Genomic DNA, 142,091 nt, shown 5'->3' with positions numbered 1-142,091 from the left:
GCGTATTGAAATTTCTGCACAGAAGTTTTACCCTCAGCGCACCTGGAAAAGTGCCCTGGCATCGGGCTTTAATTTTATTATTCCGCCCAAGCTAACGAGATTAAAAAGTTTTGCCAACGCCTGTCACAGCTGGCTGACAGCGTGGTAGGTGGCAGGACTGCTGGAAGGGTAGGTTGCTTTGAGCCAAAGTGCTCGCGATAGTTGCAGCTGAGAGCCGCGTTGCATTAGCCGTGAAGGGGAAAACTTGTTGCTGAAATGAAATGGCAATGGCCATTAGGAAAACTTCACAGGCAAAAAAAAGAGAAGCGCTGCAAGGGGAAGCCAGTGCGGATGGATGACAGAGCGGAGCCGCAACAATAAATCAAAGCTGAAATATGCAAACATCCCCATACAAATCAAATAAAAGCCAAAGCCACAAAAAATAAAAGACAAACCCCCAAACGAAACGAATAGAAATCTCTCCCACACTCACTCACTCCCCCCCCCCACTCCACACACGCACCCACACACAGCAATGGGAACCCAATTCAATTGAAACTGCCAAAGGATCGCCAAACGCCAGAAAAAAAGGCAGGAAAAAACCAAAACAAAAAAATATATATATATACATGTACATTTGGGAAAGTAAAAACACGAAGCGGGCAATAAAAACGCCCTTGCTTCAGCGAGGGGCGTGGAACTGGACAGACTTCTAGTGGTGCTGCCAATCGGCGTAAAAGCGAGCACAATGACTGTTCGACTAGGAGGCAGGAAGGCAGCAGCCCATCCGCGGGATGAAGGAAATCAATTTGGTTTGCTATCATACTCAAATTAAAGGGAATCGCGATTCTAGTTGAAGAAGTTTTATGGCAGCGCTGTATTTGGTATTGTTTCTCATTTGTATTTGATTCTAATGATTACATGAAAAGATGGAGGCATCGGTTGGCAGGGGGGGGTTGGCATACATTTTGTTAAGAATTATAGCAATTGTGTTTGGTATGTTTTCTGGAGCTTAATTTTAGGATGTTGGATTTGATTGGACTTATCTGTAATTCTTGAATGCTAAACTAATATCTCAAACAAATTTTATAAACTTCTGATGTACAAAACTCTGATTTACCATTTTATAGCTCTCAAAAAACCCGTTTCTAAGTGCACTTAACTCAGTTAACTATATTTACCATGCTTAGCGAATCGTTTATTTAAAATGTTAATTTTCTATTGGTTTTTTTCCAACGATTATCACTAATAGTCTTCCTCAAAGCAGCCCACATGAATTCAATTTCAAATGAAACTAAAAAAACTGCTGCCAAAAAAGTCGTGAAAAAATGCTAAACAGATAAACGTTCATTGCGGTCAGCCCATAAAAACAAGAGCAGAAAACAGAGAGACAGGCAGATACTCGTGTGGCTGGCATATCGCACTCCTGTTTATTTTATGTTATTAAAGCGAAAGTTTTCATTTTGCAACCATTTTCGGGGTGTGTGGATGTTAGAGTTTACACAAAATTAAATGCCATAAAATTCAACAAAAACGGACTGAATGTTGGGAGGGCGAGACAGAAAGAGACGGCAAGCGAGAGTTAGAGGGCGATGCAGTGACATATTTTAGCGACAAAACAATTAAAACTGCATGCTGAGCGAACCGACAGAGGAATCTCCAAAACTCTCTCCACATGCAAAACCCCTTCAGCCAGGGGCCGAATGAGCAGTTTCCGCTCTGCAGGAGCGTAGGACAGGATACAGGACGATGGCAGAGACTGGGACTAAATGCGAGCTGCAGTCCTGTGAAGCAGTGTCACGTTTGCCAGCCATAAATTTCACATTATTGCTCGCGTATCCGTGCATAGATTTTCATGCACACTTGCTTAATAAAAAGCCACCCCAAATCCTCTACACCCAAAAACAGCTCGGAAAAAACAGCAACAAAAAAGTGTAAATCAAAAGCGAGCAAAGCAACGCATAGGCAACAAAAACAACATTTTGATGGCCCACATGGCGTATGCTCAACCACATCCGACTACACACTTCCGCACATTTGGCGCTGTCCCTACCCCGAAAACCGCCACCGCTTTGGATTGTTAACAAATGACTCGATGTGGTCGACAGGATAGGGCAAGGGGTCGACGGGGTTAACGGGTAAAATTATGCCATGCCCCCCGACTGAATGCATATTCATCCCATATCTGTAATGACTCATTTGGCATGCCCGTTTCGATTCTCTATGAGCAAATGGGCTCTTTGATTTCGATTTGAAGTTTGTAAATATCATCCCAGACTCTGGAATATTTCTGTGGGCAAAATTGTCATTCTTGAAGGGTATCTAAAGCTTCGGCATCTGTGGGACAGCCTTCTTTCGTGTTTAGGGTTGGCGTTGATTCGTTTTGAGTTTGGGTTTGGGTTTGGTTGCTCTCCACATTAAACAAGAGCGTCAGCACTTGCTGTAGCTGGACAACAGAACAGAGTTGCAAATTACAATGGAGAGACACTTCGAAGGGTGGGAGTTGAAGAGTGGAATTGGAGTTCCCTTCTGCGAGTCTCTTCTTGTACGAGTCTGTGTGGCAGCTGCGGTCAAAGAGCGCCCATTACTTTTCCACCAAAAATGAAATCTATATTGTCGCAGAGCGGCAACCTCGACGTGCGGCGCCTTTAATTAGACGCGCGACAAACCGCACAAAGGGTGGCACATACAGATAGAGTAGGAGAGAAGAGAGAGAACCTCGGCTGCGTCAAAGAGTGGAACGAGAGTTGAGCACTTCAAAGGGCTGGTTATCACATGGCCTCTGGCTTTAGGCTCTGTCCCTGTCTCCTGCTACGTGTAATTGGCGCAAGTAGGCAGCCATGGGGCATGTGGGGCATGCACCTAAGGGCCACGTAAGTGCTGAACAACACACAAACACACACACACACACACACACACACACACACACACTCACAAATTCGCATTCACATCTGCTCGTATAGCCTATTGCCAGCGGATCTAACCCGAGGCCATTGTGTGCTGCGTTTGGCGACATGTTTTCTTTATGCATTGCAGTTCCTATCCAATGGCAACAGTAGAGACAAGGGGTGGCCTGGGTCCGAATGTTCACTTCATTGCCGGGCAGTCGGGCAGTCGGGCAGTCGGGCAGGAAACTTCCCTACAGGGAGTTGGAGTGACGCAATCGATTGTAGGGCGCAAATTGGGTGATTTTGAAGTACTTTGATTGGAAACAGCTTCCCTTTTGGCCTATTTATTCATTGAATGTTATCTGCCATTGATATCATGAATGTTGAGTGTCTGGAAATTGTGTAAACACGATCCAAACTTTGATAAACATTCTGAAGTTATGTACAGCCAATTATAAGCCAATGCTATTGAATTGCTGCTGGTATGAAATGAATTCCGCTATGAAATTTCAAACACCATTCAAATGTCCTGCAAAGTCCGTGCAAATGACATAACACATACCAAGCCCAAAATATTAAATCGTTAGCTCTCAATATTTTCAATATAAATATTGTTTATTTTTCCAACTCCTGCCCCTAATGCACGAGTAATAAAACTTTTTGAGTTGCCATCTTTTGCCAAATATGCCAGTCCTTAATTTGGACGAGAAAAAAATTATTAAAAATTCCACAAAATGCTCTCAATTGCTGACAAACTTTCAGCAAAATAGTTTAAGCATTCTGTTCGAGAAGGGGAAAAAAGAGAGAGAGAGAGAGAGAAAGAGGCATGCCGGAGATGCAGAATATGGGTTAGAAATTTTAAACATTTTGCGAGGCCCGCAGCTAATAGTTCCCTAATGGCGGCAACTTTTTGCCAGGAGCCACCCACAAGGTCAACTACATGTGAAACAGATAAACGCCACCCAAAAAATGAGAGGAAAAAAAAAATTTGCAGAAAGCACAGAGACAGAATGAGAGAGAAACAGATTTTTTCAGCTGGAAAATGCTGACACTTGCAGTCGCGTCCAGCGCTTGGCCTGCCAGCAACAATTTTGAGTTTATCACACGTGCCAAATTGTGCGGCAACCTCCTGCGGCGACAGCAGCACCAGCACCAGCACCAGCAGCAATGAGCGCTGGAAACGTGCATCAGGTCTACGTGAGTTAAAACTACGAAACGGGTTGTCCCCCGAAAACAGTTGGGCATCTCCAATCCATGCCCGTGCCGCAACGAACCCAAGCCCAGTTACACGTTTTGATTTATGCACCGGAGTTCAATGCAAAAAGTCAACTTTTCTTTGCTGGCTGGCCATAAAGAACATAATTTATGTCGTTTCACTGATGGCTTTCCCATGCGCTTAGGAGTTGAGTGCTTCGATGGGGTGCTGGTGCTGGTGCTGGTGTTGGGCTCTCCACTAAAACTCACCCTCAGGCAAAGGGTCTCTCTTTATTCATTCTATACGAGTATCTGCCCCTGTGATGGACAAAAATTCAATTGTGGTCTCTGGCACAAAGCGAATTGACCGGAAATGCGCCTAATTGACTTGGCTCTTGAGTTTCTTCTCGTTTTGTGTGTGTTTCTCTTTTCACTTTTCACTTTTCCATTTTTCGTTTCCTTTTTTTCTCCATATTTAGAACAGTTTAAGTGCATTAGCCTATGTATGTGCTCACAATTATTATTACAATGGGGAATGACTTCAATTTGATTGGGTCCAGCTCACAGGTTTACTCTATTCAAAAGGGGGATATGTCCGCATTGAAAAGTTAATAGGAATAGTGAGTCGATTTGTAACGAAATTATTCGCGACACATCAGCTTAGCTGCAGATTTGTTTAACCCTCAAGTGAATTTGAAGGAGCATCATCATTCAACTAATAAATACATTTATTTCTAAGCCTCAATTGTATCCATAAAAGAGCATCTGCAGTTCGACTGTAACACCAGTTCTAGTCCATTTCACATTCTGCTCTTTTTCTTTATTTCTTGACGGCTAAGCTCCCTTTTGAGAGGAGTTTCGACTATTGTTGTTGGCTTTTTATTTAGCTATTTTCATTGTTATGCGATTTTGTGGGCCATATTATTGTTACGGTTGCCGCTTGACGGGCGACCCAAGCATTTTACCTCAAAATCTTCCTCTCTCATTACAGTTTGGCCCTCCGTCTGCCATCTGCAATCTCTCAGTTGCCATTTCTGGCTCCCATCTTCGTTTATGTAATTTAATTCAATGTACCGTTTCAAATTGAATCTGTGAAAAGCTGCGCACAGAAAAATAAGCTTGACAACGGACTAACGGAAATTTCCATTAGCTGTGGCAAAAAGCAAAATGGAAGCTAAAAAGCCACACAAAGACAGGGAGACAGGTGCAGGTCGGGACTTTTCCTTCTGCTCGGTCTCTCTTTTATCCGATTTAATTGAGCAATGACAGGAAATATGTTTCATTTGGGGTTTATTTGTTTCCATGCCGGACACCAGCTTTAAACCGAAATGGCAGCAAACCCCTGGGATTGTTTGCCATCCGACATATTAGAGGATGCCTAAACACACTCGCAGCAGGCACTTAAAACTAAAACTGAACTCAAGAAAATTAATTGCAATAAACGTGGCGAAGAAGTTTTCGGTTTTCGGTTGGTGTAGGAGGAGGAGGAGCAGTAGGAGGCGCGCGGAGTAGGAGTGCCTGCAGGACTTGGCCGAAACTAATGAAGTGTCGCAATGGGATAATTAAGCTTTTAATCGCCGTGTCTGCCACGGTGTTTGTGGGTGGATGGAGCTCCGCTTGGAGCTCAAAGAAAGAGCGTGTTAACGTGCTTAGTTCGGGAAGCGTAATTAGTATTTTATGATCGATTTGTGTTCACACATAAAACCATAATTCAATTTGTGCGACCCCCCCAAAACACTTTAAACGGAATGCTGGATGAGTGGAGGGAAGCGTTGGGGGCACTGGGGGTGATGTGTGTCTGTGGTGTTTGAGTGTAAGTTTCTGCGGCCAGTGAGTCTTCGCCTTCATCTGGCCCCTAGGCAAGTGGAGCAGCCCCAAGTTAAACAGTTTGGCAAACAAACAGGCTGGCAAAATACACAGACACCCCAAACATACTCGCAGATTTCCCCGAGACAAGGCAAACGAACAACTCAAAGCAGAAGAAGAACAACACCAACGCTAACACCAACAGCAACACAACAGCAGCCATACTCAAGTAGCTGATACACAGTGTGTTTTTCACCGATGAACCTTCCCTAACATTTGAAACGACTAAACTACACCAACAGTAGAATATCAAGCGTACTTTTGCTGCTTAAAAAGTCCACTAAAAACACAAAGACGAACACCAGTCCCGCAATTGGCAAAGATAAACAGTGGAAGAGGAACTAGATCGTAAGCAGGAGAAGATGTGCCAAAAAGAAGGAGAGTACAGCTTAAAAGGGCCTCCGTGTGGAAATGGCGAAAGCCGCAACTTTGAGGCTGTTAATCCTTTGAATCCAATCGGAGAAAAGCCAAGCGAAGGTAGCTAAGAAAGTTGGGAACAAATTGAAACTATTGCTGATAAGTGGAAGGGATAATCCAAATATAAATAGTAGATGGAAAGCAAGGAATGAGGTCTCTAACACTAGTATCTACGAAGCAAGGAAAACACATTGTGTCACTTATCCAATCAGCAAACCAAAAGCCACCCTCGCAGTCTGACGAACACTCAAACATCAGACCCACACACACACAGACACCCGTAGATTTAGGAACCTCGTACACACCACATACACACACCCCTAAGGATCAGACAAGTTTGAACGACAGTAAGCTGATTGTTTTGTTTGGCTTAACATTGAAATGTTGATATAAATTAATTAGTCTCTAAAAGGGCATCCAACTGTGGGCCCAGCCACTGCCGAAATATTTGTTAAGGGCCAACAAATGGGCCTAAACATACAGACGCATTCCAGAAAGTGTTAGGGACAACCTGTCTAGTTTTTGAAATATTCAAAACTTAAGTTTCTGCTGGAATGAATTTCTTGGTGACCCATCTCAAAATGAATAGAGCTGAAATGTTGAGCATTTTTAGGCTCACTTTTCTTTACTTTTCTTTTATTGAATTGTTTAAAAAGCGATAACAATTTATTTAAATTTTTTTAGTGCTGGAATTGTTATTATCTGTTTATGTTTTTCATCATTGTTTTACATCACCAATTGATAAGATAAAAAGTATGTTAAAAATCAGCTCCTTACCTACCAGCATATGCAAATCAATGAAGCTACTACTCTCGCGGCAATGGAAGTTTGGTGAATTAATTAAATCTTCATTGAAGCATGAGTGTTCGTATCTTGCCACAGAAATGTAACAATCGCTGGTAAGAAAACAAAAGGCATCGCTGTCATCGCTGCCTCTATCTCTGAACATTTTGTGTGTGTGTGTCTCCGCGTACTAAATAAACATAATGTGACCCGACAAATGGACCTTAATATATGCAATTAAAATGCAAAATTCGGACATGTCCACATGTCCCATCAACACCGGGTCTCGTCTCTCACCGTTTCCGACATTGTGATTATACAATGCGACCGGCGCTGCTGTTTGTCCAGTGCGGCCAAATCAATTAAAAATTACGCATACGCTGTGTAAATATTTGGCCTTGTCCGCTGCTTATTTGCCAGCACACACACACACACACGACCATGATGTGAACCAGAGCAAAGCGGACAAAATATTTGCCAATTTACCACGGAATACAGTAATAATTAAAGCTGGCCAATGGATATGGATGGACCCTGGGTCATAACAGAGATCCATGGGTGAAACAGTGCCGGGAAAGGCAACACTTTGATGAGCCATAAATTGTGTCAAGACTGTGTTAATTAAAAGGCAAATTGTTTGCTTGTTTTTGGTTGTTTGCCCAGCTTTCCTGGTTTTCCTGTTTTTTTTTTTTTTTGGTTCTCCTGCAGGCAAATATTTTGCATTGGCATCAAGTGAAACGAATCTTTTGCTTTTTTGGCTACACAACTTTTCTGTGGCGCTCAAAGGTAAATGCCAGAAAAAATAGATAAATAAAACTTTTCCAAAAAGCCGTGAAAGGTGTGTGTGAGTTTGTTTGTTTCCATGAATGTCACAACTTTCTCGTGGCTGACGACTCAAAGTGCAACTGCAACAGCGATTGCAGCACTGTCAGTGGCTCTATCTGCCTAGCTCCCTCTCCAATCTTGTGCCCCGCTCTACTTGTCTCGCTTTCATTGCTGACACAAAAGTTTAAAGCAAATATGCAACGCCGCTTGCCAAGCCCGGCTTCGTGGCATGCAGCAAACATCAACAACATTTTGGCTCGTTCGTTTTGCATGCGAAACAAAAAACCCCCAAAAACCCAGCAAGGCGTTTAGCTTATTAAAGCAGAAGGTTTTGATACCCTTCCAGATCGATCATTTCTTTGACAGCTATTTGGCCTTTGATGCTCCTCCACAACTAACTTTTTGTTATAGTAGCACAACTCTGTGCTCAGCAAACAGCTATCTAAAAACATTATCTCCATTGCGAGGGTATAAACTGGAAAAGAAAAAGAAGAATCCAACAAGCGAATGAAAATGGAAATTAGGCAGCGTCTGTGGCACGACTGCAAATGCACTGTGGAGCACTCAGCCATACTTGATTGGGGCAAAGGAATTTTTAGGCAGAGGAGCCGTGAGCTTTCCACGATTGGATACTTTCGCTTGCTTCTCTTGTTTGTAATTAAATGAACTGTGCGTCTGCAAATGTACCGCACTGAAATGGTGTATCACCACTCATCTATCAATGAATTGCATGTCTTGAAGTCAAGGCCTGAAACATGAAAATGAACTTGTGCATTTATCTTGACGCTCATGTTTGGTACAGAAAATGGGTGTCCATGGAGCAGACTCCTAGAACTTCAGCGAACGAGTGGCAAAGTCTTGCAATATTTTCAGTGACATTTATAACTCTTTTTGGCAATCAAGTTTAGCCCACATGTGTGTGGGAAAGCAGAACCGTTCCATGTTTGCTTTATTTAGATGAGATTTTCCATGAATTTTCCATTCCGCCACAACTTTGGCGGAGTCCGAGTTGGCAGAGAGAAAAGACTTTGAATTCTTTAATTATGCTGAGGCGATCTAGCAGGTGCTCTCCAGGGTGGATGACTGTCCATTTGGACTGCCAAATAAATCAGCCAAGCACTTGACAGACGCACTGAAGTTACTAATTTAATTTACATTTTTAATTTATTTTTGCGCTTGGCTTTTCTTTTTTTTGTTTTCTTTTTTTGCCGCTTGCAGCCGCTGCTGTCTTTTCTTTGCTGCTTTTCCGCCGTCAAGTGAATAAGTAATGAATTTACAACTTCTCAAGAATTCTCAAATTAAAAACAATAACACAAATGGGTGTAAGGCGAGCACACAAATATATGTACCTACGTACGCATACAAATGGCAGAGACTGTGTGGCGCGGGGACCGAGGAGAAATGAGAGAGAAAATGAAACTGGAATAGAAACAGGTGCTGGGATTTTTGCATATAGATTCAAAGCGAATGACTAATTAAAAATGGTTGTGGGCGTGGCACAGTTAGTCAGCATAAAACATAAAACAGGCGGGGGACATTGTCAGAATGGCAAAGAGAGAAATGAGCTGGAGAAGGACAGCCCTGGGAGAAAGAGCAGTCTCCTCGCTGAAGGAAAGTTTAAGAACTGCAATCACTTTAAGCATTCGCTCACAAAGTATTTCTGCTGCTGGGGAATGGGCATTCCCCACGAATCGAGGTGGCATGCAACCCTGCAAAAGACATCCATGCTCTCCTCTTCCTTCTTCATCTTGTTGCACAGCCATTGGTGCCTCACCTTCCGCTCTGGTCACTGTCATTTGCACCTCTTACACTTTACACTTGCAAAAATGTCGGCCACACAGAGCCCCCTCATGCATATGCAAATTGCATTTGCTCGGTCCTCCTCGGACTCCAAATCTCTGCCTCTCCTTCCCTCGCTTTCTTTTCGGTCACTTCACGCACACAGGCTGCATCTCGCACAAGCAGCAGCCGAGTATGAGGCAAAGGTGGTTGGCAGTCTGACTTGATCAATCCAAGTGCTAGGCAATGTGTGTCCTCTTGGTTTTTGTGCTCTTAGTCCTATCTACCTCTCCATCTAGGTGGATTCTCTCTTTCTCTTGCACAAATTGTCATGACGTGTGTGGCCCAAACAGTCCCATTGAACAGGTAAACTTGTCTGTAAGTCGGGTGTCAGCTTCTGTTAGCCGCGAAGATTGCCACTGGGGACTAGGGGGACTAGGGTGGGATTGAGTAGCCAAACTAGGGAATTAGGCCAAATGAGTATAGAAGAGAGAGTGCCAAGATATGGCACATGGGGAACTGCCAGACGTACATATACCTCATAATTGAAGCATTATTGAACTTAATAAAACGTGTCTTCATTAAGCTTGGGCAATCAGTAAAACGATGAATAAATTATTGAGAATCTCTGAGAAACTCTCCTCTGAATGACACTCACTCCAGCTGCTGCTCAACAAGTCAAAGAAAAGTTGGAGCAGGTTTCATAATTGTGCATACGCCATGTTGTGCCATCCACATAACAATTAGTGTGACCAAACCACCCCATAAAGATCTTTCCCTGCCCCAGCCGCCCGCTCACAATTTCCTTCCGCCTCTCCAGTCAAATGGGTCACTTGACCTTGCCTTTGCCATTTCGGCGGGTAGAAAACAAACCCTTGATACTTGTTTAACAATTTCTGCTGTTTGATTGCAGCAAACTCCGCCAGAAAACAAAGAAATGCGAAAAGGTGGAAAAAATACAAGTAAAGCAGCGGAAAAAATCAGAAAGCAGAGCATAAAAATTAACTTTGTTAAAAAAGTACGAACATTTTCTGCTCAAATGTCCAGCAGGAAAAAGGTTTATGGTAAAAACACTTAGGTGCGGGGCGTGGTAATGAGCAGGGAGGTGTGGGTTGCAGCTCAGAAAAAAGTTACACAGAATGAAAATTAAACGATGCTTAAAATTACTTTTTCGTCAAAAACTCTTTACTCGCTTGTGATTCGGGTTGGGAGTCCTGGGGGGCTGTGTGAGTACTTGAATAGCCTTTCCGTACTTTGCTACCTTCATGGCCCTTTCCATCACATTTCTCTCACCTCTCACCTCTCAAACCTTAAAGCTTTTTGTTTTCAAAATAGCCATTGACCCTTGGATTTTAGAGCGAATTATATTTGGTTTTCTATTCCACTTTCTGGTCCGCACTTTTATTTACTTTTGTTAAATTAAATTTTTTAATTAAGCAACAGCAGCAACGATTCACTTTGTGTGTGTTTGTGTTTTTTTTCTGTTGGTTGTGTGACATTTTATTGGGACTGGCGTCATTAAAATGTTAATGAAGGCGCATTAACATATGACGGTCATAAACAGGTATTAACTCGGGCCAAACACATACCCAGATATACGAATATATATGTATGAGCTCATGCATTAAGTGCAGGGAGAAAAGTGCGGAGAGAGAGAGAGAGTGAGGGTAAACACACCTGAACTCAACAGGAACTACCCGCTGACCGCTTGATCCGGTCCCTGTCCACGAATTGTACTGTCCTGGCCCCAACCTGCTTCCTGCTTTCACCTCATGTCGCATAATCCCTCACAGACACACACAGAGAGAAGGGCAGAGCAGAGGCAGAGATGCCAACAGAGAAAAAGAGCCACAACGTGAAATGAGAGAGAGTGCGAGCTTAGGACCCGCACACATGCTGACAGGACCCCACTTACAAGGGACGTTCCAGAGTCCTTGCCAAAATGGCATAAAGTTGAAATAAAAGTTGACTGTCTGACTGCGGCTGCCCCTGATGTTTCTGATGCTCCTGATGGTGCTGCTCCTGTTCCGGATATCCCTACCTTGCCATTAGCATATCCATTGGCATTTTGTGTGATGTAGAACGAACCATTTTTGGCTACGCAAATGTCACCACAATAGTTTCCATGTTGGGTTTTGTTGTGCTGCTTTTTTTTGCATTCGAGGAAGAGAACATTTTTTCAATGACCAAAACATCTTCGTTAACATTAAGAGTGAACGAATAAACGTATCTCAGGAATGTTTCCCAGCTGGACAAAAGAAATGTGCTGGCGGTTGTTGAGTGCAATTCAAAACTCGTCTAATTATACCGAATATGCTAGGACAATTAAAATGACTAAAAAGACAAAGCCATAGAAGTAAGTTAAGTATTTTCACAAATAGAATAGGAGTGGGAAGCCGAAAGGTGAACATTCTGTGATATTTCAAAACTAGAAAAAGAACGTTTTCTTCTGCAAAATCTTCGTGAAAATCTCCCTCTTTTTCCAGGGTAAAATACTTTGAGCGAATCTCACTCCACTACTGCTCCACCGCTCTCAGTTTATTTTTACGAGTATATTTCTAGCTGTTCTAGTTTAGCAAGTTAATTTGCGGTTTTTGTTAAGCCAAAAAATGCTTCGCATATTTGTTGCCCGACTCTGGCGGAGAATCGGCGGAGTAGATGGAAACACCAGAACGGAGCAGAGTGCCAGCAGTAAGAGTATGGCTAGTGGAAGAAATGCGGTGGTAAAAATTTAGTTTACTTCTCCCTGCCCGCAGCTCTCTTGCTCTCCTCTCACATGTACATTTTTACGCACATAAATTTGCAGAGCCTCGCTTCGGCGCGGCACTGGCTGAGCTTACATTTTTATGCATGGGAAAATGCCGGGGCCGAAACGTAACGTCGCTAATAAGTTGGCCCACAACGAGAACAAAGCTTTACCATATACCATGCCATGCCGCACCAAAGCATTTGCTGGCACACCCAAGACCCACTTTGCTTCGCATCATTCTTGCACACATTTCACGCATTTTGATATGCAAACAAAATGCACTGAATACAAAAGGCTGGCCAGCAACAAGGCGAACGGAAAAAAGGAAAAACAAAGTCTAAAAACCGTCGAAATTTGCACGTGAACACAAAGAAGCAATTTAACAAAAAGCAAATGGCAAATAGCACAGCTGCGACCAAAACGCCGCACCATCCCGAAAAAAGGAAAATGGTGCAACAGGAAGGTTTCCATAATGCATATAATACACACGAGTCGGGGACTTTCCTACTGCTCTACCTCTGCCTCTATCTGCCTCTCGCTGTTGTTTATTAAAAGTACAAACAAAAGGATTTCCCATTCTGCAACAAAAGGCGCTCTGCTAACTCCTCCGTACTCGTGTGTTGTTCTTTTTTAGTGCAAACTGCATAATTTATAAATGGCTTCCATAGTTGATGGATGGCTAAGTGTAGTTGTAAGACGACTTGCTAATCAGAATACCAGAATGTTGCACAGTTGCAGATGCAAAGAGAGAGAGAGAGAGAGAGAGTATGCAAATATTTGGCAACTTGTTAGCAAATGTGTCTGTGGAAATGTGATTGTTCTCTCGCAATTTTAGTTAACAAATTAGCGTAGAATTTTGCTCAAGTGTTTGCTTGTCGTCTGAAAGCGTAGATGAGTTTATGTCTTTAAATTGGTAAAGGTTAAGCATCGAGAAAATAAAGCATACACAGCGTTTGCAATATGTTTTGCAATAAACAAGTAAAATCAATTCTCGTTGCTAGAGCAAAAGGCAATCACCGCAACGAGGACACGCGACAGAGAGACACGCCCTTTACCAGCTGTACACTCATGCTCCACAAGTAATCCTTTACCCATTACCTCCTTCCCAACCTTCTACTCCTCAAAGAGCCCTTAGGGGGTACTTTTACGAACCGTTTGACGGGTCATCGGAGTCACGTAAATGCTGTGGAGGGGCACATACCTGTGTACATATGCGACGCCGGCATTGGCTCCCTTCGATCAGCTGCCAGGGAGCACCCAGCACCCAGTACCCATACACACCTGTTGCCCCGCTTTGCTGCTCACAGAGGCCACTCACGTGCTGTAATCCTCTTCTTGTCATTAGCCCAGCGAGTTCATTGCTGTAAAAAATATGTAAAAAACCCAGCAGCTGAAAGATTCAAATAATACTTGAAATAGAAAAAAAAAAAGACAGCATGTGACAGAAGCCAAGTGCTACAGAAGCGACGGCAACAAATTAAAAGCCATAAAAGGCATCAAATTATGTGACGCTGTGGAGGGTGGTGCAAGGTGGTGGCAGCCACAGACAAAAGGGGGAATGGGGGGGGGCATGGACTGGTAGCAGCCTATTTGTTAACCCCAGCGTGCCGGCAAACAAAGTTTTTCAATTTCAGACGCATAATAAGGGACACAAAAGACACACAGTGAGAAGAAGGGGATAGTTCCTTTCTGTGCTCGAGGCCTTTTGCTACCCATTGTAGTATGAAATAATAATTAACAGATAATTGTGGCACCCCGGCGTGGATCAGAAAGAATCGATGGTGTTCCTTTTTCTTCATGACAAACCTCTGATCAAACTTGGCATACCCTTCCATTACATAAAAAGGGAGGAAGAGGCACCTAGAGACTGCCTGTCGTCTCCGAGGAAAATGAAATTATGAATGTGCGTTTGTTCCAACAACCGCACCCTAGACACCCACGTAGGATCGACCGCACCTGGTCTGGGCTCCTGGGCTCCTGTGTCCCTCTCCCTTTAACCCTCTCTTGCATCCCCTCTGGTGTGGTGTGTGCTCATTTTTCTGTCAAGGTGTCATAAATGACGCGACGTTGGCGGCATCGCCATAGCATGCGTGTAAGTAAAATAAATGAGGCACGACACAATGCCAACGACAGCGGGCGGCAATGGGGCAGGCAGACAGGTAGAGAAACAATGGGGCAGGTTGGAGGCGACTGCCAAGTGGAACAAAAGCCAAATGAATGACACAAACCACAGGAGCAACAGTGCCCAAAAAAAGGCAGAAAGACATGTGCATAATTAGACTTGAAGATACCCTAGATGAAAAGGAGAACAAGAAAATAAGGTTGAAGGTATTTTCCATAAGCTGAGCTGGAAAACTATAAAGTTTGTCATGGAACTCCAACTAGAACTAAATTAATGATGTTTTAATGATGCTCTCCAAAAAAAAACAAAACACTTGTCTAATTAAGAACGTGATAGATATGTGGCTGTGGAAATTACCAATGATTGATTAAGGCAAGACACAAATACTCATTGAGATTTTGATTAATGCGAAACTTTTTATGGAATTCTTTGGGATTTAACTAAGCAACACACAAGGAAAGTTACCCACTGCCTTTTGCAGGGTATTAATACCAGGTATTCTGCCAAGAAGCTCATGGCGCACAGCCATTTTATTTATGACATTATTTGCATGCCCTCAAACGAAAGGCAAACATTTTTCAAGTCTACAACAAATAAAATAAGTACATTTAATTAAAAAGATTTCTGCCTCCTTTTTTTTTTTGGTCCTTGGCGTATTTAAAGTGTGCGGATTCTGTGGGAGTTGCGAGGGTTCATGGCTTCGCAGAGACTTCGAGTAACAATGGAAAATAATGATCTCGATGGTGGGAAAATGGTTAGATGATTTGGCAATGAATTATGATATTATTACAGTAGCAAAATGTTTCAAAGTAAAATTCACATCTTGCTGAAAATATATTGATTGGGGATTATCATAAGTTTGTAAAATGATCATCAATATAAAATCATTCCTAGTTTCGTCATATTCTAAATTGGCATTTGGCATATAAAACGAAAACTTTCATCCTACTCACAGTACAGTTGATCCCTTAGACTGGCAGCCAAAGATGCGCCAACTCCGATAACAACTTCGACTGTTCGCCTGTAAAACCTCCCCTTCACTCATGCTTCCATCGCCAGTCCTCAACTGACAATTTCAACTAATTTGCTCAACTGACGCCCAATAAATCTCTGTGCCCAAATCAACTGTACCACGCCCACACCCACTGCATTGCCTCAATCTCATTTACACGGAGAGACTGTAGGACAGGGTGAGAGGGTAAATAGCCAGGGGAGAGAGTCAACTACAATAGCACCGTCGACATCGTCACTCCAAAGAAATGTAATTTTATGTAATTGAAACCATTTTCGTGTTAATTAAACTCTTTTTCTTTGCCACTTTGCTTCACTTTTCACTGCTCTGGACTCTGCTCTGTCCTGCTTTGGTTTTGCTCCGGCCATGCTTTCTATCTTCAGGGCCTTGGGAGGCTGATGGAGGTCTTGGTCTTGGCTTACACCATTTTACACTTGCCATTAACGTGGCTGTGCGTCCAAAGTGACAGCCGCAATGAAAACAAAGACGAGGACCAGGGACAGGGACAGGGACAGGGACTGCGACTAAGAGTGAGAGTGAGAGTGAGAGTGAGAGTGAACGCCGAACGGTTGTCCAGCGGTTGAGTTGGGTCTTTCAAGGGTCCACGGGGACTGCTTCATAGTCATTAAATTGGATTTCTTTTTGAGCATCATTCGGTGGCTCCACCGTTTGAAGGGTTGGGCCCACTCCAATGACTAAATGAGTATTTTGAATGTTACAAATGTTCTGTGTGCATTACAGTTATTTCTGTTTGTGTTTGCTTTGGCCTGGTCCTCTTTCTATTGTTGGTCCAGCTCCTGGTCCTGGTCCTGGTCCTGTTGCTGCTCCTGCTCTTGGGTCTAATTCCGCTGCGGTTGTTTGAGTTAGTAAGCGTTGAAGCAGTTCTTAGATTGGCGACAAGAGCTTGATTCTAACAAGTGGAAAGTGTGTTTTGTAAAAGAAGATGGTATATTTTATAGAAGGATTACGCATATCCGTATGCTGTGGATGTGGGGCCTCTAAACTTGTTTTAAATTCATTTTTATTTCCAATTTTCATGTGAATCAGAAGTCTTTAAAACTACAATATTTATGGGTTTCCCTCTTAACTTTTTATTTATTAACCTACGATTTGTTCCATCGGTGTTTAACGAACTTCTCTCCCATTTTCTGCGACTTAAATTCGCAGAATTTCATCCTCCAACGCTTTGGTCCGGCAATGCACTTTGTCTGGCAGTCGAGTGGAGCTCTTTTATTCTTTGGCCGAGCGTTCCGGGTCGCGGTCCGTCTGCCATTATTGACACATTAATCAAACAATGGACAAGTACTTTCAATTTATTTTCCGCCATCGTTTTAAAGCGTCTCGCTCGATAGAGAGGCAAACAGAACACAGACTTTGCCCGCCATGGCATGGGGAATAGAACTGCAGAGTGATTTTGCTGGTGACCCCGACAATGGCAATGCCCTCTACGGGAACCATTGCTGGTCCTTCATTGCCGATTAGCTATCATTATAAATATTGACCAACTGGCTGGCAGAGACGAAACTCAGCATAGAACAAAACAGAACCGGACGCAGTGCATATGACAAATTAGGTTGATTGCTTGGGTCCTCCACAGTCCCCAGACCCTGTCCATGGCTGGCTATATCTATGCTTGGTGTCTACTCGTATTCCTGATCCAACCTCTGCCTTTGGGCGTATTCATGGTTCCTGCCCCTGTCTCTGGCTTTCAATTAAGCCTCGCTCAATGTATTTTTTATTTAATTTGATTCATTTATTTTGATAAGGAAAGCTAGAAAGAGAAGGAGCCGCTGAAGCGGTGCCTCAGCATTTTTTTGCGATTTGCTTTTGCATATTTTAGCGCTTTCGCATAACTTTAAGCGGCCGCACAGCTGTGAGTGCTAAAATAGCAACAAATGCCACATACTTTTGGCTTAATAGTCATAAATTTGCTTTGTGCCATTTCTGTTCTGTGCCTTTACCAAGCCCAAGCCCAAGCCCAAGCCACGGGAGCCACCCTCCCCTGCTCCTCCATCCCTCTCCACCCCTTTGCTCTTTCGCCTGACCTCATTTTGCTGAAGCGTATGCAAAAAAAAAAAAAACAAAAATATATATGCTGGAAAATTTTCCGCTTTGCTTTTGATTTTATACTGTTACCAAATGGGGTAGCATTATTCTGGTATGGAGCGTGTCCAATGCTTATTTAAAATATTCTGTAGCCTAAAGGTTAATTTGGGGTAATCTTTTATGGGTGAGTTTCACTCAGTTCTGCAGTTTATAGACCCAAGATTTTATATTCATAATTACTTAGTAGTAATTTTAAATGAACTTAAAGATTACGTTCTGATTCGGATACTTTCAGGAGCAGTGTAAAATGTGTTGAGCTGAAAATATTTACATTTCTTTAGGGTATTCAAACCTTCTCATCTGTAATAATATATTTTCTTGACTTTGTTTACCCTCGGCAAAAATTTAACGCCACATATTTTACACTTGAACATTCATCACATTGCATTGCATTTCAATTTGCATTTTGCCTTGTGCCACAACATGCTTTCACCCCCTTTCCTCCCCAACTCCATTCACACACGCCCAACACCCTACACACGGATGTGCCTACGTGGAGAACCTTTATTAGAGGGCAGGCCCAAAAGGTAGGCACCACTTTTTGCATTTATGACCTAATCAGCTATTAAACTACAATTATTTACTCCACGCGTACAGAAACACACACACACACACACTCGTAGACAATTGGATGTGGCAGCCATAAATGAAATCATTGCATCCTGAACTCGGGGGCGTGTGTAATTGTTTTTGAATGGACACGCCCACGCCTGGAGTTGTGGTTCAACAAGTTTTCATTCGAAATTCGTTCAAGTTATCACTTTAATATTGAACAAAGTTTACACGGTTTTGCTGAAAACATTTGCTTAACTAATTGTGCGATTTTGAAACAAGTTTTCAGTTGGATGCAAGATTTGAAATGGGAGAGGGAACTTGGTTTTAGAATCTATTATAAAAGGTAGCAATCAGATTTTCAGTTCATTTTATTTGATGATCAAGGACTTTACTTGTGTTTAACAATAACTCGTTGACATGTTATTTATATGGGCAATTGCTTATTAAAGTCAATGAAATTTTTATCAAAACTCATTTATAGTTGGATTCTTATCATAATCTCCTTGTTTGGCTCTATGTTCTGTACTTCTGCTCTTTTTTGTATATCTTTATAATATTATACCATTTTTTTTGTCATAAAATATGAGTAGGTTTATCCTTGGCTTAAAAGTGATTAAATTTCCATTGTTGAATATATTTTCTCTTAACTTTGCTTTTCCATACTTTAAAATAAACTTTTTCATGGTTTTTTTCCCTGTGAAATATTTCTGTTAATTAGGTCACTTTTTATGAGAAATGAGGAATGCGCTTTTTGCTTTGGTTTTCTGTTTGTCTTTACATTTTTTCTGTTGCTAAAAATATGTTCATTTCATTAATTAACAATGCTAAAAAAAGTCACTTAATTATGAAAATTAACAATTAATTGGAGGCATATTAAATTGTTTTCACCCTAAGCTCTCTGTTGGAAATAATTGGCATAGCTCTGGAGATCAAGCGACCTGGACGGGCACAACGCCCCTCGGAGGATGGCAGATATAAAAAAACATGACTTGAGTTGGGGTAAAATTCCTTAACGTTTTGTCTCCCCATTCGACATTCTCGTGGGCATTTACATTTTTCGAACCAGCAATAAATTATGCGCTTTATCAGCGATAAAAAGTAAATACAGTTGTTGCTACAAACACGCCTACTGGGACGAGGGTGAGACCTTACGCAGAGCACAGCCCCTGGTCAGCCTATCTACCTAGCACCTCCTAGTGCCACACACACACACACACCAGTTGGGCCTGTAGGCATCCCCTGTTGGGTCAACTGTCCCTTGGCTTGCGTCTATAAAACAAGTAAGAATGCCTTAGGAGAAGGGCACGACTATGAGCTACCTATTGCACATTGAATTATGAAACTAAATATCCAAAAAGTGTATTATTTAGCTATTATTTATTCGATTGCTCTGTAAACTATCCCGAACAAATTCTACTCTGTGCCCTAAATCCTATTCTATCCGTTTTCAACCAACTTTTCCTCTGTTTAATTGCAGGGTACGAAAAGAAGCACAACAAGAAACACAACAAGTGTGTAAATGAATAATTCAAAGTGTCCTGCAACGGTGTCCTGCGTCGAGGTATGGCATGGGGTGCTATGGGGGGAAGGACAAAGGCATCCAGCGTAGGCTTTTGGGTAATGCGTAAAGCACGCAAAAGATTACACATACCAGTGTCCTGCTTCCTCTCTCTCTCTCTCTCTCTCTCTCTGTCTCTCTGTGGTGGCGGTCTGTGCCTCTCTCTGCGTAAGGATCTCTTTGGGTATGTTCAAATGTGCGTGTGTGTCTCTTCTCTTTCTGTGCGTACGCGTATCTGTGTGTGTAGTTAACGCTTTATCTGGGGGACACAAAACCAGGGACGCCACAGCGGCAGCATGCGACAAATATTTAACATTGGCATATTTTTCACGCACACACGCAGCCGGAGTCGACACACAAAAGGCCTCCATCCACTCACACCCTCTGCCGTTTAACCCCCCCTATTGCCATCCACCACCCCAAACCCTGGCTTATGCATGTTTTATCTTGCCCACGTGGAATTTGCGTGCGTTTAAACGTTTTCGATAAGGTTTCGCTTTTAACCCGCAGACGAAGCCCCAGCCCCCCCCCCCACACACACACACACACACCGAAGCCTTGACTTGTTTATGTGTGTGTGTCTGTGTGCCTTTGTATATGTTGTCTGGCATATTTGTATATGCGTGTTAAGACCTCGGCTGATAAAAATGCCTTTGGTTAAACATTCTCCCCCTTTGACCCCCTAGGGGCCACGCATACACCGTGCATTCGCATTCTATCAACGAAATATTTCACTCGGTTTCGGTGTTGAGAATTAAAGATTTTTCGGCAGATTTCTTTGGCAGTTTATTGGTTTAATTGGCCAAATGGAATCACAGATTTTCCAACTCATTCTGAAAAAATTCCTTAAAATCCATTGGAAAAGTTTTCTGTTCCACATTTCCATGTAAGAAATTCCCAATATTCCGATCATACGCTAAGGTATTCCATTTAATTATGCCTTTAATGCTTCTTTAACACTTTTAAGTACTCCCCATTAATGGGCAAAAAAATGCCTGAATTGTTTGCACTTATAAAATATGTATAGAAAAATGTTTCCACCAATTTGTAAGCCCCCAAGAAGCCCATAAAGTTGCTTAAAGCAATTGTTATCGACATGAAGCGTCTGCAGTCGAGTTTCCCTGACCACAATTTTGCAACTCCTATCGCACATCAGGACTGGGGCTGTGCAACTCTGGTTTCGTGTTATTAAACGCGGATTAAGTGGCAGACCCAAGCGAACTCCGGGCCAGAACCAGCACAGACCTGATCCGAACCGACCCAGGCCGGCCCGACCAGACTCCGTGGCTTGCATGTGCATAAATTATAATGCGACGCTTCCTGCCAAATACGCCCCTCTTTTCTGAATGGGATTGCCGGCTGCCTCAGCTCCATCTCCATCTCCATCGCCATCTCCGACTGCAGGCTCTGCTTACTTTGTACATACATATATGTACATATAGTCAAATTTATCGTTACTTTGTTTGGCACACAATTTTCTGCTTAATATGTGTCGGCGGCACTCGCATATGTGGCCCCCAAAGCGTGCTCCATGCTCCGTGCTCCGTGCTTCATATCCGTGTCCGTGTCCGTTTTCTGGCGCTGGAACTCTCCTGGTCCTCGTGGTCACGGATTGTCCTATCGAAGCACATGCAATATTTAAATTGCAGTCATGGCCGCAGCTACTCCATACACATAACCGTATCTCGTACTACGAGTATATGGTATCTGCCTTCCATCCATATCGCTGCGCTCCGCTCGTTGCTTCGTTGACATGGCCCACGGCCCTGGCATTGATCGGAGAACAGGGAACAAGAACTCTGACTATGCAAAGTCACAGCTGCATAAATTTACCCACAAAACTTTGCATTTATCATAAATGTGTGCGAGTGTGTGACATGTGTGTGTGTGTGTGTGTGTGTGTGTGTGGTATAGGAAATGTAATCTGCATACAATACTCTCAAAACAAGACGCTGGCTTTTGGGGTTGAATTCCGTCCACATGCCGATACTCGTACAAGTCTTCAAGTGCAAAGAATATTTTGATACTTTCACAGCTGTATGCTGCGGGGAATTTGCGGGAATTCAGGGAACTCATTTTTAAATTCGAGAATAGGATGTCCATTCGGTAGGTTTGAGATTCTGTGGGAATGATTTTACCATCCAAAAAATAGTGAGGAGTGATGCAGAAAAGAAATATAAATCTACAGGCATCCATTCTGAGCATTCTCTGACAGTCAATCAGAAATCAAATCGCATATCGGCAGGATTTTTCCATCGATCATCAATGACTTTCAATGATGCTGCACTTAAGTTCAAACTTTAACTCTTTTGAGCAATTAAACGCAGCAGGATATTGCCGACGACTAGCTGGCCACGCACACAACTTCCTTTATAGAAATTGCCAAAACACCATAGTAACTACATATTTACAACTTCAAACCAAAGTCAACTTCATTTCAAGAGCTAATAGCCGGACACACTTACAATTTCCACTTGAGCAAAGAGGTAAAAACCAAACATAAATGTTGTAAGAAACGAATAAATAACAGTTTAAGCTACGAAATCAACAGTCAAATACACATCTAAATATGTCCGATTAGTTGAAAATTATTCACTTAACCGATTGCTGGACCGTTTTCACTCTTCACTTTGGCTGGGAGCCGTGGGGAGCTCTCGTGGCCTACCAAACACTTCAGTGGCTAAACAATGGATTACTCTTGTTGCAGTTGCATAAATTTCGGGCTAAAAACAACCCAATCCATACCCCAGACCCACCCACCCACAGCAATTTCAATTCCTCATCCTCCGGTCGGTTGCATGTCACTAACGCTAAAACAACATGCACTTAAAAAAGCCAGAAACATCTCGTACTCTTCGTGGTACGTACGCGTACACCCCACCACCTTCTCCCACCAGTGCCAGCTCTAATGGTCGTTGTTGTTGAGAAAATAAACAAAATGCTTGTTGATATTTTGTGGCAGCCAATGAAGCAAACAACTTTCTGTCTGTCTGTCTGTCTGTCCGTTCGTTCGTTCGTTCGTTCGTTTGCTTGTCTTGTGTGTGTCCATAGCATCCGTTGGCCTGCAGCGGAATCGGACAAAATCAACAATACCAGGACTCACAACCGACAAGAGATGGGTTGGAGACACACACACACACACACACACAGTGCAAAAAGAGACACAGCACGTGCATCGGAGTCTTCTCTCTCTCTCTCTCTCTCTCTCTCTGTATTGCTGGGAAACAAAAGCAGCTTCCATCTGCCGCATAATTGCAAACAAAAACTGAACTGAAAATATGTATGTACGAGTATGACAATGCGAACCCGAATCCGAACCTCTACTGCAACTCGAATTGGAACTGTGCAAAGTGTTATCACATTTCATTTCCAGCCAAGCGACCCAACAAGCCACCCATCATCATTGCCTCGCCTCATCAAACTTCGTCGGAAGCGACTGGAAAAGCGGTACAGAGCGTGCCACTGGAATCCACGCCGAAGTAACAGTCCAATGAGAAATGTCAACCGAACAGGTCGGCGTTCAGGTTGCAATGCAGTGGAAAATCGTTTGGAAGGAACAAATTTTCAGAGGATGCAACCACCTGCACGGTCCACACAGAAAGCGGGCACTGATTGGGAGTCTAGAGCGGGCTGAGCTCTAATTTGCTGGCGGGGAGAGAATTTATCGACGGGAAGCGATAAATCGCTTGAAATCGCTTCTTAAAGCATACAAGAAGTGCACGGTTATACTTTAGTAGAATGGAGATAGATGGATAACTACTGGTAGTATTAAAGTTTCCACGTCAAAGGTACTCCAACATATCCATTCGGCAGAATAAGTTGATGGCTTACCCTGTGGTTGTGTGCTACTTTTTCCCCCGTGTTCTGGAACCAATTTCCACCATTGTTGGCGACAGATTTTGGCCGCTTGTTAGTGGCTAACAGTGGCTTCATAAATACACACTCTGTCGGAGCTGGGAGTTGGGTTGGTTTAGCTGGGGCTCAATGTATCGGGAGCGTTGTCACATGCTGCGTTACACCTTCGAACCTCACTGTCGATGGATATTTTTCTGCAGGTTTTCCTTCGGTGCACGAGCACGAGTGTCTGGGTGTGTGTGTGTGGTTTGTCCGCAACAAAGCAACGTTTACAGAATCAACCGCAGGAAAGTACAAATCCAGGGAAGGGAGCCGGAGAGATAGAGAGGGAGAGAACCCAACCATATAAATAAACAAAGCTCTGGTGTAGCTCTTTCTGCGTGCTACGTCCTCCGCCTTACGCACTTTGTCGTGGAGTGAAACGAGAAGCAAACTGTCGAAACTGTCAGGATGTCAAATAAGCGACAGTGGGTAGGGAATACGACTACAGAGCCAGAAGAGCTGGGAGAGATCGGGAAACAGAACAACAAGGACAGCAACATCAACCAATACCAGTCGCAGTAGCAGTAGCCGTGGACCACCCTAGGCATATTTATTGGAAATCTGAAACAGCTCGAATGTCCATGTTCAACCCCGCTACACTCCAATCCACAATCCACTTCAGTCCACCCACTTCGACATCCACAACCACTCCATCCGTGTGTATCCGTGTCCGGCAGAAGGCACAAAGAATTTGTTACATGAAATTGTTAACGGGCTGAAGCTGAAGCCTCGACTCTGCGTTTGATGCCTTTTGCTGATATATGGCCAACCTTTGACATCCTTTAAACGAGCAACATGATGCTCTAGATTATGGTCCCGGGGCTCAGGCCAGTCCAGGACAGTCCAGGACAGGACAGGAGATTGCCTGGGTGCCTGTCTCTGGCTCCCATTCCATCTCTCGCCCGCTGCCTGTGTCTCTGGTTGTCTCACTTGGGCGATACGTCAATGTGACAGTTTGATAATTTATTTTGTTCAAATTTTGTTTTTCCTGTCTGCGTGTTTGTGTGCGTGTGTGTGTGTATGAGGGGAAAAGCGCTTAAATAAGTTATCAACGGGCTTTCGGCTTGGGCCATGTACATATATGGCAGCACGTAAATGAATGAAATTATTTTGCAACAAATTAAGGAAAATTTATGCGTCAAGACGACAGGGCAGCACCAGGGCCATGGCCACCAGAGATGGGACACATTTTTTGGAAAATGGGTGGAAAATTGTTACAGGAAACACAATCCGCAGGCAAACAAACAAAAGCGAAAACGGATCGGAACGAAGCGAAACGAAACGAAACCAACAACCAACAAACAAACAATGAAACGAAAACGGAACGAAGCGAATTTTCCTTCAGCGAAATCTGAGCGAGGCTTTGTCCCACAAAGTGCTGGCAGCATGGAGGGAGCCCGGGGGGGAATCCCCAAGCCTCCTTCAAAATGAAGGCTAACTGGTGGTAGCACCACATACAGCTACAGCTACAGCTGCAGATACAGCTACAGATATGTATTTTTTATTTCTTTGCCTCTCTCCGAATCAAATGTCAATAGAGAGTACATTTCATTCAGCCGGGTGATGCTTTTTCCGCCTCCTCCCAACTCTTCCTCGTGGCCCTTCCCGGCCAGAAACATCCTCGACCCACCTCCTGCTGGTGTCCCCGCCCCGCATTGTAGCTGTCACAGTGTTTGTTTGCGGATTTGAAGCTTTTTCCTCTTTGCCAACGCGCTTTTTTTCCACGCTTCCCTTTCAAGGGGTAGTCCGCTGATCAGAAGCTGAAAGCAACTGACAAACTGAGACTTAAGGTTGAAGTTAAAAATCTACGAGTATCTCCTTTCATCTGTAAGAATAACAATTAAAAGAGCTACTTCACAAGATTTCATTTTTGTGTTAGATTTCTTAATAATTTCTTTAGATTTGTCAACCCCAGAGCATCTCAACTTCGTCGAAATGTTCTCGAATGCCTAATCTGCTTTCTGGTTCTGATTCTGGTTTTATTTCCGGGGCTCTCCTCTCTCCCGCATCTCTTTTGGTCGAGATGCTCGTGCTTTGGTTTTTATTTGCACGGAAATGTATAATTTTTCCGAGTCAAATGTAAATACTTTTAGCGTATTTTAGTATTTTTGTGGCTTTCATTGGGTGGCTCCTCCCGCTGTCCATGAGCTCTCGACCAACAACTGGCATGAGGAGTCGGGGCGTGGCGCATGCAAATGACACGCCTGATGCTGCGTAAATAATTTTAGCGCTCTCCGTTGGCATGAAATGCAAAATAAACATTTTATTTCAATGTAGCCTTGCCTTTTCCTTCGACCAAGCAGAGTTGCCGATGCCGATGCCGATGCTGTCGCCGTCTTTGAATGTGGGTCAAATGGTTACCAAAATGCGAACTGTTATCCAAGCCAAATGCCAAAATACAGTTTAATTATGCATATACAATATATAGTAGTTTATGTATGTACAAGTATATATGTATAGTGGTGTAAAATGGCGCGATTTGGTTGCGGTTACCATTTTGTGGTTGCCACAATGTCACGTTTCAAGAGCTCAATTTTGGGTTTTGAAGAAAACTTTCGAATCCAATTAAACGGCATTCCAGATATACATATCTGTAAGCCAAAATCTCGATTGTCGATTTGACAATTTATGCTGGCGCTATTGAAACGCCAGTCGCATATTTATTTACATCGTGCCATCGGATCGGTGGCTAGACAATGATGCCTGCGGCCCAATAAATAACACTCCTCTGACACCATCGAAATTGGCTGGCAAAACAAATTTCTTGGGCTCTCGTTCCTTTGTCGATGTCAACTCCGGGGCAAAGGTCAGACACTTAACCCGCGTTTCGGCGCAGAAATCATGTCCTTGACATCAAATTATGGAAGCCCAAATCGTATCCATAATCGAAAACAGAGTTGGCCCTGGGCCAAGTCTTTTCAGTGGAAAAACAATCTCAGTCGTCGATCTGTAAACTGATTAACAAACATAAAATTGTACTTAAAGTTATTATATTTTGAAAAATAAAAAAAAAAAACGATCCAATCGCTCAGCATGGAGGCGCCGAAGATTCGAGGCATCCTGAAGAACAAGAGCTTTCTAAACCTTCGACCCGTGAAGTCAGCCTCATTTGACGAGATAAGTCTGATGCATACAACGGAGCGTCCGGAAGTTCAAGTCGCAAACCTTCCGAAGCCGGCTGTCAACTCTTTCAATATATCCGTAGCTAGTTTGACGCAAGAGCTGAAGAAGGTAACGGACTGCAATCAATATGATTTCAACATAGACACCGATGAGGATTCGTCTGATGACGAGTATATATTATCGGAGACACTCCAGGAGCGGGTGCAGCGTCTGGAGTTTGAGCGTCGCCGCTCCATGCACTACACTGAGTTTCAATCGGTGCAGCTGGCACGTCGACTGATAGCAGAGGAATTCTCCACCTCGACGGAGTCCATCGAGAGCGAACTTTTCTCCGATTTCGTGGTCTCAAGCTGCGAGGCCGAGGCGTGTCTATCTGCTGAAAGCAGCTCTGAGGTCCAAAAGAGTATTGAACAAACTTTAGCTGAGAAACTGCACTCCGAAGCATCTTCCATGGACATGGCTATGGAGCCAGAGGTCGATGTAGAGCCAAGACTCACGCCTTCTCATCCTTGCTATCACCAACTGACAGCCAAAAACCCATCAACCCTGGAGCCAACGCAGCCCAATGTTGATCCAATTTAAAGTGGAATCGAATGTCACATTCGTTTCGAGGAGTTTCTTTGACCATTTTCTGTTCTTTTATCTTTAATTCATCTTTAATTTTTGACATTTCCACGCCCTTTACGTTATCTGAAGTTGATTAACTAAATAAGAAACTGGGGAATACATTAGAAGTTGTTCCTAAATTATATTTTTGTATGGCTAAAAGCTGGCAGATATGCATCTACATCAGCGCCACAATGGAGTGCAAAATATGTAATACTGTGTGTGTCAGTTAATGTATTTGTTGTATGTACATATTTACTTCTTCTTGTTGTTTTCATTTGAATAGACTTCCACATGTTGTTATTGTTGGGCAAAGCCTACATCCACAAGTTGATTGTTATTAATGTAGTTGTTTCCTCGGCCCAGTCTTAAGCACACAGCAATTGTTGTTGTTGCCATGAGAGAGAAAAACAAAAGCCCTTAGCAAAGGCAGGGAAACCCGTAAAGTCATGGCATGGCATCTTATGTGCATCGATTTTCGTATCAAGATTTAATTCATGTCACACACATGCATCTATGGAAACTTATTTGTAAATTGTAATACGAATTCCCAACAAATTTCAAAGGATTCTTGAACGAAGTGTAATTAAGTTTTGATTTTTATTTGCGTTTCATGGTTTGAGCTGAACACGAGCACCTGTAACTGCTGTGCAACGAACAAATATCGGCACTGCAATGGTTTCCAGTATTATGTGACGCTTATTGGGAATTAATTTTAATACATACATACGAGTAAATGATATTCAAGTTGTGTCTTCGTTTTTATTAAAAGTTAACATTCACTTTTGCGGGTACATCAGTACCCTCCCATTGACAATTATTCCATTTATTTCGCTCATTTTTACGCACTCATATTATTATACATACAAGAGTTCTTGCATAGCCAAACATAAATACCATATATACATATATGTACCATGTACATATTTATATATGTACATAGTTTGCGGTTTATGTGCGGCAATCTTTCTTTTCTTTTTGCTGCATTTTAATTACAAAAATGTATTTCCACTCACATTGCTTTCACTTTTATTTGTTTTTCGTTTTAATTCCCCTTTTTTTATTTCAAACAAAAGACGTGGCTGCTGCTGCTGCTGCTGCTGTGTAATTTTCACCGAGTTCTGCCTGCTGTTCGATGTTTGCGTAAAGCTTAAAAAAACAGAAATAATTGGTTTGGATTCTCTTTCAACCCCATCAAGAATTCCCTACTCACCCCACCACATGTGCTTGGGTAATTCCATTTTCACTCTCCACTGGCTTAAAAGTGCGAGGGGAGCAGCTGAGACGTCGACTCTCACTAATTTAGCATTCCTTTCTGCCATAAATGGAAATAAATATCACGTCATACGATCTGCACTGGCTAATGACGACGTTGTTGTCTGAGCAGGATAATGATGGCCGAAAGAAAATAAATTGTCTAGACATTGCCATGGCGGTTGCTTGAACCCCGCCTGATGCAGTCTCAGCTGTGGTTGTCTCAAATTCACCCAGAGACGAAATATCAATCCCTACTTTAGTACATTGTGTGTACGTTTACGGCATTTAATTGGCGTTTGCTTTTAGTCCCTCCGCTGCTTAATCTTCACGTTTCGCTCTGAAAGTTTCAGCACTCGTTCAGTAATTCAACGTGTCCTCCCTCACAGATCTACTTCGTTTCATATATTAACCATAACATAACCATAATGATAGGTATTTACGGATCATGTTTTCTTTGTTCTGCTAACAATTTCTTGCATCTCAATAGGCCACTGGGTACCAAATTGTCTTTACAACGACTACAGCATTCGTTTCTTCACATAAAGTAACTTGTCATGCTGATGAATCAAGTCGAGTGGCTCACAAGAACCTCTTCCTAATCGTCATAAAAACATTATGGCCAGTCATTCCGACTTATGTCAACCCGATCAAGTGTGTCCTTGTTTTGTGTGTGCTTTGTATGGCAACCAAGAGCGCAAACACAAATCGTCTGTTGGCCTGCAATTGACAACATTTTGGAGAGCCATACGAGTTAATGCATCATCGAAGGATGACCCTGTTGGGCAAAGGGGACTCCTGCAATGGACAATCGTGAAGGTAATTTTCGTAATCGAAATTTCCGGCGATTGATAGTCAAGTTGGCTTAAAGTGGCTTGATTTGGCTTTGTTACACTGGGGTTATGCTGTTTTATGTCAACCTCCTATGCCATTAGATTTGCAAAGATAATTTTAATGCACAAAGGGCAGTGGTAGGGCATCCTGCTTGATGGTACCAAAGGTTCTATGGAGTCCAAGCTGCCAAAGTGTTGACCACAGTAATTATCTCGTGCTGCTATTCCTTTAAGGACTCACGTGTCGCCAAATTGGCCTGGAGTAAGCCAAAAATTATAGCTCAATGTCGAGCGCAGCCAAGTGCAAAGCCCGAAATTAGTTTACACTTGAACTTTTTCCTGCTCCGTGGCACCTTCACACAGGGAATGGCCAGGTGGCCTCTCCTCTCCCCCACATGTGTGGGGGGGTGGTGGTTGAATGTGACACCATGGTTCGGTCCTCCCCCCTTTTGATTCCTTTTTGCTGCAGTTGCAGTCGCATTCGTTTCGTGTTCATGCATAAACAAAATGGCTGCTGCAACAACCGGAAACTGACAGCAAACGACATTTGCGATATGCATCATATGTCTCCCCTTTTTACCCCCCGCTCCCATTATCCTGCCACCACAGCTCCCGCTTCTGCTCCTGTCACAGTCAACGAGTCAGCTACTTGGCATATTTCTGTCGTGTCATTGTTTCTTGTGCGTCTTTTTTCCAGCTGCAGCTGGTCCTGGTCCTCATTCTGTTCCTCCTCCACTGAGTGCCGCATCCTCCTGTCTGCGACGGTTAGCCTTCCAGGTGCAATTATGACGGCGGGCATCGTTGTCTCCCTCTCTCTCTCTCTCTCTCTTTCTGTGTGGATGCACGAGAGAGTGGGTTGGGGCATGTGACAGTGTCAGCGACACATAAACATTACATCATCAGGCAACTTTTTGTAACTGTCATAAAATGCCAGCAACAGCAAACAGAGGAAAGAGCCAGCAATTCATCAGTTGGAAGATTAAATACTCTCTCGTAGGAAATCTTTTCTCACAGATAAAATATTTTTGTCATGGTTTCCTAGGCAATGAGGTTGAATCTTACTATCCTCGTTTGTCGTTGTGTTATCTTCGGATAAAAATCGGTTGGAGCTGCATCTGTTAGGGCATTTCGAAATGGGCATACAAAAAGGAACCAAAAAAACACTGAACAAGCTGAAAACAAATGAATGTTGAATGCTGCAACAAGATGAGCGCACACATACTGGTAGCGCTTCTGAGCTACAACTACACAGAACAGAACTACACCGAACTATCATTGGAATTGAATGAAATCATCTGTGTCCTAAGTATGGATACGATTCACGTAATTTAATGAATAATAGCAAAGGATTCTCTGTGTGTATCATCTTCTTATCTTTCATAGAGCCATGAGGCACTATTTGTTTTTGTCAGTGTACTACTGGCAAGAGCCACGCCACTGTTGATGCTGTTGCTGCATTTCCGGCTGCTGCTGCTGCTGCTGCTGCCTCTGCTTAGCCGGCGTACTAAATCCGCATGCCCTCTTCCACCTCCCGACCCACCCTGACAGAACTCTAATGAGCTGTGTGTGTGTGTGTTTGTGGCGCTGCATTGTTGTTGACGCTTCAGCTGGCATATGACGCTTGTTAGGGAGTTTTTCTCATCGCTGTTGTTCTGCTGCTGTTTCTTTCGCTGCATGTTTTATGTGCGATCCTCCCCGTGGCCGCCGTACTGGGGATGTGCACTGTGCCTGGATGAGATATTTTCATGAGTTTTGACAGTAATGTGTCGCAATGTTTGTCCCAAGCCTGCAGCAGCGCCGTCTAGCGACGGAATGTCAGGCCATTGTCGTCTGTCAAGCCGCCCTGATAGAGATGGAGATAGTACGAGCCAGTGGACATAGACATAGTAAGTGCGAGGCGCAAGATAGAGATGGTGATACTACGAAGCCAGAGACATAGAGAGAGCCAGAAGAGCGCGATGGAACGGAGAGCGAGCAAAATAGAGGCAGCGACATGTTGGAGTCCCGTTGCACTCACTGGCTGCGAGGCGAGTGTTTAAGCGTTGATTACACTTTCGTGTTTTGGCGTCGCCTGTCACTTGTCTCTTGTCCCTTGTCCCCGCACAAGTTGTACTCTACTGTACTGTACTGTACTGTACTTCCCACCATTGTTCTTGCTGGGAAGTGTGTTGTTCATTTGCCACATCTGTCCGCATTTGCATGTTAGTTCTGCACAACGAGTCAGTTGTCGTACCCGCCATTCCTTGAGAACGAGAATATATGTACATACATATGTATGCATCTCGCATCTCGTGTTGGATCTCGAATAATATGATGATTTGATTTAACATTTTTAGCTTCTTGTGGTTGCTCTCTTGGCTTGGAGGCTCTCTTCTCTGGCACGAGTTAGCGGTTGGCCAACCGGGTACTGCGATTTCCCTGCATGCCAACGAATTTGCTCGACATAATTGAATTATTTATAGAACTTTGTGGAACTAGAAAAGCTACTAGCTCATGCTTACGGCTTGGCTCGGTCTTAATACATTTCTTGTTTTTTTTACATTTATTATTGATTCCTCTTATTATTTCTATATAATTATTAACATGCTCTACATAGCTTTTGTTTCTCCAAAACGTAATTTTATAGCATTAAGTTATCAATGTGTTTTATGCTATTTTGTCTGTGCCGAAAAGTTATCTAATTTTATTGTCATAGTTCTATTATGAATGTTCCTTTTCAAATACAATTTAAACACTTCAGCAGCGTCAGAGTTTACGACACATTTATGTATCCAGTATATTGATTGGACTTGTGTGGGTGCGTATAATTGATATAAATAATTGCATTTTGTTGTGTGCAAAATTAAAATGAAATGCCATCATCATTTTTGATGTCATGTCAAATGTTTGAGCATTGAGCATTCAACATAATCCAGCTTGTACTGAACTGAACTGAACTGAACTCGACTCAGCTCGACTCAACTGACTGACTGACTGGTGGGCCACAAATCTTGCGTTAGCGTCTGGTGTTGATTGCCACAATGGGCATTCTGCACCCTGGGGCGAACAAACACTCGACGCACAGCCAGCCCACCCATGCTACGAAAGACAGAGAGTGGGAAACAGTCGTAACAAGCGATATTTCATGTACATGCCATATATCAATGTCACTTTACTTTGGCAAACAGTTTCAGTTAATACACAATCAATGTACCAATGTGTTATCAATAATAAATTGCTGGCGATTTATCAGTCAATGCAACAACAGCACCAGCACCAGCACCAGCATCAGCTTCAGTGGGAGCAGCAGCCACAGCAGCAAAAGCAGTAAGAGCCGAAACAACAAATAGTCGCACACTAGCTAAAGTCTCAACTTACTCGGGGAAACGAGTGAGAAACCAATGGAGGAGATAACTGAGAAGATTGCTTGCAATTGCGACCTGAGCGATACCTGCAGTTCGAGCAGTCAGAAACACCGTGGAGGAATAACTAATTTCTTGCAGATATTCATGGACTTTGAACAATTGAAATATTATCTATAAATCTATATTTAAATATGTGTCTCCCATCTCTTCTTTAAGTGTCATTGCAACTCAATGAAATGAAAATGATCTACCCCAAATTGCTCAGGTTTTAAGCGGTATGCACTGCCGATCCAGCCGAGACAGTCGATTCTCGCGGGCGTCGGCCGAGGTGGGGCTGTGGAAAGGTTGAGGGAAAGTTTTAAATCTGACCACCACCCACACACACACACACCGACACACAAACCGCTGGCCGTACACAAAAGTCAAACATAAATCGCTCTTCCATTCCCGTTCCCATTCCCATTCCTTCTCTCTCTTCTCTCTTTTACTATCTCCATCTCTCCCGCTCTGTGTAAAAAATTATAGCTCTCAGTGTGTGTGTATATCCGTCTGGCTGTGTGCGAGTTATGCGCAGCATGCAAAACTATGCACGTGCTCGGTTGAAGTGTATAAATGTGCTGGTCGCCAGGAGTCAGGAAGCGGAGCGGGGAAGGCCCCTCAATTCCCCTGAGTGGCTGCTCCGACTCCTCGATGCTCTTGCAGCCATGTTCTTTGCCACTGGCCCTGTGGCCCCTGCTTGCTTGCGCTTGGAGCGACAATGCGAGTCATGCGGTGGACTCATATCGGATGACAATTAGGCCCTGGTCATCAATTCCAAGTGCACAAGCGATAAATCTTTGGTAATTTGTATGTGTGTGTGTGTGTGCTCCCTTCCAAAGGGAAAAGGGAGACAGAGCGAATGTATTTATGTGCCTGTGTGTGAGTGGGGTTAAGTGCTGGAATTCTGCTAAATGTGGCCAACCAAAAAAATGGAAATATTCTCTCGGTCTAATTTTGGAAAATTAAAACAGGATCCGCTTAGGCATGAATCCCATAGATTACATGCTGAAGATCGTCTTAAATTCGATTGAATTTTCCGTTGCTTGCCATTTCTTGTGCTCTTCCTTCTCTAGCCTTCTAAGTGTACGATGAATACAGAGGAACAAAAGAAGATTATATTACTTGTTTATGGATATGCAAGTATTTAGTTGATTTTTAATGCCACAAATCCCCACAGAATTGATGTCAATCTAATTTGGTTCCGTCCAACATTTTGAAAGCATTTTGGAATGCTGTGAATGGTTTATCTGTCTATTTACACACGACCAAGCACACAAGTGATCATTGTGCCGAGCTTTAATTTAAATAATTAATAAATTATAATGCTGGCTGACTGCCTGCTGGGTGGCGGATGTTGGGTTCGTTGCAACCTAAAAGTTTCTCATTAAACAAATATTTTCACAGCAGTTAAAATTTACGAGTATGCTGGCCGAGCTAGGCGATGCAAACACATTCAAAATATACGTACATATATGCAATTTATGTTTCGGCAAGGAACAGGGGCGGGACGGGCACAAAGGAGAGGGCACAGAGGGTGCAGCAAGTAGTGCAGTGTAAACAGGATTCCGGGGGGCTGAGGACGAGGACGAGGACGAGGACGAGGACGAGGCAAGGACATGCCAAAGGACACACACAGAGACACATAATGCAAACATGTGACTTCCGCATGTGGTGCAAACACTTACGCACACTCCAGGAACCTCCACTGTCACCACCCATTCCGTAGGCCATCCTCTGCCTTCTGTCAGCTATCTCCCCTCTTTGCAGGCTAACACCCCCCGTCTGTTCTTCATTCATAAAGTTTGTCCCATAGTTGTTAACAACTCGAGCAGCAGCCCCGCAGTCTGGGTATCCTTGTGGATGCGATCCCTCCAGGAGCCACTGCTTTTGGTGGGGCTTAACACAGGAAGACGCAGGGGAATAGGAAGAGGAAGAGGAAGGTACTGGTCTGGGGGTTAAAACAACATAATGTGAAATAACTTATTGCCCTTAAAATGTCATTTATGTCAACGGTAAGATAAGTTACGCATACGCACTGTGGTCCCACACTTCCTGTTCTGGATGCTGTCTGTGTCCTGTGCCCTGTGTGCTGCCTGCCTGCCTGCCTGCCTGCCTGCCTGGCAGCCTCTGACAACAATTAAAGTCAACAGGAAATGTGACACATTTACTTTTGGTAATATAATATTTTCAATTATTTAGCATAAATGCATGGCACATCATATAACACACGCACACTCCATCTACACTTTAGTGGCGCTCATTTTGCATGTAATTTAACACATGTTTTGCGTTTTACCATTCGAAATATCCTGCGGCATTTTCCGAAAACTAATTAGCTGCCTTGTTACACCATCTCCCCGTTCAACAATAACAAGATATTCAATTTACCATCCCAAAAACGTTGACGTTCGTTGCATTCTATGCTGTGGTTTCCATTTTCAATGCATTACGCACACACACAACCGTGTCCGTCCCTGTGTAGCGTGACTCCCTTTTGGTTAGGCATTGATGAGCACAATGAACAATTTCATTCGAGTGAAACTTTTATAGTTGTGCCATCGCATCCACTTCGTTGTGCACTTCACTTGTGCCTCACTTCACTTCACTTCACTTCACTGAATTCATTCATTTCTTCATTGACTCACTCGCTTGTTGTCTTGCCGAGTTGATCAATGGTCAGTCTTGAATATTTTGTGACACTTTATTGCATTTCAGGCTGGCAAATTCAAATACTTAGAAAATTGTTAGCTTCAGTCAATGTAAACATTTGTAAGCCATTCTAATAAGTGTGACAACACCATTTGAAAAACAAGTTGCCAAGCGTTTAATGGCTTTTATTTGCAATATATAAGATGAAAGAAAAGATTGAAATAAGAGTTCCTACTGCCTGACCTAAGGTATTCCCAAAAGGTATTATAAGTAGATAAAACAGAGAACAAATAATTTTTTAAATGCAATCACTAATTTTACATGTAAATTCTCCTCCTACATATGTAGATTACCATCCATTAAAAATGCATTCTCCCAATAAACAGAATGAGTTCCAATACATGCCGTCATAGCCACACCCGAAAGCCTGTCCATTTAGATACTTATCAAACATTTAACCCAAGCGAACTCTGCACACGCACTGTCCCCCTCATTTGAATATTACCAGCACAGAAATTCAACAATTACAAACACAAACAAAACGCAACCAGAATATACTACATACATATATGTATATGCAACCGAAAACCCAAAAACCGCACAAAAAATATTATAACCAGAACACATTACCAACAATTAGGTGGAAGAGCGGTAGAGGACCTGCGCAAATTGTGTGGGGGGGTATGAGATACCGGTGTCTAAACACATGTAAAATACGCAGAGGAAGCGGCATTGATAGAGGCAATTAACAGCTCAACACGCCATATTTCCTATATATGAAAGGAATATTCATGCCACGCTTGAGAGCGGAAAACGATAGGAGCTGTGTAGGAGAGTTCAACTACCAACTATAAAATACCCTCTGTGCAGAGGTTTTTGTTGTATAACAAACTGTAATTCTTCATATCTTTATAGCTATAAATTACAATTAAAATACCATTTTTCTAGCAAGTTTTTGCTGTACTAATTCTGTAAAAGGCACACAGGAATGCCATATGAAATGCCCCGCAATTAAACGGTATCAAAAGAGGAATACAAAAGCAGGTTAAAGCACTGGAGAGCAGTACAAATACAAAAAATTTGGACACATAATTAAAAATACAAAAGCATGAAGAGAGAGTGCAAGTATGAAGGAGTGGGAGGAGTACCACTAATGGCTGTCGATGGCGATTAATTTATTGTTATTGCTTAGGTAAACAAAAGGCGGCAGCAGAATAGAAATTGGTGCCTTGTAAACGCAGGAATACGAGTGTGTTGGCGAGCGGGAGAATATTATTAGTAATCCAAGTGCGTAGCCATAAATTACCACTCAGCGACCCTGAGAGAGATGCCCCAATGAATCCTGAGAGCAAAAACTTCGACCACAAAGCAGAAATGTAATGAAAATGCCTCATGCCTGACAGCTCCACCAAAGAGATGTTGGCGGGGTGGTCAGGGGCATGAGGATGAGGATGAGCCCGGAAGTGGACCTTGAGGTGAAGCTAACCGAACGATGGTCAGACGTGCGTGGCCAAGGCCCAGGATATGCTCACAAATTTGCGCTCTGAATTGATCGTGAGCTCGCATATTTTATTTAAGGCCTTGCCCCACCGATTTCAATCAGCAGCGGAAAGGGCCGCATTCACTTTTCCTTTTGCATTTCTCCTTCTCAATCAGCAATAAAATTATTCTGAGATTGATGAAACCTTGAAGAAGCAACCAGAAGCCATGAGCCTAAGAAAACTTAAAGTAAAGTAAAATCTGTATTGCGCTCAGAGGTTAAACAATTTTCTAATCTCAAGTTGATTAAAAATCTTGCAAAGAGTGTTAGTTCCGACAAAGTGAACAATGTTTTCCCGTATAACATTGAGTCTTTGTTTTACCTCTTTTCCGTTCGGCAAACAATCGAACAATCGACTTAAGAGCTACACTCCGCGGAAGCCCTACACAAAAGTCATATATTTTCTTAGCTTATTTCGATTGCTCAGACTAAGGGACAAGGAAAAACTTCGCCAAAGACTGCGGGAGTGTATGTCCAAGGTGTTTTAATTAATTAGATTTTTGTTTTTACGTTTCCACTCCAGGGTCTCTGTAGCTTTCAACTTCCCCCTCTGGGTCTTCTCCCTCATTTCGATGGCGTTCTTACGACAATGCGCGACTAATTTGTGTAAATTAAATTTATCGACCAGAAAATGCCACAGCAGCCAAAGCTGGCTCCAAACTTCTCCATCCCACTGCCAGACGCCTCTCACTTAAATTAATCATACGCAGTGGGGTACGGTACGCACTCAGCGAGAGAGAAAGAGGGTAACCAACGCAATGCAGCGGAATTTTGGGTCAGTTTCTCCGTTCGCTTCGATTTTGTTTTGGTGTTTTTTGGTGTACCCTTGTAGAGGGTACTACTATTTTGACCAGAAGTTTAGATGTCCGTATTTATGCACAGGATTTGCAGACAAATTTAAGCAGATTGCTGTCATGACTAGATCATTGTAGCATCTATTTTCATCTTCATAGAAACTTTGGATCTGCATAAGGGTACACTCTACTGAGACTCCAACCAAACACGACTTTCTTTCTTGTTTTCTGTTGGTGTTGGCATTTCGGATTGGGCTGGATCCAACTGAGGCACAGATTGCATCTGAAGCTGAGCTCATCCTCAGTGAGCATCGTGGGGGTATGGAGAGACGCTCTCTCGTCATTCTTCCTCCAACATGTTTGCAACACTTTTTGGCCTTTAATGGCCCGAATGTCCTGCCAATTGCCCACTAAAGCTGAGCCTTTTTTTATTCTTACTCGTACCTTATGTCCGCTTGGCCGGCTGCCAGGCAGTAGCCAGTGACCCTCTCCATTGAGAGCCCGCCGCTCGCCCCACAAGACACTCATGCACTTTCATTAAGTTTAATTAAATTCTCACTTTGTAAATGTCAATGCACAAACACATACAGTATGTACATACTACAACACAACACTACGAAAAAAAAGGGCTCTCTACAGGGCCAGGAAGGTGCGAGTTTTCGGTGAAGGATGCGAATGGTTGGTACTCTAAATGAGTGAGAGAGAGAGAGAGAGCTGTAAGGACGTTGGAAGTTTCTAGTTTAAATGTTCCTTGTGATGCCATCTGCCATCTGCCATATATGCCCTTGATTCCCTGGAGTTTTTGCTGCCACAAGCCTGAGCGAATTTATAGCCCTCGAGCATGGCGACAAAATCTTTCGGCTAGCTGAGGCACAAATAACAACACGTCGTGGATTGTTGCTCTGTTTTTTTTTTTTGTAATCTGCTTCATTTTTTGTTGGCGAAATGTTTTTGTTCTGTTTTTGGTTCATTTTGCAGACATTGTTGGCTTTTAATTTGCCAACACGCAACGGTAACAAAAGGTAACTGCTTATTATGCAACAAACTTTTCTATTTCTCTGGCATTTTCATTTCTCTTCTTTCTGCTTGGGTCTGGCTTTATTAATTTTTGTGTATTTTTCATGGGAAATTTGTTGAGCGACGCCCAAAGCAGCGGAGTCAAAAATGTTGCCATAAACTTAACCATAAATAATTCAAAATAAACTCCAGTTGTATGTGTGTGTGTGTGTGGGAATATTTTCGTGCCAGGATTTTAACCCCAATTGCGCTTGGCACTTGTCGGCCTGCCCCAGGCTCTCCCTCTCCCCTTTCTCATTGTTATACACGGTATTTAAAAAGTACATGGGTATATTTACTATATATGGTAATCGTTGAGAGCAATACGCAGACAATATTTACAAAATATACCAAGCGAATATCCATGTCCGATTATTAATTGTTTGTAAGAAACCTTTGAATTTGATGGCAAGTACATATTCTATAGATATGAATATTTATTATCTAACATTTTGGCCTTTATAAGCCCCCAATCAAATAGTATCATGTAGTCGGTATGTGGCCCTCTTTGTTCCTTGTTCCTTTTCTTTTTAAGTGTTTTCCTTAAGCGCCATAATCAGGCGCAACGAGAAAAGCGAACGAAAGAGATAGAAAAGGCAGGGGGTGGGGCTTAGAAATAGCGGCATAGAGAACACGCAAATATGGTAATGTATGTGCCACATTCATATGTGTGTGCATTTATGTCAGGGTGTGTGTGTGTGTGTGGAGTATAAATTTAGAGGAATGTTTGTGCTCAGTCGCTGCTCCTGCTGCTCCTTAAGCCGCTTCGAGGCCGCCATGGGGCTAAGCAAACAACAAGCATCGACTGCTCAGTGCATACCCTTTAGATTCCACTCGATGAGGCAGATCGATTAGCTATAAAAAGTGCTTAAAAATAAACTAAATTACATATTGTCTTCTTGATTTCGAAATGGCATAGAAAAGCTAGTTTTAAAAGCAATTACAATCAAGAATTGTATGTGATGATGATGTCTTTCTCTTGTTCGCTCCAAGCTCTACCAGCGTTAAATATTATTTGGCATATTGGTAGAGCATCTTCTATGCGACGTCAGTGCGTTACCATTTCTTGTGCTTCTTCCTGCCATGTTGGTTGATGTGCTCTTTTTTCTTGAGAATACGAGTATGTATTGTATTCTGTGTTGTATTTTTGGCCTATGCATGTTTAAAATTGTATGTTTGCCAATGTGTTTGGCATAAATGCGCGCCTCTCTCTGGCTTTTCGAATCCGGCTGTGTGTACGTCCGTACTGTTGTCTAGGCAAATGCTTGGCACCATGTGGCATGCGGCAACATGCGTCTTGCATATAAATTTGCAAATGCCTGACATTTTGAACGGAGATTTTTCTATTGGCTGCTGCCTTCTTCTTTTGCTGCATCCGACTCTTTTTCTCTGATCCTTAAAAGTATTTCTCCGTTTGCTTTGCTTCTACTCTCTATTTTCTGTTCCTCTTATCCGATTCTTTCCATTTTTTTCCCTATTTTTGGCCTTGATTTGCCTTTAAGCGTTTTGTTATTACAATTTTCTTAATTTATTTTGTGCCCGTTTTGATTTCGCACGAATGACTCTGACATTTTACGCAGTACCGCTGCCCTCCAGTCAAACCTTTTCACCACATAATGCCTCAAAACTGTCAACGCATTTTGGCCAGCAAATGCCCGAATTATGATGTCAACTCTGGAGTCACCAACCAACACACGCGCGCGGACTCAGAGGGAGACACGCGTACAAACATCAACCCACTCACTCTCGCAGCCCACACTCATCCATCCTTCCACCCCACACTCAGTCAGCCGCTCGCACATTCATTAATCATTACACAAAAGCTGAGAAATTCTCCTCCTGGCCTCAGAGCGAACAAATTTTGTTTCGTATAATTGTCATGCATGTGGCATAAGTATCCCAGAAAGAGACAACCCCAGCGACGGAAAAAACAGCAACAAAAAAATTATATTTCATTTCGTGTTAAATTGCGCATAAATACTTTTATGATGTGTGTGTGTGGGTGCTTAGATTAGAACTAGAGTTCTTGATGAGGCCAGTGACCCGGTTGTAGAGTATTTGGTTTGGGGAGTTCTATCCAAAATTATACATATTTTTCTTGGAAAAAACGTGGTACGCATAATACTGCTAGAATATCGAATTTCTTAGACAATTTGGGATTTTATTTTTGGTTTTTAGCTTTGAGTTTTTATTTCAATGATCATCCAAAATGAGCTCCAGCTCGTTTGGGTCACGAATGCAGATGCAATATACGTAATTGCATTGCTGGCTATTTGCTTTGCTCAAACAGATAGCCATAATTGCATGGCTTATTCAAAGTGCTTGCCCTGCCCACAAATCCCGTTAAACGAGAGCTCCAGCAGTGAGTCCGCAAGCGAGACTGAAATCGTCTGCAGCTCGAATAGCCCCACGAAGAAAAAGTCCCGTTGACGCGCAGCCGCAACGCAAGCCGGCGCCGCTCCTCTCTCCTCTCTCGCAACTAAGTTAAGTTCTCTCTCGCAAATGCAAAGCTATACAAAAAGCTGAGCGGGACGAACGGCATTGAAACGGTACAGGTGAGACGTTTTCGCTCTTCGAGTTGCATATGCTGGGCTCCACTCTCTCTGACTCTCGTTCTATACGTTCTCTGAGTGGTGGCATGGTCGGTTACCAGAGCGTTCCATTGGAATGCCCCAACTAGTATGAATAGACTTTATTCGCAGGCCGATTTCTTCTTTTCGCTCTGTTGCTCTTGCTCGCTGTCATACTGTTGCTGTTGCTGCTTCAGTTGTTGCTGCCCTCTACAAAAGTCATGTTATCGTTCTTCCTCTGCAATGGTTCTGTTAGTCTTCTGCTACGGCTCTTATCTCTGCTTGAGCTACTGTCTACTGCCACCGTTTTGGTTCTTCTTTACCTTTGCTTTAGTTCTGCTGCTGCCGCTCTGCCGGTGACCAAGTTGTTGGTCTTTTTTTGTTGTTGTGTGGCCTGAGAGGCCCAGAAATATATTCACTTAATGCACGCTCCTGTCCGTTTTGCTTGATGCACTACGCTCTCAGTTGGCTGCCAGCCTCAACCCCTTCACTTTTTTTTTCGGAGCCGCCGCCACTGTGTATGTGTGTGTGTGCGTGCGCTCTCTCCCTGTACCGTTAACGCGTGACTTCGAGTGCCCTTAATGCTGTAAATGAATATTTAATGTTAAAAGCACTTGTCGAAAATGCAGCAGTAACGACGGCGCAATGGCAGAGCCATGCAGCAGCAGGCAGCGCCGCGGTAGTAACAACTGCAGCCAGCCTCGTTTGGTTACCGGAGAGGGATGGCGAAGGCGGCGTAGGGGGATGGTCCGAAAAGGTTTTGGAACAAGGTGGGGAGAGGGAGAGGGAGAGGTAGCGACCAGTGTGCCGCTTCACTTAACGAGCAAGTTGCTTTTAAATTGTTTTTGCAATTGGAGCATGCGATTAAATATAAATAGTTGCTGTTCGTTGGACAAACTTTAAAGGCCCCCCATCCATATACAAATTAGAATTAACTTGGACTTGCCCTCTCTCTCCCTCTCTGTTTTGAATACCCTTTCAAAAGTGTATTTATGCCAGCTTATATTTTATATATTTTATCACACAGCTGCTGGTCTGGAAGAGTGTCTAACTTTCCAGAGTCCTGAATTTCTGTTTCTCCTCGGCCTCTGGCCAGCAGCTAGCATAAATAATGTTTAGGCTTTCAGTTTTAGACTCATCTTGGGCTGCTCTGTCTCCTACTTTGTCTGCTCCCACTTAACGTTGTCTGAGACAAATGTTTATAAACCGCTTAATTATTCACTTGGCCTTTTCCTCCAAACCCCCAGCCCCAGCCCCAGCCCCAATCCATCCTTTCTTTTGTTTGGGGAGTGCGTGAGAGCCGGGTTCTGTTTGCCCCGGTTTGGTGGCACGCAAAACAAATTGACACAAAGGCTCAGATTTTGCGGTGTTAAGTCGAGGCAGCATAAATCAGGGAACTCTTCTTGGTCTGCACAACTTTTGGGGCAACTGCTTAAGCAGTTCTGTGCTATATTTCATAATTTTTGTTGGCTAATGAAAAATTCGTTGAGCGCCGAAAGGGCACTCATTTGATGGGGGCTGATTTAAATGAAGGCAGACGACAAAGACAGATCTGTGGAGAAATTAGCAAGGGGAAGGTTAAGGAAAAGCGAAGAAAATAACGAAGGGTAAGCGAATATCCCATTAAATTTATCAGTTAAGATTGGGCTGACGGTATCCCCGATTTATCTCCGTTGAAATGTACAGGATATATTCAACAGATTCTTCTCTACTCTACGATTATTTTTCTTACATTATCATACGTTCCAGTTACATCTTTCATCACTTACGCTTTGCTTATATTGTTACAAACTCCCTTCCCTTATTTCCCATACCTATTCTTATTTTCTTATCCACTTTTTCTGACCACTCCACACACCGATGCATGGTATTCGTATCAACACTCCCAGCAGCCACATTATTAAGCCGTTCCATTGCATACGTAACAGAGATATTCATTTCCCCGTTCGCACAGACATATTCCTTGCCCTACTCTGGCTGTGCATTCCCCCACACTTCCTTCATCTGGAGGTCCTTCACACTGTGACGGGGACTCATGCTCGGCTGCAAATTGACCCGATTCGCAATTGTAAATGCAACACGCACGCGGCCAATTGGCAGCATGTCAAGCCAACTCAACTCCACTCGACTCGGGCTACAATTTATTTGCAACGTACTGGGGATAGACGGCGACTAAGGAGCCTGCCAGGAAATATGACAAATAAGGTAGGGCAGAGGGTGAGAGTGTCACCCAAATGTGTTTTAGACTTCCTTCGGTGAGGGCTGGACCCAAAGACATCGACGCTGTCACTGTCTCACCTGTTAGTTAATACACTTTGGAGCCATGCCACAGAGTGAGTGAGGATGGTAGGCATCATCCAGTCAGTCATTGTGTGGCAGACTAAATATAAACTGCACTTCAAATGATGGGGCAACTCTATATCTCTATCCGAGAATGTGTCACTCCCATACATACATATACATATGTCTGTGTATGTGTCTGCCCGTTCTATTTTGCGCCGCTGTCAACGCAATTGCTGTCATTGCACTTAACGCACTTGCGCCCATTCCGAGGGGTTGGGTTTGGACAGGGAACAGGCGGCAGGCGGCAGGAGACAGATAGGAGGACAGAGGGTCAGTGGGACTGCACAGCTCAGCTTCCCCGTGCAGCAACTGGCTGCAATTATGGTGTCTCAATGCATTTTGTGCGTGGCTTTGTCAGTTAGCCTGGAAGCCTGCCGCTGCATATTTGCAGCAGCGACTACGGCCAGCAAGCGGTAGGTAGCTGATGTGTCAGCTGCTGCCCCGCCTGCAGTCGGTTAACGGACGGAACAGTATGGCAGCCGGACAAAAGCGTTTTGCTAGACACAAAAGCTTTGAATGCCCACGGGGCAGCCATTAGCCTAATAACGCCATGCACTAACACATACGGACACACACACACAAACACATTTATGTATACGGACAGGCAGGACACATCACATTCACATAGATACTCTCTCCCACAAACTACACACAGTCGGATGCTCATTAAGCACAGTGGAACGAACCTCAAACCGCAGGAACTGAGAGCATCGCAAGGCAGACATAGCAACGATCCTCTGAGCGCGGATATATAACTGATTAACCCAATGCTTCAGATTAATCTTTATATATTATATATGTCCATGTGGCCGAACCACTGTACCGAGTTGAGAAGGCGCCAGACCAGCTCGCAACACGATGGCCTAGCCCCATTGTCTCGCATGGGCGTTTTGAGCTGCTGTCACGTGTGGCCCCAACCACAACAGCAGCCACAACACAATAGTTGCAACACACTGAGTGAGTGGGAGAGAGAGAGAGAGAGAGACAGAGAGACAACATGATGAACGTCGCCTCAGCTTCGTTACAATTAACATAAATAATAGCCAAGTGGTCGGTGGTCGCTTGTCGGTGTTCTTCTCTTCCTCCCGGCTGTAGTTGTTTTCGTTGTCTTTGTTGAAAGGTGGAAATATATTTTTCACTTTTCATTTCTAATTATGACGCCGGGGACATGCTCCAAATGCCGCAAACAAAATGTTTTCTATCTTGCATATTGTCATGCGGTTCACATGAGTAAAAGGTGCGTTGAATTTGTGATACTTATTTGCTGTATCATTAATTGAATGGTACAAAAAGTAACTAAATGCATTCTTTAAAGATTTCCTTCCCTAAAGCCCTTACATATTTTATGAATAAATTGTGAACACTGAACTGTAAATCAAAGCTAAAACCAAACCACGACAATTAATCACCAAAAGTGATCCCAATGTATCCCAATGCACATATATTATTTATTTACTCAACCAAATTTCGATTTAACTTTGACTTAAAGCCAAAATTGGTTGCCTCAGCCGAAAATTGTTCAACGAAAGGCGCCCAAACATTTCCGTTGCTGTCAAACTCCGTTTGAAGAGCCCCGCAGCAGTCGGAGCTTTACTGCTTTACTCCACCCTTAGTGCCGCTGCTGCCGCTACTGCTGCTGCTTCCCAAACTCATTCCTCAAAATGTGGCAACGTATGGTGGAAGCATTTTGTGGCATTCCGTTGCTGATGCAGTAACAGCAGCTTACCCTACGTATACGCAGCGTCTGAGGTTTGGCAATAAAATTGCACATTGTTGCCTTAACTTGTTGTTGGTGCTGTGGAAATACCAACCATTGCAAGATTTATATGTTTTAGTCCGCTTAAGTGGTAGTCAGACATTGGTTTTAGGGCCTCTCTCTCTCTCTCTCTCTCTGCTTTTCCCTGGTGTCTCTGTGTTTCTCTGGGATAAGACGACTTTATAAGTCCAGACGAGACGGAGTTTAAGTTGGATGTTTGTATGGGTACCCCGAGAGAAGAGGGTCACTCAGTGCTTGGTGACATTCAAATGCCGAGTAAAATTTCCAGCCATCTGCTGAGATTTATGCGGATGATGTCTCCGTACCAGCCCAGTCCATGGAGTCCAGGGTCAAGCATTGCAGTGGGTGTGCATAGTTTTTGGGTGGGGACCGAGCACAAAAAACTTTCTACCAACATTTCCTACACACACAATTTTCGTGTCTATCTTTTGTTGTTGCTTCGTATTTATATATATATTTCTTTTGGCCATATTATTGAGCAAGTTTCCTGGTATTTCGAGCACAACTTATGGTGCAAAAATTGAATTGAATTGGGCACTCAGGCAGCGAGGCCCAGAACCAGGAAGAACACCAGAAGAAGGACCAGGACCATGCTGGAGTTGCTCGTGCCCACTTCCTACGACCCAAAGCGCGCGAGAGAGAGAGAGAGAGAGGAAGTCGCAGACCGTGCAAAACCAAAAGTTTTCTGCTTTTACAGTCAACTTCCTTTCTCCCACACACACATACACGCACGCACAGCAATACAACCCAAAATTTGTTTAATTAAAATTTTTGTGTAAAATCTGTAAATTGTTTTCGGTTCGTTTCGTTTCGTTTCGTTTGGTTTTCTTTTTTTGCAAAATAGTTTTGACAACACACAAAATGATTGCCACCAAAAACTATGAAAATTGTTTAATTATTGCAAAACGGCCATGGAAAATTCTTAACTCAAGGAAATAGTTTTAGAACTAGTAACTTACTCAGCACTGTCTCTGATTCCACTTTGATTTGGGTTTAGGGATAAGGATGCACCATGCAGAGACTAGTTTGCTTAAAAGTAACTTGAACTTTAAGTGGAGGGTTCTTTCATCCTTTAATCAAACTCCAATTCATCCACCCTGTAATTGTGTGCCCCAACTGTCACTTGGCTCAATGTCTGCTTGTCTATCCAGCATACCTTAACCATCAATTATTTACTAATGCGCGCATAATATACATACTTATATAATTGTGACACGCACTGACGACAGACAGTTGTTGTTGTTGTTCCCTTTTCCCCCTGCTCGAATGCCACACAAAATTCATCAATTTATCATGCGAAACGATAGGGAGAGAGAGAGCGAGCGATGTGTGTGTGTGTGTGTGTGTGGAAACTATCCGCACAATTCCCCCCCGAAAAAGCGACAACCCACAAAATTATTCAAGTCAATGAACAATTTAATTTATCATTAATATAAAATCTGACAGAAGGGAGAGCCACAGAGAGGGGGGGCGAAGTGTCGCCCTGGCGTGCTGCCATCGAATGCCACTTGAGCTAATCTCATATATCATCATCCAGGGGATCTGCTAACGAATGACTGTGAAACGGAGCCAAAGCCAAAACCAAAACCAAAACCAAACAGGAATGTGATAAGTCGCTGCTTTTAATACCCTCTATGACCCCTGTATGAATTCTCAGTTGTCTTTTTTCTCTGCATTGCAAACATCTTTCGGAAGTGATGGGACTCTCCTCTGGTTTGGTGTAGCCAGACCAAGACTGAATTCAACCTGACCCCAACACTGAGCTCGTCGAACAATTTTTCTAATATGTTTGATTTTACTTTCAAATGGGCGACCGGTCTGCCGCTGCCTGCCATAATTCTGAACGGAAGAAACTTGCTGGCATCAGCAGCAGAGGCATGAGGGAAGACGCAGTTGCAGACCAACAGTGGCAGTGGCAGAAGCAGCAGCAGCAGCAGCAGCAGCAGTGTGACCATTAATACTCAATTGGCTGTGCTTCCCGTGTGGACTGTGGTCGTGGTCGTGGTATCCTCCCTCTCTATCTCTATCTATCTCTGTCACGCTCTCTCTCTCTCTTTCTCCTTCTCTCTCCCACTATCTATTCCAGGGCTTTCTCTACTTGGTTGGCTGCCGTCATCTTTGTCGTCTTGTGCTGACACTTGAATTGAATCGAAATTGGTTATTAGCAATTCTTACGACCGACGACAGAGTGCGGCATGGAGTACACATACATATATATATATATATATATATGTAGGGCCGGTGTAGGATGTTACTTGCATCACTTGAAAAGCGAATATGTTGAAAAAATCAAGTTGTCCGAGTCGTGTGTAGGTTGTAGTTCTGAAAATGGCAAAGGCTCTTTGGTATCCAGTGACCTGTAAGCCATGTAAAATGTTTAAATATTCCGCCTTAGATTTGGCATGAAGCAACTTAAATATTTTTTATGGAAATATTTATTCTCCACTGGATGGGCAAACTCTGTAACTCTCATACCATTTTCCAATTAGTTAACGCTCCTTTCGGTTCGCCAATCAATAAATTCTAGAGATCTCGTTCCGCTGATTCAAAGTCTAGGTCATGGGCATTGATTATCCTTAGCAGAAGCCACAAATACCCGCCGGAAAAATGGATAACATATATAAAGATGGGAAATATACGAGGACGAATAGATACGCCTGTGTGTGTGCGCGTATATCTGATGCGCAATATTTATTTGCCACCTCATTTTTTATGGCCACAAGTTGACAGGAAACGAACAAAGCCTGGGGGCAAGTCAACTTTTGCCAGTTTGATAGCCGGTCCGTGTCAATGCAAACAATGCAGAGCCAAAGACTGGGAAGCAAGAGTACGAGCACTCGGATAAACTAGAACAGGAAGCAGGGAACAGAAAGCGGACATATCAATGGTTATTTGGAGGCAAAATGAAATCGTTTTTGTGTGTGCAAGTTGCGTTTCCGTGGAATGGCAGCACAGGCACCAGCACAAGCACAGGCACAGGCACAGTCATGTTTACGATTCGATCGCATTCGCACACGATTTTGAGTTTGATTTGTTTGCAGAAAAGTCGGTCGCCACCGGTTCTGCTATGGACTGGTCTGGTCCGTGTGAGTTTTTCGTGTGTGAGAGGGAGAGAGTGCATTCGCTTGGAATATCTAAGTTTTCCTTCACCTATCCCTTACTAGTTTGAGTATACTAAACTCGTACTTGTACTCGTACTCGTACTCGCACTCCCTTCTGGCTCAGTGGTTTCGTGTGCTGCTGATGCTCGCACAAAATCCAGCTCAAAATCGCATGCTTTATGCATAAATAAACAAATCACTGAAATCAAAAACATTGAAAATGACTTCAAAACTCAGCTCAATGTGCATCGATTCGCTGACTTGGACGAGTACGAGTTCGAGTACGAGTACTATGTGTTCACATTCACATTCACATTCACAACCGTATCCGCATCCATATCCATATCCACCATCCACATGGCCATGGACACTCGTATTTATTTCGAGGGTTTTCACTTGCCATTTTGATATTTTTTCGGCATTTTGGCTGGCATAAGATAGAATCGAAGGGAGACGAGCGAAATCGAAGCGAAAAAACTTGGTTGATGGTTTTGCCTTAAAGAAAACGATTTAACGGGAAAATATAGCTTTAAAAGTGTTTCGAAATTTTATTTAAATTCATTGTTGATGTGCCCTTTACTGTACTCTTATGAGCACATGAAACTGTCTCTAGCATGATATTTGATGTGATTGCCAAAGCCAAATGAAGGTTATGCCTTGGGCCATTACATTCAGCTCTTTGCCTTTACTGGCACCCTCATGCATATTTATGGGCCAGCCGCAAACGGCCTAAATGAAGTTAGCCCAATCATCATCCAATTATAACTGTAAAATTATACTAATTACAACTTTGAAATTAGAAATATGCAAATCTCAATCTTTGTCGGCTGTGTGTGTTGCTGTGTTTGTTGTGTTTGTTGTGTCTGAGAGCAAAGTTTTGCCTGATTAAAAATTGCATATATCGTGTGTGTATGTGCCCCTGTCCTATCACGTATGTGTGTGTGTCCATTCCATACGGATCCGTGAGTGAGGTGCATACATTTGCTTAAATTAAATATATTGACACGGACGCCGTGCAAGGCGATGTCTGCCCGACTGCTGATAAGTGAGCAAAGCAACGTTTTGCCAGCGAAGGCCATCAAAAAGTCAGCGCTCAGAGAGTTCAGCCAAGCGTGCAGATACACGGACACTCCAGGAGGTAGCTATGTACACATACATATAAATCCATACGTAGAGTTAGAGAGAGAGAGTGTCAAAAAAAGAGGAGACACGCTCATGAAAGTCAAGGCAAGACCGTAATGCATAAATTATGACAGAGCAAAAGCTCACAAAATGCTAACTATGCTCACACTCGCACACAAACATACACCCTCCTATGCGGTATAAAATGAAAAAAAAAAAACAGAAATGATCTACTAAAAATTAAAACAAAATACATGAAAGCAGAACTAAAATAAAAGTTAATAAAACTTGAGAGGAAACGGACAAGATTAAAAATATGCTTCAAAGAATGTTTAAAAGAACAAATTGAATTTTTTATAGTTCAAATATATTTGATGGTTTTTCATAGAAAGTTTACGTCTCTATATGGCCCCCGTTTTCCCTGGCTCTGAAGCAAAGATCCAACTTTAACCCATTTAAGGTCAAGTGAAGGTATTAGAAGAATGCCTTGGCGACACTTTGTTGCCCAATTAGCGCACACAATTCTTTCTTCACTCCCCCCACAGAGTCTTAACCTTCGTATAGTTTCATTTAATGCATCTCTGATATGCCAAACACGTGTCCTCTTCCCGCTGGAAAGTAGTGGAGCGTGGGTCACGTTTCTGGCAAGTAAATTCAATCAATTTGGGACGACGCAAACTAGTGACACTTCTTGCAACCATTCGGACACTCGCCTCGCCTAATTGGTTGCTAATTGTAATGCATTTTAGCCAGCTGCACTCGAAGGTCACCTCTAAACTTTAAGGGTCTTGGCAAATACTCGCAGTTCGGAACTTGTCAGCCTCAGGCTTGACTTGCCTTGGCTTGGCATGGATAGTTATTTTCCCTTTCGGCCTGCCAATTTTCATCTACGCATTACTTGATCATTTTCCAATTGACAGCCCACAGATGTTGCCCAAGGGTTTTCCTGCAGCTCGAACCCCCCCCCCCCCCCCCCCCCCCCCCNCCCCCCTGCTGTCTGTTTTCGAATTGTCAAATTAAAACGGAAAAATGTTGAATTTGATTAGCGAAGCGTTAAAGAAAAGACACGGCCCCACAGAAAAGGGAGAACAGGCAGGCAGGCGTTTGTGGAGAAAAAAAGCAAAGGAACGAAACGAAACGGAACGGAACGAAACGAAGCAACGAAGAGTACGGGCGGGGCCAAAGATAATGAGTCTGTGTTGAGACATCGTTTAAGCGAAACTTTCCGCGATTCCTCTTTGCTGAACTAACAGTTCCTGCTGCTGGGCCAGGGTTGGACATGTTCAGAAATGGAAAAGAAGACTTAAAAATTTTGCCGTGAATTGGGTAGAGTAGTGTAGATTTCCTTACTTTCCTTGCAAAAATATTTGTAAATACATTTTCTGATAATGTCCGCTAGTACGCTATCGGCTTATCCATCCTCCATCCCTGGTCAAATAGTTAGTCAGTCAAGCAAGAGGCAGCTATCATTGGCAGTTACACACTGAGTACAAGGGGCAATGCTGCAGCTGCTATTCCGGCCACGCCCTACACACTCACGCCCACACCATCTGCAGTCACTCCTTTGGTGGATAATTTCGTAATTATTTAACTTAATGGAAAACAAACTTAATTTTCGTGCAGGAGGAGCACAGCAAAACAGAATAGCCAAAAACTAAAAATATACCGTACAACATTTCAAGTCAACTCTGAGATGGCAAAAGATTGTGCGAGGGGGTGACAATGGTAAAGTGGTGCAAGGAGTGCTGCCATTAAGTCTGTGTGTGTGAGTGTTTAGTCAATCATCAGACAAATAGAGACTGGATTGGCGTGTTTATGCCTTTCCCGTTTAAAACATTTATCCATTGTTCGGTTTGAAGGATTTGGCTAATTGACAGCGCTGAGCCGGGAATGGAAAGCCCACCAAAAATGGTCAGGGCAAAATCCATGGCAGCGAAAAGTGCATGCCTTGGCAGCGAACTTATTGCGGAAAGTTCAAAGGTTTCCATAATGAAAAGCGAACTGAAAATTGATAATCCCTCTCCAAGCACCCGTAGCCCCGCACCCGCCACAATTCCCACTACTGCTTCATTCCACCAGGAGTTACTACAGCGGATAAAGTTTTTGTGTGCTGAGGTCGGTACTGTCTGGGATCTCGGTTATTAAGTGCCGCAAAAGTTCCCAGCCCCCAAAAATGATAATTGGGCATTGAGAAGAGAATTATTGCCCTGCCCTGCTCTGCCGCCCATTCCCCCTTTCACCATTTCCGACCGTCGAAAGATGCATAATTAACACAAAATAATGATAAAGTTCAGGGCGAGCAAGGCTTTTCTTATCTCCGCCCATTCAATTATGTAAGTGTTCCCACCTCCCCACCTCCCCAACCGCCAAACCAAATCCAATCCAAGCGAAACTAGCGCTAAACTTTCTCCAGGGAGAGAGCGTGAGAGAGATTTACAGCAAAACTTGCAGAGATGCATTCTCAAGTGAAGTGATGCTGGGATTGGAGCAAGCTCGGCTCTTTTGGCAGCCACTCGCCTGGGCCGCCATCGCGGGGTCATTGGCTAGACAGAGCCCACCAGCGGAAATTGTTTCATAATCAGCATTGACGAGCTTCGATGGAGCTGAGTCGGAGCTGCCACTCATCGAGGGACTATCATTGTGTTTCGATGGTGCGCTTTAATTATATTTCAAATTGCTCAGCGTTACATCTAGTCAATGTCGCCGCACTCTGAGTCTCTCTCAGTCAAGGTCCTGTGGTGCATAATGCTTTTTAAGGAGTGCTGCCACACACCATGATGCCCCGAACCCACTTGCACTATTTTCCATCCATGCACCCCATAACACTCCATCTCACTCCCGCGCTCTCTCTCTCTCTCTCTCTCGCTCTCTCTCTCTGTCTCGCCCTCCCTTTGGGTCCTCCAACTGTTTTGCTATGACGCTTGAGTCAACATTAATTTAAATGAGTTGCCACTTAACTTTTAATTAAAAATTCACTTTTTATTTATTTAGTTGGAAACGGAATGGACTGGCCCCGACCCAAACCTGGCGCCCCACAACCCATTCCCACCCCCATTCCCAATCGTCCCTCCCCCTTGCACTTACGCTGCGTCCCTCTGCCGCTAACTTTGATTTAAAAAAGTAGCGCCAACTAAAATAAAAAATGTCTAAAAATAAAACAAAACTAACAAAAAAGGAGGAAAGGAGGAAAGTAGGAAAGAGGGGGAATTCAGTTTTGCATACGCGCAGTTTCATATAAATTAGAGTTTGTATTATTTTATTCTGCTTGAAATGAGCGTAAATGGTTTTCATTTAATTTAGCTCGCGACTTTAATTGCCATCGACTAAATAAATATTCGCGAATGAGCAAACAAGTGCAACGATATGTGAAGTGTGACTGAAGAAAATGCAGAGTTCATGAAGCTCTTGCCAAAGCCTATTGTGTGTTCCCTTCTGGTATTTGCATTTGTCTTCGTCAGAGGATAGTAATATCGCCCTACTTGCAGCAATCCAATCTAAGCACAGCCCACAGCTGCTGAGTAATTAATTATGTAAGATCTCCTTTCGGTTCTCAGTTGAAATTAAAGCATTTTGAGTTCGCTCTTGTCACCGATTCAAGGACAATTCGAACTGTGAGCAGCATCTAATATTCTGATATGGGAGTGTTGAATGCTTTATGCTGGTTCGTAGCAAGTTTATTTGATGTCAATGTGTTAATTTTGACTACAAGACATGGCCAATTAATTACAATAGAACTGCCATCTCCCACACCCACTTGAATGTTCGAAGGATGCTCTGAATGCGTTGTCATGACTGTCAATCCACACTACACTGTCCACGAATATTAAATGTATTTGCTGAGGTTTATTGAACTGTTTGCCAAAACTTGTCATGCTGGGAAGGAATAGCAGGCAGACGGGCATTTGAAGCACCCCAACTGGAATTGATGCATTTACATCCGTTTGTAATTTACTACTTGTGCATGGGATATACGAGGATATCTTCTACCTGTGCTCACCTCCAAAACTGTTCCACCAATGTTATGCAGTCAGCCAATTCCAATTCCAATTCCAATCCTCTGCCAGCTCAATCTGCCAGTTACCTCTCTGTCTATATTTGGGTAGCGCTCTCAGTCTCCGCTCCCAACACAATCCTTGCAGCTGTATTGCTTTAATTTCATCATCATCATCATCGCACTCACTTGTGACCCGGCTGCATGCAAATTTTCCCACATCCGCCACATCGCTTTCCGTGTGTGTGTGTGTGTGTGTGTGTGTGAATTTCCACAGCTCAGTCAATATTATTGATCAGGCGTCAAATTTTGGTAGGGAGGAAGCTCAGACTCAGACTCTGTTGCACACACAAATTGTGGCAAATTTTCATGGTTGGCCTTTCCCCACCATCCACAGCCCGTGGTTGTCGCAGCTGGAGGCGGATTTGCTTGGGGTTATGTGTGGATATAACCAAAGTATTCGCCCTTAATGGCAGACTTCACAGCAATTAGCTTTCATGCTAGCAGCAGAAATATCAACGGCCATGGTTATTGATAGAGTTTTATTGAGACGTAACAGAAGATGGTGTTGGGGAAATCTATGTTGAAATCTCGAACAGATATTATCTGATGAAGTAAACTAGCTTTGGGGGGGTTTCATACACGTCTATGATACTTTAACTAACTTTGTTACGTCCTACTACAATTTGATTTGGGAACTATTTTTTTTTTGTAGACAGTTTTAGTCGAATTTAGCGAAGGGTTAAACCAAATGTCTAGAATATCGATTTCGAAATTGTTTCGTTCAGTTAAATTCGAATATAGCAGAGTGTTAAACCACATTAAAAAATTTCGGGAATTGCGAGCTCGAAATTTGTTCGTTCAGTTTTGGTAGAATTTAGCAAAGAATTAAACCACATTTAAAAATTGCTAGAATTGCGAGCTCGAAATTTGTTCGTTCACTTTTAGTCCAATTAAGCAAAGAATTAAACCAAATTTTGAAATAAGATTCGAACTTCATTTTCCTGCAGTGGCGCCCTACTTTGAGAAATTAAAAAATGCTCCCAGATACATCGCTGCAATCGATGACATACAAAATAATTGCTTCATGGTCGAAGCAGTCCCATGGCATCCTGCAGGGAATCGACGACCAACACGTCTCCATGGGATGGCGGTCTGCCTCCCTGCCACGGGTTCCTGCAAGGACTCGATGTACTCTACGAAGTCGTTGGCCTTGAAGGTGTAGGCCACGTCAGAAACTCCCAGCATGTACTAGTGGTACGGCAACTTGTGATGGTAGCCGTGTTTGCGTGGATAAGTCGGTGGCAAAAGATGCAAGTTCATGTGCTCCAAATAAGTATTATGGTCGCCCATGAAGGAATCAGCCGTGGCGACGTGGGACATGGCATCGGTAAGGAGCGTTTCTGTTTTAGGATCCGAGTTGAAGGCAAGCAGCATGGGGTCTGCCGAGAAAAGGTGATCCTTGTCCGGGTGCGTAAAGCCATCGCGCAGGGTCCACAGGAAGGCAATCGGCATGAGATTAAATCTTACGCAATCCAATAGGCGGCCCAGATGCTTAAGGCGTTTGTCACCCGCCAGGTTCAACCAGCGCAGGACCAGCAAGAAGACCTCTATTTCGGAGTTAACTCCGATAGAGTCGCGCTTAAGTAGGTCTTCGAGGTCGTCTACTGTTAGCTCTGCGAAATATTTGCTCCCGACGAGCGCTAGGAAGTAATTTCGAATCCTTCGCAACATCAGAGTGCGTACATCCCGAACTTCTTCTATTCGGAGCAACCGAATAGCACTTGACCAGGTTGGGTATGCAGTAGAAACGACGCCCCTCGATATTCACCTGCAATGTGGCCCTTGCATTGTCTCTCACCTGTTCGGCGACTACTTCAGAAATCGGCTTTTTGTGAGGCAATAAGTCGAAGAGAGAGCGCAGTGGAACCGTCTCCTCTCCCAAGTCCGAGTACTCATCCGGAGAGATCAACCAGCAGTAAGGTCTCTTTTCCTCCTCACTCTTGCTGTCATCAGGAGGCTTCTGCTCCTCCACCAAGACCGAACTGTTCTTTTTGCTCCTAATCGAGCTTTTGCGGTCTTTAATCATTCTTTGGGTTTTACTGTGGTTACCTTTTAGATTTTGTGTTCAAAGGGAGAGGACTTCCATATATATGACTTATTTCGGTGTGGTGACTGTTTTAAATTTGTCCATATACATATTGTGCTTGACTCCACCACTGGATCCAACGACCACCAAGAACAGATGGCTGGGTCGTGGCCATCTGCCCGTCCTCCCCTGAAGGCAAAATCAAGAAGATGCGTTTGGGTGCCTAGACAGATGAAAAACATTGTCCCAGTTTTAAGCTCCAGCTGAAAAAACTTGTCAAAGCAACAAGTTGTCAAATACGTAACATTCCATGACACACTTACGGAACGTTTTATGCTCTTTTTATTGGTTGACCTTTTTAGTTTTAAACTTAATTTGGAAACATTCGAATAAAATATAGTCATGAAAACTACCCTATCTTGTGGAGAATTGATTGAAAAATCGGATAAAAATAAATTTTTTGAGCTGAAAATCCTAACTAGCTAGTAAAATTAAATAGAACATGAAAATCTGGAAAATGATTTAAGATGTACGGTAATTTTGAAAATGAGAAGGTATATTTTGGTATATTTTTGAGGGTCGTCAGGTAAATTGTATTCATAAATTCGCCTAACAGCTCCATTTATTATGGTTAGCGTCAAAAACAATTTAATTCGGACCAAAGAACCATCAATTCTGCATATTTACAAATTCAGAAAAGCCGAACAAGGGTTCCTTGTATTTGTTGCTTTCCCGCACGTTATTGCGCGTCCTATATTTCGGCTATTTAAGACTAAATTACTTGCAGGGCTATGGAAGAAATATGCAGAGTTTGCATGGGAACGTCTGGAGCATTCACAAACATATTCGACGAGCCACAAAAATTGGGCACATCCATTGCTGACATGATAGCTCAGTGTACCGGGTACGAGGTTAGCCGAGGAGATTTACTATCAGAAAATATATGCCCGCCCTGCCTTGAGGATGCAGTGAGTGCATTCAACCTGAAGACCACCTGCAAGCAGAGCCTTAAATTAACGGAGCAGTTTAAAGAAGAAGAAATCTGTGATAGTGTCGAAGACGATGACTGGGAACCATCAGATTGCGGGAGCGAGCAGTCAAACAATATTGAAGCCGATGCAAAGGCTCAAGTTGAGAAGCATGTCGATCTTCTCTTCAAATGTACACTTTGTCCAAAGAGCTATCCGCATAGGTCGAATCTAAACAGACACATGAAATTGCATACGGGTGAACGCCCCTATCAATGCTCACACTGCTTCAAGTCCTTCTCATATAGGTGCGATCTTGAATCACACAACCGTACTCACACAGGTGACCGGCCATACCACTGCTCTTACTGCTCAAAGTCATTTCAACAAAAGGGCCAACTCAGCGATCACCTCCGTACTCACACGGGGGAGAAACCATTTAAATGTTCCCATTGCTCGAAGTGTTTTACTTGCTCTGGATCACTCCGTATTCACATACGAACGCACACAGGTGAACGACCCTACCAATGCTCCCACTGCCCGATGTCTTTTGTCCAAAAATACCATCTTGATAGACACTTTCATTTGCACACGGATGACCGACCCTACCAATGCTCTCAATGCTCGAAGACTTTTATAACCAAATCGAATCATGATATGCACACCCGTATGCACACGGTTGAACGACTCCATGAATGCTCAGACTGCTCGCAGTCATTTCGCACAAAATCGCTATTGAGCAAACACCTCTGCACGCACACAGGTAGTCGTCGTCCGTTTAGTTGCCCACACTGTTCGAAGACATTTAGGCAAAATGACGAACTCAAAAAACACATCCGCACACATACTGGAGAGCGGCCGTTTCAGTGTTCCTTCTGCTCGAAATCATTTAAGCAAAAATGCCAAGTCAGCGAACACCTTCGAACTCACACGGGAGAGCGACCATTTAAGTGCGCCCACTGCTCGAAGTGTTTTTCGTACTCTGGATCTCTATGGGTTCACACCCGTACGCACACGGGTGAACGGCCCTATACATGTACCCAGTGCTCGATGTCTTTTATAACAAAAAATACACTTGAAAGACACACCCGTACGCACATGGGCGAAGGACCCTACAAGTGCTCCGTTTGCTCCAAGTCATTTCATAACAAATCCAATCTGAGTGAACACATCCGTAAACACACGGAGGAACGACCCTTTACATGTACCCACTGCTCGAAGACATTTAAACATAACCAATCTCTTAAGAAACACATTCGCAGTCACACACAGAATGATAGTTCCCAATAAAACAACCTTCATTCACTTCTTTGGAGCATTTTCGTGTGTTAACTGAAGAAGGTTGGCTTTTGTTTGTTCTGTGGATGCACACAGCTTCAAAGATCTTGCTCTCGGTATGGAAACAAGTGAGAAATATGCGCAACTATTGATATGTTGCCTCATAAAAGGTGATGGATCTCAGAACCAACATGACAGTAGAGAAAGGAAAACGTCAAAGTGGACAACATGTTGGCTGCCAGTGGACACTGACCACCAGGTGGCAGACGCATTGTGTTTTTTACATGAAAGCAAAGAAGTGCATAATGGCTGCGATTGTATTCAAGACTATAAAAACCAATATGATAATGTTTATATTCTTTTCAGCAGATCCACTAAAAGTAGTCGGCGTTGCTCTTGAGCATAGTCAAAAATCTTCCTTCCATCAGTCCTCGGCGGAATTGCAGTTTTGAAACTTAATGTATTGTTTTTCTCCTTCGGTATTCATGCACGTAACATACAAGTTAAATTAATATTTATTTTTATTTTTTTGAGGTTTTATGTTACCGCTGTACCCTTGGGTAGAGGGGGATTATTTTGCCGCCCGGCTTTACAAGGTGGAAATCGCCACGTCGATATATGTAACTTGTTACAGTTTTGCTCCAATACTTACCTGGCGTAGAGGTTATGTTCCCCACTTCGTTAATTTTTTGAATATTTATTAAATTATATACAATATTCAAAACATTGCACCTATTTAATTCGATAACATGTGCCCAGCGATACCACTCGCGTCTAACAGCACTTTTAGTTTGTTGCTGTTACAGCTGTATTTCTTATGTTCTGTATCAAAACAAATTAATTCGGACCAAAGAAATATAAAATCTGCATATTTGGATATTTAGAAAAGCGGCACAAGGTGGTTCGTTGCTTCTTTCATATATTATCGTGTATATATATATTTAATCGTTTATTTAATAATAATTTACTTGCAGTTCAATGGATCAAATGTGCAGAGTTTGCATGGGAAAGTATGGAGCATTCACAAGCATATTCGACGAGCCACAAATATGGGACACTTCCATTGCTGACATGATATCGGAGTGTACAGGATACGTGGTGAGGCGAGGCGATTCACTACCAGAAAGCATATGTCCGCCTTGCCTTGAGGATGCAGTGAGTGCATTCAATCTTAAGACCACCTGCGAGCAGAGCCATAAATTGACGGACGAGTTTAAAGAAGAAGAAATCTGTGATAATGTCGAAGGCGAGGACTGGGAACCATCAGATTACGGAAGCGAACAGTCAAACAAAATTGAAGCTGATGCAAAGACTCAAGTTGAGAAGGATGCCGATCTTTTGTTCAAATGTACTCTTTGTCCAAAGAGCTATCGGCATAAGTCGAATCTAAACCGGCACATGAAATTGCATACGGGTGAACGCCCCTATCAATGCTCACACTGCTCAAAGACCTTCCAATCTACTTTCATTCTTAAATCACACATCCGTATTCACACAGGTGACCGGCCATATCACTGCTCTTTCTGCTCAAAGTCATTTATTCGAAAAGTCCAACTCACCGAACACCTCCGTTCTCACACGGTGGAGCGACCATACAAGTGTTCTAACTGTTCGAAAGGTTTTTCGAGCTCAAGATCTCTGCGGAATCACATCCGTTGTAATACGAAAGAACACTTGCGATCGAGCCAAGGAAGTCTCCAGCTACACATGCGTTGTCATACAGGTGAAGGACCAGCCCTATGCCCCATGCCCCACTGCTGCATGTCCTTTACCCAAAATGCCGAGCTCAAAACACACATCCGCACTCACAGGAGGGAGCGACCATATAAGTGTTCTTACTGTTCGAAAGGTTTTTCGAGCTCTACATATCTCCGGAAGCACATCCTTAGTCATACGGAAGAACGATCGCACCAATGCTCCCACTGCTCGAAGAACTTTAAATCAAAATATGGACTTAGAAGACACATCCGTACACACACGGGGGAGCGACCTTATCCGTGTTCCCAGTGCTCCATGTCCTTTAAGCAACTCGCACATCTTCAAATACACACACGCACCCACACAGGTGAACGACCGTACCAATGCTCTCATTGCTCAAAATCATTTAATCAGAGCATATCACTAAAAAAACACATGCGCACTCACACGAAGAACGATCGTTAAAGTGTCCAAACGCAAAAACAAATGTATTTCTATAATAAAGAAGCATAAGATAATCTATTTTTAGTTGAATCACTAAAAGTTGTCCTTTCTCCCACCGTTTACATTGGTTCAGACGTTGTTTTACATGGTAGGAATTCGTTCCTCCTATCAGTACTCCGGTTCATTGTGCAATTCAATGTGCAGTTGATCTCTTTCGGTATTCCTGCTCACAAAGTAAAAGTTAAATTAATATTATTATGTATACAAACTATTGCAATATAACATAAATTATGTCGATAGCACATCGACATTTCTCGCGCCTAACAGCACTTTTTATTTCTATTGAGCCTAACAGCGTTTATCATATCTTTTAAGAACAAAACAAACCATTTCGGGGCACAAAATAATAATACATTTGTTGACAAGCGCATCGGATTGCATATAAAATGAACAATGGAAACCCAAATATAGTATTTAATCCTCTGATCAGTTGCATACAGAAGGTAGTGCTTTATGAGACTCGCACAGTAATTTCTCGCGCCTAACAGCACTTAAATAAAGATAACTCGGATTGTCGCAAATAGTATACAAAACTCTTGAAAACAAACCATTTCGGGGCAAAAAATAATAATACATTTGTTGACAAGCGCATCGGATTGCATATAAAATGAACAATGGAAACCCAAATATAGTATTTAATCCTCTGATCAGTTGCATACAGAAGGTAGTGCTTTATGAGACTCGCACAGTAAGTAGTTGCCACATGAAAAAAATACTTTATTTGTTTAACTCTTCGTGTTTCAGCGATTGTATTTGGTGGGCAGTAACAACCGCGAGACGAGATTTCGGTTGCTCACAATCGATCGGCTGGCGCACAATCGTTTGAGTATTGAGGAAAATGCCAATGAGTTCAATAATTTGGAAATTAGACGCTTTGTGGCTTCCCTCACGGGCTCGCCCAAGGTGACATCAGCCTATGGAGTGCTGGGCTTTGTCAGATTCCTCGAGGGATACTATCTGATACTGGTGACCAAGAGAAAGTGTTGCGCCTTCATTGGAAACCATTTGGTCTACACCATTAAGGACACTGTTATGGTACGTGTGAACGAAGTGACATCCCAGCGGCCACCACATCCACACGAGGATCGCTACAAGAAAATGTTTCAGAACATCGACCTGCGTAGCAACTTTTATTTCTCATATTCATATGATCTGACACGAACGCTGCAGTATAATGAGTCGGCGCCGCGCTTTGTGGGAGCCAAGGTGGACCTGGATCGGGACGAGCCACTACCCGACTGGAACACACTGACTAACAACGTGGCGCAGATTAATGAGCGTGTGGACTATGCATTTCGAAGCGATTCCCGCAAGCGTTTTGTATGGAATGCCTATCTGCTGCAACCAATGGAGGGTATAATGCTGAAGGACTGGCTGCTGGAGGTCATCCACGGATTTGTTAGTCAATCGTGCATCAGCATCTTTGGGCGGCATGTAAATGTCTGCCTCATAGCGCGTCGCAGTACACGCTTTGCGGGAACTCGCTTCCTCAAGCGTGGTGCAAACTTTCAGGGCGATGTAGCCAATGAAGTGGAAACGGAGCAAATTGTAAGCGACGGTCAGCGTCTATGTGCGTTCACGCAAATGCGTGGATCTATACCATCCCACTGGTCGCAGGACATCAGCAAAATGGTTCCCAAGCCACAGATACAGGTGGTGATCAGTGATCCCTATGCTCAGACTCCCTCGCGGCATTTTGAGCGGCTACTTTTCCACTATGGGGCGCCATTAATAATGTTGAACCTGGTTAAGAAGCGAGAGCGCCGGAAGCACGAGTCTATCATCTCCAAGGAACTTGAGTATAGCATTCGCTACCTAAATCAGTTTCTTCCGCCGTCACATCGTATGAAGCACATACACTTCGATATGGCCCGTCAGAGCCGACTGAGTGGTGGAAACGTCATGGAGCAGTTGGCCATATACGCAGAAAGTGTGATTCAATTAACGAATATGTTCTTTAAAGCTCGAGGCAGTGATCTCAGCCTGCAGACGGGCATTGTACGCACGAATTGCGTGGACTGCTTGGACCGAACTAACTCGGCTCAGTTTGCCATTGGCAAGTGTGCTCTGGGACACCAACTGGAGAGATTGGGCTTTCTGAAGTCGGCCAAGCTGGAGTTTGACTCTGACTGTGTAACGATGCTGGAGCATTTGTACGAGGAGCATGGTGATACTCTAGCCTTGCAGTACGGGGGCTCTCAGCTGGTGCATAGGATAAAGACATATCGAAAGACTGCTGCCTGGGGCTCCCAAGGCAACGATGTGATGCAGACCCTCAGTCGCTACTACAGCAACACATTTAGCGACACTGAAAAGCAGCACAGCATCAATCTCTTTCTTGGCATTTACAAGCCTAGCCTCACCAAATGTGAGTACATATATAATTTAGTACAGTTTCACATTGAATTGATTTTGTTTTTAATCTAGTGACTCAACCTATATGGGAGCTACAAACCGACTACGATATGCACAATGACTTTGTGCCCAGCACTGATAGCAAACAGATCACCGATTGGGTTCGTCATAAGGTACGGGAGTGCTTGCCATACTCGTGCGCCGATTCGAACAAGCTCGTTAAGGAGCTATTCCGCGTACACAGCAATGGCTTGGAGATGATCGATGGCTACTCGAATTACCATCAATCCTTCAAGTGGACTGACCTTAGCGAGCACATTGCCTTTGAGATCAGCCAGCTGGCAATGCGCTTTATGCCCACATTCCGCACCAACTACAGTCCGTTTCAGAGACAGATTCAGACGTCACGAAAAGCTCGTCAAAATCCCTCGATGACTGGTCAAAGTTCCACGGGTTCGACGAACAGCAACTCTTCAAGCTCTAGTGAAGGCGATGACAGCTCCAGCGATGAGGAGCTTAGTGCCAGTTTTGCAGAGAAAGAGGCCAAGCAAACAGAATCGGCTGAGCCGGCTGCTATAACGCTGGCTTCGGTGCTTCCTTCAATGGAACAGGTCTACGGCTGCAGCATTAATCCGCCCTCCAAGCAGAGCATGGCCATTTATAAGAAGTACGTGCAAATGGGAAAACTGTCGAGTGGAGGAGCTCGGCCTGCTCAGACATCCGTTGCCCAACGCGACCAGGAACTCGCTAAGATAATGAGGGGCATCACACTGCGGCCGCTGAGCAACTATGGCACAGACTCGTACCTAAGTGTGCGTCCACCGACCGTTGCAAGCAAGAGTCAGGATATCTATAGAGAGTATTGTAAAACACCGCGCAACTTCAATGCCGTGCCCAAGTTTGAAGAGTTCGATGTGCTCTATCGATATTTACAGAAGCTCTAAAAGCTGCAAATTATTATTGTTTCATTTTCATACATATGATGTGTATTCCCAAAAGTATTTGTTGATTGTCTACTGATTAAATACGTCATCATTTCGGCGATATATATATTAATTTTTGCATTGTGTGTGATACAACAAACAGTTTTATTTTTCTTCGGTCTTGCACACAACAGACAATTTAAATGAATATAATATATTCAAAACATTTCACCTATTTCATTCGATAGCACGTTTCTGGCGATACCTCTCGCGCCTAACAGAACCTTTCTTTTTTTCACATTTCGCGTCTAACAGCTCAATTTGTTATGTTTGGATATCAAAACAAACTGATTCGGGCCAAAGTGTCGTCCATTCTGCATATTTTGCAAACTCAGAAAAGCGGTATAAGGTGGTTCGTTGTTTGTTTTATATTCGTTGCATTCCCGCACGGTAAGCCTCATTTACTTGCAGGGCAATGAATGAAATATGCAGAGTTTGCATGGGAACGGCTGGATCATTTACAAACATATTCGACGAGCCTCAAAAATGGGACACTTGTATTGCTGACATGATATCGGAGTGTACCGGGTACGACGTTAGCCGAGGCGATTTACTATCACAAAATATATGTCCGCCTTGCCTTGAGGATGCCGTGAGTGCATTCAATCTTAAGACCACCTGCGAGCAGAGCCATAAACTCTATATCCCCGGAATGGAAGAGGTCCTCTGTGAAAATCGTGACGACGAGAGCTGGAATGAAATAGTTCACACAGATGTAAAGGAAGTCGATCTTCTATTTAGTTGTCCCCATTGCTCGAAGCAGTACACGCATAGAAGCAACTTATACAGACACCTCAAATTCCATACCGGAGACCGACCCTACAAGTGCTGCGAGTGCTCAAAGTCGTTTATACAAAAAAGCGAACTGGAAGTGCACATCCGTATTCACACGGGCGAGCGACCGTATGAGTGTACTCATTGCTCGAAGACCTTTAAGCAGAACTCCCATCTTCAAATACACATTCGCACCCACACGGGAGAGCGGCCCCACCAATGCGCCCAATGCTCAAAGTCATTTCAGGAACTGTCCCACTTAAAAGTGCACAGCCGAACTCATACGGGAGAGCGACCGTATATATGCTCTCATTGCCCCAAGTCTTTCTCCCATGCCGGAACACTCAGGGATCATATTCTTTTGCATACCGGCGAAAGACCATACCAATGTCCACACTGCTCTATGTCTTTCGCCCAGAAATCGGAGCTGCAAGTGCACATTCGATCTCACACGGGAGAGCGACCGTTTAAGTGTTCTCAATGCCCCAAGTCCTTTGCCCGAGCCGCATGTCTCCGGGCTCATATCCGTTTGCACTCTGGCGAACGACCCTACCAATGTTCCCACTGCCCAAAGTCCTTTACACAAAAATCCAATCATGATACACACACACGTACTCACACGGTGGACCGAGCCTTTCAATGTTCCTACTGCCCAAAGTCCTTTATAAAAAGTTCCGATCTCCAAGCACACATTTGTACTCACACTGGGGAGCATCCGTACAAGTGCTCCTTCTGCTCAAAGGGATTTATTCACAATTCGTCTTTGAAAAGACACACCCTCACTCATACGGAAGAAGAGCGTTCAAGGGTACCCGATGCTTAAATTCGTTTCTGCATTTCGTCATTCGACGAGCTGACATCCCTAACAGTCCTGAAGTAAAGTATGGCATGGCACTACGAGCTCTTGCACTGCAGATCGAGATCTCTAGGATTTTTGAACTTGCCGACAGAGGTAAGAACGAGCAATGTGGGATCGATCACTACTTCAAACACAGAACACTTTTCAGCCCACTACGAGTGAATAAGTGCAACTCTTCAAAAGGGGGAACAATGCAATTTCACTGACGAAACAACTGAAATGTGTACATACATAAAATATGTATTTTATTTAATTAAAAATTTACTCAATGTTTTGTTCTTGAACTTTAGACCAAAGCATCAAGAAATCGAACAGGAGCGTAACTAACTTATTATGTTATCCGGAAGCTGAACCATTAAAGAAATCCGTCACAGGATGGTATAAAAATGTAGCTAAAAGCATATACAACATTTTATTAAATATGAATATCATTTCGCATTATTACTAGGCCCCATGAGTTGTTCTTGTGCACAGTTCAAGATCTTCCTACCATCAGTCCTATGGTGGACTGCAGGCGTGGAATTTAGTTTGTGGTTTATCTCTATTGCACCTATTTAATTCGATAACACGTTCCCACCGATAACATTCGCGCCTAACAGCACCTTTAGTTTGTTGCTCTCTTCGCGTCTATCAGCTCAATTTCTTATGTTTTGTGTCAAAGCAAACCATTCGGACCAAAGAACCATAAATTCTGCATTCAGAAAATTCAGAAAAGCGGCACAGGGTGGTTCGTTGTTTGTTTTATATTCATTGCTTTCCTAAACTTTATTACACGTCCTTTATTCCGTTTACTTGCAGGGCAATGGAAGAAATGTGCAGAGTTTGCAAGGGATCGTCTGAATCATTCACAAACATATTCGACGAGCCACAAAACTGGGACACTTGCATTGCTGACATGATAGCTCAGTGCACCGGGTACGAGGTTAGCCGAGGAGATTTACTATCAGAGAATATATGTCCGCCCTGCCTTGAGGAGGCAGTGAGTGCATTCAATCTTAAGACAACTTGCGAGCAGAGCTATAAATTGATGGAGGAGTCTAAAGAAGCAGAAATCTTTTATATTGTGGAATACGAGGACTGGGAACCATCAGATTGCAGAAGCGAGCAGTCAAACAATATTGAAACCGACGCACAGGCAAAAGGTGGCCGTCCTTTCAAATGTCCTCTCTGTCCAAAGAGCTATTCGCAGAGAAGTAGTCTAAATAAACATATACTTCTACACACGGGTGAACGACCCTATAAATGCTCCCATTGCTTAAAGTCCTTTCATTTTAGTTCCCATCTGAGTGAACACATTCGTTCACACCAGGTGGATCCACCCTTTATATGTACATACTGCTCAAAGTCATATGAACATTCCAATTCTCTTAGAAAACACATAAAAATGTCTCACGCGTAGAATGATAGTTACACAACAAAAACCTATATACACACATAAGTATAAGTAAATGTATTTTCCTATTCAATCTCTGCATAAGTTTACTTTCGTGAGCCAGCTGAAGAACGACTCTTCTAAGTGGCTCTACTTCTTTTCCTCCCAAGTTTACTCTAGCTGTCCTTTTTTCTTTGGGTATAAATTAAATAATCTAGCATCTAAGATTAAAAATAACTATATCTGCTAAAATACAAATAAAAAAGAAAAGTTAAATAAATAAGTATTATTTATTCTTTTTTGTTTGGTATTTAATCCCTACACCGAGATTTTATGGTGGCACGACGATGAGTCCGCATTGACCAGGTACTTCAGTTCGATGATAGGGCTGTCGATATGTTTTTGACTATCGATGGTGGTTCATGATTCATATTCAGAACAATTCAATAAAGTATTTAATTCGATAGCAAATCAATAAGTATCGCGGCTAACATCGCATCTTGTGGATTTTTCGTTTTGCGCCTAACAGCTCTATTTCTTATGTTTTGTGTCAAAACAAACTTATTCAGGCCTAAGAACCAAAAATTCTGCATGTTTGGAAATTCAGAAGAGCGGCACAAGGTAGTTCGTTGTTTGTTTTATATTCATTGCTTTCGTAAACTTTATTACACGTCCTTTATTCCGTTTACTTGCAGGGCAATGGAAGAAATGTGCAGAGTTTGCAAGGGATCGTCTGAATCATTCACAAACATATTCGACGAGAAACAAAACTGGGACACTTGCATTGCTGACATGATAGCTCAGTGCACCGGGTACGAGGTTAGCCGAGGAGATTTACTATCAGAAAATATATGTCCGCCCTGCCTTGAGGAGGCAGTGAGTGCATTCAATCTTAAGACAACTTGCGAGCAGAGCTATAAATTGATGGAGGAGTCTAAAGAAGCAGAAATCTTTTATATTGTGGAATACGAGGACTGGGAACCATCAGATTGCAGAAGCGAGCAGTCAAACAATATTGAAACCGACGCACAGGCAAAAGGTTGCCCTAAGTTAAAATGTCCTCTTTGTCCAAAGAGCTATTCGCACAGAAGTGGTCTAAATAGACATATGCTTGTACACACGGGTGAACGACCCTATAAATGCTCCCATTGCTTAAAGTCCTTCCATTTTAGTTTCCATCTGAGTGAACACATCCGTTCACACCAGGTGGATCCACCCTTTATATGTACATACTGCTCAAAGTCATATGAACATTCCAATTCTCTTAGAAAACACATAAAAATGTCTCACGCGTAGAATGATAGTTACAAAACAAAAACCTATATACACACATAAGTATAAGTAAATGTATTTTCCTATTCAATCTCAGCATGAGTTCACTTTCGTGAGCCAGCTGAAGAACGACTCTTCTAAGTGGCTCTACTTCTTTTCCTCCCAAGTTTACTCTAGCTGTCCTTTTTTCTTTGGGTATAAATTAAATAATCTAGCATCTAAGATTAAAAATAACTATATCTGCTAAAATACAAATAAAAAAGAAAAGTTAATAAATAAGTATTATTTATTCTTTTTTGTTTGGTATTTAATCCCTACACCGAGATTTTATGGTAGCACGACGATGAGTCCGCATTGACCAGATACTTCATTTCGATGATAGGGCTGTCGATATGTTTTTGACTATCGATGGTGGTTCATGACGCCATGCATGGTGTTGCATTGGAATGTTCTTATAACTTAAAAAATATGATGCTCAGTTTAAAGTGTGGTCGTGTGTAAGAGATTATTTTATTTATTCAGAACAATTCAATAAAGCATTTAATTCGATAGCAAATAAATAAGAATCGCGGCTACCATCGCATCTTGTGGATTTCTCGTTTTGCGCCTAACAGCTCTATTTCTTATGTTTTGTGTCAAAACAAACTAATTCAGGCCTAAGAACCATAAATTCTGCATGTTTGGAAATTCAGAAGAGCGGCACAAGGTAGTTCGTTGTTTGTTTTATATTCATTGCTTTCGTAAACTTTATTACACGTCCTTTATTCCGTTTACTTGCAGGGCAATGGAAGAAATGTGCAGAGTTTGCAAGGGATCGTCTGAATCATTCACAAACATATTCGACGAGCCACAAAACTGGGACACTTGCATTGCTGACATGATAGCTCAGTGCACCGGGTACGAGGTTAGCCGAGGAGATTTACTATCAGAAAATATATGTCCGCCCTGCCTTGAGGAGGCAGTGAGTGCATTCAATCTTAAGACAACTTGCGAGCAGAGCTATAAATTGATGGAGGAGTCTAAAGAAGCAGAAATATTTTATATTGTGGAATACGAGGACTGGGAACCATCAGATTGCAGAAGCGAGCAGTCTAACAATATTGAAACCGACGCACAGGCAAAAGGTTGCCCTAAGTTCAAATGTCCTCTTTGTCCAAGGAGCGTTGCGCAGAGAAGTCTAAAGAAACATATTGAACTACACACGGGTGGACGACCCTATAAATGCTACAAGTGCTCACAGTCCTTCCACTTTAGTTACCATCTGAGTGAACACATGAGTATACACTCGGTGGATCCACCCTTTAAATGTACATACTGCTCAAAGGCATATGAACATTCCAATTCTCTTAGAAAACACATAAAAAAGGCTCACGAGTAGAATGATAGTTACAAAACAAAAACCTATATACACACATAAGTATAAGTAAATGTATTTTCCTATTCAATCTCAGCATGAGTTCACTTTCGTGAGCCAGCTGAAGAACGACTCTTCTAAGTGGCTCTACTTCTTTTTCTCCCAAGTTTACTCCAGATAGTCCTTATTTCTTTGGGTATAAAATATATAATCTAGCATCTAAGATAAAAAATAACTATAGCTGCTAAAATAAAAATCCTGCGGTAGAAAAGGTTAATAACTAACTCGCATCTTGTGGATTTTTCATTTTGCGTCTAACAGCTCTATTTCTTATTTTTTGTGTCAAAACAAACTAATTCGGGCTAAAGAACCATCAATTCTGCATATTTGCCAATTCAGAAAAGCCGCACAAGCCCAAGGTGGTTCGTTGTTTGTTTTATTTTCGTCGCATTCGAATCTAATATTGCTCTTAAAATCGTCGAGTACCGTGGTATATAAACCTCGACTCGGTGTCTTGCCCACTTTTATAACTTGTAATCGGCTAGATTAATTAATCTGCTAGATGTAGGCGAACATCTGCAAGCCGGTCAAGAATTTACTCCTCAAGGCCAAACGGCATTTCATGGAGCCATCGAGTTTGCACATCCGAGCTGTACTCCTCTAGGGCTTTTGGGTGTTCTGAAAGAGCCCCTTGAAGTGCTGCCGATTTAAGAGCTTCTGTAGCATTGACACTACATTTCGGTGTATGGCAGCATTTCGTTGTCTGGCCAGCGTGTGAAACGGTTGAAGCAGTTTCCCCATTGCCCCCCAAAGAAACACAACATTTTAAACAGTATAAAATTAGTAATATATTTGTTGTTTACAGAGTGGAATGTAATTGGGGGAATACATTCGATAACACAACATATGTTTTCACTCGACTAGATTTGTTTGGCGCTTAACAGCCCATTTCGTGCAATGATTTTCTCTAAAAGAAACAAACCACGCAAAGGAATCATTAAAAATTCAAATCAGAAACACTACATTTCGTTGGTTGTGGGTTTGATTCTACTCATTTGACATGTAGATTTCATTCATTAATATTCATTTACTTATAGGACTATGGAGGAAACATGCAGAGTTTGCATGGCAAGGTCCGTCGCATTCACAAACATTTTCGACGAGCTACAAACATTGGACACTTGCATTGCTGACATGATATCGGAGTGCACAGGATACGCGGTTAGGCGAGGTGATTTACTATCAGAAAAAATATGTCTGCATTGCCTTGAGGATGCAGTGAGTGCATTCAATCTGAAGAAATCCTGCGAACAGAGCCATAAACAATACTTTACCCTGACTGTGGAGGATAGGGAAGAAGGCATATGCGATAATGTAAAAGACGTAGTCTGGGAACTGTCCGAAAGAGAAAATGCGCGATCGAAATGTTTCGGAACCGCTGCAAAGTTCCACATAAATTTTGCCACTGAATCGGAGCGACAGCAAAGGTCTTTTCTAGGAGTCTCGACGGCTTCGCTCCACCCTCACATGAACGAACGTACTAACTCAGGAGACGGACCACACCAGTCCGAGCTCAACGAACACACCTGTATTCCCACTGTGGAGATGCCGCATAAGTGTCCTCACTGCTCAAAATCATTTGGTCGATCCGATAGTCTCCGGATTCATGTCCGGTCGCACACGGGTGAACGACCTTACCAATGTCCTCACTGCTACAGATCTTTTAATAAGGAAGAACCTCTACAAATTCACATTTCTACCCATAATGGTGAACGACCGTTCAAATGCTCTCTCTGCTCCCAGTCGTTTCACCAAAAATCTCATCTCCGAGAACACAGCCGTCTTCACACTGGCGAACGAACTCATACGTGTTCATACTGCCCAAAGTCCTTTACAAAAAAATCCAAACTTGATAGACACACTCTTACTCACACAGATGAACGACCTTTTCGATGCGCTCAGTGCTCGAAGTCATTTCAAGAAAAATCGAATCTCCGGGTACACTTCCGTTCTCACACTGGGGAGCGTCCTTATCAGTGCACCCACTGCCCCAAGAAATTTCGATACAAAAACAATAGCTACCAGAGACACCTACTTAGTCACACAAGCAATGAAAAGTGGGCGATTCCGGGGCTCAAGATCACATCCGTAAGATCGCTGGAAAATGAAACGATTGCTTCTACTGCATACCGAAATTCTTAAGTTTGTTTTTATACCACTTAAAGTACTCAAAGCGGGGTATATCAAATTTGTGCTGGATATATATTTTTGTAACGCACAAAGGAAAACGTTACACATATTCTTTATCGGAATCAATAGCCAAGTCGATATGGCTAAAAATCACGTTACTAACTACCGGGTATAATAGGAGAAACGTCGATTTTGAAGTGTCTCACAACGTTCCTCCTCTTTGAACATAATATTTGTATAATCAATTATTTCTGATATCACCGATACTGTGACTTTTACATATTTAACGTACTTTTGTGCGTAGAGTCGAAATATTTGTCGAAGTAAGTAACAAGATGTTGAGAAATGTCCACAATTGTGTATTGAATGTTATAAAACAGTTTCAAATGTTAATTCCAATAAAATATAATATATAAGGAAATTAATGTTTCATTTGTAAGGTCAATATGAGATTTATTTTGACGACAATACATATGTATAAACACATTCAGAGCTGGGAATGGCCGATGTGGTCTGAATTCTTATCTAATTTAGCTGAGCAATGTAGAAAGTTATTTGTAGAAGCAAATCAAATCAAATCTAACTAAAAACTAATTAGATGAGTACCCATACTTGAACTTCCGATAGCACAACATATGTTTTCATTCGATTAGATGAGTTTTGCGCTTAACAGCCCGTTTCGTGCAACAATCTCAAAACAAAACAAATCACGCAAAATAATTATGAGATGTAAGCATCTCTCATTCATTTATTTGAATGTTCATTTAATCAATCTATTTAATTTTCCATCAGGTGAATCTTTTGAACTCGCTTCTATACCCTGGGGGGACCCATTTATAATATCAGGAATATTTTAACACATTGGACTTCAACGTCGATGGAATCCAAGGAATACGTAAACATGTTTACGGGGCGATCATTGAGGCCATTGGAGATCAGGGTGGATCAGTGGGAAATAATTTAATAAAATAAAATGAAATACAAACAATTTGTACATGAAACAGGGAAACTACATTGAAATGGTTGGCTCATGGGCTATGGTGGCCCATACGGACTAGTCGGATTGCTGCTCCTCGACTGGTCTTAAGAACCACAGGGTAAACATAATCAAACAGAATGATAGTTGTTCAAGACAATGTCGATAATTTAATTAGCTTTAGTTAATCCTGGAAAGTCGCGTAAATGATTCATTAAAAATACTTAGAAATTGCATTCATTTAAACAGGATACTCGTGCCAATCGTGGTTTTCTATTTTCCGTTCTTCTCATCTGTTGCATTTGGTGGTGGCTCTGAGTGAACCTTGGACTGATATTTGTACTCCGAGTGGGAACCGTGGGGGCCCGTGGTCGAGGCCTGCATAGCATTGTATCCGGACTTTTGTCCCAAATGATGCAGGTGGCTGGTTGTGGGCTTGTACACGGTGGCCAGCTCCTGGGCCAGCATATACTGCTCCTGTTCCGGATAGTCGTGCTCGCAGTGATGTTCGCCACAGATCTTGCACTCATAGATATTGGGTCGCAGCGTGTTCCGGATGCGCTATTAAATGGAATATGCACACTTTTAGTGACGGGACGCTTACAGATAAATGAGAATTAAATCACTTACATCCCAAAAGCTGTCCCCGCTGGTCCGCATGAAGTTGATTATCGCATACCCCGGAATGCAGACCAGCGAGAAAGATGCGAACATCCATCCAATGCCATAGGCCCAGTCCGGATATGTGTATCTCCCATTATGATACGTTGGCTCGCGGTAGTTGATGAGACTTAGCACCCAAATTGCCTACGAAAAGAGACAAGGCATCAAGAAATGAGACGTTGTTCTGTTACTTCAATAACAAAAGGATAACATACAAAGAGCAGGCAGGGTCCCAGCACTAGCCAACAGGATCTTAGATAGAAGGATGGAGCCTTGCCGGTCATCTGTTTAACATTCTTCGACAATCGTCCGGTGCCGTAGAACCAGGCAATGGCAATCATTTGGCAGAAGGCCAGAAACATAATTGTCACGGAGGCGGCATAGTGGTCCATCAGCTGGAAGTAGTAGATTCCGCCCTGTATGATGTTCGGCATACCGAAGAGGCACGATATAACGCAGACAAAGAGCACGACTATTTCGTGGTAGCCCAGGTGCCGTTTAATCCAACGCGGAAAGCCATCCTGTATCGAGGTGACCACCACTTCGACAATGGCAAACTGAGAGTTCAGGCCCAGGCAGAGCAGCATGAAGAAGAACATAACCGCCCACAGCTGGGCGTACGGCATCTTGGCCATGGCCTGTGGATATACCACAAATATCATGCCCGGTCCATCGCCAATGACGTCCCGCACATTGGTGTTCTGCTCCAGCGCCAAATTGCCCAAAGTGGAGAAGGCGAATATGCCGACCAGCAGGCTGGTTATCATATTCACAGCACTCACTGCGATCGTGTCGCGGAGTATGTTGTTGTTGTACTTGTTGTAGCTGGCAAAGGAGATCATGGATCCGAAGGTAATGCCCAGCGAATTGAAGTTCTGGGAGGCGGCATTGATCCACACATTGGCATTCTTCAGCTCTGACCACTTCGGGCGGAAGAAGTAGCGCAGTCCCTCGGCCGCCCCATCGAGCGTCACGGCCCGTACCATGAGTATGATGATGAGCACAAACGGAAATGTGGCCGTGAAGTAGCGCACCTTGGCCGACGACTTGATTGACTTCCACGTGGCAAAGTACACCATCAGCCAGGCGCAAATAAGACAAGCGAACAGCTCCCAGCGCATCATTCCCGGATATTCCAGTCCACCGCTAATCTGCAGAACCTTATTTCTGCAGAAAGAGTTATAGAAGAATCTTAGTAGAATTGTCAATTGAGACAATGTATTCAATTACTCAAAGAACTCCTCAGAGGGTGTGCGTGATGTGTCCGGTGCACTGGCATTGAGTTCCTTGCGTTGCGGCACCCAACAGTCCGGTGTATTCCATCTGAAATGTACATTTGGTCCAATTGTCTATGGCATTGTCCTGCTAGGCTAACCCACCTGTTGTTGCAGTCAATCCAGGGCATCTGCGTTTTAAATGACGTAAAGAAGTAGTAAATGGAATAACCTATGATGACGCTATAGTATGTGGACATGAGGAACGAGACGACCACACTAGCAAGTCCAGCTCCTGCAATTGTTGAGAAATTGAAGAATAAATTATGGATGGCTATAGATAATTTCTACTTAAAGTCATCCATTTTCGGCAACACCTTTGTTTGGGTTGTAATGCCATTGAATGAGCCGCCATTGTGCTGTGCGAAAAAGTATTCCTTACTCGTACAGCAGCAAATCCGACCGGTTTCATTTGAAACCACATGTCTAGATTGTAAACCCTAGACTGGAATTCATATGCATAATTTGCCGTTCATTCTGTTCGCCACAGCGACAATTGGATGGATTTCCAGCCACTCGCGAATCTTTGTTAAGTAGTTTTACACATTATTAATATTTATTATCTTGGCTCTGCCTTTGGGCCTGCGAGTGGGGGTGTCGGCAACCAACGCTGCAGCTTGTTTCAAAATATTGACAATAATTAAGCGTTTTGTAAAGTTGTTTTCCAGATTTATGACTCTACTGACAACCTCAGCCTTGGGCGCAGTCCGAGTGTGTAGGCTTTAGAACCGGCAGCAGGGAACAGGGCACAGGGGAGCCGGGACTTGGGAGCTTGCTTCCGCGACTCACATTTTCACGCCACTGTCACAATGACAACAATGAATCCGGCTAATTGGTTTCCGTCCGTATGCAACTGGAGCACACCATGGGGTAACTCACACATCCATGAGCATGCGAGTACATGTATATTTTGTTACTTTAAACGACCTTGGCAATGGATCTGACCAAGGTAGCTACACTTTCCAGCTTGTCATGGTAGGATGGGTAGCCAGACCTCACACTCATTTTCCCATTGTTTTCCTGCCCAATTCATGAAACTAGAAACTTTTCACAAATGACGCAATGAATTTTATCCTCTTTACACTCTTTTATCTTTTAGTTCGAGTTTGCTCTAAAAATAACAAACATTTAGTTAGCCGATTACCCGGCCTAAAATCTTGGCAAAAATGTAAAGCATCTCTTGTCTATCTCTTGTCATCACCCACAAATATAAACATAGCCTAGGTCTTAATTTGCCTTTCGTTTTATTAATAACTTACCTTTGAACAAAGGACACAGTTGACCCAGGGCCCCAATTGGTCCACGGCCAGTGTACTGGCCCACAGACAGCTCCATGAATAGCAGCGGAATACTGCATATGAACAATATTATGCAATAGGGCACTAGAAAGACACCTGGAAATGGCAAAAATAGATATGGCTCTGAATGTACAAACGTATGCAAAAGTGTGCACAAATGTGACAGCAGCTAAGTAAATAAATTGAATTAATTATAAATATTTGACATCCACAACTGCAAATTGCATAAGGCCACACGTATCTGTATAAATATCTATACGCTTCTCCCTACTTTTCCATCATTATCAAGAGATCATCTTGTGCTCATTATACACGTAAATGGGGCAGCAGGTCCGAGTCCGAGTCTGGGTCCGAGACAGAATCCGAGTGACGAAAGTAAATGAAGATGGACGCGGGTCTCCAAGCGACTCGCGTGTTCATACGCCATGGATGGTGGGAGGGAGGAAGGAAAGACGTTGTCCAGATGATGACAGTGACCGCTTTATTTTAAATTTTAATTTATGGCTTTTAAACGTTGGAGCGGAAATGCCGCTTAAAGCGCAAAATTGTCAAATGCTTTTAGAGCAACTAAAAGTTCTTCTTGTCGCACGAAATCAAAGTAACTATCTGCCTTATCACATGAGCGGCGGCACTCTTGGAGTGAATTCTTTATGAATTACGAGCACAATCCGTACAGACATTGATCCAAATTGGAATTCTATGTGTAAGTTGATCCCACTTACCACCGCCACTTTTGTAGCACATGTAAGGAAAACGCCAGACATTGCCCAGCCCCACCGAATATCCGATGCAGGCCAAGACAAACTGCATCTTGTTGGCCCAGTGCTGCTGGCGCGGCTTTAGCTGCACAGCATCGTCGGACATATCCATGTAGCTGTCATCGTCATCGATGCCGAGAGGACTGCAAGAGGCGAGAAGAGTTATTGTAAGTTTTGTGGTGTCATAAGTGCAGCCAGGCGCATCCAATTGATGTCAACCCCTCTCTGATTTAACGAGCACCCAAACAGCAACCGCGATTAGTTGTTGCGTCAAATGGCTTAATTGCAGTAATCACATGCCCCATGCCACAATGGGGGCTGGCCCCGTGAGGTGTTGGTTGCTATGGCATCAGATGTTGGGGCTGGCTGATGTCGAATGGGGAACTGAATGCCGACTGTGTGCCGCGATGCCTGATGTGGGTGGCGATGCATCTCTTTTCCCCCTTTTTCAACTTTCTATCGACTGTAAAAAGTATTCTGGCCACCACAAATCAGACCAGACATTTAATCTGAATCTAAACAAGGTACAAGTATTCATAAGGGATTGCATTGTATTCCATTGTTCAGATCAGCGCTAAAGAGACTATAAACATGCCACTTATCCATTTAATATTCGTTCATATTTAATCAGCGCTTATTCGCTAATGCCATAAGCTAACAAGACGTTTATATAGATAAACATCAAACAGTTGTAGGCATAAGATATGGTGGCCTGATTCGTTTCGGGTTTTACGTAATGATCGATCGATCGATTCTTACACTTTGGCCACACGCTGGAAGCGGAAGGCGGATTGCTCCGAGTGCTTCGATGACTGGGCATCGTAGTCCTGACGATAGGGCATTCTACTACGGACTAACTACGGAACGGATATATGAACTCTGTATATATTCACGTTTATGCGAGTGTAACTTGATGCTTGATGTCCTTAGTTCACGTTATCCATGCGGCCATCACTGTTGGATTTCACACTGCACACGCCAAAGCAAGGACACGTATACGGATTACGGAACTGGGAGAACTGTGCCGTCTGTGGGCTGACTCGTTACTGACTGCTGATCCGTATATTTGGCCGCCAGATTCCAGCCAGCAATCGCTACAATATATTGGAGCACAATGAGGCGTGGTAATTGCTCGAATCAATACAAATATGAATCTATTGATCGCGTTAAGGAACACTGCTTAAAAATAGCTGATGCCCAATGGGGAGGCTGCCTTTGACACGTTTCCAGTGCTATCACATGTCCCCCAGATCAGAGAGATGCCACAATGGTGTTAAAATTCTCTGTTTGCTCCATGGGGCTGTGGCAACATTTGCTTTTTATGCTGAGGTGCCAAATGCTGGCCAAATTTGCCACAAATGTTAGTTCATTTTATCGGCTCCGCTTTGTAATGCTAATGGCCATCTGTATGTGTATTTCTGATAGACAACTTACGGCGGTGTCTGCGGATTGACCATGTCGAACAGCTCGTTGGCGGTAGTCGGCACTCGACGTATGACCAACTTCCGTCCATCTGTGGATCCAATGCCAATGGAGGCGAGGGACCGTACTGATGTCACATCCGAGTAGATCTGATGGGCGGGCAAATCGTGAAATATATAGGAACTGCCGCTCAGCGATGCTTGCGGTTGCATATACAGCGGATTGGGTGAATGCAGCACAGAATTGGCAACCGCAATGCCACCCACAAGATTACCACTGCTGTCATTCAGGGCAGGCATATAACCTAAAGGTTTACAATTTATTCAATTATTATTAAAGCATTAGATAACATTTTAAATTTATTTCGTATTTTTAAAGGAATATTTCCCTTGTGGAAATAATTAATTGTGTTAGAGTTGAGGAATTATAATAATCGTTTCTAAAGCCTTTTTCAAGTACCTGAGATTCAGTAATTTAAAGGAGATTTAAAAAGTCTTTTCCGTTGATTATTAATTATCAAATATAAGTAGTTAGTACTTCAAGTATCGGAATTGAGAGCGTCTGAAACGTACCTGAGGCCACAGAGCGCATGCTGCTGCTGTGGCTGCCGATCCGCGAGCGCAAATCCATGCTTAGCGGCGACATGGCCACTGTGTCACCCGCCATGGTCGTGGTGGTGGTGCAGGTCAGGGTCGCTGGCGTGGGTGAGATGACCGCCGGGCTGTGTGTGTAGTTGGGCAGCTGCTGCTCGCAAGCGCCGGGCTCTCCCTCGCAATCCTCAAGGGTGAAGGTCACCGTGGAGGTGGATGTGGCCGCCGCTGGCGGTGGCTGAGCCATCAGCTGAGGCTGCTGTAAGACCTCCGAGCTGGGTCGCGATTTGATCGACGTCTGTCGTGGCGGCTGCTTGTGTATGGCCGCCGACATGGCAGCCAACGAGGTGGTAGAGCTGGTCTGACGAAATGGCAGTGGACCCACGGGGCTTCCCGGCGTGGCAGTCGCTCCGGCCGTGGCCGGTATGATGATGTACTTATGGGCGCGCGAGGAGGGTGTGCGTAAGAGACGGGTCTGCTCGTCGCCGCCATCGCCACAACTCTCGGCGCCACTGTCCGACAGCTGGCTGTGCCGAAGCGTGGAGCGCTTTGTCACCAGATTGAGGGCGGTGGGTGAGGAGGCTGTCTCCAGACCAATCGCTGCCTCGCTGCTGTCCGCCATGCTGTTTGTTTTTGGTACAGGAATCTGGTCGGGAATCTGCCCCTGCTTGCTTGTTTGTTGCTGCGCAAAATTATAGTTTCTGTTCTTGCCTTTTGTGGGGCTATCATAAAACCATGTTGGACTGCTGCGTCTGCTGATGTTTGCACTGGCTTGCTGGTGCTTCTGCTTTCGTATCTATCATTTTAAAGCTCACAATGCCATCGGCCTGTCCAGCTTTAAATCACAGAGAAAACCCTGAATATAACAATCTTGTTATTGTGGTTCTCTGTGGTGTGTTGGGATTAAGCGAATTCAAATAAATCAGCAGCACACCAGAAATTCACATGGAACAGTTCATGGATTCTCTTTTAAATTTCACCGTTGATATGAGATAACTTTCTTGTAGAACAACTTTTACTATATTATTAGATAAAAAGCTACACAAAATACAACAGAATGAAATGACATAATGAAAGTTTCTTAAGTATTCCCTTGGTCCCATAAATGTGACTGAATTTGTTCACTTGTTGGATGGGAATTTGTATGTACTTTTTATATATTTATTCTTATTTGTTTATATAAATAAACAAAAGCGAAAAGCTGAAGTTTTGGCCCATTTTTATTTAATTTTATCACCGTCAGAGATAAACCTTCACACGAGCTCTCCAAACAGCACTCACACAGACAGCTACTAGCACTTGACTTGACAGATACAAATTTGTATCTTATCGGTAGACTGCGCCCCACAGGAAAGAGTATCTACACCACCCCGCCCCCACACTCTTGGCAGCACCTTATGTGGCAGCATTTCTTTGTCTGCTTTCATTTGATTTAACCATACGAGATATTCTCTGCTTTCCGATTGTCAAATTCAAATATATTTTGAAAGTTTTCATGGATTCAAATGAACAGACGATGCGCGTCATAGGCATGCGATGATCTTTTTGATCTGTTGATTTGCTCTACTGACTTTTCGGTATTCAAGGGTCACTGGATTCGAAGAGAATGGCAAAGCTATGCGGCAATTAATAATTACGCATCTTACACGACAGCACACTCTACTCGTACTCGTATGTGTCGCATATCAAGTATATGACACGCCATGTAGTTTCATTGTAATATCAATAAGCTGGACTGGTCTGGTCTGCTGCCCAAGTTGTATGTAAATTTTCTGACAGAGCACGAGCCACGAATATAAAATATTTAAACTAAGCTTGGAATTTGAAATACTAAGTACATTCGGTTTAGGTGGGGTTTCATTTGTACATAACTGCCAGCCGTAAGCCTCTTAAAAGATCACTTTTGAAAGCATCTGCTGACTTTGTGGATTTATTTTCATCATTTGATTGGATCAATCAATCATTTATGTTACGAGTAGAATATAATGACTTTCTCTGTGGGGGGATTCTCAGTGCCAAAATCATGAGAAAAACCCAATAGTGAGAAATGTTTTGTTAATTGTTGTTTTGTCTAACAATGGCATACAAAAAGTGTCATCCAAAACGTAAGGTTTGATTGGAAATCGTAAACTTTTTATGTACATGGATCTTGTGCATCGTAAAGCAAATGTTCTACGAGTATTCACACTGTCGCTTGTTGGTCTATAAAAAAAATTAGCACTTGAACTTGTTAATGAGAGCTTTGCCCATTCGCCAACTATCAATCGATAGGGCCATATTATACAACTTTTGTTTGTCCAGTTGTCCAAACAGAGAGTGAACAAATGTTTTATTGATCGGTGGTTTGTTGGCAACAAAATAGTAAGCACAATCAAAAACACGAAACACCAAACCGAATTATAATTACACACATTAATTATGATAATCAGAATCAGAATGATTGCAATTGACAATAATAATGGTAATTTCATTCATTTTGTCAACTCAAATAGAATCAACTTTGTAGGGATTCACTTTTCCTGTAGTTTTATTTATTTATTTGCCCCGTTTGTTGCCTAATTTCCACCATAATGCTCGTAATAACATAATCAACACACATTATATGGAATTGTATCAATTACCCGACGACGACAACGACGACGACGACGACTACAGTCGCCCGAAATCAAGTTGGCGGCGCGATATACCCGTAATTTACACTCAATCCGAGTGCCAGGGCGATTGCAATTTTTCGAGTACTTTGAAGCTACAAAAGATACCAAAAAAATGTCGACTAATTTTGTGGGCCCGGCGTATACGCGCTGAATTATGGATTTACCTCCAGACAATGGCCCAGTAAACGTGCCACCACGCGCGCTGTCAAATGTCAACTGATCCCATCCACGTTCGCGAATATCGTTTACACTTTACGCGGTGGACGCGGTGGCGACACCACAATCACTACGATCAGCTCTCTCATTTCCATTCTCTCTCCAAATGGTGCTCGTACTCTTCATGTGTGTGTGGGGGCTCTCCATTATCAAACAAAGATACAACAGCCAGAACAACAGCCAGAAAGCTACCCATAATGGGCATAATGAACTGGGACTGGGTCTGGCAGTGGATGTGGGGATGTGGGGATTGGGGTAAGCGGGTTAAGCTTGGTCTGCGGCTGCCACTCCACTGTCCTCAAATGCTTTTGCATATTAATTTTGATTACGGGTAAACGAGCAAACCAGAAGAAGCTACATAATACAAATTTAATCTCAGAGATACAATTTTTGACACAGATATGATACTCGAGTAATATAAATTCAAAAAAAACATTTTGTGATTTATATTTATTTATTTATTTATTAGTTTACAATAAGCGATTACAATTAATTTCGTTTCATCTTTTTTTGTCGTTTTAAATACAATTCTTTATAATTACAATTGAACTATTGTGTTCTTTTTACAATAAGGGTTTACTTTCTTTTGAATTCTCGATATTTGCTGCCAGTGCAAAAAGTTTTGTCCATTTGGAGCTCATATTTGAAAGCTCTATTCGGATAAAAAGTTATACAGTTGTTAAATTGATTAAAGATAAATAAAAGCGTTTGGTAATTGTGAACATTTTGGGTTATCATTTGAAATAATTAGTGCACTCGCTTAGGTACATCGAAGTGCGCCCATGTGGTTGTGGAATTAAGAAAATAATTTTATGCCTGGCATGGAACGGGTTTAGTTTTGGGATAGGATCAAAGTTGTGGAAACCTATACACAATAATGCGCTACCTAAAATACCATAGAGTTTTGCTGCCTGCGTATTATTTACAATGTCTGTCTCTTTGTGTAAGTGTGTCTGAGTGCGAGTTTTTATATATTTTTATGGTATTTCACTATAAAGAAGTGCTCTTCTGTCTCTCAACGCTTCACGTTCGGCTTAAAGTAGTGACTATACATTTTGTTTACGTTTAATAATATTAATTTAAAACTTCATTTGAATAATTTAATTATCCAGGCTGATCATTCCCCCCTTAATTTTCCTATATTCTAAATGAACTCCCAACAAGTACAGCCACGCTCTATGAACAGGCATCGGAAACTAAAATTCGCTGCATGGTTTCCGGCGCGTAGATAGCCGCGTACTCTACTTAGCGGAAACTTTAGTAGTTGAAGGTGTTGAAGGGGCGGAAGGGCGCACTGGTTCGTTGTCTTTTAAAGTACTCTTTATACTTGGTTCCCTATATATTAGTAAGTTTAGTGGAAGTATCTCTTTTGCATTAAAAACAATCACAACAATTTAATATTAATTGACTAAGAAACTACAAAAATAATTGGTTAACCATAGTAGAGGCTAGTGGTACAGTAAGTACAGTGGTAAGAAGTCGTGGGTGGACAGTGTTCAAAATCAAATCCTCCATTAGTCGTCGTCTTTGCAAATAAAATTAAAACAAACCTAGTATTTCCTATGCATTAAATGGACAGTATGTATCGTTTTTGTGCGCTGTTTGACGCCTCAGTGGCAGTTAAAGGTTATTCCATTTCTTCCTAGAACTCTTTTCCGTGTGCCTCATGCTTAGAGTTTGTGTATCTGAGTGTGTGTGTGTGTGTGTGTTCAACTCTTGAGCTCTTGTACAATCCATAAAAGACAATCGTTGGCATATTGTCGAGTGGTTATAGCTGGCACAAGCGGAAGGTTCAACGATTTCTTACATTCTGCTATAGAGAGAAAGAGTATTCTGTGGTGCATTGTTCGTCTGTGTTGGAAAATCAAGGCAGTTTTCAATTTTAAAAGGCGAGTTGAGTTCACGTTTAAAGTTACAGGAAGTGTGTGTGTTTGTTTCTGTGCTATAATACAAAGTGTCGTTGGTACTACCCACACCCTAAATATTTATAGGAAGTCTTTAGTCATACATATAACAGAATATTAATATTGATACTCGACTAATGAAGAAGTTGTCGTTAGAGGACGAGAATTCGTTTGTAGCTGCACTCTGTGTACCCCCGCTTCTCCTACTTTGGCAGTTTCTGGATCCGCTATTTCTATGTATGCTGGAAGCTAAATACTCTGCTACACTACGCAAAATTCTCATATTAGTGGGGAAGTGAGAGAGAACACTAAATGTTAATACAAAATAATAAAATTATTCTCTTAAACTACTATTATTATCTGCATGCATTTTGTTTGCATACATTTCTCGCTTTTTACAATTTCATTTTTCATTCGTTTTACGGTTCACAAATATACTTTTGTTTTTCTTTGATTCGTTCTTCACATTTTCATTCAAATATCATTCGATTTTGTTTTCATTTTGCACAACTTTTTGCACGTGCCTTTCAAATATTCACATTAATTTATAATTCTGTGAAAATATTACCCTTTTTCTCTGGTTTTTTTTTCTTTTTTTCTTAACTTCTAAGTTGTTACAGCTAGGTTTGTGTGTTTGTTTTATTCAGTGTAGTGTTTAGGAGATGTAGTCCGGCGTTGGCTCGGGCACAGCATCGGGATTGGCAAAGAGCGGATTGGGGAACTCTGGTGGATGTGGCAGTGGTGCAATGGTCTTAGGTCGCCTTCTGTAGGCCATTAGCCAGCAGGAGACGGCCACGGCAACGGCCACAAGAGCCAATAGAGCCGTGATGACCAAAGCAATGATCAGTCCCACCATCGATACGCAAATATCCTCCACTCGCTGTGCCGCCGGTTTGACTAGAGGATAGCAAGAGAAAGGTGAACGGTTAGGGTTTGTAAATGAGAGTGGGGGGCTACTACTCACTGTTGGCATCATTCAGGCCTGGACCGCTGCGCTTCTCGAATGTGAGAATGGCATTTGATGAGATGGTTATCTCCTCGCGCAGCTGACCCTCAACTCCCGAGTTGGTGGCAATGGCAGTCGTGTCGGTCGAGTTGTCTGTTATGGAGCGACGACGACGACCAAAGGCATTGTAGCCACCACAATTGACGGGCTGGCAACGGCCGAAGCAGACGCGTATGTTGCACTGGAATCGTATGTTGTCGCTCGAGGGGAATTTGAAGGCATTGAAGCTGGCCAGCAGACTGTTGGTGTCCGGATTGTATTCCCAGTTGCCAAAGATGCTCGTGTCCGTGGCACAGCCGTTCTCATCTGTGACCAGATACTCGTTCTGGACATTGTCCTCCATGGTCTTTGCAATGCAGGAGCGAGCAAAGCCACCATAAATAGCTGTGAAGAGAAGCAAAGGATTACGATACGGTTGGGAAATGGTTTTGGTTTTAATTATCTTACTGGCTGGCTCGACGTCCACTTGCAGCTTGAGATTGTCGCCGATTTCGGCTGAATTGATCTCCTCGCCCTCGTTGGTGATGATGCGCATCTGGCAGATGGGCGGCGGTCCGGTGTTGGCAATGGTGCCAGCTGTCGTCAGCATTGAGACGTTGAAGCCCAAGGTGACGTTCTTCTCGCCCGTCTGGTAGACGCACTTGATGTTGTATGCCTGGGCCTTGTAGGTGACAAGCTTGGGATGCTTCTGGATGACCAGAACAAAGCTGGCCACATCCTTCACCGCCTGCATGCCACAGGTGCCGAAGTGAACGCGGAAGATTTCGGTGCGTGGCACCGTCTCTCCGTTCAGATTGACGACACGACGGCAGTCCTCATCCTTGCTGTGGCCCTTCACGTACAGGACACCATTGAAGCCGGGCTCGGTGATGTGAATCTCCACTTGAACGCCATCGGCCAGACAGCTGACGACCATGTCGGGTCTGGGGAAGTCGGTGCGGAAGTTGGTGTGATTGCAATGCAGCTCCGGATTGCCCGTGTAGCCCGTTATGCACTGGCACTGGGCACGATGGTTGACGGCATTGCAGAAGGCATTCACTCCGCACACCTTGGTCAGGCAGGGATCCTCACAGGTCTTGGTATCCAGATTGCAGTAACGATTATCCGCGCACTGGTCGTTGGTGGTGCACTCTGGTGGCTCCTCCGGCTGGCACTCTCCTCTGGGAGTCAGGCGGTAGCCCAGCTCAATGGGACAGGTGCAGCGTCCGCGCTCATCGATGACCATGCCGCGCTCTAGAGCGCACACGCAATGGCCGCTCTCGTCGATGCGGAAGCCCTGCTCCACCTGGCACGGTGTGCAGTACTCGTAAATGTCCAGAGCAGTGCCCGGTGGGCACACACACTGTCCATCCACGTCGCGCACAAAGCCCTTTTCGATGACGCAGAGCGATCGCTTGTCGCACTGCACCGCCGCATTGCCGGTGTAGCCCTCGAGGCACTCACAGATCATCGTTCGTACTGGTAGGGTGTCGCGCACGCGGCACTCGGCATTGACGCCGCACGGCTGCGTGGCATTGCACGGATTCACGCACTCTCCACGTAGACACGCCCTCTGGCTGGGGCAGTCGCCGTCGCTGATGCAGATGGGCGCATGCCGCTCTGTCTCGCAGCCATTGCGTCCGGGCACAGTGCCGGCGGGGCAGGCACATTGTGGTCGATGCTGGTACACCTTGCAAACTTCTTCGCGACCACAGATGGCAGTTGTTGCACAGGGATCGTTGCACTTGCCGTTCACACACGCTCTGTCCGTGGGACATTCGTCGTCGGTGCGGCAGCCCAGTGGTGTGCAGCCCAGACGGGCATTGCCACCATGTCCTGGTGCGCACTCACACACGGCCCGATGGTTGATGGCCAGACACTGAGCGTTCGTGCCGCATTGCTCGCCCTGGCAGGCGGGCACGCAGAGTTGGTTGCGGCAGGCATGGGTGCCGGGGCAGTCCGCATTGATGTTGCACTCGATCTTGGAGCACTCGAACTCGGGATTGCCCTCGTAGCCCTGGCGACACGTGCACACTGGCTTGTGGTCCTTGATGCGGCACTCGGCGTTCACGCCGCAGTTGCACGGATCGCGGCATATGCCGTTCAGGCAGGACTTGTCGGCGGCACAGTCAGAGTCCGAGATGCAGCCGCCCACCTTGACGATGCCGGTGGTGGGCTTGCAGCTGCCACTTCCGCTGCTGATGTAGCCATCGGGGCAGATGCAGATCATGGTGCGTACTGGGGACGTGGGCGTCACCTGGCACTGGGCCGGGCGTTGGCAAGGCTCCAGTACGAGGCATGGATCCACGCATTGTTCGTTTATGCAGGCCTGTCGCGAGGGGCAGTCCGTGTCCAGCACGCAGACGGGCTGCGGCTGTGGACGGCAGTCCACGTAGGGATTGCCGACGTAGTCGGACGGACAGCGACAAACAGCCAAGTGATTCTGTGGTCGGCACTCGGCGCGCGGGGCACAGGCATTGTGGTAGACGCAGGGATTGACGCATTGCTCGTTCTGGCAAGTCTTGTCCGTGGGGCAGTCGTTGTTGCTGCTGCAGCCGATGATGCGGCAGCGTTCGTACGGGTTGCCGCGGTACCCGCTGAGGCAGCGGCACTGGGCGTGATTCGACTGGACGAAGCACTCGGCATTGGGTCCGCAGGGATCGTTGATGAGGCAGGGATTGATGCAGTCACCGTTGATGCAGGCCTTGCCCGAATCGCACTCACCATCCACGCGGCAGCCGATCGATCGGCAGGCGGCATAGGGATTGCCCTCGAAGCCATCCTGGCAGCTGCAAACAGCACGATGTTGGGTCACCTGGCAGATGGCATTGGTGCCACAGTTGCAGGGATTGCGGCACTGGCGATGGATGCACGCCTCCTGGTCTGGACAATCCTGGTCGCTCTCACAGCCCGGTGGACTGGCCAGCACCAGTTGACGGCACTCACCACTGGCATCCGGCACCTGGGACTCGGGACACTCGCAGACCATCGTCCGCACCGGTACACTGTCGAGGACACTGCACTGGGCGGTGCGGGCGCAGGGAGAGAGTTCGGTACATGGATTCTGGCACTTGGCATCGATGCAGGCCAGACCGCTGGGACAGTCGCCGTCATCGCGGCACACGGGCTCGACGGGTCGCCTTTCGCAGTAAGCATACGGATTGCCCAGAGGCATTTGCTCCGGACAGCGACAGACGGCGCGATGCTGCAGCGCCTGGCAGATGGCATTTTGGGCGCAGGGATTCTGCAGGCCACATGGGTCCACACACTGGTTGGTCACACAGGCTAGGTTCGAGGCACAATCGTAGTCCGAGTGGCATTCGAGGCGCAAACAACGCACGAATGGATCTCCCTCCAGGCCGGTGGGACAGCGACAATTGGCACGATGATTGCGACCATAGCATTCGGCATTCAAGGCACACGGATCGACCACCAGGCAGGGATTGATGCACTCGCGATTCAAGCACTGCTTGTCGCCACTGCACTCGTCATCCGATTGGCAGCCAATGGCCACGCAACCAAACTGAGCATTGCCAGAGAATCCTGGCTTGCAGTAGCAGATGGGATGATGGTTCTTCACGGTGCACTCGGCATGCGGTCCGCAGTTGCATGGACTGATGCACTGGGTATTGATGCAGGCCTCTGTCACAGGACAATCGCTGCTGGACTTGCAGCCGACAGTAATCACATCGGAAGCTGTACGGAAGATAAGATCTGACATTAGAATCGATTGAGGGTGGCTTATTAGAGCTGTGTACGTACGTGGCAGACAGCGTTCCTTGGGATTGCCCGTGTAGCCTGGTGGGCAGCGGCAAATGGCCTTTCTTTGCTGCACATGGCAGTAGGCACCGATGCCGCAGGCATCCGCAGCACATGGACTCACGCACAATTCATTGCGGCATGTCCTGTCTCTGGGGCAGTCGTCGTCACGCGTACAGCCTGGCTCTGGGCTCTTTGGCAGGCCAATCTCCGTTGAGTAGCACTCGATGCGGGGATTTCCCTGGTAACCAGCGGGACAGCTACACTGAGCATAGTGATCCCGCGAGGTGCACTGGGCGTTGGAGCCGCACTTCTCGAGGCGGCAGGCGTCCACGCAATTGCCATTTGAACACACCTCGGGATTGGCACACTCGGAGCTGTGCTGGCAGCCACCGCTGGGCGGGGCAATGGGTCGCCTAATGGCCACACAGTTGCCCGAATTATCGGTGACCGTGTCGCTGGGACACTTGCAGATCATGGTACGCAGTGGCAGGGTATCGAGCACGGCACAAGTCTGTTGTGGGCTGCACACATGTGGAGTAGCGCAGGGATCGGCACATCGTTCGTTGATGCACGCCAGCTTCGAGGGACACTCGGCATCCTGGGTGCACTCGGGCGACTGTGGTTTTCGCTGCGGCATATCGCACTGAACAAACGGATTGCCCAGGTATCCCGGACGGCACTCGCACTGCGGCTGATGGCGTCGTCCCACACAGATGGCATTCAGAGCACAAGTCTCCTGCTCGCAGACGGGTCGGCAAACGCGGTTAAGCCGGTCGCAGGCCTCGTGAGCGGCGCAATCTTCGTTGTACTGGCAATGACCGGTTATGCAGGCCACGAAGGGACTGCCCTGAGTGCCGGCCGGACAGCTGCAGACAGCTTGGTGATTCTGTGGCAAGCACTCAGCGCCACTGCCGCAGCGCACTTGTCCATGGGTGCAGGGATTGACGCAGTTCTCGTTCAGACAAGCCTTGTCGTAGGGACAATCAGCATTGATTTTGCATTCAGCTGTGGATAAAATAAAGATTTTATAGATTTCGGATCTTGTCAAGGGTTGTTTTCCCACTTACGTTTGTGGCATTGTACTTGCGGATCACCGCCCCAGCCAGCAGGGCAGTAGCAAATGGGACGTGAGTTCTGCACACGACATTCGGCATTGCCGGCACAAGGATTGGCCTCGGCACATGGGTCCTGGCAACGCTTATTGATGCACGCCGTTGTCGGTGTGCATTCCGAGTCGTGTGTGCAACCAGCTGTGATTTGTGCTGCAAAAGGATGATAAAGCCATAAAGAGAATGCCATTTAGAAGGAAACCTTTACTGTGACTTACGTGGCTGATAGCAGTTGGTAAACGGATCTCCTTGGGTGCCTTGTGGGCAGCTGCAGATGGCACGATGCTGCTGGGCCAGGCACTGAGCTGTGCGGGCACATGGTGAGCCATCCAGGCAGGGATTGACACAGTTGCCAGCCCGACAGGCTTCCGTATCCTGGCACTGATCGTGCGATGTGCAGCCAAGGTCTTGAGCGGGTTCTAAATGAGAGAAAAATGCAAAAGATTAGGAGGGCTTCGCTTTTGGGCATGGGTTTTTGCCAAGTGCAAGAGTTAAGAGTTATAGAGTGCTCGAAATAATATTTGTACAACTGCAAAGGTGGTGCAATTATGCTCTAAAGATTGTGTTTATATTCAGGATATATTTTTCAGCACTTTACACACAACTAAAACTCTGCTGCAATGAGATAAAAGCAAACTCAAAAGTAAAGCAAAAGTAATCAATTATCGATCAGAGTGGAACTGGGACCGATGGCTTACCTTTGCGACATCCAATGTCGGCATCACCCACATAGCCAGGCTCACAGCGGCACGTCATGGTGCGCAGGGGCAGTGTGTCGACCACATCGCAGATGGCATTCGCTCCGCACGGATGGGTCACGGCGCAAGGGTTCTTGCACTCGCTGGAGAAGCAGGCCAGCTTGCTGGGACATTCGGCATCCATGGTGCAGCCCTCGGGTTGCACGGGCACCAGGTCACAGCGTATGGTGGGATTGCCACTGAAGCCAGCCGGGCAGCGGCACTGGGCACGATGGTTGTCCACACGACACTGGGCACCTATGCCACAGTTGCATGGATCTTCGCACCTCTCGTTGCGGCAGGCCAAATGGAACGAGCACTCGTCGTCGCTGCGGCACTCGGGGCGCTCACAGCGCACCAGAGGATTGCCGCGATATCCATCCGGACAGTGGCAACGCGCGCGATGATTGAAGTCTGCGCGACAGGTGGCTCCTACGCCGCACTGGGTGAAGCTACAGGGATCCACACACTTCTCGTTGATGCAGGCCTCCGTGGGTGCGCATTCGGTGTCGGAGCGACAGCCGAGTAGGTAGCAATGCTGCAGAGCATTGCCTGTGTAGCCCTCATTGCAGACACAAAGCGGACGATGGAGCTGGACATGGCAGCGGGCTTGCTGAGCGCAGAGATTCGATTGCTCGCAAGGATTGCGGCAGACCTGATTGATGCAGGCCTTGTCGTTGGTGCACTCCGCATCGCTTACACACTCCGGTTTCGGTTGCTCCAGCTGTGGGGGTATTTGCCTTAGGCACTGGGCATAGGGCGAGCCGTAGAAGTCGGGAGGACAGCTGCAGACGGCCTTGTGGTTGATGGCACGGCAGATGGCATTCAAGCCGCAAGCCTGCAGGCAGGGATCGCGGCACTTTTGGTTGACACAAGCGCGATCGCGGGAGCAATCCTCGTTGATCACACACTCGGGATAGCTGCAGGTGGCAGCGCCATTGTGGACTCGGCAAATGCCGTTGCTGCGGCACGGTGACGGGTTGCACGGATCCACTGGCTCCGCTTGGCGAGGAGACTCGCACTGGACGAACGGATTGCCCACCATGTTGGCGGGGCAACTGCAGACGGGGCTGTGGTTGATGGTCTGGCAAACGGCTCCGTAGCCGCACTCGCCCACACAGGCATCCACGCACTTGGAATTGATGCAGGCCTTATCCTTGGCACAGTCAGAGCTCAGAGTGCACTCCGGGCGACAGCCCTGGGCCAGCGGATTGCCAAAGAATCCTGGCAAGCACTCACACACAGCCTTCTCGCTCTGCACACGACACACGGAATTGGGTCCACATGGCGACGGGTAGCAGGGATCGGAGACTGGCGGTGGGGCCAGCATTCGCGTGCACTGCACAAAGGCATTGCCCGTGTAGCCAGCCGGACAGGAGCAGATGGGTATGTGGTTGTTCATGTTGCACCTGGCCTCCAGGCCGCAAACTCCCGGGCAGGGATCCACGCACTTGTTGCGCACACAGGCCCTGTTCGCGGGACACTCGGAGTTGCCCACGCACTCGGGGCGGCAGCCCTCGTAGGGATTACCAATGTACTCCTGTTGGCTGCACTCGCACACATAGCTCTGGCCGGTCACGCGGCAGTTGGCATTAGTGCCGCAGGGCGAGGGATAGCAAGGGTTCTTCGGTGTCGTTGGTGGCTCTTGCAATGGTGGTTCTGCAAAGGGTTGGAAATTATGGAAAAATAATGATTAAATGGAGTCCTACAAGTGGAGTTCCCTGCCTGAATACAATATGCAAACTTGTTTCGGGGTCTAGGGGATTGGCTGGTAATGGGCAGTGGGAGAATCTTATTCTTACTTTGACACAGGCGGAAGGGGTCCCCGGTCATGCCGCTGGGGCACTGACAGTTGGGCGTATGCAGCCGGACCACGCATTGGGCGTTCTGGCCACAGCTGCCGGGACAGGGATCGGTGCAACGTTGATTGATGCACGCCAGGGCATTGGGGCACTCGTCGTTGCTGACACACTCGGGTCGGCAGTTCGGGGGCGTGCCCTGGAACTCTGGCAGGCAGCGGCACTGCGCCTGACCCTTCTCATTACTGCACTGGGAGTTGGGGCCGCAGGGCGACGGGGAGCAGGGATCGCGCACAGCATTGATTTCGGGTTTGCGCGCAATCAGCAGATGACACTGGGAGTAGGCATTGCCGGTATAACCGGCACTGCACTCGCAGTGTGCTCTGTGCTGCACCGCCTGGCAGATGGCATTGAGGCCACACTTGCCCGGACAGGGATCCACACACTTCTGGTTGATGCACTCGTGCACCTGGGAGCAGTCGGAGCTGGCGTAGCACTCTGGTCGGCAGTTGGGTGGCTGACCAAAGTAGCCCGCCAGGCAGGAGCAGATGGCCACGTCGTTTCTCTCCAGGCATTGGGCGTTGGCTCCGCACGGTGATGGCTGGCAGGGATTTGGCGGACGCGCTGGGGGCTCATCACGCAGTGGGGAGCAGGAGACAAAGGCATTGCCCGTCATCCGCTCGGGACAGTGGCACATTGCAATGTGGTTGACGGCATCGCAGAGGGCATTCGGTGCACAATTTCCGGGACAGGGATCCACGCACTTTTGCCGCACACACGCCCGGTTCCTCGGGCAGTCCGAGTTCAGGACGCACTCGGGTCGGCAGCCGGTGTACGGATCACCCTGATATTCGGGCAGACACGAGCACTGGCCATCGCGGCACTGGGCATTGGCGCCGCACGGTGACGGCTGGCAGGGATCGGAGATGGGAGCTGTAAAATAGGTTTGGCCGGGATTAGAAGAGGACACTTGGGGGGCTGTTTTATGGTGGACTGGCATACTCGTTGGTGGTGGGGTTGGTGGCACAATTCGGCAGCTGGTGAATGGATCTCCGGTATAGCCACTGGGACATGAGCAGCTCGGCGTATGATTTATCACGTTGCAGAGGGCGTCAAAGCCACAGGAGCCGGGACAGGGATCGCGGCACTTCTCGTTGATGCACGCCTGGTTGCTGGGACACTCCGCATTGATGGTGCACTCGGGCCTGCAGTTGGGCGCAGCGCCCACATAATTGGGCAGGCAGCTGCAGCTGGCTCCTCCGTTCACCGAGCGACACTGGGCATAGGGTCCGCAGGGCGAGGGATAGCAGGGATCACGAGGAGTGTCCTCTGACTTAGCTGGTTTCGGTGGTAAGGGATTAGGCAGGCAGCGGGTCAAGGCATCGCCCATAAATCCGGGCAGACACGAGCAGAGAGGGCTGTGATTTCTCACATGACACTGGGCATTCAGACCGCAGGCGCCGGGACAGGGATCTTGGCACTTCTGGTTGATGCATGCCTTGTCCGCTGGACACTCGGCACTGATCACACACTCGGGACGGCAGGCGGGCGGTGTGCCCACAAATTCGGGCAGACAGGAGCATATAGCCTGGCCCTGGGACTCGCGACACTGGGCATTGGCACCGCACGGCGATGGCTGGCAAGGATTCACGTATTCCGGTGGCGTGGCTATGTAAGGATTTGAGAATATGAGGAGTGTTTAGCATTCGTACAAATCACATGGCCATGGCAAAGCGATTAGCGTTAAGCGATTAAAAAGGCAACCAAAAGCGTATAAAGTATCCGTATAAAAAGCTAGCATATTGTCACAAAGTCAGCGAAGGGCAGGTCATCAGTCCATCAAACACAACAATTACTAAACAAATTGTCATGCACGAGACAAGTTTTTGATTTTGAAGGCTAATAATTAAGCGCTGAGTTGTTTGGAGTCGCGTGGTGGTAAATGGATAGCATATTCGATGAGAGATTCGATGGATTTAGGGGTTTAACGATGATAAGGAGGAGACTGCATATAGAGAAGACTGAGACTTGAGCACTGCGTTGTTGTTTAGAGAGAGAGTAGAAGTCGCTATAAGATCACGACCATATAGAGGTAGCTTATTCAATGAGAGACTGTATGGATTTAGGGGTTTAACGATGATGCTTAAGATTACAAGGAAATGACGACAGAAGGACAAGGCTGAGAAGGCATAAGACGGAGCGTTGAGTACTGCATTGTTGTTTAGAGCAAAAGGAAGGAGACGCATTAGGATTAGGGCGGCGATTCTTAGAGTTCGTTTCTTACGTTCATGCTGCAGCCGATGACATGCGAGATAGGGATTGCCATTGTAACCCCCAAGGCACTCGCAGACAGGGCTGTGGTTTATGGCCAGACAATGGGCATTGGGGCCGCAGGCACCGGGACAGGGATCGCGACACTTCTCGCCAAGGCAAGCACGGTCGCTACTGCAATCCGAATTCACTGTGCACTCGGGGCGACAGATCTCATACGGATTGCCGTAATAGTCGGGCAGGCACTGGCACACACTAATGTCATGGTGGGGCCGACAAATGGCATTGATGCCGCAGGGACTGGGCTGGCAGGGCACAGGCTTAGGCACAGCCACATCCCTTACGGGTGGCTCGGGACGTGCACAAATGCTGTAGGCATTGCCCACATAGCCCTCGGGGCAGTAGCAAACAGGACTGTGGGCCACCACACGACATAGTGCCAGTTGGCCGCAGCTGCCGGGGCAGGGATCGACGCACTTGTAATTGCGGCACGCCTTGTCGGCGGGGCAGTCGGCGCTGCTCACGCACTCTGGCCGACAGTGGGGTGGTGTGCCCCTGGAGTATTCGGGCAGACACGAGCAGCGGGCAAAGCCATCTGGCGTCGCCTGACATTCAGAGTGGGGACCACAAGGCGAGGGCAGACATGGGTTAACTTCATCGCGAGGAGGTGGTGGTGGCAAAACTGAAAGAGCAAGACGTGGGATCAGAATGGTGCTGGGGTTTTGGAGTTACAAGATTATCCGGCATACCTATGGGCTGACACGAGAGTAAGGGGTTACCCGTGAGTTGGGGCGGACACACACAGCGGGGACTGTGGCTCTGCACGTGGCAGATGGCACGAATGCCGCATGCCCCTGGGCAGGGATCGCGACACTTAAGATTCAGGCAATATTTGTCCAGAGCACAGTCAGAGTTAGAGGTGCACTCGGGACGACAAGCGGGTGGAGTGCCCATGTATCCCGGGAGACAGTAGCATATCGCCTGCTCATGATAGGCCCGGCAATTGGCGTTGGGTCCGCATGGCGAAGGTCTGCAGGGATCGATTGGTGTACGCTGCGGTATCACAGCGGGCAATGTCGTTTGTGGTGGCTCTATTGTGGCTGGAATGGGATCGCAGCGCACAAAGGCATCGCCCTGCATTCGTTCCGGGCATGAGCAGGTCGCCAAATGGTTGTAGACATGGCAGAGGGCGTTCAGTCCACATGTTCCTGGACAGGGATCCTGGCACTTCTGATTGATGCACGCCTTGTCCCGCGCACACTCCGTGTTCAGGACACACTCTGGTCGACAGCCAAAGTAGGGATCGCCGCGATACTCCGGTAGGCAGCTGCATTTTCCATCATGACACACCGCATTGGGTCCGCATATTGAAGGATAACATGGATCCTTCTGCACGATGGGTTCACGCTGTATCGGTGTTGGTCTACAGGACACGAATGGATCTCCCGTGTATCCGGAGCGACAGAAGCAATTGGGCACATGTTCATGCACTCGACACACTGCCTCATAGCCGCATAATCCCGGGCACGGATCCCGACACTTCTCATTAATGCACGCCAGCGCTGAGGGGCAGTCCGATTGAACTACACATTCCGGCCGGCAGTTGGGCGGAGTTCCACTGTAGTTGGGCAAACACACGCAGGCGGCCGCTCCGAAGCGATTGTGGCATTGCGAGTACGGTCCGCAGGGCGATGGATAGCACGGATTAAACTCAAACGCAGGTCTCGCCACATCATAGTTGGGACGACGTGTGGGTACTGGCTGTGCCACGGATGGTATATTGATAGTTCCAGGTGTGGGTTGTGGTCGATGAATCTCATAATTGATATCGTACACAGGCTGTTGAGGTGCCGTGGGAGAAGGTTGTGGCACTGACGGAATGTTTACCACTCCTGGAGTTGGCACATAAACCGGCGGTGATGGATGTGATGGAATATTGACCACACCAGGTGTTGCTGATGGCACTGGTTGTGGTACAGAAGGCACATTTATAACTCCAGGTACAGGAATTGGTTGTGGTGTTGGATAGCTAACATCTTGGATTGGTGGATTCTGTGGTGGATACGTTGGCTGTGGTACCGAAGGAATGTTGACCACTCCTGGAGTTGGTACATAGCTGGGTGGAGTTGGTTGTGATGGTACATTGATCACTCCTGGCAAAGGTTGTGGTGAGGGAGTTGGTTGTGGCACAGAAGGCACGTTTATAACTCCTGGTACAGGATTGGGTTGAGGTATTGGATAGCTCACATCATGTATGGGTGGATTTTGCGTTGGATACGTGGGCTGTGGTACCGAAGGAATGTTGACCACTCCTGGAGTTGGTACATAGCTGGGTGGAGTTGGTTGTGATGGTACATTGATCACTCCTGGCACAGGTTGTGGTGAGGGAGTTGGTTGTGGCACAGAAGGCACGTTTATAACTCCTGGTACAGGATTGGGTTGAGGTATTGGATAGCTCACATCATGTATGGGTGGATTTTGCGTTGGATACGTTGGCTGTGGTACCGAAGGAATGTTGACCACTCCTGGAGTTGGTACATAGCTGGGTGGAGTTGGTTTTGATGGTACATTGATCACTCCTGGCACAGGTTGTGGTGAGGGAGTTGGTTGTGGCACAGAAGGCACGTTTATAACTCCTGGTACAGGATTGGGTTGAGGTATTGGATAACTAACGTCTTGGGTTGGTGGATACGTTGGCTGTGGTACCGAAGGAATGTTTACTACGCCCGGTTGGGGTTTAGGTTGTGGTTGTGGTTGTGGAGTTGGAGCTGGAACATAGATTGGCTGCTGTGGCACCGGGTAAACTGGTCGAGGAGGTGAGGGTATATTGATGACACCTGGTATCGATGGAGGCGGTGGATAGTACACGTCGTATATGGCAGGACGGTGTACAATCGCTGGCTGAGGTGTGGGATACACTGGTTGGTGTACAGATGGAATATTGATCACTCCCGGCTGAGGTGCAGGTGTCACTGGGTTCACTGGTGTGGGTATAAATACTGGACGTTGCGAAACGGGTGGCACAGGCTGCGGTACAGATGGGATATTCACAATTCCAGGACTTTGCGGCACCGGAGTGTGTGGCGTGGGATAGTTAACATCGTAAACTGGCGGCTGAGGTGTAGGGTACACTGGTTGCGGCACAGAAGGTATATTATACACTCCTGGCTGTGGTGCAGGTGTCGGCTGAGGTACAGAGGGAATGTTAATAACTCCTGGCTGTGGTGAAGGTATCGGCTGTGGCACAGAAGGAATATTAATAGCTCCTGGCTGTGGAGCAGGTGACGGCTGAGGTACAGAGGGAATATTATATACTCCTGGCTGCGGTGCAGGTATTGGCTGCGGCACAGAAGGTATATTATACACTCCTGGCTGTGGTGCAGGTATTGGCTTCGGCACAGAAGGTATGTTCACTATTCCGGGTGCAGGAGGTTGATGTTGCGGAGTCGTAGGATAAGTCACATCGTATATCGGTGGTTGTGGTGATGGGTGCACTGGTTGGTGCACTGAAGGTATATTTACGATTCCTGGCTGTTGTGGATAACCTGGCTGTGGCTGTGGCTGTGGCACAGAAGGAATATTAATCACTCCTGGCTGTGGTGCAGGTGTCGGCTGAGGCGCTGAAGGAATATGTACAATTCCTGGTGCCTGATGAATCGGTGTGTGAGGCGTTGGATAGTTCACATTGTAAACCGGTGGTTTTGGTGACGGATACACTGGCTGTGGCACAGAGGGTATATTCACTAATCCAGGCTGTGGCGCAGGTGTTGGGTATGTAGGTGATGGTGTTAACACTGGTCGTTGGGGAACTGCAGGCACAGGCTGTGGCAGAGATGGAATATTAACTATTCCTCCCGGTTGTTGTGTAATCGTAGATGGATAGTTTACAACTCCTGGTTGTTGAGGATATTGTGGGCTTGGTGGATGGTTGGGAATATTAACAATTCCAGGCTGCTGTTGTTGGATGTACACCAAACCGGGGATTGACACGGGGTAGGGTGGCGATGGGGTGTCGTATATCTGTTGGGGGCTTTCGGCTGTCGGGGCTGTAGGGAAATGAGGAGTGGCCAGAGGAGTGGAATGGTTAGGCGTGCATCCGTTTACACTGTCGGGGAGTATATTCTTACGTCTCGTGGGTATCTCGTAGCAGCGGGTGAAGGGATCACCGGTATGCGAGGCGATGCAGTAGCAGATTGGACTGTGATAGTGAACCCGACACTGGGCATTCAAGCCGCAGATTCCTGGACAGGGATCGACACACTTGAGATGGACACACGCCCTATCAAGGGCACACTCTGAGTTCAAAGTACACTCGGGTCGACACTGGGGCGGAGTTCCATAGAAATCGGGCAGACAGGAGCAAACGGCTTGGTCATTCGATGGCTGACACTTGGCATTGGGTCCACAGGGCGAGGGATCACATGGCGTTAAGGGTGCTGGGACGGACGAAAGGATTAGATTGGGATTCGATGGGGAGTTGCATATCGGATGCTTACATTTCTGGACAACTGGCAGTGGGGCACAGTGGGCCAGAGGATTACCCGTGTAGCCCCTGAAGCACTGGCAATGGGGCAAATGATCCAGCACGTGGCATTCGGCATTGAGGCCGCAGGTGCCGGGGCACGGATCGCGACACTTTTGCTGCACGCACGCCCTGTCCGAAGCACAATCGGAATTCAGGATGCACTCTGGTCGGCAGGCGTCGTACGGATTGCCATAGTAGTCCGGCAAGCAGACGCAGGAGGCAACGCCTCTCTGCTGACTGCATCGAGCATTGGCCCCGCAGGGATTCGGCTCGCACGGATTGCGTATGGGCTGATCATGTTGCAATACTTCTATGGCCGTTGTGGGTATCACGGGGGATTCGTAGGACGGAAGACGTGCTGGAGGCAGACACGAGTTGAACGGATTGCCCACCAGCCCCGGGGCACAGACACAGTTCGGTTGGTGGTTGTACGTCCGGCAGATGGCATTGTAGCCGCAGAGGCCGGGACAGGGATCCTGGCACTTCCAATTGATGCAAGCCCTGTCGCCGGGACACTCGCTGTTGGCAATGCACTCGGGCCGGCAGTATGGTGGCACTCCCAGATACTCGGGCAGGCAACGGCAGATGGCATTGAGGCCATCCTCATTGCTGCACTGCGAGTGGGGGCCACAGGGCGAGGGCGTGCAGGGATCGATGGGTTCCCGTTCAACAGGAGCTCTACGAATCACCTGGCACTGGGAGTACGGACTGCCCGTGTAGCCTGCCGGGCAAACGCATTGCGGACTGTGGTTGATTACGTGGCACTCGGCCAGATAGCCACAGGCTCCGGGACAAGGATCGCGGCACTTTTGATTCATGCACGAGCGCCTCGGCGGACACTCGGAGTCGCTTACGCACTCTGGCCGACAGACGGGCGGGCTGCCGTAATAGCCGGGCAGGCAGGTGCATTCCGCCTGGGAGCCAATCTCGCGACACTGTCCATGGGCGCCACAAGGCGATGGCTGGCAGGGATGCAGCTGAATGGGTGAATCCAGCTGCCTAATGGGCTGGCATAGCACGAAAGGATTTCCTTGCTGCCCATCCGGACAGTGACACAGGGCTACATGATTTTGAACACGACAGTAGGCTCCAGAGCCACACGTTCCCGGACACGGATCCACGCAACGATTGCGTATGCAGGCCTTATCCCAAGGACACTCTGTGCTCAGCACGCACTCGGGACGACAGCCTGCATAGGGATCGCCTTGGTAGAGTGGCAGACAGCTGCAGATGCCATTCGAGCACTGAGCATTGGGACCACAGGGCGAGGGATGGCAGGGATCATCTTGGGACACAATGGGAGCCACTGGATACGGAGTTGGCGCTGGATAGCAGCGGAAGAAGGGATCTCCAAGGTATCCTTGTGGACAGGAACAACTGGGCACATGATTGAGCACCGCACACTGGGCGTACAGACCACAGGCCCCGGGACAGGGATCGCGGCACTTCTGGTTGATGCACGCCCGATGGCTGGGACAGTCAGAGTTGAGGGTGCACTCGGGTCGACAGTGGGGCGGAGTGCCGTAGTAGGAGTCCAGACAGGTGCACACACCTTGTCCGTACTGCTCGCGGCACTGGGCATACTGTCCGCAGGGTGAGGGCACACAGGGATTTACAGGGGGAGGAGACGACTGGCGAATGGGTTGCTGGGGCGGAGGCAGTGGAAGGCAACGCATGAAGGCGTCGCCGGTGTAGCCAGGCGGACATGAGCACAGGGCTCGGTGTTGGCGCGCCTGACAAATGGCATTCTGGCCACAGGCACCGGGACACGGATCTGCGCAATGTCTGGCCACGCAGGCTCTATCATGGGGACACTCGGGATTGGTGGTGCATTCGGGTCGACAGGCGGGCGGAGAACCATAGTAATCGGGCAGGCAGCGACAGACAGCCTGTCCCTGGGCTACGCTGCACTCAGAGTTGGGGCCACACGGCGAGGGCTGACAGGGATCAACAGGATCGATTGCTGGAGGGGTGCAGAAGGGTGCAAAAGTGTTGGTGGATTGTTGGTTAGTGGGGCAAGTGAGGGGGGATTTCTTACGTTCTGCCTGGACAGGCACCAACTGGCAATGGGTGTAGGGATCCCCTCTGTAGCCGGGATAGCAGCTACAGCTGGGAATGTGATTGACGACCTGGCATTGTGCGTTAGGCGCACAGCTGCCGGGACAGGGATCGCGACAATGTTGATTCAAGCAGGCCAAATGGCCAGAACAGTCCGAATTGAGAACACACTCGGGTCGGCATCCCTCGTACGGATTTCCATAGGTCTCTGGCAGGCACTGGCATGACGCAGGTCCTCCTTGTTGTCTGCAAATGGCATTGTTGCCGCAGGGATTCTGCGCACATGGATTGATCTGATCTCTTTCGATCTGTGGTCGTGGACGGCAGGCCGTGTAGGGATCTCCAATGTAATCGCCAATGCAAATGCACGACGGCACATGGCTGACGACCTGGCAGCTGGCTGCTTGACCGCACAAACCAGGACATGGATCGCGGCACTTCTGTTGGATGCATGCCAATTGGTTGGCGCACTCTGAAGATGTTATACACTCGGGTCGACAGCTGGGCGGTGATCCTATGTAGCCTTCGAGGCATTTGCAAATGGCTTTATCGCCTTGTTCTGTGCACTGAGCATTCGATCCACATGGTGATGGCTGGCAGGGATTCACATGAACAGGTTCTCGCTGCACAATCACTGGTGGAGTTCGCTGACACAGGGAGAAGGCATTGCCCGTGTATCCTGCGGGACAACTGCAGTGTGGGACATGTCGAATGACCTGGCAGTTGGCAAACTGCCCGCACGCACCGGGACAGGGATCGCGACACTGTTGATTGAGGCACGCCAAGTGGGGGGCACAGTCCGAGTTGATGGTGCACTCGGGTCGACATTTGGGCGGTACTCCAAAGTATCCTGGCAGACAGGAGCACACAGCCTGCTGATTGGCCACGCGACACTGGGCCTTCGATCCACAGGGTGATGGCTGGCAGGGATTCAGGGACTCCACGGGTGCAGCTAAACAACACATGGGAAAGGATACATTAGCTGGAGGGGTGGCTTCAACAAGAGATTGGCAAGGGAACCTACATTGCATGGTTGTACACTGGGTAAAGGCGTTGCCAGATGTTCCGGCTGGACAGTGGCAGATGGGAATGTGGTTGCGCACCTCACAAACGGCGCCCACACCACAGGCACCCGGACATGGATCCACGCATTTGTTGCGCTGACAGGCCCTGTCCCGGGCACACTCTGTATTCAGGACACACTCTGGGCGACAGCCCACATAGGGATTTCCATCGAATTCCGCCAGACAGCTGCACTGTCCCCCGGCACTGCAAACGGCATTGGAGCCGCAGGGCGAGGGATTGCAGGCATCGCGCAACACTGGAATCGGAGCTGGTGGAGGTTGGGGTCGGCAGCTCACAAAGGGATTGCCCTGATAGCCAGGTGGACAGCTGCAGATGGGCGTGTGATTGATGACGTTGCAGTGGGCCAGCAGGCCACAGGAGCCGGGACAGGGATCGCGACACTTCTCACTGATGCACGCCAAGTGCGAGGCGCAGTCGGGATTGATGACACACTCTGGCTGGCACTGAGGCGGCACACCAAAGTATCCTGGCAGACAGGAGCACACGGCCTGCTGATTGCCCTGATCTCTGCACTGGCCAAAGGTGCCGCACGGCGAGGGAACACACGGGTCGCTGTAGGTATCCTTGGGAGGAGGAGCATCATAGCTAATGGCGGGTCGAATCTTCTGACAGCCACTGAAGGCATCGCCAGTGTAGCCGGGCAGACAACTGCAGTGGGGACTGTGGTTGAGGACATGGCATTGGGCATTGCTGCCGCAGATTCCGGGGCAGGGATCCACACAGTGATGCTGCACGCATGCTCTGGTCAGGTCACACTCGCTGGATATGGTACACTCGGGTCTACACGCGGGCGGAGAGCCAATAAAGTCGGGCAGACACTTGCAAATGGCTTGACCATTCGCCTCACGACACTGGGCATTGGGTCCACATGGCGAGGGCTGGCAGGGACGGGAGGCAATGGGTTCGGGCAGGGCTGCAGGGAGGAGGAGCAAATCTTTGGGTAAGTATGACAAAGGAACATCAAGAAGGGTCTTACGATCGCTCAGGAGACTGCAATAGGTGTAGGGATTTCCCTGGTAGCCCGCTAGGCACTGGCATTGCGGCAAATGATTTCGCACTTGGCACAGGGCATTGGAGCCGCATGTGCCGGGACAGGGATCGCGGCAATGCTGGTTGACACACGCCAAATGGTTGGGACAGTCCGTATTAAGAACACACTCGGGACGACAGCCTTCGTAGGGATTTCCATAGGTCTCAGGCAGGCACTGGCATGCTCCAGCTCCATTTCGTTCACTGCAAATAGCATTGGCGCCACAGGGACTGGGCACACACGGATTGAGTGGCGTTTCTGGGACATCACGCACTACTTGACAGCCATCAAAGGGATTGCCATTATATCCACCGAGACACGTGCACATGGGCGTGTGATTGATCACATAACACTCGGCATTCAGGCCACAGACTCCGGGACAGGGATCGTGGCACTTTTCGTTGCGGCATGCCAGATTCGTGGGACAATCAGAGTTGGAGACGCATTCCGGTCGGCAGTCGGGTGGTGTGCTCACAAATCCAGCGAGGCAGCTGCATTGTGCAGTGGTTCCTTGGGCGCGACACTCTGCGTTGGCGCCACACGGAGATGGTTGACAAGGGTCCAGCAGAGGTGGATCCTGCCGGACAGGCGGCAGTTGGCGGTGGCATGCCACAAATGGATTGCCCGTAAACGATTGAATGCAGTGACAGTTGGGACTGTGATTGATCACACGACACTCGGCATTGAGGCCACAGGAGCCGGGACAGGGATCGCGACACTTCTGCTGCAGACACGCCAAATGCAATGGACATTCCCCATTGCTGACGCACTCTGGACGGCAGGATGGTGGTGTGCCCACAAATTGTGACAGACACGAGCACACGGCCTGTCCGTTGACACGTCGACATTGGGCATTGGGTCCGCAAGGTGATGGCTGGCAGGGATCGACTATGATGGGAGGAGGATCCTGTGCTGGCGGCAGTGGTCGGCACTGGGAGAAGGCATTGCCAGTCATTCCCGGTGGACAGTGGCACATGGCCACGTGTCGGTGAACCTCACAGATGGCATTGGAACCGCAAGTGCCGGGACATGGATCGATGCACTTGTTCCGCACGCACGCCTTGTCATAGTCGCATTCCGTACTCAGGATGCACTCGGGCCGACAGCCAATCAAGGGATTTCCAATAAACTCTGGTAGACAGCTGCAACTTCCCTGGCGGCAGACAGCATTGACGCCACACGAGATCGAGGCGCAGGGATCGCTGGTATCCTGTGGTGGTGGGTCGCGTGGCCGGGCATGGCAGGAGGTGAATGGATTTCCAATCATTCCTGGAGCACACTGACACGTGGGATTGTGGTTGATCACCGTGCAGAGGGCATTGAAGCCACAGGCTCCCGGGCAGGGATCGCGACAATGCTGCTGTTGGCAAGCCAAATGCGAGGGACAATCCTCGGCGATGGTGCACTCGGGCCGGCAGTTGGGCGGAGTGCCATAGTACGAGGGCAGACAGGTGCAAGTGGCGCTGCCTTGGGTGTCCCTACACTCTGCATACTGGCCGCAGGGCGAGGGTACACAGGGATCGCGGTAGACATCCAAAAGCGGGGGACTAGGTGCTAAATAAAGGGATTGTTGGGATAAAGTAACAGATTCTCTACTGCTTGGGGATTCTTCTCTTACGTGGCAGGGGCAGGCATCGGGTGAAGGCATCGCCCGTGAAACCGGGACGACAGCTGCAGATCGGGGCATGCTGGAAGACATGACACTCGGCATTGGAGCCACACACGCCGGGACAGGGATCGGCACACTTTTGATTGAGGCAGGCCTTGTCACGCGGACACTCGCCACTCGAGACGCACTCGGGTCGACAGTTGGGCGGTGCTCCCACATATTCCCGTAGACATGAGCAGATGGCCTGCTCGTTGTTCTCACGGCACTGGGAGTTGGGGCCACAGGGAGAGGGCTGGCAGGGATTCACATACTCCTTGAGGATAGCTATGGGACAGCAGTGGGTTAAGTCAGGGTTGGGACACACACACGACAGAATCTTCAACTCACGTTTCTCTGGCAGACGACAGTAGCTGTAGGGATCGCCCAGGAATCCACTGAGACAATGACAGGTGGGCAGGTGATTGATGACGCGACAGGCGGCATTCAAAGCACAAACCCCGGGACATGGATCGCGGCACTTCAAATGATGGCAGGACTTATCCGCAGGACAATCGCTGTCGGCTACACACTCGGGACGACAGGCCTCGTAGGGATTGCCATAGTATTCGGGCAGGCATTGGCAGGAGCCGGCACTGCCCTCGTGGCGACACACAGCATTGGCTCCACAGGGATTCGGGGAGCATGGCTGGATATGTTCGATCTGTTGAATGATTGGCGGCTGGTGGCAGGCGCTGAATGGATCACCCGTGTAGCCGGGCAGGCAATGGCACATGGCGGCATGGCTGATCACATGGCATTGGGCATTGGTGCCACAAACGCCGGGACACGGATCGCTGCAGTGCTGTCGGATGCACGCCCTATCGAAGTTGCACTCCGAATTGGTCACACACTCGGGCCGGCAGTTGGGCGGCGTTCCAATGTAGCTGGGAAGACAGCTGCACTGTGCCTGATCTCCCACAGCACGGCACTGGGCATAAGGTCCGCAGGGAGAGAGCTGACAGGGGTTCCTGGGCTCCTCATCGCGACGCACTGGCTGCGGGAAGCAGCCCGTGAAGGGATTGCCATTGTGTTGGGGCGGACAACTGCAGATTGGTGCATGATTGACCACATGACAGAGGGCGTTGAAGCCGCAGGTTCCGGGACAGGGATCGATGCAGTGCTGCCGCTGGCAGGCCAGTCTCGGCAGACAATCCGAATTGTGGGTGCACTCGGGTCGGCAATTGGGTGGTGTACCCACATAATCCTCAATGCAGGAGCACACGGCATTGTTGTTGAACACGCGGCAACGGCTGTTCGGGCCGCACGGTGATGGGGCACAAGGATCGGGAGGCGATAGTGCCACTTGTGGAATCTCGCACTGAATGAAGGCATTGCCCGTCATCTGTTCGGGACAACGGCACATGGCAATGTGATTGATTGTCTCGCATATGGCATTGGGGGCACAGGTGCCCGGGCAGGGATCCACACACTTGTGGCGCACACAGGCACGATCTCTCGAACAGTCGGCATTCAGGACACACTCGGGACGGCAGCCCCTGTAGGGATCTCCCTGATAGTCGCCAATGCAGGAACACTGACCATTCGAGCACAGAGCATTGGCTCCACAGGGCGAGGGCTGGCAGGGATCATCAAGGGCAATGGGTGTGGCTGCAGATAGGTGTGAGGTTGAGAGATGTTCACAGTGATATTTTCGTTTCTCTTACGTGGTGCTGGCGGTTCGGGGTAACAATTGGTGAATGGATCTCCCACATATCGAGGGGGACACTGACAGCTGGGCACATGGTTACGCGTGGTGCAGAGGGCATTGTAGGCACAGGAGCCGGGACAGGGATCCACACAGCGTTGATTTATGCACGCACGGCTGGACAGGCACTCGGAACTCTGGGTACACTCGGGTCGACAGTTGGGCGGCTGACCAAAGTAGTTGTGGAAACAGCTACAAATGGCCTGACCCTGGGATTGTCTGCACTGGGCATTGGCGCCGCAGGGCGATGGCTGGCAGGGATCTCTCACAATGTCGTACAGGATTTGTGGTGAGGGCGCTAATCGAGTGGGAATGGGATGTTAAAGATCTTCAGGAGACACACGCTTTGTGGGGACTTACGAGGCACTGGATAGCAACGGGTGAATGGATCTCCCGTGTAGCCTGGCTGACAGGAACACAGAGGGGCATGGTTTATGCCACGACAAATGGCATTGCTGCCACAGGCATTCGGACAGGGATCCACACACTTGTGGCTCACACATGCTCTGTCCAGGTTGCATTCCGAAGAGACTGTACACTCGGGACGACAGCCAGGCGGGCTGCCCACATACTCGGGCAGACAGGAGCAGGTGGCGAGACCATTCAGTTCACGGCACTGGGAGTTGGGGCCACAGGGAGAGGGCTGGCAGGGATTCACATATTCACGAAGGGCTGCAAGATAGGATGGGCATGGGAGCTCTAGAGAGGGATACATGGACTCATGATGTCTGCTTACGTTTGGGCTCAATGCTGCAGTAGCTATAAGGATCTCCCACATAACCGTTCAGGCAGTTGCAGGTGGGCAAATGATTGCGGACATAGCACTCGGCATTCTGGCCACACACTCCAGGACAGGGATCGCGGCACTTCTGATTCACACAGGCACGGTTCGAGGCACAGTCAGAGTCGAGGACGCACTCGGGACGGCAGGACTCGTAGGGATTGCCGTAGTATTCGGGCAGACACTGACAGGAGCCCACTCCATTCTGTTGCCGGCACTCGGCAAAGGTGCCACAGGGACTCGGGTTACAAGGCTGCAGCACCTCCACTGGGTCACGTACAATAATAGGTTCACAGCGGATAAATGGATCACCACTGTATCCTGTCTCGCAGTAGCACATGGCACTATGGCTGATGACGCGACAGAATGCAGATGTGCCACAGAGGCCTGGGCAGGGATCTCTGCAGCGATTGTTCACACAAACTTGGACCGAGCTGCACTCAGAGTTGGACACACACTCGGGCCGACAGTTGGGCGGAGTGCCAAAGAAGTTGGCCAGGCAGGAGCAGGATGGTGTCTCACCCACGGGTCGACACTCGCTGTTGGGTCCACAAGGGGATGGCTGGCAGGGATCACGAGGCGCAACATCCCTCAAAGGTTCAACTGTACATGGAATCATTAGGTGGGACTGGGATAGACTGGGTTCTGGGACAGACTTACAGATCATATGACACTGAACGAAGGGATTGCCCGTGTAACCAGGCCGGCAGCTGCAGAAGGGACTGTGGCTGACGGCGCGGCATTGGGCATTGGCGCCACAAGCTCCGGGACAGGGATCGACACAACGCTGGTTCTGGCACGCCAAATGGGGAGCACAATCGTAGTTGCTGCTGCACTCGGGTCGGCACGCGGGTGGCACCCCAAAGTAGTTGGGCAAACAGCTGCAGATGGCCTGACCATTCCGCTCGCGACACTCGGCATAGCTGCCGCAGGGTGATGGGCTACAGGGATTGCGATAGACTTCAACGGCATCGCGTACGGGACTGCACTGGGAGAAGGCATTGCCCGTCATTCCCGGGGGACAATGGCACATGGCTATGTGGCTCTGAACTTCACAGATGGCATTAGCACCGCATGTGCCTGGACAGGGGTCCGTGCACTTTTGATGGATGCAGGCCAGATGCCTGGGACACTCAGAACTCAGCACACATTCGGGTCGGCAGGAGACATAGGGATCACCCAGATATTCAGCCACACATTGGCACTGTCCCTCGCCCGAACAAATGCCATTGCTGCCGCAGGGACTGGGATTGCAGGGATCACGGAGCTCGTCGTAGGTTGGAGGGGCTGTAGGATTGCGATTTACAGAGAGTTCGGAAAAGGTTAAGGTCAAGAAGGTCTTACGTGGAGCTGGGTGGCAGGCGAGGAAGGCGTCTCCCACATAGCCCTGCAGGCACAGACAGCTGGGCACATGATTGGTCACCCGACACTCGGTCTGCTGGCCACAGGCGCCGGGGCAAGGGTCTCGACACCTTTGTTGGATGCACGCCAAATGGCTGGGACACTCTGCATTGATGGAGCACTCGGGTCGGCAGTTGGGGGGAGTGCCAAAGTAGTTCGGCAAACAGGAGCACACAGCCTGCTGCTGCTGGTTGCGGCAGGCAGAGTACAGGCCACAGGGTGAGGGTGCACAGGGATCGCGATAGGGGGCCACATCTCTCAGGGGAGGTGGAGGAACTGTCAAGGGTCGTAGAGTATTAGCACCACACTTCATCATATTTCTCGATGATTTCTTACTCTCTGGTCGGGGCAGGCAGCGCACGAAGGGATCGCCCATCAGCGCGGGGGGACACCTGCAGATGGGACTATGGTTGCGCACCTCACAGATCGCTTGGTGGCCACACACACCAGGACAGGGATCAGCACACTTGTAGCTGATGCACGCCTTGGTGGCGGGACACTCAGAGCTGGAGGTACACTGGGGACGACAGTTGGGTGGGGCTCCTTCGAACTCGGGGGCACAGGAGCAGACGGCCTGTTCGTTTACCACACGACAAATGGCATTGGAGCCACAGGGCGATGGCTGACAGGGATTCACATACTCGTGGACAATAGCTAGTTGTTTTGGGTTAGGATACAAAATACGCTTGGAATTAGTAACTAACCAACTACGGCCAACAATTTAGTACAACTACTAGTGATAATTGGAACTAGCTTACGTTCTGGCGGTTGATTGCAATAGCGATACGGATCGCCTATGAATCCAGGGAAGCAGCTGCAGAGGGGCGTATGATTCACGACATTACACTCGGCATTCTGGCCACAGCTGCCGGGGCAGGGATCGCGGCACTTTTCCTGCTGGCAGGCTCTGTTCGCGGGACAATCCGAGTTGAGTACGCACTCTGGGCGACAGCCCTCGTAGGGATTTCCAAAGTATTCCGGCAGACACTGACAAGCGCCCGCTCCGTTGCGTTGTATGCACTCGGCGTTTGAGCCGCAGGGCGAGGGATGGCACGGATTGATGATCTCCACATCGTGGACAATCGGTTGGCACTGGGTGAAGGGATCGCCGGTGAGGCCTGCATCACAGATGCACATGGCCGTGTGCGATACAACGCGACAAATGGCACTGAAACCGCACAGACCGGGGCAGGGATCGCGACACTTTCGATTGATGCAAGCACGATTCGATGGACACTCGGAGTTAGTCACACATTCCGGCTTACAGTACGGCGGAGAGCCCACAAATTCTGGCAGGCAGGAGCACGATGGTGTGTCCCCAACGGCACGACACTCGGCATTTGGTCCGCAGGGGGACGGACGGCAGGGATCACGTGGAATTATTTCCTCTCTCTGTGGAGGTTCGATGATCTGCTGGCAGCCCACAAACGGGTTGCCCGTATAGTGGGGCAGACACGTGCAGAAGGGATTGTGATTGACGACACTGCACTGGGCATTCCTGCCACAGGCACCAGGACACGGATCGACGCACTTTTGATTTACACACGCCTGGAGGGACACACACTCGGCGTTCGAGGTGCACTCTGGACGACAGATTGGAGGCGTTCCAATATATCCTGGCACACAGGAGCATACCGCCTGACCATTCGCCTCACGGCACTGAGAATTGGGGCCACAGGGCGAGGGTTGACAAGGCTGGACAATGGCTGGTGCTGTGGAAATGGCAGGGGGAAAAATGGTTGGAATCGCTCGAAGAATATGCAGGAATTTAGTTCTGGGTTCTTACGTGGCACTGGTTGGCACTGGATAAACGCATTGCCAGCATAACCCTCAGGACAGGTGCACATCGGGACATGATTGAGGACCGTACAAATGGCATTGGGGGCACAGGTGCCCGGGCAGGGATCGAAGCACTTGTGACGCGCACAGGCAAGATCCCGGGAGCAATCCAAACTGGTGATGCACTCGGGGCGACAGCCGCTATAGGGATCACCATGGTATTCCGCGATGCACGTACAAACGCCAGCGTTGCACAGAGCATTGGCTCCGCAGGGTGATGGCTGGCAGGGATCCTCTAGCTCCACAACTAAGTACAAATCGATCTTTAAAGTATTTCTGAATGGTTGAACGGGGGACTCGAGAGTCTTACTTGGTGGTGGTGGTGGTTGGGGCTGACAGTGAGTGAATGGGTCACCCGTGTATCCCGGTGGGCAGGTGCAGCTGGGCGTATGATTGATCACATTGCAAGTGGCGCCAAAGCCACAGGAGCCGGGGCAGGGATCGCGACACTTTTCATTGATGCAAGCCTCACGACTGAGGCACTCTGCATTGATGCGACACTCTGGGCGGCAGTTAGGTGGTGCACCCAGATAACCAATCGAACAGGAGCAGACAGGAGCATCGCCATTCGCACGACACTCGGCGTATGGGCCACAGGGCGAGGGCACACAGGGATCGACAGGTGTCTTTTGCACTGGCGGAGCCACTGGCACAGCTTGGGTGAAAGTAGGAGATTAAAAGACTGCTACCGTGGCACTCCTTTCCGTTCGTCTACTTACGAGGCTTGGGGACACAGCGATAGAAGGCATCGCCCGTGTAACCGGCACGACATGTGCAAATGGGACTGTGATTCACGACGCGACAGGTGGCCTGCTCTCCGCAGGTATTGGGGCAGGGATCGATACACTTCTGGCCCACGCAGGCCTTGTCCGACGAGCACTCTGATGAGATGGTGCACTCGGGTCGACAGACGGGAGGTGCACCCACATATTCGGGCAGACAAGAGCAGACAGCCTGTTCGTTGGACTCACGACACTGGGAATTGGGGCCACAGGGCGAGGGTTGGCAGGGATTCACATACTCCTTGATGGCTACAAAAGTTAGGACAGGGATTGTAGAGATTCATTTCCAAGTGGGTTCTTATGTCTGATGTCTTACGTTGACGTTCGGGTAGGCACTGGCGGTAGGGATCACCGGAGTAGCCCGTGATGCAGCTGCAGCTGGGCACGTGGGTGAGGACATTGCAGATGGCATTCTGGCCGCAGGTTCCCGGGCAGGGATCCTCGCACTTTTGCTGCTGACAGGCTCTGTTCGAAGGACAATCCGAATTGAGGACACATTCCGGACGGCAGCCTTCGTAGGGATTGCCAAAGTATTCCGGCAGACACTGACAAGAGCCAGCATCCTGGCGCGAAGTGCATCTCGCATTGACGCCACAGGGACTGGGATTGCATGGGTCCAATCGATCCAATTGCTGAATTCTCTTCTCCGTGCACTGGGTGAACGGATCACCCTCCATGCCCTCGGGACAGATGCAACTGGGTGTGTGCGAGAGCACACGGCACTCGGCCAAGAGGCCACACAGACCGGGACATGGATCGCGGCACTTTTGCTGGATGCACGCCTGATTTGTGGGACACTCAGAGCTGGTCACGCACTCGGGGCGACAGTTGGGCGGAGTTCCAATGTACTCGGGCAGACAAGTGCACGATGGCGTCTCATTAATCTCTCTGCACTGGGCATACGCGCCACAGGGCGATGGAAGGCATGGCTGACGCGGTGGTGGCACTGGCGGCTCAATAATCGGCTGGCAACTGACAAACGGATTGCCCGTATGGCGGTCCAGGCAGCGACAGAACGGACTGTGGTTCGTAACATGGCACTGGGCACTGCGGCCACAGACGCCCGGACAGGGATCGCTGCATTTCTGGTTCAAACAGGCCAGGTTCAGGGGACATTCCGCGTTGCTGGTGCACTCCGGACGACAGAATGGTGGACTGCCAATGAAGGGTTCGATGCAGGAGCAAATGGCCTGCTGGTTGGCAACGCGACACTGAGCATTGGGTCCGCAGGGTGAGGGCTGGCAGGGATTCTCAACGACATCGAGCTCTGCAATATCCAAGCACTTTATATGGACACCAAAGGGGCAGACATTTGATGGTTTGGGCTTACTTGGAACTGGACTACACTGGATGAAGGCATTGCCCTGCATTTCCGCAGGACAGCGACAATTGGGAATGTGATTCAAGACCTCGCATATCGCATTCGTTCCACATATACCAGGACAGGGATCCACACACTTGTGACGGACACAGGCCCGACTACGATCGCATTCTGTGTGCAGGACACACTCGGGACGACAGCCGGTGTAGGGATCGCCATGGTATTCCGGCAGACACGAGCAGACGCCATTGTTGCAGCGACTGTTGGAGCCACAGGGCGAGGGATAGCAAGGATCTTGGGGTGGCAATGGATCTTGAACTGGGATTTTGAAAAGAATTAAGAAATGATTTCCAATTCGGGACACGGGGCTTACTTTTCTGCGGTGGCTCGGGATTACAAACGCTGAATGGATCACCGATATAGCCCAAAAGACAGCTACAGATTGGAGTGTGATTAATCACATTGCACTGGGTGTTGAGGCCACAGGAGCCGGGACAGGGATCGCGACACTTTTGATTGATGCACGCCTGATGACTGGGACACTCTGCATTGATGGAGCACTCTGGTCGGCAGTTGGGTGGCGTTCCCAAAAACTGGGGCAGGCAAGAGCACGAGGGTGTGCCATAGACATCGCGACACTGGGAATTGGCGCCACACGGCGAGGGCACACAGGGATCAAGTGGTTCTCTCTCTACAGGCACCTCTGGGGGAGCTGAAAATGGTTGTTTGATAGGGAATTTTTCCATGGTATTTGAAGATTTCTCTGTCGCTTACGGGGCTGACGGTAACAGCGTGTGAACGGATCTCCGGTGTATCCAATCAGACAGCTACAGATGGGATTGTGATTGCGAACGCGGCACTCGGCCTGCTGGCCGCAAACTCCGGGACAGGGATCCACGCATTTGCGATTCACACACGCCTTGTCGGCGGCACATTCAGAGCTGCTGGTGCACTCCGGACGACAGGCCGGGGGACTGCCAATGAACTCGGGCAGACAGGAGCAGACAGCTTGATCGTTGATCTCGCGGCAACGCGAGTTGGGACCGCAGGGTGACGGCTGGCAGGGATTCACATAGATGGGTACGGCTAAAAGAAGTCATACGACGGTCAGAGGGGATCATTTGGGGGGACAGAGGACAGGATAATCTTACGTGGTTCGTTCTCTACGATGCGACATTGAGTGTACGGGTCTCCGGTGTAACCAATCAGACAATTGCATGTGGCCAGATGATTGACCACCTGGCACTCGGCGCTCTGGCCGCACACTCCTGGACAGGGATCGCGGCACTTTTGATTCACGCACGCTCTGTTTGAGGGACAGTCCGAGTTGAGAACACATTCGGGCCGACAGCCATCGTAGGGATTGCCAAAGTATTCCGGCAGACAGGTGCAGGAGCCAGCTCCACCGCGCTCCTCGCACTTGGCATTGACGCCGCAAGGACTGGGATTGCAGGGCTGCAGCACCTCCACGGGTGCAGCTCGGACAGGGTTACACTGGCTGAATGGATCTCCAGTGAAGCCGTTCTCGCACAGGCACATGGCCGTGTGGCTAAACACCCGACAGTTTGCATTCTGTCCGCACAATCCAGGACAGGGATCAACACATTTCTGGTTGATGCAGGCTCTGTTGGTGGGGCACTCGGAGCTGGATATGCACTCGGGCTTGCAGTTGGGCGGAGCTCCAACGAACTCTGGCAGGCAGGAGCAGGATGGAGAGTCTCCAGAGACGCGACACTCAGAGTTGGCGCCGCAGGGCGAGGGCTGACAGGGGTTCTGTGGTCGATCATCGCGTTGTGGCAGCTGCTGGCAGCTGACGAACGGATTGCCGGACATGCCCGTGGGGCAGCTGCAGAAGGGACTGTGGTTGACAACGTTGCACAAAGCATTGAAGCCGCAGGTGCCCGGACAGGGATCGCGGCACTTCATATTCTGACACGACTGATCAGCCGGACAGTCCGAGTTGGTGACACACTCTGGTCGGCACTGGGGCGGACTGCCCACGTAATCCCGCAGGCAGGAGCAGACGGCAGTGTTCTGCACCACGCGACACTGACTGTTGGGTCCGCATGGCGTTGGCTGGCAGGGATTCTGTTGAATGATTGGCGCCGCCGGCACGGGACGACACTCGAAGAATGCATTGCCCGACATTCGATCGGGACAGCGACAGATGGGTATGTGATTTGTCACTTCGCAAAGGGCGTTCACGCCACAGGTGCCTGGACATGGATCTATGCACTTGTTGCGCACGCACGCCCGATCTCTGGGACAGTCCGTGTTCAGCACGCACTCGGGGCGGCAGGAGACATAGGGATCTCCCTGATATTCGGGTATACACGAGCACTGGCCATTGCGGCACACGGCATTCGAGCCGCAGGGCGAGGGATTGCACGGATCGTCGCTGACTGGTGGCGGGGATGTGGGCTCTGGTGGCTTGGGGTTGCATCTGGTGAATGGATTTCCGATATAACCATCGATGCAGGCGCAGAGCGGCGTATGATTGATGACACTACAGACAGCATCCAGGCCGCAAGCCCCTGGACAGGGATCGCGACATCGCTGATTGATGCACGCCCTATTGGCGGGACACTCGGCATTGATGGTGCACTCGGGGCGGCAGTTGGGCGCTTGGCCCATGAAGCTTGGCAGACAGGAGCACGCGGGCACTCCATTGATGTTGCGGCACTCGGAATTGGGGCCACAGGGCGTGGGCAGACAGGGATCTCTCAGTGGTTCTTGGATCCTTTCGGGCGGTGGCGCTGTTGGATCGGGACAGATTCTTCTGTCAGTTGGAATTCTTCCACAGAATTGGGCGGGCATACACTTACGTGGAATGGGGAAGCAACGAGTAAAGGCGTCACCAGTGAAGCCGCTGAGGCAACTGCAGATGGGACTGTGGTTGCGCACACGACACACGGCATTGCTGCCGCAAGTGTCGCCACTGCATGGATCGACGCACTTCTGGTTAACGCATGCCTGATGGCTGGGACACTCTGAGGAGATGGTGCACTCGGGCCGGCAGGCGGGTGGAGTTCCCACAAACAGGGGCAGACAGGAGCAAACGGCCTGCTCATTGGCCACACGACACTGGGAGTTGGGGCCGCAGGGCGAGGGCTTGCAGGGATCCACGTATTCGTTTTGTATTGCTAAAAGTGGGAATGGATGAGTGGATGAGGGAAGTAGAGTGGACAGATGTGTCTTACGCTCTTGCATTCGCGTGCATTGGCGGTAGGGATCACCCAGATATCCGGTGAGACAGTTGCAGGTCGGCAGATGGTTCACCACCTGGCATTGGGCATTCAGACCGCATGTTCCGGGACAGGGATCCTGGCATTTCAGCTGCTGGCACGCCCTGTTCGAGGGACAGTCCGAGTCGAGCATGCACTCGGGCCGACAGCCGGCATAGGGATCTCCAAAGTATTCGGGCAGACACTGGCAGGAGCCAGCCCCATTTCGATCGCGACACACGGCATTCGGTCCACAGGGACTGGGGCTGCACGGAGTGCTGACCTCAATATCGCGAATCATCTCGGGACTGCACTGCACGAATGGATCACCGGTGAAGCCCTGCTGGCAGATGCACTGCACCGCATGGCTCACCACACGACACTCGGCATTGAGGCCACATCGTCCGGGACAGGGATCGACGCACTTCTGGTTGACACATGCCAACTGGCTGGTGCAGTCCGAGCTCGTTACACACTCTGGCCGACAGTTCGGTGGCCGTCCAATGTAGCTCTCCAGACAGGAACAGGCAGGGGCTTCTTGGCCAACGGGGCGGCATTGGGAGTAGGGACCACAAGGCGATGGGCGACAGGGTTCGACTGGGACAAGATCACGTACGGGTTCAACTGGGAAGGAAAAATGTTAGGGGCAACAATCTCTTGGGGCTTTCTACCTTTCTGCTTACTTTGTGGCTGACAACGGATGAAGGGATTGCCCGTGAAGCGTTCGGGACAGGTACAGAAGGGACTGTGGCTGACCACAGCACATTTGGCACCCACGCCGCAGGTTCCAGGGCATGGATCACCGCAACGCTGGTTCAGACACGCTTGCGAGGGTGCACACTCGGAGTTTGAGGTGCACTCAGGGCGGCAGGATGGCGGGGCTCCGATATAGTTGGACAGGCAGGAACATACCGCTTGCTGGTTGACTTCGCGGCACTGAGAGTTCGGTCCACACGGTGATGGACGGCAGGGATTCGTTTCCACAATCGCTTGCTGAACGGGCGAGCAGCGGATAAAGGCACTGCCAGCGGTGCCATCCGGACAACGGCACATCGGAATGTGATTTATGACATCGCAAATGGCATTCTCTCCGCACGTTCCCGGACAGGGATTGTGGCACTTGCTGCGCAGACACGCCTTGTCCCTGGGACAGTCAGAGTTGAGGACACATTCTGGACGACAGCCGGAGTAGGGATCGCCATGGAATTCGGCCAAACAGCTGCAGACACCGTTGGAGCACTGAGCATTGGGACCACACGGTGAGGGGTTGCACGGATCGACATATTCACCTAGATATGATGGGATTTAGCAGTTAGGGAGAGGACTCGGCATCAGGGAACTACGAATTGGCTTACTTTGAACTGGTTCGGGTGGCGACACACGACAACTGCTGAACGGATCACCAGTATAGCCGACGGGGCAGACGCAAATTGGTGTATGATTCACCACATTGCATTCAGCACCGTAGCCACAAGAACCGGGACACGGATCAATACATTTTTCACGGATGCAAGCCAAATTCGAGGCACACTCGGCACTGATGGTGCATTCCGGACGACAGTTGGGCGGTGCGCCCAGGAACTCGGGCAGACAGGAACAGGAGGGCACACCCTGCACATTGCGACACTGACTGTTCAAGCCGCAGGGCGATGGCATGCAGGGATCACGATCAACACGTTGAATCACAGGCGGTGGGGCTAAAGCAGTTCTGTTAAATATCTCGGTTTTTGGGAGGGAGGAGTGGTTGTTGGTCTTACGTGGCAGAGCATAACAACGGGTAAAGGAATCACCGGTGAAACCTTGACGACACTGACAGAGTGGACCATGATTGCGCACCCGGCACTCGGCATTGATGCCGCATGTTCCAGGGCAGGGATCTTGACAGCGCTGACTTATGCACGCCTTGTCCGTGGCACACTCGCTGCTGAGCACGCATTCGGGACGGCAGTTGGGCGGCAGACCGATGTACAGCTCGAGACAGGAGCAGACGGCCTGGCCGTTGAGTTCGCGACACTGAGAGTTGGGGCCACACGGCGAGGGGCGACAGGGTTGTGTGGGTTCGGCCAGACGGATAGCTAGAAAGGGGACAGGTGTTGACAATCTCTGGATGGATCGCAGATGGATGGGTATCTTACGTTGCGCTGGCTCCACATGGCAGTAGCGGTAGGGATCACCTATGTATCCGATGCGGCATGTACAGGTGGGCAGATGATTCGTAACGCTGCAGTCAGCATTTGTGCCGCAGGTACCGGGGCAGGGATCGCGACATTTCTGCTGCTGGCAGGCCTTGTTCGTGGGACAGTCAGAGTTTCGGATGCATTCGGGGCGGCAGGACTGGTAGGGATCGCCAAAGTAATCGGGCAGGCACTGGCAGGAGCCGATCCCATTGCGTTCGCGGCACACGGCATTCGAGCCGCAGGGATTGGGTTCGCAGGGCGTTACCTGTTCATTGACAATGCGCTCTGTTTTTGTTTTTGTTTGTGTGTGTGAGTGGGTGGGTGGGAAAAGTGATTGAGTGGGAGAGACGGAGAAACGGAGGTCAGAGAATTGTTATTAAATATTCTTCAGTGGATCTCGGGTTTAGTAGAAAACAAAACACACACACACCTGGCGTTTGCTTTTGCGGCTCTGATTAATCCAATTGTTGTTATGACTATAGTACGAGTTAGGTGTCGGTTGGCATTTTATTTTGCATCAGTTAACGAAATTTGCAATTAAAATTGCATTTCAAGTGCTCCGCTAATTTAGTTTTGTTATACGCTGTGCGCTGCATGTGTTCGGCGATATTTACCGCTTTGCTTAGTGTGGTTAAACGCTGTGCGCTGCGTGGCTGTGTGCGGTGGCAGTTTAAGTGTTGTGTAAGTGCGGTGGTTGTGCCATTGCAATGGCTTTAAATTACTTGTTTATTTTTTTGGCGTGTCGTAAGTAAAACAAGTGTCTATTGCAGGGGTTATATCCTTGGATTTATTGATTTCTTTGGTTAAACTACAGTTTTATGTTATACATTTTAATACTCAAATTTTCTAGACTAGAATTTGGTTTAGATCTTTGGCGTGCCGTAGATTTTTTTTATTTTTTTTGGTAGGAGGGGTCAACAACGCAGTACTCAATTTGGGGTAATTGTTGGGTTAGGTTTCAATTTTTGTTGTTTTTGGTGTAGTAAGCAAGTGGAGAGAGACATGGTCTATTGGTGGGCCAAATAACGAATTAGGTAAAAGCATTTCAACGGATTTGTTTCCCTCCCAAAAAAATATGCGGAGTCAACAACAATCATCAAAGGGTTAAGAGGCAAGAGTCAAGGCGGGTGGTTTTTGGTGGGGGTGAGAGGAGGCATAATAGTAATGTTTGGTTTCGGTTTTTGGGTAAGGAAGCAAAAGGCGTGACAAGTTTGCATATTGTATATTCAGGCGTTAGGGGCAAAAGCAAATAAATATATAAAATCAATATTACAAATTTAAAACTAATTAAAACCTCTGATTACCCCCCGCATACAGACACTTTCAGCGTCACGTTCACTCCGACAGTTCGTACAGACTGCGTGCTCGTTGAAATTTGCATTTTGCGTATCGAAGTGAGAATGTGGAAACTCGATTTGGGTGTACAAAAAACTTCATTTTGCAATGCATTGTGCCAGTAAGTGCGGTAATCATAGATTTTAATGAATATATGTATGTATTTGTGTGCTGCCTAAGGAGCGTATTAGAACAAGTAACGCGTGTAGTGTAGAGGGAACAACACGTAGAGGTCTGCATGAATGTGGACCAGTGTATTCATTTTTGTGTTCCAAGTCGGAGTAAATTCTTTGCAGACCCCAAGAGATATTTAGTGCAAACAAATAGTGCCTCTAAGTGTATGGAATTTGCAATTGCAGCGGTCGCCATTGCAGTTTTGTGGTTGTAAAAATACTTCATTTATTCTAATACGCCAAGAACGAATGTGAAACTAAAAGTTTGAGGGATTTTACGAGGGGATCATGTCGGGGATTTTCTACGAGTTTCACATTCAATGTGGGACCTTCCAGGGCGTAAAATAATGTTTGCAGTGTGCATATAAGCTCTAGATCTTCAATAGATCTCATTTTTAGAGCGCATGTTGTACTGGGCGCCCAGTAAGCAGCAAACCAAAACCACAAAAATAAAAGCTGGTTTACGCCCCGGCCTAACTACTAAATATTTGTAAAAGATAAATGAAAACGGGGTCCTACCTTGCTCCTTTTGACAGCCGGTGAACGGATCTCCTGTATAGCCCACATCGCATGTGCAGATGGGTTGATGATTCGCCACATTGCAGCGAGCATTGAAGCCGCAGGCATTCACGCAGGGATCGGCACACTTCTGGCGTATGCAAGCCTTGGTCGGTGGACATTCCGGATTGATGGAGCACTCTGGCCGGCAGCTGGGCGGTGTACCAATGAAGGTGGCTGCGCACGAGCAGGCCGCATTGCCATTGAGCACCTTGCACTCCGAATTAGGTCCGCAGGGTGATGGTTGACAAGGTTCTGTTGGCGTTGGTGGCTTGCGTTCTTCCTGGAAGCAGCGCGTGAATGGATCTCCGGTGTAGCCAGAGTTACAGGAGCACGATGGATTGTGGTTGATAACTTGGCAGCGTGCGAACTGGCCGCAGGCACCGGGACAAGGATCCACGCACTTTCTTTGCACACAGGCCGTTTGCAGGGAGCACTCGGAGCTGACAATGCACTCAGGTTTGCAGGCGGGCGGGGAGCCCAGCATGCCTTGCTGGCAGGCACACACCGGTCCTTGCGCAGACACATGACACAGGCTGTTGGGACCGCACGGGTTCGGCTGGCATGGGTCCTTGGCCACGGGCGTCTCCAGGCGGCAATGCACGAACGGATCACCCGTGTAGCCCTGCAGGCAGCTGCAGATCGGTATGTGATTGGAGACATCGCACTGCGAGTTCTGGCCACACACTCCGGGACATGGATCGACGCACTTCTTGTTCAAACAGGCCTTGACGGGGGCGCAGTCGGTGCTGAGTGTACACTCTGGACGACAGCCCGTGTAGGGATCGCCCTGGTAGTCTCTCAGGCATGTGCATGTGCCCTGGTTGCATTCCGCATTGGCTCCACATGGTTGCAGGTCGCAGGGATCCTGTGGCTCGTTCAGTGGCGGCCTTGTGACCGTCTCAATGATCTCTACGCACTGGACAAACGGATCACCGGTGAATCCACCGCGGCAGGTACATATAGCCAGATGGTTCTGGATGCGACACTCGGAGTTGATGCCGCAGGAGCCGTCGCAGGGATCGCGACACTTCTCGGCAATACAGGCGCGATTCGACGAGCAGTCCGTGTTCACAATGCACTCGGGCCGGCAGTTGGGCGGCGCTCCAATGTAGTTGGGCAGGCAGGAGCAGGAGGCCTGCTCGTCACGCACGCGACACTCCGAGTAGAGGCCGCAGGGCGAGGGCTGGCAGGGTGTCTTCGAGACAGGCACGTCCTTCGGTCCGGCAATGGCTGGCGCTGGATAACAGCGAGCGAATGGATCGCCCGTCAAATCAGAGGGGCAGCTGCAGATGGGATTGTGGTTGATCACCTCGCACTTGGCATTGATACCGCACGTCTTGGCACAGGGATTGGCGCAGCGGAACTTGTGGCAAGCCTTGTTTGGCTGGCACTCGGCATTCACCGTGCACTCGGGCTTGCAGTTCGGTGGAACTCCAATGAAGTTCTCCAGGCAGGAGCAGACGGCCAGTCCGTTGGCAATGCGGCACTTGCTGTTGGCGCCACAGGGCGAGGGAATGCATGGATCGGCGACTGGAGGTGGTGTTGAAGGTTCCACTCGGCGACAGTTGGCAAAAGGATCGCCCGTGTGGCCATCAAGGCACACACAATTTGGCACATGATTCACGGCATAACACTGGGCATTCAGACCACAGATGCCCGGGCAGGGATCCTGGCACTTGTTCCTTATGCACGCCTTGTCCGTCGTACAGTCTGAGCTGAGCACGCACTCGGGTCGGCAGCCCTCGTAGGGATTGCCTTGGTACTCGTCGATGCACTTGCAGGCAGCAGCTCCGTTCCGTTCGATGCACTCGGCATTGGCTCCACAAGGCGAGGGTTGGCATGGCTTGATCGGCTCCTCCTGTTGCGGCACACACTGCACAAACGCGTTGCCAGCATATCCCACGGGGCAGGAGCAAGAGACAGTGTGTCCGATGACGCGGCACTCGGCGTTTGTGCCACACGAGCCGGGACAGGGATCGCGGCACTTGTTGTTGATGCACGCCTGCGTAGAGGCACAATCAGGATTGATGATGCACTCGGGTCGGCAGTTGGGCGGCGAGCCAAAGAACTCTGGCTGGCACTGGCACACGGGTCCACGCTCATCGGGCTTGCATATGGAGTTGGGTCCACAAGGCGAGGGCACACAGGGATCTCTTGGCGCTTCCTTAACATCTGGCGGTGGTGCCACAGGAATCTCTGTGCACTGCTTGAAGGGATCACCAGTTCGGCCCGGCGGGCAGCCACAGATGGGGCTGTGATTAATGACCTCACAGCGTGCCTCCAGGCCACAAGCAGCGGCGCAGGGATCCACGCACTTCTTGTTGACACACGCTTGTAGGGCGGAGCATTCGCTGGAGACAACGCACTCGGGACGGCATTGAGGCGGCGCCCCAATGTATCCTTCCAGGCAAGAGCAGACGGCATGTCCATTGACATCACGGCACTGGCTGTTCGATCCGCACGGGGATGGAGCACAGGCCTGGGGCTTGGGTGTATCTTCGATGGGCTTCACGCGGCAATTGGTGAACGGATCGCCTTCGTAGCCTTGCAGACACGAGCACACGGGTATGTGGTTCATCACCTCGCAAACGGCATTGTTGCCACAGATGCCGGGGCACGGATCCACACACTTGTTCCGCATGCAGGCCTTGTCCCGAGAGCAATCCGCCGATAGCGTACACTCTGGTCGACAGCCCTCGTAGGCGTTTCCTTGATAGTTATTCTGGCAGCGGCACTCACCGGCAAAGCAGTCGGCATTCGGGCCACAGGGACTCGGATTGCACGGATCGTTCTTGACAGGCGGCGGTGTCTTGCCTTCTGGTTTCTCTGTGCAGCGCACAAACGGATCGCCCTCGTAGCCCTCGATGCAGTTGCAAATGGGCAGATGATTCAGCACATGGCACTTGGCCTCGAAGCCACAGGAACCAGAGCACGGATCGCCGCACTTTTGATTGATGCACGCCTCCGTGGGTCCACATTCAGAGTTGAGGACACATTCCGGCCGGCAACGCGGTGGTGCGCCGATAAAGTTAGGCAGGCAGGAGCAGGCCGGACTATTGCCAACAATCTGGCACTTGGCATTGGGACCGCAAGGCGAGGGCACACAAGATGCCGCTGGTGGCTCTGGTGTCGTCACATCGTGTGTTATGGCTGTAGAACAAAAAACCTTTAGCATTTCTCTTTCACTCATTTGTCATATACTTACGTATCCTGGTGCACTGTACGAAGGGATCACCGGTCATGCCGCGTGGGCACGTGCAGATGGGGCTGTGGTTCTTGGTGCTGCAGATGGCACGAATGCCGCAGGTGTGCAGACATGGATCCACACACTTCTTGTTCACGCAAGCCCGCTCTGGGGCACACTCTGCACTGACTATGCACTCGGGGCGGCAGTTGGGTGGCTGATTGACGAAGCCTGACTGGCAGGAGCACACGGCCTGGTTGTTGATGCTGCGACAGTTGCTGTTGGGGCCGCAGGGCGAGGGATTGCACGGGTTAAGCGGAGGCCGTGGTGTAACCGGCACAGGCTTGCAGCTGAAGAACGGATCTCCACTGTAGCCTGGTGGACAGTTGCAGGTGGGCACATGGTTATCGACTGTACAGAGAGCGTACTCTCCGCACATATTATCACAAGGATCGATGCACTTGAAGCGTACACACGCCTGGGCGGCCGTGCACTCATCGTTGATCTCGCACTCGCGTCGGCAGCCGCGCTGGGCATCGTAGGGATTGCCTTCGAAGCCCTCATGGCAGTAGCAGGCGCCGGCTCCGTTGCGTTCGCGGCACTCGGCATGGGGGCCGCATGGCGACGGTTCGCATGGCGATGTGGGCGCTTCTGTGGGCAGGAGCAGGGGTATCAGCTGGCAGCCAAAGAGCGGCTCACCCTCGTAGCCATCGGCACAGGAGCAGACTGCATTGTGTTGTACCACCTGACAGACGGCATTGCTGCCGCAAGAGCCAGGGCACGGGTCAACGCAACGCTCCTGCTGGCAGGACAGATGATTCTGGCACTCGTCGTTGTTGGTGCACTCTGGCCGGCAGTTTGGCGGACGTCCAATGAAATTGGCATTGCAGGAGCAGGCCGCTTGGTTTCCGATCTCACGGCAAATTGAGTTGGGGCCGCAGGGCGAGGGCACACATGGGTTATCCGTGCTCTTGCCATCTTCGCTGGGTGAACAGCCGCTGATGGGATCGCCGGTCATGCCGGGCACACAGCTGCAAATGGGATTGTGGTTCACCACCTGGCACTTGGCATTATTGCCGCACGATCCGCGACACGGATCGGCACACTTTTGGTTGATGCACGCGCGATTCTGGGGGCACTCAGAGCTGACAACACATTCCGGCTTGCAGCTGGGCGGCGCTCCGATGTAACCTTCCAGGCAGGAGCACACCGCATGGCTGTTCGTGTCCAGGCACTGGCTGTAGGGTCCGCAGGGTGAGGGCTGGCATGGGTTCTCCGGTCGTCGTGTGACAACTTCAATCGGTTCGCACGAACGATGCGGATCCCCGGTGTATCCTTCGAAGCAGTTGCAGTTGGGACCATGGTTCAGGACACGGCACTCGGCATTAATGCCGCATGCACCGGGACAAGGATCCTGGCACTTGCTGTTGATGCAGGCACGGGAGCGATCGCAGTCATCGTTTTGTACACATTCCGGTCGGCAGCCACTGTACGGATCGCCAAAGTATTCTGGCAGACAGGTGCAGGAGCCAGCGCTGTTGCGCTCCCGACACACGGCATTAGCACCGCACGGACTGGGATTGCAGGGATTACGTGGCGCCTCCGTTGGGGTAACTATACAGGAAAGAAAATAATGAAAAAATCGGGGAGTGAGTTGAGGAGGGTTACGTATACGTTGGCATGCAATTGATATATACTTTGCTGTACAACAGCACAGCCGGAGAACGGATCGCCGGTGTAACCAGGCACGCATTCGCATGTTGGACGATGCTTGATCACCTGGCACAGAGAGTTCTGGCCACAAGCTCCAACACACGGATCTGCGCAACGCTGATTGACACACGCGAGATTCGCCGGGCAGTCGGCACTACTCATGCACTCGGGCCGACAGTTTGGCGGCCGTCCGAGGTAGTCCGGCAGACAGGAGCATGCAGGGGAACCGCGCACATCAATGCATTTCGAGTTGGCTCCGCACGGTGAGGGTACACAGGGATTACCGGTCTTTTCGGTTATTGTGGGCTCCACTACACATAGCCAATAGCCAATAGCCATAGTCAATATATCCATGCCATAAACACACAATTTACACATAACAATTACATAGGTAGTCGGATAGATCGGAGATAGATTGGAGTTGGAGTTTGAGTTGGATGGATAGTAGTTTACATAGTGTACATAAAATCACAAAAACATAAAATAGAGAAATAGAAAAAATCAAACATTAAAGTAAAGAGTGTATAATACATGCAATAGGAGGGAATGGAGTATCGGGGCACACGGTTGCCATGCACAAGAGAGAGGGGTATCCATTATAATACCATTTTAGGGGACATTAATAAAAGTATACGTCGGAATATAATTAGTGACAGGGTTACCGTCAGTGTTCACGCTTTCGTTGTTCTTCACTTTCTTTGCCGTACCAACTGCTTGGGCCTTCCTCTCTCTTCGTTAGCTCAAACACTAACACCAACACAGAAGAGCAATGAGATAAACAGTGGACAAGACGGTGCGTGCATTAAACGGTAAACGATGCAAACGGTAAAGTGCAAAGAAGACAATGAAAGGAAACACTGGAAGCAATTTCGTAGTGAATCACGAAAAACAAACTGCAAACAATATTAAGATCCGACATATACTTAAAGATTATAAAACACAACAAGTGAAACAGCAAAATACAGGTGGCAACCGTGATTAGGGCAGTGCAAGCCAATTGTTTGAATTTTATATCCTCCAATTGGCTTGCACCTCCTTCGAATGGGACTTCTAGACATGCTTACACAATATTTTCGTGCATCGATTGAAGGGATCGCCGGTGTAGCCTGGGGCACAGGAGCATGCAGGATAGTGGTTTATGACCTGGCAACGTGCCTCAATGCCGCATGTGCCCGGACACGGGTCCACACACTTTTGATTCTGACAGTTGAGATCTTGGGCACAATCGGAGCTTATGATACACTCGGGCCGACAGTTGGGGGCAGAGCCAACGAGTCCGGGCTGGCAAGAGCACACGGCATGGTTATTGATCTCCCGACACTGGCTGTACGGACCGCAGGGCGAGGGTCTACAGGGATTCACATCGGCCAGGGCTGGGGGAATGGGTTTTAGTCGGGATTAAGTCTTTTTTGATTCATTTCGGATTTCAGTCGGAAAACCTACGTGGTGGTGGCAGTTGGGGTATTTCACGGCATGCACTAGAGGGATTTCCTGTGTATCCGGCCAGGCAGGAGCAGCTGGGCAAGTGATTGGACACACGACACTCGGCGTTCAGGCCACAAACACCCGGACATGGGTCCACGCATTTCTGGTTGACGCACGACTTGTCGCGTGAGCAGTCGCTATTCACCACGCACTCGGGTCGACAGCCACTGTACGGATCGCCAAAGTACTCTGGCAGACATGTACAGGAGCCGGCGCCATTGCGTTCACGGCATTCGGCATTGGGGCCGCAGGGCGAGGGTTGGCAAGGTGTCAGGCGTTCATCGGGTTCGGGCAAGGCTGCAGGTCACGGACGAAACGAGATTAGGTCGAATATCAAACGGGAGGGAAGAAAGCATCGAAGTGACGCGCTTACGTTGCGGATTGCAGCCAGCAAATGGATCGCCAGTGTAGCCATTGTCGCAGGAGCAGATGGGCGAGTGGCCAACGACACTGCAGAAGGCATTGAAGCCGCACGAGCCCGGACACGGGTCTATGCAGCGCTCATTGATGCACGCCAGATTGGCAGGACACTCGGAATTGAGAGTACACTCTGGTCGGCAGTTGGGGGCACGGCCCACGAAGTTGGGCAGACAGGAACAGACGCCAGTCTCGCCCACAACGCGACATTGGGAGTTGCGACCGCAGGGACTGGGCACACAGGGACTCTCATTGGACTTCGGCTGTTCCGGTTCTTGTTGCCGTGGGGCGCATCGCACAAACGGATCACCAGTGAAGCCACTGGGGCACGAGCAGATGGGATTGTGGTTCGTCACCTTGCAAATGGCCTCGTGGCCGCAGGTTCCGGGACAGGGGTCTACACAGCGCAGATTCACGCAAGCTCTGTCTTGGGAGCACTCGGAACTGACCGAGCACTCTGGTCGACAGGCGGGCGGAGTGCCCACATAGTTGGTCGTGCACGAGCAGACCGCATGTCCGTTCACCTCGCGGCACTGGCTGTAAGGGCCACAGGGCGACGGGCGACATGGCTGGACAGGCGGGGCCACTAAAATTCAACGGGAAATAAAAAGCATTGAACCGAGGTGTTTCAGGAGATCGTGAGAAAAGGATAGACCCTACATTTTGGTATTTCCCGGCAGTACTGTGATGGGTTGCCCGTGTATCCGGAGGGGCAGCTGCAGCTAGGCGCGTGGTTAATCACATGGCACTCGGCGGAGACTCCGCACACGCCGGGGCAGGGATCGCGGCACTTGTTGTTGAGGCAGGCGCGATTCTTCGAACAGTCGCTGTTCAGGACACACTCCGGCCGGCATTCGGTGTACGGATCCCCACTGTATTCGGGCAGGCAGGAACAGGAGCCAACGCCGTTGCGCTCGTTGCACACCGCATTGGCGCCGCAGGGACTGGGATTGCAGGGCTGTGCCACCTCGGGCGTTACGATAACTAAATTAATGAAGTGGGGAAAGGGTGGCAGTTTAGCAATGTGGGGCAATAACATTGGCGTTGCGTCAAACACTCTTTGACTTGTTTTGACCCTTACTTTGTGGACTACACTCGGAGAATGGATCGCCCGCATAGCCTTCGAGGCAGCGGCAGATCGGTCTATGATTATTTACAAGACATGTGGTCTGACTGCCGCAGGTACCCACGCAGGGATCCCGGCACCGCAGATTGATGCATGCCATGTTGCCGGCACACTCCGAGTCTGAGGTGCACTCGGGTCTGCAATTTGGCGCCCTACCCACATAATGTTGCAAGCATGAGCAGACGGCCTGCTCATTAGCCGCCGAAACCCGACACTGAGAGTTTGGCCCACATGGCGATGGAACGCATGGCTCGACACGATCATGGACGATGGGGCGTTCTAAATGTAACATCACACCACGACACCAGGACACCACAAATATGATAACAGCATGCACAAAGATAAGCCATACAAAATAGAGTACATATAAAAGAGATAATAAAGTAAAGATATAGTATAAATATAAAGAGGATGATGTCAAGCATGGAATGAAATGGAGAAAGTACTAGGAGGGGCACTTCCATTGATGGGCGATGATGAGAGATCATTTCGGTTTGTATACCCTTGCAGATGCATTTACGAGAATAATGTGCCCTATCATAGGTAGTCGTCGAAGAATAAATCACAGAGAAATGCAAGCAGTTGTGAGCTAGATCGGATCCAAGCTGGAAACTGGATAGTTTCGGGACTGTCGGACCATCGGATAAACATGTCGCAGTCTTCAAAAAGTACTTTCTCAATTCTCTCAATCTGCAAAGGTATTCGAACCTTCGGCTGGCCGAAACTAATCGAGTTTTGCCTTCGATTCTTACTTTCTTGTGGGAAACAGCGGACGAATGGATCACCGCTGAAGCCGGGACTGCAGGAGCAGATGGGATTATGGTTAACGACACGGCAGAGCGCATTGTTGCCACAGGTGCCCGGGCAGGGATCTTTGCACCGTTCGTTCAGACACGACTTGTCCTGTGCGCACTCCGAGCTGCTCATGCACTCGGGTCGGCAGTTGGGCGGAGAGCCAATGTAGTTGGGTACACAGGAGCACACTGCATGGCCATTGACCGGGCGACAGTTGCTGTAGAGGCCGCAGGGCGAGGGTTGGCATGGATTTTCGGGTACTATAGGATCGGGATCTAGATCGGGCAGGAGGGCGGTAAATGGCGACAATTAATAGGGTTTCAAGTGGGGGCCTAACTTTTGGGTGGGTCTTACAGCGTGGTGTCTCGGGCACCAGGTGACAGCCGACAATGGGATTTCCCGTGTAGCCGGGCAGGCATTCACAGTTGGGCGCATGATTGAAGACAGCACAGAGGGCGCTATGACCGCACATTCCGGGACAGGGATCGACGCATCTCTGATTAACGCAGGCACGCGACTTGGGACAGTCCGAATTGATGACGCACTCGGGGCGACACTCAGTGTACGGATCCCCAAAGTATTCGGGCAGACATTTGCAGGCAGCAGCGCGATTTCGCTCCTCGCACAAGGCATTCAAACCGCAAGGACTGGGACGACATGGTTGAGAGACCTCAATAGGCGCTATGTTGGCACAGAAATGAAGGGGTTTGAGTATTTTGGACAACTGCTGAGAGTATTTCCCTAGAAGGACCTACTTTCTAAGATCTTGAAGCAGCCGGAGAAGGGATCGCCGCTGAACCCAGGCTCGCACATGCACACGGGTGCATGCTGGCTGACGTGACAGAGGGCATTGTTGCCGCAGGAACCGATGCACGGGTCGGCACAACGCGCATTCATGCAGGCCATCCGGGCGGGGCACTCCGAATTTATGCTACACTCTGGCCGGCAGGCCGGTGGACGTCCAATGTAGTTGGCCACGCAGGAGCACACGGCTCCGGTGCTGGCCACCTGGCACTGAGAGTTGGGGCCGCAGGGCGATGGCACGCAGGGATTCAATGGCACGATGGGGTCTGGTATTGGCGCTGGTTCTACAAACATACGACATTTCAATTGGAGGCGCTATCCAGGGGAGTATTTGTTTGAGGGGAAACCTACTTCTTTCGGGCAGACACTGGTGGAACGGATCTCCAGTGTAGCCATCGATGCAGCTACAAATGGGGGAGTGATTCGTGCAGCGACAACGCGCATTGTAGCCACAGGTGCCGGGACAGGGATCGCGGCAACGTTGATTGATACAGGCCCTATCCGAGGGACATTCCCCACTTGTGCGGCACTCGGGCTTGCAGTTGGGCGGAACACCAAGGTAGTCCGGCAGGCAAGCGCAGACGGGATGATCGCCAGCCACGTGGCAAGTGCTAAACAAGCCACAGGGCGATGGTCTACAAGGATCTTTGGGCAAGGGCAGGTACATATCTAAGAAGAGGATGGGCATAACATATTTAGAGTGGACTCTTTGGGTCATTCTTGGTTGGGCATACTTGAGGGACGTTCGACGCATGCGCGCTGTGGATTGCCCGTGAAACCGGGCTCACAGCTACACACCGCCTGGTGATGGGCCACTCGACAGATGGCATTGAAGCCACAGGCATTTTCGCAGGGATCGCGACACTTCATATTGAGGCAGGCCCTGCTCGCGGGGCAGTCACTGTTCTGCACACACTCGGGGCGGCAATTAATGTAGGGATCACCGAAATAATTCTGGATGCAGCTGCAGGAACCGGCACCGTTGCGTTCGCGACAGATGGCATTCGCACCACATGGGGATGGGTGACATGGATCGGCGGGTTGGTCCAGGACCACGACTATCATAGCAAGCAAGGATAGGAATGGATATAGATATAGATACAGGATGTGGATACAAACACAATAGACTTAAAGCTAAAATGGATTCTACAAAATGTACACAATAAACAATACAAAAACATGCATAAATAAATGAAAATGAAAACCAAAAGCCATTTACGTCTAGAGCACCACTGAAAGGAACATGTAACATTACGAGCACACATCCTGCGCTCTTGGAAAGGATAGCTAATACTCTGGAAAATGTGTACTCACTCTCTCGCATATTGCAACCGGTGTACGGGTCGCCCTCGAAGCCCTCAATGCAACCGCACTTGGGCTGATGGTTCTGTGTGGAGCACTGGGCATTAAAGCCACAGATTCCAATGCAAGGATCCTCGCATCTTTGTCGTATGCAAGCGCGATTCGATGGACAATCTTCATTGATAACGCACTCGGGTCGGCAGCTCGGTGGAGCACCGAACATGCCCTGAGCACACGAACATTCAGCGCGATTATTCACATTCCGGCAATTGGCATTGGGTCCACATGGACTGGGCAGGCAGGGATCCACATTGCGTGGAGGTTCAGATGCTGCAGGTAACCCAAAATGTTGCATTAGATATGAAGCTTTACTCAATGCATAGATTCGACTTACGCTTGGGCACACATTGCTCGAAGGGATCGCCTATGTAGTCGCTGGGGCAGGAGCATATCGGATTGTGGTTTTTCACTTGACACTTGGCATTGAAGCCGCAGGTTTCGGCACAAGGATCGGCACACTTCTGGTTGATGCATGCCAAATGCTGCGAGCACTCCGAGCTGACAACGCACTCGGGCCGGCATTGGGGCGGGGCACCAAAGTAGCCAACCTGGCAGCTGCACGTGGGATGGCCTTCCACCGTACGGCAGATGCTGTTGGGTCCACAGGGGTTGGGCTCACAGACGCTCACAGGTCCCACGGGCATACGCTTGCAGCCCACGAACGGATCGCCCTCGTGGCCACGCGAACAGATGCAGGATGGCAAGTGGTTAACCACCGCACACTCGGCATTGGGTCCACAGGCACCGGTGCAAGGATTGCGGCAGTGCTGCTTGATGCAGGCCAACGACGAGGGGCATTCCGAGCTGTAGATACATTCGGGACGGCATCCAGTGCTGTACGGATCGCCAAAGTATGGCTCAATGCAGCTACAGCGAGCTGCATTGTTGTGTGGGGTGCACACAGCATTCTCAGCACAAGGATTGGGATAGCAGGGTCCAAAGTCATCACCGGATTCTGTGTGGATAAGAATTATTAATACAAAATCCATCGTAAACCGAATGTGCTACGACTTACTCTCTTCCTTTGTCTGGGAGCAGCCGATGAAGGCATCTCCCTCGTAGCCCTGGTCGCAGCTGCAGTGAGCAGAGTGCGCGATGACCGTGCAGCGGGCATTGTGTCCACAGACATTGGCGCACGGGTTCTGGCACTTCTCATGGATGCAGGCCTTGTCCGAGGGACACTCGCTGCTGAGGGTGCACTCTGGCCGACAATAGGGCGGGCTGCCGATGTAGTTGGCCACACAGGAGCAGACGGGTCGGTTCTGTTTGATCTGGCATATGGAGTTGGGTCCACAGGGCGAGGGCACGCACGGATTCTTGGGCAGATCAACCTCACGTCCCGGCTCGGGTATGGGCGAGCAGGCAACGAACGGATCTCCCTCGAACTTTTGCTCGCAAGAGCAAATTGGATTGTGATTGAGAACCTCACAGCGTGCTCCGACACCGCAGATACCGGGACAGGGATCTGCGCATCTCTGATTCAGACATGCCTGATTGGGGGCACACTCGGAGCTGACGACGCACTCGGGCTGGCAGACAGGCGGTGCACCCTTGAAGTTGGGCAGGCAGGAGCAGGCGGCATATCCCTCGGAGGTGGCCAGACAACGTGAGTTGGGACCGCAGGGCGATGGTTCGCAAGGATGTGGTCGCACTATGGGCGTTGAATCGGGTGGCAGATAGTAGGGATTGCACGAAATGGATGCATCTCCACTATAGCCCTCGGAACAGATGCACACTGGAGCATGGTTCACCACACGGCAGACGGCATTGATGCCACACACGCCGGAACAGGCCTCCACACACTTGGAGTTCATGCAGGCCTTATCCGCAGGGCAGTCGCTATTGAGTACGCACTCTGGGCGACAGCCGATATGTGGATCACCAAAGTATCCCTTACGGCAGACGCAGGCGAGGCCACCGGGGGCGCGCTTGCATTCAGCATTGGCACCGCACTGCAGCTTCGCGCAGCTTGGCGCGGGTGTTGGCACAATTGCCGACTGAATGGTGCACTGTTCGTAGGGATTTCCATAGAGACCCGCGGGGCAGGAACACACCGGATTATGCTCGTACACATTGCACGCGGCATTGCGACCGCAGGAGCCGGGGCAGGGATCGAGGCAGCGCTGACCCAAACAGGCACGATCGAAGGGGCAGTCGGAGTTGGCCACGCATTCCGGTCGGCAGCGGGGATTCTGCTGGGCATTGGGTCCAAAGCAGGGATCACACAATGCCACACCATCGCCATAGACCGAGCATACGTCGCGCGGTCCACAGGGTGACGGGGCACACGGGTCACGGGAAACGTTCTTCAAAATGCCAATCGGAACGCACTGCAGGAAGGCATCGCCGGCGAATCCGTCCAAGCAATGGCACACTGGCGTATGCTGGCGGACATTGCAAATGGCATTGATACCACAAATGGCACCCGCACAGGGATCCACGCACTTGTGGTTGATGCACGACAAGGTCTCGCCACAGTCCGAGTTGATGTCACATTCCGGCTGGCAGCCCGACTCAGGATCGCCCAGGTAGCCGGGAATGCAGGAGCAAACGGCGCGATTGTTGAGCAGCTTGCACTCGCTATTAACGCCGCAGGGACTGGGCACACACGGATTGGTCTTCGGATGGTCAAGGGCATAGCAACGAACTCCTGGGTTGCCAGTCAAGCCAGCATTGCACGAGCACACGGGATGGTGCTCCTCAACGCGGCAGTTGGCTCCATGACCGCAAGCTCCGGGGCATGGATCGTAGCAACGGAAGCCCATGCAGGCTTTGCTGTGCGGACAATCGGCATCCACCTGACACTCATAGCCGTGACAGCCCACAAGAGATGTTGGGTCCCCTGAGAGACCTTCGGGGCACACGCAGGCAGTTTGTCCATCGCCGGCCACAACGCAATTGGCATTGGGTCCGCATGGATTAGGGTCGCAGACGGTACGACTTGGCTCGCGGCATCCTTGGTAGGCATCGCCCACATAGCCAGAGCGACAGTAGCATTCCTCACGATTGCCGGCCACATAGCAGTCGGCATTCCGGCCACAAGGACCAGGCTGACAGAGCTCAACCGACACCGCGGGCTTCTCGCACAGCCTGAAGGGATTTCCAATCTTGTTGTCTGGACAGTAGCACACTGGCTGACGCGACGAGTCGCAGATGGCTCCAGTACCACATGGACTAGGATCGCATGGGTTAATGGGCTCCACACAGCCACGAATGGTGTTCGGACTCTCCACGTAACCCGGCAAGCAGGTGCACTTGGAGAAGCCGTTGCTCAGGACAGAGCACTGAGTGTTGGGGCCGCATGGCGATGGATCGCATGGGTTGGATGGCAGCTCGCAGGCTATCGACGGTGGCTGACCCTCGTATTCGGGCAGGCAGAAGCAGATGGGTTGACCATCAACGCGACGACATCCAGAGTTGGGTCCGCATGGATTCGGTGTACATTCATCGCCTTCCGGGACTGATTGAACAAGATTAATTAGTTTTTTGTTAATTGGTGGATAATTCTTGAAGGAATACTTACTGCAATTCTTGAATGGATTTCCCGTGAGTCCCTTGGGACAATAACAAATCGGATTGCCGTTGTCCAGTTCGCACAGGGCACTGAGGCCACAGGGATTGGGATCGCAGGGATTCTGCGGTGGACTGCAGCCCACCTGGGGATTTCCATTATATCCAGGCGGGCACTTGCACACCCCACGATGGTTGATCACATCGCAGAGGGCAAAAGCTCCGCACTGGCAGGGCGATGCACACTTTCCATTGATGCAGGCCTGACTAGAATCGCACTCGGTGTCGGCACGACATCCCTGCAGCGGTGAACACTGCACATAGGCATTGCCCAGAAAGCCGGGCAGACAGCGACAGTCGGTGCCGTGGTTGATGGGTACGCACTCGGCATTCTCGCCACAGGAATCCTCTTGGCAGGGATTGATGCAGCGACGATTGAGGCGATCGCAAAGCTTCGTCGGTGGACAGTCCTCGTTGTATTGGCAGACATGGGTGCGTGCTATTGTTTTGGGTTACGATTACGGGTGCGAGATTCAGGTTGTACGATTTGTGGGTGTATTTATAGTTGAGGTGTCGGGACGGTACAAGTTTTATACATGGTGTATACATGGTGTACGGGTATTTGTACAGTGTTTATGAAAGAGAGAGCATTTGGGAAACGAAACGATGTGTAAGATTAGCAAAGGACTCGTTGGAGGACAACAGAAATGTGCCATATAGTGTGTACTATAGCTCTTTGGCGATACTAACCTGGCTGACAGCCGACACGTCCATTGCCCTGGAAACCATCGCCGCAACTGCAGTCCGCAGCATGGTTGGTGTTGATGCAAATGGCATTCGTGGCACAGGGATCATGGACATCGCATGGATGCTGGCATCTCTGATTAATGCAAGCCTCCGTGACGCCGCAGTCGGAATTGTCTGTGCATTCAACTGGAATGTGAATCAATTTTATTAAAAAATGTCTGACATAAATATATTTCGATGGCATTTATGCCTCGTTTAGTTTTTCCCATTTTCTGATTTATTTTTACTGATTAATTTGATTAGTGCCTTACTTGAGGTTTCGGTGGGCACACACTTGACCATTGGATTGCCCTCATGTCCCTGCGGACAGGTGCATATGGGTCGATGACTCTTAGCCGTACACTTGGCACTTGCAGCGCATATCTTGGCAAATTCGCACGGATCCTGGCACAGACCCATATAACAGGCCTCGCTCTCAATGCAATCGTTGTTCGATTGGCAGGGCTCTGGTGTTTTCGGTGAACCCGGTGGCTCTACTTGTTAGAAAGGATTTAGTGAGTTAAAGGCGTTAAACATTTGATGATTGTTTTAAAAATGGCTATGGCTATGGCTAGAGTATGTACAATTTTTACAAAATTATTTGGTAGATCAAAAAAAAACAAGCCCTATACATAAGAATTTATAAATGCAGATTTATATGTACAATAGAGGCGCTCTTGCCACTTTGGGATCTTTGAACATTAATTGATTAGGAACAGTGTCAAAGAGTGATTTCTGTGTTAGAGATCTGCAAGAATACACACAAAATCAGCTACGTTCCTTCGAAATTCTATTAAATAAATGAGTGTGTAAGGAGGTAGACATTCGCACTACCCAAGTTCAAACGTCTCTTTATAACACAAACATATATTTGAACTAGCAATGTCTCAAATAAAACGAATAAACGTAGTTCAATGGCTGCAAAAAAATGGATTAAATTAATTCGCATGGTTACTTATTTTTGGTATTTAAATATTAATTCCCTACTCATTAAATTCAAGCTTTAAAACTCCCATTGAGTGTATTCCTGCAGACCTTTAGTGTGTCTGCTGGGAATAGAGATCCCAAAGTGGCTTGCATTTCACTTATGAAAATGGTAAATAAATATACCTTTCTTATGGCAATTGCCCAGCTTACAGTGCTCGTTAGGAGCACAGTTAGTATCTACTGTACATGGGTTAATTAATGAGATGTCAGTGGTGGTCGTGCCGTTGTTACCCGCCAGAGGGACAATTATTGTGCTGTACATCTCCGTTGTGGTGCCATCAGTGGTTGGCAGCTCGATGGGCCAGTTCGTTGTCGTATCGGGAACTTCATTGGATGTATCCAGACGCGTTGTCTTCATCTTTGGCGTTGTTGTGGTGCGCCGATCACTGTAGCTATCTTCACCACCCAACTTGGTCGTTGCTACCGATGGCCTTGCCGTCGGCGTATCGGTTATATTATTCTCACCATCACGGTACCGCCTAGTGGCATCCGTATGGGATGTTGTGCTTTCGGTGTCTGGTGTTTTACTCTTAATGGTTGTTTGGTTAGTAGCGCTAGTGGTTGCTGTGCTCGATTCAGTGCTAGTGGAGGTAGTGGTGGTGGTGGTGGTGGTCGGTGTTGGTTTTTTGACACCTGTGTTTGGGTTAGCAGTTGTTGTGGTTGTTGTTTTGGTTGTAGTTGTTGTTGTTCTTGGTGTTGGTGTTGGTCTCTTGGTTGTTCTTTGTTTCTTGGTAGTACTAGTAGTTATTGTTACATTAGCTAAGGAGAGAGACGGGTATTTACACGGGTAACCGGGAGGTTATTTTATATTAGACATATATGTACACATTGTATTTACACGTTTAGTGTTAAGTATTTAGTAATAATTAGCTAGGACTTTGGCGAAGAGGACTTACCCTTGATACAAGCACCAGTGGTGGGATCGCAATTGGCACCCGGCAGGCAGTGCTCACAGCCAGGAGTGCGACCCATTTCTGCATTACGCATTAAAAGTAAGAAAAGTTTTTGTTTTGCGAAGAGAAAGACACCTACCTGCAGAGCAAAAAGGCTGATGGTTGAGAACACGACAATCTTCGGTACGGCTGCACGGATTACTGTAGGTACAGGGATCCACGCAAAGCGTATTGATGCACGCCTGCTGAGTGGGGCACTCATCACTTGATGCGCAACCGATTTCTGTTGGTGCCAGAGATTAATTCGATTAGTTGGGCTCATCTAGAAACAACTTATAGTTTGGCACACACGTGCATTAATATATTGGTCGTTAAACATTAAGTCATTCCTTTTTGGTCAAGAATCCTGTTCGGTAGGTAGTTTCTCTTTCAATTAAATCATTTCAATGCAGTTAGTATTCGAATTCTTCAATATTGGTTCTTTAGTCTCAATAATTGTAGCCACATTAAATACTAGCAGGCATTATTATCCATTAGTTAAATATTTTATGTTTAAGCTGTTGCTTCAAACAACATATACACATGCAAAAGCATTAGGGGGTTAGTGCATTTCGTAAACTACTATTTAATACAATATCCATTTTAATACTAAGGGTTTTTAGGGTTATAACTTAGTAATCCATCTACCACCACATGCAGCTAATACAGTCGGATACACTTACGGTACATGATAATGTTCAACTAAAACGAGTATATGTACTAAATACAACAGAAGTCAACACAGATATAAAAAAACACACACAAAAAATTGAAAATGTGTCGACACGCCGAGAGAGAACATGCGAGTGGAAATCATAATTCCAAAACATAACGATAAACATTCAAGATGATAACAAAGGTTTTGGATTTGATTTGATGAGATTTGCAGCAGGTAGGCAGCAGGATGACAAGCAGGCAACTAAAACATGAACGAGCAAACATTGCAAACATTGAAAGGACATGCAAACGACTGAACGCTAAACGGTGAGAAGAACTCCAATGGATTGGCATTCAAAGGCCAGTTCGAACTATTTCAGGTGTTCTATTTTGGTTGGTGAAGAAGATTGATTGGTGGGTGGGTGGGTGGTTTGGTTGATTCGGTGCAAAACGTAGATCGAAGGACAGCCAGAAGAGAAGCAGTACGAGCAATAATAAGAAGGGAGTGGAGACAAATGTGAAGGAAGAAGTAGCGCATGATAACCGCAAAAGGCACAAAGAACACAGGGGGGACTTGCGAGGAATAATAACACAAATGGTAGCATGCATGTGCCCCCACAAATCTGATGGCTGCTCATACATGAACATATATATGGGATTATATGCCACAAGTAGAGGGGGATAATGGCTGGAAATCCAAGAGAAGAGATAGATTGAAGTAGGCTACTACGATTTGCCAGTTATATGTATTGGCGTTGAATGTAGTCGGCGCCACAATACCGCAACCCTGTGGTTCCTTGCACTTCATTCAATATATGATTCGATATCAAGACTTACAACTTATATACACAACTTTAGTTACCTGCTTTCATAGAGCAATCGGGTCTATTTACATCAGCGGCTGTATCACAAAAGCACATTGTGGTGTGGTTCAATGTACGACAGACAGCCAAATTTTGCACAGGGCAAACATTTTCATAGTATTCACAAGGTGATATGCATATGCCTGCCACACATGTCTCATCGTCAGAACAGTCGTCGTCGGTCATACAACTAATTGTCGGAGTAACAGTTGCAAATCTATCAGTGGCATTTGGCATACCATCCAACGAACTTGGCGTTACTCCCGATATAGGAGCGGGCACTGTTTCCTTTGAAGCAGAGGGGATGGTGGAAGGTCTAACAGATGCTTCTGTGGTGTAATCGGTAATTTGGGTACTATCTTGAGGAAGGGACGTGGTTGTTCCAGAAGCCGTGGTTGAAATGGTTGTTTCCCCAGAAATCGGCACTACAGTCCTCGGGACACCTTCAGTGGTATAATCGGTCATTCCCATTTTAGTGGTGTCTAGGGGAATGGCTGTGGTAGTTTCAGAAGCCAGTGGACTAATGGTTGTTTCCCTAGAAATAGGTACTACTGTTGGTACAGTTTTAGGAGCTCCTTCTGTAGAGTAATCGGTAATTCCCATTCTGGTGGTGTCTTGGAGAATGGCTGTGGTAGTTTCAGAAGCCAGTGGACTAATGGTTGTTTCCCTAGATATCGGTACTACAGTTGGTACAGTCCTAGGAGCTCCTTCGGTAGTGTAATCGGTCATTCCCATTCGGGTAGTGTCTTGGGGAATGCCTGTAGTAGATTCGGAAGCCAGTGGACTAATGGTTGTTTCCTTAGAAATCGGTACTACAGTTGGTACAGTCCTAGGAGTTCCTTCAGTGGTATAATCGGTCATTCCCATTCTGGTGGTGTCTTGGGAAATAGCTGTGGTAGTGTCAGAAGCCAGTGGCCTAATGGTTGTTTCCCTAGAAATCGGCACTACAGTTGGTACAGTCCTAGGAGCTGCTTCAGTGGTATAATCAGTCATTCCCATTCGGGTAGTGTCTTGGGGAATGCCTGTAGTAGATTCAGAAGCAAGTGGAGGAATGGTTGTTTCCTTAGAAATCGGTACTACAGTTGGTACAGTCCTAGGAGCTCCTTCAGTGGTATAATCGGTCATTCCCGTTCTGGTGGTGTCTTGGGGAATAGCTGTGGTAGTTTCAGAAGCGATTGGCCTGATGGTTGTTTCCCCAGTGATCGGAACCAAAGTCGTTACAGTTCTTGGGACACCTTCTGTGGAATAATCTGTTATTCCCATTCTAGTGGTGTCCTGGGGAATGCCTGTGGTAGTTTCAGAAACCAATAAACTGATAGTTGTTCCCCTAGAAATCGGTACTACAGTTGTTACAGTCCTAGGAGCTCCTTCAGTTGTATTATCGGTCATTCCTGTTCTGGTGGTGTCTTGGGGAATAGCTGTGGTAGTTTCAGAAGCCAGTGGACTAATGGTTGTTTCCCTAGAAATCGAAACAACAGTTGATACAGTCGTAGGAGCTCCTTCAGTGGTATAATCGGTCATTCCTGTTCTTGTGGTGTCTTGGGGAATAGCTGTGGTAAATTCAGAAGCCAGTGCACTAATGGTTGTCTCCCTAGAAATCGGCACTACAGTTGATACAGTCCTAGGAGCTCCTTCAGTGGTGTAATCGGTCATTCCCATTCGGGTAGTGTCTTGGGGAATGCCTGTAGTAGTTTCAGACGCCAGTGGACTAATGGTTGTTTCCCCAGAGATCGGAACCATTGTTGGTAGAGTCTTAGGAGCTCCTTCGGTAGTGTAATCGGTAATTCCCATTCTGGTGGTGTCTTGGGGAATGGCTGTGGTAGTTTCAGAAGCGATTGACGACTACCAACAAAGGGGTCACTAGCCTTGGTTTCAGCCATGTCAAGAACCCTGTGGAAGACACCTTATTAGACAATAAGGGTAAGATCACCACAGGACCCCTTACGGACACCATCAAAGTCTTTGGTTATTTGACTATCAACAAGGGGATCTTTAGCCATGATGTCAACAATGTCAGGATCCTCGAGGAAGTCAACATATTAGCCAGTAAGGGCAAGACCACCACAGAACCCCTTACCGACACCATCGTTCAGAAGCCAGTGGACTAATGGTTGTTTCCCTAGAAATCGGTACTACAGTTGGTACAGTCCTAGGAGCTTCTTCAGTGGTATAGTCGGTCATTCCTGTTCTGGTGGTGTCTTGGGGAATGGCTGTGGTAGATTCAGAAGCCAGTGGACTAATGGTTGTTTTCCTAGAAATCGGTACTACTGTTGGTACAGTCCTAGGAGCTCCTTCAGTGGTATAATCTGTTATTCCTATTCTCGTGGTGTCCTGGGGAATGCCTGTGGTAGTTTCAGAAACCAATGAACTGAAGGTTGTTTCCCNTTCAGAAGCCAGTGGACTAATGGTTGTTTCCCTAGAAATCGGTACTACAGTTGTTACAGTCCTAGGAGCTCCTTCAGTTGTATAATCGGTCATTCCCGTTCTGGTGGTGTCTTGGGGAATGGCTGTGGTAGGTTCAGAAGCCAGTGGACTAATGGTTGTTTCCCTAGAAATCGGTACTACAGTTGGTACAGTCCTAGGAGCTTCTTCAGTGGTATAGTCGGTCATTCCTGTTCTGGTGGTGTCTTGGGGAAAGGCTGTGGTAGTTTCAGAAGCCAGTGGACTAATGGTTGTTTCCCTAGAAATCGGTACTACAGTTGCTACACTCCTAGGAGCTGCTTCAGTGGTATAATCAGTCATTCCCATTCGGGTAGTGTCTTGGGGAATGCCTGTAGTAGATTCAGAAGCAAGTGGAGGAATGGTTGTTTCCTTAGAAATCGGTACTACAGTTGGTACAGTCCTAGGAGCTCCTTCAGTGGTATAATCGGTCATTCCCGTTCTGGTGGTGTCTTGGGGAATGCCTGTGGTAGTTTCAGAAACCAATGAACTGATGGTTGTTTCCCTAGAAATCGGTACTACAGTTGGTACAGTCCTAGGAGCTCCTTCAGTGGTATAATCGGTCATTCCCGTTCTGGTGGTGTCTTGGGGAATGCCTGTGGTAGTTTCAGAAACCAATGAACTGATGGTTGTTTCTCTAGAAATCGGCACTACAGTTGGTACAGTCCTAGGAGCTCCTTCGGTAGTGTAATCGGTCATTCCCATTCGGGTAGTGTCTTGGGGAATGCCTGTAGTAGATTCTGAAGCCAGTGGACTAATGGTTGATTCCTTAGAAATCGGTACTACAGTTGGTACAGTCCTAGGAGCTCCTTCAGTGGTATAATCGGTCATTCCCATTCTGGTGGTGTCTTGGGAAATAGCTGTGGTAGTGTCAGAAGCCAGTGGCCTAATGGTTGTTTCCCTAGAAATCGGCACTACAGTTGGTACAGTCCTAGGAGCTGCTTCAGTGGTATAATCAGTCATTCCCATTCGGGTGGTGTCTTGGGGAATGCCTGTAGTAGATTCAATTCGTTCACCTCCTTACCAACAAAGGAATCTTTAGCCATGATGTCAACCATGTCAGGATCCTCGAGGAAGTCACCATATTAGCCAGTAAGGGCAAGACCACCACAGAACCCCTTATCGACACCATCAAAGTCTTCGCTAACCGGACTACCAACAAAGGGGTCACTAGCCTTGGTTTCAGCAATGTCAAGAACCCTGTGGTTCTGTGGTATAATCTGTTATTCCTATTCTCGTGGTGTCCTGGGGAATGCCTGTGGTAGTTTCAGAAACCAATGAACTGATGGTTGTTTCCCTAGAAATCGGTACTACAGTTGGTACAGTCCTAGGAGCTCCTTCAGTGGTATAATCGGTCATTCCCGTTCTGGTGGTGTCTTGGGGAATGCCTGTGGTAGTT

At 47.7% G+C, this 142,091-nt stretch overlaps 10 protein-coding genes and 2 long non-coding RNA genes across 23 annotated transcripts; 9 read left to right on the top strand and 3 right to left on the bottom strand.

Moving 5' to 3' along the window:
• The first annotated feature begins 26,716 nt into the window (after window positions 1-26,716).
• On the top strand, window positions 26,717-27,537 carry LOC117584231 (protein phosphatase inhibitor 2 family member C). The gene has a single exon (XM_034273013.1). It carries the CDS (start codon window positions 26,764-26,766, stop codon window positions 27,433-27,435), a length of 672 nt encoding a protein of 223 aa, XP_034128904.1. The 5' UTR covers window positions 26,717-26,763; the 3' UTR covers window positions 27,436-27,537.
• A 27,571-nt stretch (window positions 27,538-55,108) lies between these two features.
• Window positions 55,109-55,858, bottom strand: LOC117584848 (kelch-like protein 41). The gene has a single exon (XM_034273986.1). It carries the CDS (start codon window positions 55,604-55,606, stop codon window positions 55,124-55,126), a length of 483 nt encoding a protein of 160 aa, XP_034129877.1. The 5' UTR covers window positions 55,607-55,858; the 3' UTR covers window positions 55,109-55,123.
• Window positions 55,859-56,699: 841 nt separating this feature from the next.
• Window positions 56,700-58,238, top strand: LOC117584842 (zinc finger protein 501-like). 2 transcript variants are annotated; one of them, XM_034273980.1, is made up of 2 exons: window positions 56,700-57,657; window positions 58,081-58,238. In XM_034273980.1, the coding sequence occupies exons 1-2, from the start codon at window positions 56,753-56,755 to the stop codon at window positions 58,217-58,219; spliced, it is 1,044 nt and encodes a 347-aa protein (XP_034129871.1). In that variant the 5' UTR covers window positions 56,700-56,752; the 3' UTR covers window positions 58,220-58,238. The 2 variants fall into 2 exon arrangements, with proteins under 2 accessions (XP_034129871.1, XP_034129872.1); XM_034273981.1 differs by having other exon boundaries at window positions 56,700-57,662; window positions 58,086-58,238.
• Window positions 58,239-59,028: 790 nt separating this feature from the next.
• Window positions 59,029-60,423, top strand: LOC117584844 (zinc finger protein 79-like). The gene is made up of 2 exons (XM_034273983.1): window positions 59,029-59,108; window positions 59,182-60,423. The coding sequence occupies exon 2, from the start codon at window positions 59,186-59,188 to the stop codon at window positions 60,368-60,370; it is 1,185 nt and encodes a 394-aa protein (XP_034129874.1). The 5' UTR covers window positions 59,029-59,108; window positions 59,182-59,185; the 3' UTR covers window positions 60,371-60,423.
• Window positions 60,424-60,726: 303 nt separating this feature from the next.
• Window positions 60,727-63,812, top strand: LOC117584841 (polyphosphoinositide phosphatase). 2 transcript variants are annotated; one of them, XM_034273979.1, is made up of 3 exons: window positions 60,727-60,876; window positions 61,154-62,777; window positions 62,837-63,812. In XM_034273979.1, the coding sequence occupies exons 1-3, from the start codon at window positions 60,796-60,798 to the stop codon at window positions 63,706-63,708; spliced, it is 2,577 nt and encodes an 858-aa protein (XP_034129870.1). In that variant the 5' UTR covers window positions 60,727-60,795; the 3' UTR covers window positions 63,709-63,812. The 2 variants fall into 2 exon arrangements, with proteins under 2 accessions (XP_034129870.1, XP_034129869.1); XM_034273978.1 differs by lacking the exon at window positions 60,727-60,876 and adding an exon at window positions 60,952-61,097.
• A 217-nt stretch (window positions 63,813-64,029) lies between these two features.
• LOC117584843 (zinc finger protein 501-like) lies at window positions 64,030-65,707 on the top strand. The gene is made up of 2 exons (XM_034273982.1): window positions 64,030-64,096; window positions 64,159-65,707. Exon 2 carries the CDS (start codon window positions 64,163-64,165, stop codon window positions 65,342-65,344), a length of 1,182 nt encoding a protein of 393 aa, XP_034129873.1. The 5' UTR covers window positions 64,030-64,096; window positions 64,159-64,162; the 3' UTR covers window positions 65,345-65,707.
• A 1,507-nt stretch (window positions 65,708-67,214) lies between these two features.
• Window positions 67,215-68,150, top strand: LOC117584847 (zinc finger protein 778-like). Its single transcript, XM_034273985.1, has 2 exons — window positions 67,215-67,373; window positions 67,448-68,150. Exon 2 carries the CDS (start codon window positions 67,452-67,454, stop codon window positions 68,046-68,048), a length of 597 nt encoding a protein of 198 aa, XP_034129876.1. The 5' UTR covers window positions 67,215-67,373; window positions 67,448-67,451; the 3' UTR covers window positions 68,049-68,150.
• A 273-nt stretch (window positions 68,151-68,423) lies between these two features.
• LOC117584849 lies at window positions 68,424-68,954 on the top strand. The gene is made up of 3 exons (XR_004573880.1): window positions 68,424-68,521; window positions 68,577-68,730; window positions 68,805-68,954. It is a non-coding gene; the product is annotated as an uncharacterized LOC117584849 (long non-coding RNA).
• A 1,336-nt stretch (window positions 68,955-70,290) lies between these two features.
• On the top strand, window positions 70,291-71,879 carry LOC117584846 (zinc finger protein 182-like). The gene is made up of 2 exons (XM_034273984.1): window positions 70,291-70,413; window positions 70,476-71,879. Exon 2 carries the CDS (start codon window positions 70,480-70,482, stop codon window positions 71,578-71,580), a length of 1,101 nt encoding a protein of 366 aa, XP_034129875.1. The 5' UTR covers window positions 70,291-70,413; window positions 70,476-70,479; the 3' UTR covers window positions 71,581-71,879.
• Window positions 71,880-72,211: 332 nt separating this feature from the next.
• Window positions 72,212-72,569, top strand: LOC117583892. The gene is made up of 2 exons (XR_004573820.1): window positions 72,212-72,297; window positions 72,361-72,569. It is a non-coding gene; the product is annotated as an uncharacterized LOC117583892 (long non-coding RNA).
• A 121-nt stretch (window positions 72,570-72,690) lies between these two features.
• LOC117583890 (sodium- and chloride-dependent GABA transporter ine) lies at window positions 72,691-79,524 on the bottom strand. 2 transcript variants are annotated; one of them, XM_034272553.1, is made up of 9 exons: window positions 78,532-79,524; window positions 77,972-78,263; window positions 76,502-76,680; window positions 75,741-75,875; window positions 74,587-74,716; window positions 74,438-74,530; window positions 73,423-74,374; window positions 73,175-73,351; window positions 72,691-73,105 (listed from the first exon to the last, which is right to left on the bottom strand). In XM_034272553.1, the coding sequence occupies exons 1-9, from the start codon at window positions 79,169-79,171 to the stop codon at window positions 72,818-72,820; spliced, it is 2,886 nt and encodes a 961-aa protein (XP_034128444.1). In that variant the 5' UTR covers window positions 79,172-79,524; the 3' UTR covers window positions 72,691-72,817. The 2 variants fall into 2 exon arrangements, with proteins under 2 accessions (XP_034128444.1, XP_034128445.1); XM_034272554.1 differs by lacking the exons at window positions 77,972-78,263; window positions 78,532-79,524 and adding an exon at window positions 77,297-77,590.
• Window positions 79,525-82,169: 2,645 nt separating this feature from the next.
• Window positions 82,170-139,652, bottom strand: LOC117583889. 9 transcript variants are annotated; one of them, XM_034272543.1, is made up of 61 exons: window positions 138,253-139,652; window positions 136,834-136,977; window positions 136,698-136,775; window positions 135,925-136,560; window positions 135,087-135,308; window positions 134,779-134,961; window positions 134,042-134,527; window positions 131,534-133,978; window positions 130,853-131,473; window positions 130,471-130,788; window positions 129,891-130,214; window positions 129,508-129,825; window positions 129,108-129,440; window positions 128,707-129,033; window positions 128,310-128,627; window positions 127,513-127,836; window positions 127,092-127,415; window positions 126,388-127,017; window positions 125,973-126,311; window positions 125,594-125,902; window positions 124,514-124,840; window positions 122,838-124,430; window positions 119,591-122,782; window positions 117,522-117,848; window positions 117,144-117,461; window positions 116,742-117,083; window positions 116,070-116,675; window positions 115,363-116,010; window positions 114,988-115,305; window positions 113,314-114,918; window positions 112,937-113,248; window positions 112,536-112,874; window positions 112,172-112,480; window positions 111,158-112,108; window positions 110,779-111,090; window positions 110,370-110,714; window positions 110,007-110,306; window positions 108,979-109,932; window positions 108,557-108,874; window positions 108,164-108,496; window positions 107,480-108,106; window positions 106,775-107,422; window positions 106,399-106,710; window positions 105,998-106,336; window positions 104,682-105,941; window positions 104,304-104,618; window positions 102,632-104,239; window positions 101,594-102,568; window positions 100,550-101,521; window positions 98,483-100,474; window positions 94,736-98,422; window positions 94,000-94,668; window positions 92,718-93,383; window positions 91,719-92,648; window positions 89,878-91,575; window positions 89,398-89,598; window positions 89,138-89,332; window positions 88,071-89,075; window positions 84,777-88,004; window positions 84,288-84,713; window positions 82,170-84,220 (listed from the first exon to the last, which is right to left on the bottom strand). In XM_034272543.1, the coding sequence occupies exons 1-61, from the start codon at window positions 139,640-139,642 to the stop codon at window positions 83,979-83,981; spliced, it is 45,813 nt and encodes a 15,270-aa protein (XP_034128434.1). In that variant the 5' UTR covers window positions 139,643-139,652; the 3' UTR covers window positions 82,170-83,978. The 9 variants fall into 9 exon arrangements, with proteins under 9 accessions (XP_034128434.1, XP_034128436.1, XP_034128437.1 ...); XM_034272545.1 differs by lacking the exon at window positions 135,925-136,560 and having other exon boundaries at window positions 138,253-139,651; XM_034272546.1 differs by lacking the exons at window positions 135,087-135,308; window positions 135,925-136,560 and having other exon boundaries at window positions 138,253-139,651.
• Window positions 139,653-142,091: the final 2,439 nt, after the last annotated feature.

The sequence above is a fragment of the Drosophila guanche genome, unplaced genomic scaffold, assembly GCF_900245975.1.
Source record: "Drosophila guanche unplaced genomic scaffold, DGUA_6, whole genome shotgun sequence".
Classification (NCBI taxonomy): domain Eukaryota; kingdom Metazoa; phylum Arthropoda; class Insecta; order Diptera; family Drosophilidae; genus Drosophila; species Drosophila guanche.
This window is presented reverse-complemented; position numbering and strand designations above follow the sequence as displayed.

Excerpts from the sequence above, each read along its gene's own strand:
- LOC117584842 (XM_034273980.1), top strand. The coding sequence starts at position 56,753 with ATGGAAGAAATATGCAGAGTTTGCATGGGAACGTCTGGAGCATTCACA. Across the intron at positions 57,658-58,080 it reads TCGCAGTCATTTCGCACAAA|ATCCAATCTGAGTGAACACA; the intron begins ATCGCTATTGAG and ends ATTTCATAACAA.
- LOC117583889 (XM_034272543.1), bottom strand. The coding sequence starts at position 139,642 with ATGACCGATAATACAACTGAAGGAGCTCCTAGGACTGTAACAACTGTA. Across the intron at positions 107,423-107,479 it reads CGTTCAGTGTCATATGATCT|TTGAACCTTTGAGGGATGTT; the intron begins GTAAGTCTGTCC and ends TTCCATGTACAG. Across the intron at positions 106,711-106,774 it reads CTGCAGCATTGAGCCCAAAC|CCCTTCGTGAATATGTGAAT; the intron begins GTAAGCAGACAT and ends CCTATCTTGCAG.
- LOC117584843 (XM_034273982.1), top strand. The coding sequence starts at position 64,163 with ATGAATGAAATATGCAGAGTTTGCATGGGAACGGCTGGATCATTTACA.
- LOC117584846 (XM_034273984.1), top strand. The coding sequence starts at position 70,480 with ATGGAGGAAACATGCAGAGTTTGCATGGCAAGGTCCGTCGCATTCACA.
- LOC117584847 (XM_034273985.1), top strand. The coding sequence starts at position 67,452 with ATGGAAGAAATGTGCAGAGTTTGCAAGGGATCGTCTGAATCATTCACA.
- LOC117584848 (XM_034273986.1), bottom strand. The coding sequence starts at position 55,606 with ATGTTGCGAAGGATTCGAAATTACTTCCTAGCGCTCGTCGGGAGCAAA.
- LOC117584844 (XM_034273983.1), top strand. The coding sequence starts at position 59,186 with ATGGATCAAATGTGCAGAGTTTGCATGGGAAAGTATGGAGCATTCACA.
- LOC117584231 (XM_034273013.1), top strand. The coding sequence starts at position 26,764 with ATGGAGGCGCCGAAGATTCGAGGCATCCTGAAGAACAAGAGCTTTCTA.
- LOC117584841 (XM_034273979.1), top strand. The coding sequence starts at position 60,796 with ATGAACAATGGAAACCCAAATATAGTATTTAATCCTCTGATCAGTTGC. Across the intron at positions 60,877-61,153 it reads TGCTTTATGAGACTCGCACA|CGATTGTATTTGGTGGGCAG; the intron begins GTAATTTCTCGC and ends TTCGTGTTTCAG. Across the intron at positions 62,778-62,836 it reads CAAGCCTAGCCTCACCAAAT|TGACTCAACCTATATGGGAG; the intron begins GTGAGTACATAT and ends TTTTTAATCTAG.
- LOC117583890 (XM_034272553.1), bottom strand. The coding sequence starts at position 79,171 with ATGGCGGACAGCAGCGAGGCAGCGATTGGTCTGGAGACAGCCTCCTCA. Across the intron at positions 75,876-76,501 it reads GTGCTACAAAAGTGGCGGTG|GTGTCTTTCTAGTGCCCTAT; the intron begins GTAAGTGGGATC and ends TGCCATTTCCAG. Across the intron at positions 74,531-74,586 it reads TGGATTGACTGCAACAACAG|ATGGAATACACCGGACTGTT; the intron begins GTGGGTTAGCCT and ends TGTACATTTCAG.